Raw genomic sequence first — 144,179 nt, forward strand, 5'->3', positions numbered from 1 at the left:
AATGTGTCTCCCAGGTGGGAGACAGTCGGAGCACTGAGTGGAAAATACCACGTAAGACAGGACACAGGATGTGGTGAGGATGACGAGGTAATGTTTGTAAAATGCCAACAGAAATTTATTTCCCTTAATGAATAGCTGACTTCAAAGTTGTATAGAAATCCTGGGGCATGGTGAGTTGTTATTTGGAGCATGATGGGTCTTCACTCTTTAATAGTCCTCATAACAGCTGTGTAACTTGTTGTCTAAGGCTCTTTGCTTGGAGCCCGTTAATCAATCCATGGGCCATCTTCATTCCCTGGTCCTTTTCCTCATCCTGTTTTGCCTGAATTTTTCCTGCACCAGTCTAAACACCATCACTCTGTAGAGTACGTGCTTCTCATACTGATTCTGTGTCATCTGCTGAGGTGTTAACAGAAATAACTGACTCGTCAAGTTCAATCTCCCAGATCAAAGCTGCTGTGTGTATTCTTGTCTTAGGATAATTCCAGTGTCCAGTGCAATAAGTAAAAATAGAACCATCTTCCTTTTTTCCTACGAGCTGAGAATAAGGCATTAGGAGTCTTTATTTTTATTGATTTTTGAGAGGGAGAGATTGATTTGTTGTTCCACTTATGCATTCATTGGTTGATTCTTGACTGGGGATCAAACCCACAACCTTTGTGTATTGGGAGGACGTTCTAACTGACTGAGCGACCTGGCCAGGGCTTTTGTTTGTTTGTTTTTTAATACTCCAGCTGTGTCACTGGACATTGCCCTATGAAATGAGGGAATTAATACCTAAGGTCCTTTCTATTTCTCTCATTTTAGCTTAGTTAATTTGCCTGCAAACATTACTAGAGACTCATATTTGCTCTGGATCTTGATCTTTGTAGTGTGAAATTTAAAAAAAACCTAAGTGAATTTCAATTTGTACATTTCAAAAGCTACTGATAGTAAAACATCATAGGGATTAAAAATTTTTTTTACACAAGACTATGAGGACTCAACTTTGTCTACTAAAACATACTTTAAAAACACATACTTCTTAAAGAACCCAACAGCCCAGCTTGACAGTGCGTCTGCCACAATGCCTAAAGTTCCACTTCTCCAACCGGCCTACTCCTAGGATAGGGCTTTTCAGCTTTGGAACTGTTGGCATTTGGGGCTGGGTAATTCTTTGTGGTGGGGGCTGTTTTGTACATGGTAGGATGCTTAGCGATATCCCTGGTCTCTACCCACTAGATGCCCAGAGTAATCTTAGTTGTGACAACCAAGAATATCTCCAGACATTCCCAAGTGCCACGAGGGCAAAACGGGCCCAGTTGAGAACCACTGCGTTAGGGATTTAGTAACTCTAGAAACCAATGCCTTCATTTGCAGCCTCTGATAGCTTTCCTTATAGAGCAAGCAGGAACCTTGGTATGGAGGTGCAGGACAAGTGGAAGACCTGCTTGTTTCTTCCAGGAAAGCAAGGTACTCTGGATCTAAAGCCCTGCGGTGCTCTCAGACCCTGGTCCTTCAGGGTCTCTGGTGCCAGCTGCCCAGGTCCCCTCAAGGAGGAGACTGGCAAGCCTGCTTTTCCCGGAGGCAGTCTCTCTCCTAGCAACACAGGGCACCCTGGGCCAGCACCGGAAGAGCTTTCGGCATTCCCTTCCTCTTTCCGGAGAAGGTGCATTCTTGTTTTGGTGAGGTGTTGAAGAAAATTCTAAGATGTTGATGTATTTACATTTAACGGCTGTTGTTAGGAAATCTCGACTGTTTAAGTAATACTCTCTTCACATTCCCTGCTTGTGCTAAATCAGTATTAAGTAGTAAGAGGCAGCCAACACTATGTGTGACATTCCTTAGTAACCACTGGCAAATTGATACTTCGCAAATACCCATGAAAATGACTTTTTCTCCCATCTAGTTCAAAATACAGACCTTTCCTTTCTTCCCTGTGTTATCTGTTAAAATGAAACAGTTTATCTGCTCATCAAAACTTAAAAACAGCATACTTGAAAACATACTAGAAACTAGTTTTATTTTCAGTACCACAGGAGGGTTATGACTATTAACCAAGCCTCTAACTGTGAAGGGACTGTTAGCAATTTCATGTCTTAATCTGCATGCTGCTCTGAAGAAAACTAGTCATCTCCGAATAAAACATTTAATTTGGGGTAAAAACCACTGGTCCTGATACCCTTCACTTGTGAAGGCTTAGTTTCTGTGGCTATTCACCCGAGTCCTTTTGACTGATTTCTCTAACGTAATTTCAGGAAAATGGAATCTTAGAGAGAGACTAGTTAGAAAACTTTAAATCTGAAGACTTACCACTTAGGTACATAGCTCATTAGAGAACAGCGATTTAAGTGGTTTAAAAATATACATCTTACAAGAAAAGTGAAAAAGAAAAACAATTGATACCAGCTTACAATTCATTAATAGTACTAGGCTCTCAAGTACAGCTAAGCAAAAAGTATTACCATGAGCTGAAATAAGACAATGTAGAGCAAATGATCCCTAAAGCATAGTTTGCCAACATTTGGATGGCTCCTCAAAAGCGTAATAAAAAATCTTAACTTTTGAAGGTTCACTTTTTAAATAGGGAAAAGTTATTGAGTAATGTTTTGAAGTTAAATATCCTTTTGTGATAAGTTAATTCGGATGCATAGACTTCTGCTACATTTTTACTGCAGCATGAACTCTACATTTTCTGAAGTCACTAAATTTCTCATTGCAGCACACAGGAAAAAGAAGATAAACTAGGAGAGGGATCAGTTTAAAAACAGCAAACTTGAAGCCCTAAGCAGCAACATGTTTCAGATGCAATCATAAAACCAAGTATTTCACCCAGGGCATGAAAAAGCAGTGGATCACCAGAAAGCAAAGAATAACAAGCCGCAAGCAGAAGCAGTAAGAAGAGGTCAGTCAGGCTTGGAACACATACCATTACTAAGGTCACTCCTCTAGGAAAAACAATAGTCTTTGTTCACATTGAGATAATATATGTACTTTTGAGAATGACAAAGTTGCCATGAAGATACACTGTTTCAAAATTTTTTTCATTCTCTGATATAACTTTACTAATAAAAAAGAGTATTACTTGTTTTAATTTTGTTGTTTATTTTTCCAGCTTTATATCCTGCAATATTAACTTGCTTGAGAGTAAAGTACCAAAAATTAACAGAAGGGCCTTGGCAATAGTTTTTCCTATGCTTGCTAACCTTCGCTATTTTTGAAATTGTGGATTCAGAATTACATATGTGTTTATTAGTAAGGTAATATAAAATTAGAGTCATGTATTAGGTTAGTTTAAAGAACTGAATGAATATTGGTACCCTTCCAGTTCAAGTATTATAGACAATGCTGTTTTCATTCACATCATTCGGGACTTGCTCCTTTCAAACATGTATTTTTAAATGTAGTACCCACATTTGTTAATGTTTGAGAACTGACAACCTGAGCATCCTCTCCATGTGCTCTGTAGCCTGCCTTTCTTGATAGGCAAACAATGTATCAAGTGTATCTGCTAATACAGTTCACATGACTGAGAGAATCCTTCGGATGTGAACATTGCAAAACGATAGTATTTAGCAGACTATCCTCTTGGCCATAAGAACATTATACTATCCAACATCTTGTTGAAGAAACTGGATTATAATTGATGTCATTTAACAAAGAGTTTTAGATGTTGGGAATATGTATAAATCCAAAGATTGAGCCTTGGCCTGTTTGGCTCAGCGGTTGAGCATCAGCCTGCGGACCACAGAGTCCTGGGTTCGGTTCCTGCTAGGGGCACGTACCATCAAAAAAAAAAAAAAAAAAGAAAGATTGACATGTCCTCTCCTAGTATCATATCTAATCAGTGGTATTTTAACACACAGCAGATGAGCACACACACACACTGCGAAATATAAGGAAAGTAAAACTGCATAATACTTGAGACTTCAAAGGCTTCCTCCCTAAATCCCCCCAAATTACATGAGCTTTCTGAGGACAAGTTTGAGAAGCACTGATTCAAATATAATAGAAAGTACTCTTTGGAGTCAATATTAGATGACAGGTTTTGATGAGCAGTTTTATACTGAAATTTAAGATACACATTCTAAAATTAAGGCCATAAAGGATTACACGTAAATATCAACCTGTCATTTGCCACTATAAATAAAACAACACAACTTCACAACTATATTAACACTGATACATTTTCTTCCCATCAAAAGTAGCTTCAGCCCTGGCCAGTTTGGTTCAGTGGTTAGAGCGTCGGCCCGGTTAGAGAGTGGCAACCAGTCAATGTGTCTCTCTCACATCAATATTTCTCTCTCTCTCTTCTCCCCTCTCTCCCTCTTGCTCTATCTGAAGATAAATGCAAAAATGTCCTTGGGTGAGGATAAAAAAAAAAAAGTAGCTTCAAACCTTACATGGCATCTTTCAGGTAAATCTACAAAAATTTTCTACCTTTATTTTTCCTTTATGTCAGGGGAATCAGAACCAGTGGTTTGCTTTTCCTGCATATTAGTGACCGAGCAAAGAACTACTCATATTTTGACCCCCTTTTTGCTCTTAAGCCAGAACCCCATTATTTACAAAAAGTCAGTCCAGTAAAAAATGGTCACATTCAGCAAATGCAGTAATTTCCTTTAAATAAAATCTCCAAAAACTTATATCCGAAGGTATATAGTTTTTATCAAAATAAAAACTTTACATTAAAATAGAAACTTTGGTGGAGTGTCTTTTCATTTTCTATTAGGAAAACTGTTAACATGTCTTTATGACCAAAGCTAAAACAATAATGAAAATAACTAGGCACAATCATTTCATTATGTGACTTTCAGAAGACGATGGGTTTGTGAAAAATTAAGGTAACAACATAAGTCACATTATGAGTAGTAGGTGGAAGAATTCACAAAAAAAGGGAGAATTCTTACTTCTCTTTAATCACCAAATTTCAGTTTTCACAAATAATCTTAGCACAATTCAGGTAACTAAGGTGTTAGGGGAGACAGTTTTACTTGTACATGAAGTACTACATGCTCCATCTTTTGTACGTAACTCTTAGGCTGGATTAACAAGCACTGTCACAGAAACAAAAAAAATTTAAAGCCATAGATCACTGCATTTATATTTACAAAAAGCCATAAATAAACATGCATTTTCTCTTTTACTTGGAGGACTTAAATAGGTGTTTGAACATTAAGGCAGTGATGATTCTAAAACATAACGAAATCCTAAGTTAAGGCTTTATGTTTGTTTTGAAATCCATATTCATAGGCAACTGTGACCAAAGCAAACTCATCTGCCCAGGATATGTTATTTATCCATTATGAACAATAATTCTATGAAATAGGAATTAGCAACACAATTTAAAGAATTATTAGTCCCCTCCTTAGGTTTCGAGGATTTAGCCTTCAGTGGCACAAGCATATGCCACAGAAGGAAGAGAGCATTTTTTTTTTTTTTTTTTGGTGAAGTTAGAAAACCTACAAGCTGCACTGACTTTTACTTGCCTGAAAGTTGGCCAACAATCAAGAATTTAGGATCTCCTAAATATAGAAAACTCCCAAAGCGTCCTTGACCACGCTCCCATTTCAAAACACAGATGTCCTTCATTATTGAAGCAATTGGTCTTCACCTCCGTTTTCTTTGAAGACTGGTTGGTATTACTCTTTCTAAACAAGCAAAGCAACAAAATGCAGAAGCTGGATCTAGTCAATAATTGTTACCCTCAAGGCACAAATAATATCCTTGTTAGAACAATGTCTTATTCAAGGAAAAGATGAGATGGATGAAAAGAAGATTCACTTTAAAATAATTGATTGTACTCTTCCCTTTCAAGCTAATGCAATGTATTGAAATTTAGGGAGGAATGGCCCTTTCCATTGTTTTTTAATCATTTAGAGGACAAAACTCAGATCCAGCCTGTGCATGTTGACCAATGGCTCCGGAGCACCCCCTGGCCTACTGAAGAGAATAGGAGAGGATGCTTGTAGGGCACACTTGATCTGAGCTAATAGGCATGATTCCACAACCCAGTGGAATGATTATTTAGACTAGAAGGATCACTATTTATACAAGTGCTTGCCACTACTACTTTAAGCCGTAATTTTACAACACGTCTTGTGAGAAAAGTACTGTACACTTAACATTGGTATCAATAACAGCTCATGTAGAGAAGGGATGGCAACGACTACATGAAAACTATCTGAAATGCTGAAGGCAGATGTAGTTTCCTTTTGTGTCTGCAAGTCCGAAGAGTAAGATGTCAAAGCAGATGAAGCTGCAAGCAGCATGAGTCTCAAACCACCTAAGCATTTAAATCTGGCGTTTAAATCTGACGGCGCAGCATGAAATTTCTCTAGGTATTACTATCAGGAAACAAGGAATTTCACAAGCACTGTCAAAAATATTTTAGGTGCAATTTAAGTAAGTCACACTTTGACTAAAATATTTTAGAGATTTGAAGTCTGTATACCCTAGTACCTTGGTAAGCTTGGCTTTAGCTGAATGACTAGATGTATTTTAAAGGTGTGAAATTCCTTTTTTTTTTTCAAATGGGAAGAGTAGCTGTGAAAGGGCAAATGTAGTCAACACAATACAATCTTTTTTAGATCAACATCTTCACTTTATAATACACTCACATTTATACACAAATTTTATGTTTACAAGTACAAAAGGCAAAACCTCAAAGAATCGAAGCAACTGCATATTAACTACATTCAACAGAGTTAATACTGTTGTTTCCACTCATTTTCTAAATCAAGAAGGAAATTGTAAATGCCGTCCCACAGGTGGACTCCACTCTTAGAAGCTGGACACTGTGTGTGGTTCTGCACACGTCTGGGTCTCTACAGAGCTGAACTGAGATTCCATCGTGTTCCAGGCCAAATCCGCAAGAAGAAAGTCATCCATTGCTGTTTGAGTCTCATTGCTGGTGAAGAACAAACTCCCCAGGGTTTCAAAGCCAGAATGCATGGTCTGTGTTTCTGTACTGTTCAACTGAACCTTGCTTTCTAGAGCAGACATATTTTTAGCAATGGACATTCCTTCAGTTTGGGTCTCTGTGTCAGATGAATCAGTACTCATGGAAAAGCTGGAGTGTTTCAGAATACTTCCCAGAGGCAGATGAGGACTACTGTCCAAAAAGAAGTTTAAGTCTGTCTGTGTCTGCGTGTCAAACATCTCAAGGCCTAAGAAGTTAGAATTTCCCCTATAACTGTAGGGCTGGGCAGAAGTGTCTGCAAGTAAGAAGTCAGTTTGGGTCTCTATGTCCAGTGATTCTAAGACTGGCTCAGTGGTCATGGTGCTAAGCTCACTCTCTTCAGTTTGAGTCTGGATATTTGAGGCCGAAAAGAACTCTTCGATATCAAAATCAATTGCAGGATTCTGGGCTGGGCCAGATGGGAGCTGGGTGTCAGGTCCAGTATTCGTGTCAGACAGAAGACTACGATTGTCCAGTGTCTGACCAGGCAGATTACTTGACAAGATGTTTTCTAAATCACTTAGTAAATCTATAGTTTGGGTCTGATTATCTGTCATGTTCTGTGAAGGAAGCATGCTGTTCTGTGCACTGAAGTTTATATCTGGTGCAGATTTCTCAATAGCCTGACTTAAACTCTTAGGGTGGTTCTGAGGTAACAAGCCGTGAGTAACAGTCTCTCCTACTAAGCTGCTGCTTATAATACTGTCTGTAGAAACACCGTATGATGAGTGGACATTCTCAAAAATGTCTCCACACATTACAGCTTGGTCCATGTGTACTGTGTCATCTGCTGAACTTTGCATTCCACTGGTTTGAGTTTCTCTGGAGATCCCACCTGACTGGAAAGAGGCATCTAAAAACGCATCAGTCTGAGCAGCTATGGTTGAAGTGATCTTAGAACTGGGCAAAAACGTTTGAGTCTGAACACTAATGGGAAGGGAAACTTGAGAACCAAATGTCAAATCAGTTTGAGAACAAGATGATACAGAGGAATCAGGGCTGATCCACTGTGCAGATGGTATAAAGTGTTGTGTGGCATAAGACAGATCTGTCTGTACGTTGATTGAAGAAATATTGTTCTTCTGACATGTGTTCCCTAGTTCATGTAGAGGATTAGATGGACTTTTACCCAAGTTCACTTGAACACCTGTACTAATTGGCTCAACAGCAATAGGATTCACCATTTTTGAAAGAGGGAGGCTCTCCTTAAGAGAGCAGGCCTCTGAATCAAGGCCGAGGATCAGAGTTCCTACTGGTAAGGGCAGTAAGTGCACAGCGCTTGTGGCAGAGCCCTGATGATCAACACCTAACACCACAGGCTGGGCTGAGGAGTCAGCTGTAGGCACAAAGACAGGCATCGGAGAAAACTGCATAACGGGCAGTTTAACCAAAGCCACTCTGGGCTTTGGTAAAAGCAACTTCTGAGGATATTTCGGAGCTGTTGTAAGAGTCTGCTTCTTGGCATTAGAGCCGCAAGAGTCTTCAAAAGAAGTGACTAGTTTTATTTCTGAAGTTTCTAATTCCTGGGTGTCTGGTCTTGGGGTTGGTTTGTTACTCAATGATTCAGTGGTCTTATTGGACAACTTCTGGTTGTGCAGGCAGTTTTCCATTTTCCTTTTCTTACCAGGTGGATCCCTGAAAACAATGACAGAGTAAAGGGAGGTCAGCCCAGTGAAGAGAAATCCCTTCTTTTGCACCTCTTTGAGAACTGGGTCTGCTCTATGGCAGGCAGAAGTTCAGAAACAAGCAAATAGGGAAGGCGGAGGCATACCATTTTGGGGGTGGGGGTGGGGTACAGCTCTAAGTACTAGAACTCAACTTAGATCTGTAAGCATAAGGAAGCTAACAAATTATATAACGCAACTTTTAACATTTCTAAAGTAGGAAGTTAGTACCCACATATAAATTTGACCTTTAAAATGATGTAGTTTCATGATAAGGGATCCTCAAAAGGAGTTGGCAGGCAGAAAGAATAAGAACTGGGTCGAGTAGACATGGATCCTTTGGTAGCACTGCTGCCATTTCCGAAAGTCCCCTTCTTCCACGTCTCATCTTTTCTCCACTGTCCCTCCTTCCTAATGGCTTTCCAGGAAGTTTCATTTGAAACCCTTCCCACAGCTACTGACTTTTGGGCCACCATTTACCTGTGCTCTGCAGGGATCTCATGGCCAGTTCGGTAAACGTGGGACTGTAATGCAGTTCTACTGGCATAGGGACAGCCACACGTGCACTGGAAGGTCTTGCCACAATCCTCTGCATGTCTTTTCAAGTCCCATTCAGTGCCATATGAATTGCTGCACTTACTACATTTATGCTTCTTTTCAGCGTGCATTTTCATAAAGTGCTAGGAAGAATACAAAGGGACCAGAATGAAAAACTGCAATTGCTCAAAACATTTCAAAAACCATTAATTTACCCACATTAACAATGATTTTAGATGATAAAACATAGCAGTCCAAATTAAAAGAATGTAAAAGCAGGCAAACTGCAGCTGATCACATGCCTCTTCATCCTATCACTTCTGCTTTGTGAAAAGTGCAGATGGGTTTGGAATTAAGTGCTGCAGGCAGAATAGAAGGTCTTCGCAATACTTTTCATAGGACCCTCCTCCAGCAAACCCTCAGGGAAGTATTTCAGCTGCCAATCCCTTCCAGTCCTGAAGCACCTCTTTCCCTGGATGCTGGGCCCCTCCCTCCTCTTACGGTGGCTGCTTCTGAAATTTTTCTTCGACTGCATTCTGCACTTTCTTACTCCTTTGGGAGAACATTTCCTTTGTGCCTTTGCTTGTCTGACCTTGAAGGCATATATATTCACACAAGATGTATGAAGTATACATCTTCTCACTCCTTAAATCGGTCGTTTTTTCTTTCTCTCTGAACCCGCTTCTGGACATCTTCCAGGAGACTTGTGGGCAGCTGTCCTCACAAGCAACTTTCTGCTCAATTCTCTAGTTATTTTATTTTATTTTTTTATCCTCACCTGAGGATGTTTTTCCATTTTTTGTTCAGATAGAGTGGGAGGGAGAGGGAGAGGGAGAGAGAGAAACATCGACGTGAAAGGGACACATCGAGTGGTTGCCACCCGCACAACCCAACTAGGGTCAGGGACAAACTGCAATCGAGATACGTGCCCTTAGCGGGAACCGAACCCTGGTCTCTCTGGACCACAGGCCAATACTCTAACTGCTAAGCCAAACTGGCCAGGGCTCTAGTTATTTTTGATAAGTAGAATGCACACTAGGTTTATACCATTTGCACTTAATTCTCAGACAAGTATACTTAAGAAAAGTAAAATACCTGTTTTACAAGAGAAAATTGAGAAAATGGCCTGTCAGGGCCTCTAGGGCATCCTTCAATTGGACAACAGTAGAATTTCGGTACGGTTTTCAAATCTTTTCTTATTGTTGGATTTACTATGCCATCCTGAAAAAGAAAAATTTCTTTAAATAATTATTTTCAAAAAATCAATACAACAGGCAAGGAGTGAAAACGAGGAATGACAAAAGATGGGAACAAGGGATCTTTTTTGGAAGCTAAAAATATTCTAAAATTGAATTGTGGTGATGATTGTACAATACTAAAATAATTGAATTATTCATTTAAAATGGGTAAATTTTATGGTGTGTCAACTATAGCTCAAACTATTTGTTTAAAATTCTATTCATTCCTTTAAACTATCCATTCTAAACCTATAATCTCTGCTCTTTGTGAATGAAATAGGGGCTCTGTAATAAATCTAACTGAAAGTAACCTCACAGGGTGATCTGATCATAAATTCCTAACTGGACAGGTCAGGGTAGTAGTCATGCCTCAGGTCTATAACTTCCCTAGTAAACGTTTTATTTTTGCCTTAAGCAAGCCTTGTCCATTGTTTTTGTGCATCTAGATTAGCATACCTTTGAAATGCCTTTTTCATCCCTCAGATGTATAATCACCCTCAAGAGTGCACAGTCTGGCTAACTATCCTATAACCCAATCACAAAGATTTCCCTGCCTTGCTTTCTCCCACTTTCCTGTAATCTTCCTTGTGTTCCTTCCATAATCCCAAATGTATAAAAGAAACTGCAAATGTTATTCTGGGAAGCATTTTTCTCAGTCTGTTGAGATTTTACTTCCAGGCATATCTCGTTTGGGGCATGTAAAGTCTTAAAAAAGTCATACAAATTTTCTACCGGTTCTTAGTCAACACCTTAAAGCCACCTTCTCTATTTGCAAGTGGTATATTTACAGTTCATCAGGTTCAAGATTTCTGTATCATCCATAAGTCTTCCCTTCCTTTTATCAAACACCCAGTGTCTTAGTGTGAACTCCTGAAAAAGCCTCCTTTGACTATGATGTTGGCCTTCCTGATAAATAGCATTGTGACTTTCTCTTATCATACTGCCTCTAAAGTAGCTAAAGCTATTTGACACAACTTTTATATAGCATGCTATGTTTGAAATCTAATAATTTTTTTAATGGCCTGTACTAATATAGCGTTTACTACAGTGTCAGGCACTGTTCTAAGTACTTTATATATATTAACTCATAATCTAAATAGTTCTTTCTTATTAAGTCTGTGATTGACGTTTTGGCTATGAGTTTTCAAATAATCGGTAAGTTAATTTAGCCTGAAGTGCTCTATCTTGTTGCCCTTGATGACATACTTTGTTAACATACCTCAGGTGTGAGATCCCTGATGCCCTCCAGTATACCCTGTCTAATCTCCTTCCAGGTGGCCCTAAAGGAAAGTGGGAGGTGGCAGACCTCTCCACAGGTCACCGGAAACAACAGGACATGTGCTCAGGCCTCAGCTGCGCAGCACCTAGGTATTCTGGATCTCCAGTGTTCTGATGAGAAAGGGTTCATTACTTTTGGAACATGCGCACCTCCTCCTTTCCCATCAGTGTGTAAACAAAGAAGGGAGAAATTAATAACTGCCTGGCTAGGACTCCTTCCCTTTGCTTTTTCCTTGGATCTCAGGTGGAACATGTTGGTCTTGTTGGGTCTGTGTCCATTTATTCAGAGGGGAGAAGAACCACTCCTGTTTTATTTTTCTTTTCTTTCTTTTTTTTTGTTGGTACGTGCCCCTAGTGGGAACCAAACCCGGGACTCTGGTCTGCAGGCCAACACTCCAACCGCTGAGCCAAACCAGCCAGGGCTCCTGTTTTATTTTTAAACAGCGCAATTTACCTTTCAGTGATATCATATTCAGTCAGTTATTCCTCCATGTCTTCCACATTGGACTAGCCTTTTATAATCCTACTGGACTACACTGTCTAGATATTCATATGCATCTGGATTATTTATATGGTCTCCTAAATAATTTTCCTTCCTATTCTAAAGTTAAAAGAAGTCTAACATTCCAAAAAATTATTTGTATATATCACCTACTGCTTTTAAAAAAAACTCCTCACCTGAGGATATGTTTCCATTGATTTTGAGAGAGAGAGGAAGGAAGAAGGAGAGAGAAACATTGATGTGAGAAACGTTGATCTGGGGATTGAACCCACAATCCAGGCATGTTCCCTGAACCAGAAATCAAACCCATGATCCTTCAGTGCATGGGACGATGCTCCAGCCAACTGAGCAACACCAGCCAGGGCTCATCTAATGTTCTTTTTAAAAAAGTATGTAAAATAAAACCCCAACTCGCTATGTCTCCAATCTACCTTTTAACCATATCGTTTTCTGTTCCCCTTTTGTACACTACCCTACTCAGCCTAACACTGTTCCCACTTCCAATTCCACCTTCTATATCCACTCCTGGAAGACTGTCCTTTGAAGGCCTAATCTGTCCCACATCTTCCTGTCTCCCTTCAGGTAGAATGCAATGGTGGACAGAGCACTGTGGCTATAAGCCATTTTTACCGCTGATTTGTGGTGTGGCCTGGACAGGGTCTTTAACCTCTCTGAGCCAGTTGACCCATTTCTAGAACAGAATAGTTAACTCTCAGGATCATCTTGTATTGGATTAGCATAGAGCCTAGCCCATATCACTTTCTCAATGAACAGCACTCCCTTGTTCTGCTCACCACCCAGATCTAAAGATCTAGTTCTTGAATGAATTCCAAGATAGAACCTAACTTAAGCTATCTTAAATACTATCATTTTCTTCCAGAGTTCCGGTCTCTCCAGCTAAATTCCTTAGGAGCATAAACTATTTTATGTACCTCTTGGTACTGCCTTCATGTTTAAAGAAGAGAGCAACTACACGCTAAATGCAGAGCATTTGTAGAACAGGCCATCAGTCCAGCGTAGGGCAGTGATCTCAACCCTGGTGGCCTGTAAACAGTCATTCACTTGAGGCACTAAAAAACACCTATGCCTGGTCCCAACCTCGGGTATTCTGATATAATTATATTTGGATGGAGATCAGAGATCTATATTTGGTCTTAAAATCTCCCCAGATGATCCAAATGTGTAGCCTTAGCTTAAGAACCACTGGTATAATGGTTAAACCCGTGGGTTCTGGAATAGGAACTGCCAGAGTTTAAATTCTCTGCATTATCACTTTCCTGCGACTGAAAAAATTAACTGTCTTGGTTTCTTTACCTGTAAAGTAGGCATAACAACAGGACCTACTTCAGGGTTGTTGTGAGAGTTTAGTTAATAATGTATAGGGCTTAGAACAGTTCTTATCACATAATCACTCAATTATTTATTATATAGCTATTAGATATTTGTTGTGGATATTTTTGTTTCTTTTTTCTGCTTTTGTCAAACAACTTAATGCCAATAAGCTAATCTAAACTAGTTCTTTACATTAAATATTGTCCTGTATAAGCCTCCTGAAATGTTTGTTAAAACACTGGCATCTAGGGGAGAGAAGGAAAAAACTAAACAAAACAAACACCGCTAGCATCTGCTGGCTTTAGTAACAACTAACACTGTCTCTCATCACCAAACTCATCCCATTCACCAATTCATCTACTGTTTTCAATGAAATAATTTTAATTAACTTCTATATTTTCTCTCTGGTGTTATCAGTGAAAGAAAATAAAATGTGGGGAGAATATTAAGGAATACTCTAAAATCCTTCCTTCACTTGACCGTTACTAAATTCTTCCTAGTTATATGCCAGGGAGATGGCCCCCTTCTATGCTCTAGGCTGTCAACTGTTCCATGAAACTTCCTATGGGGGCACTACAAAATTCATGCTCACTTCTAATACACCCTCAACTCTGCTTTGTAATCTTTTTAGTATTCCTTTTTGGACTCCCTATCATGTTCTCATATACCTGTTCACTTAAAAAATATTAATAAACTTTATATTTTTAGAAAAGTTTTAGGTTCACAGCAAAATTAGGTGAAAAGTACAGAGTTCCCATATACCCCATGTCCCCAAACATGTACAATCTGTTCCACTATTAACTTCCCCCACTAGAGAGGTACATTTGTTTCACTATCACCCAAAGTCCACAGTTTATATTATAGTCTACTGTTGGTGTTGTACATAATATATATATAATGTACAAATATATATATAATGACATGTAAAAATCCTGTGCTCTGCTGATTCATAACACCCTTCTCCTTAAACCCTGGTAACTATTAATCTTTATACTGTCTCCATAGTTTTTGCCTTTTCTATAGTTCAAATCATATAGCATCTAGCTTTTCCCAAATGTCTTCTTTTACTTGGTAAGATGTATCTAAACTTCCTCCATGTCTTTTCATGGCTTGAGAGCTCACTTCTTTTTAGTGCTGCTAATATTCCATTGTCTGGATGAATCACGATTTACCCATTTACTGAAGGACATCTTGGTCGCTTCCCAGTTTGGCAGTTATTCACTCCTCTTTTCAAATGTCTCCTGTCACCTCCTCACCTTTCCTTTCTCACTGCTACCATCATTATTCAAGTTCTCCTGACTCTGAACTGTGTCATCAACCTCTTAACTCATTTCTAGACCTTCGATCTCTTTTTCATTTCAATCTGTCAGATTCACCCTGGCCGGTGTGGCTCCTTGGTTGGGCATGGTCCCATGCACCAAAGATTGCTGGTTCAATTCCCAGTCAGGATGGGAGGCAACCAGTAGATGTTTCTCTCTTTCCCCTCTTTCTCAAATCAATAAAACAACCCACAAACACTATATTTTAAGCCCAGCTGATGAGGCTCAGTGGTTGAGTGTCAACCCATGCACCAAGAAGTCACTGTTCGATTTCTGGTCAGGGCACATGCCTGGGTTGCAGGCTCGATACCCAGTAGGGGGCGTGCAGGAAGCAACTGATCAATGTTGATGTTTCTCTTCCATCAATATTTCTCTCTCTCTCCTTCTCCCTTCCTCTCTCTGAAATCAATAAAAAACATATTAAAAACAAATAAAAATATAGTAAATATGTCAGATTTATCTTTCTAAAGTATAGCTCCCATCATGTCATTACCTTACTCAAACATTTCAACAGCACCCCAAAACTACCCAGGTCCAAATTTCTTTAGCCTGGGACATTCATGTCCCTTACCATATAGCTTCAAAATACCATGCTCTTCTGTCATTTCTGTCATAGTTAACGAAACTAATTATAATTCCACAAACCTTTTCAAGGAAAGGAATATATTTGTATTTTCTGTTGCATTTGGGGCTGTTTTGAATAATAAATGTTAAATAAAAACTTGTGGCATTATACTGAATATATTCAAATGGCCATTGAAGCCAAAAGTGCATCACGCATCAGGATGAAACACTAAAGACAGCCATATCGGACATCAACAACCTCCGTGTCGCTGTTATTACAGGCATGGCAACAACCCGACACTGTTCACTTTCTGACTTTCTGAGGGCCAACGCCTCAGCTCTGGAAATCACCACCTCTCCACCCCAGTTTCTGGGCCTTCTTCCCATTCTTGTTCCGAGACAATAAGCTCAAAGGGGAGGCTGGATGAGATGAGAATAAGGGAGATAAGAAATGGTGATGGCACAAGAAAACATGAAGTGAGAAAGTGATGTTTTTGTTTTGAATGTCTACATACATGTAAGAACAAACTTGATCAGATGTTTTATACTTTATCTTTTGTGTACATAACTGAAAAAAATATACAAAAAAAAGTATTTTGGGGTATCTGTTTATGAAACATTTAAAAATAAAAATAAACATTTTATAAGATGTTCATGAAACATTTTAAGTAAAAGAATTTGAAAAAGAACCCATGAGAGAAAACAATAAAAAAAATAAACAAGATGGAAAAAATTAAACATACAGAAAAGAAAAGCAAGAGGAAGGACACAAATGAAGATGAGAGAGTAAAAGAAAAGGATTGTAATAATCAAGGCAAAATATAAAAAGACAAAAAAAAAAAAAAGGCATTATAGCTACTCTAGCACCTGAGTGCCTTCGCAGAAAAGCATCCAAGAAGAAAACTAGTTCGATATGTTGTATTCTTACCGTAAACTTAAAATAGGGAGTCTTTGTACAATATGGTCTATAAAGCAATTTGGAGCTGTTCCTTTCCTTTGCTTTTAAAAAAACCTTCCTGGCAAATCATTAAAAGTATACTCCTGGGCTAAACACAATACTAAATCCTCTAAGCCATGTTTTAAAAATATGAATGTTGCTGGATAAGAGGTTCTTGAAGGGGCCTCCTGTCCTTTTCACTGCTTTCAAACACAATGAATAAAAAAATTTCTAACAATCAAGAAATGGCCATTTACTCCTATTATTACTATTCCTTTCCCTGAATCACCAGCTTTCATTTCTCCATGGATTCCCCACTACAGGCAAGGATCAACTAGGATATTTCCAGATTTCCTTATAGGATACAACATATATAGACATATATCTTAAAAACCCACATAAAACCAAAAGGCAGCATATACCCTTTACTTACAATCCCACTCTTATCCATCATCCTTCAGAAGGGTTTGTTAATCATTTATGTTAAGGAATATTTGGTTAGGGGCAGGGTATCCTATGAAGAAAGATTAGAATAGAATTAGAACCACACAGCAACTAATGGGGAAGGGAATAAAACAATTGCAATTAGAAAAACAAAACAAAACAAAACAAAAACCTAGGAGAGAAACTAGATTTATGCAAGTAGCTGTACCCAAGAGAATGAAAGGGAAAATTTCCACTGAGTACTGTGCAAATGTGCCAACCAGATATACACAGACTAGCTTCAGAGCAGAAAGTAGGTAAGTAGGTACACAATTGAGCAGTAGTGAGGTCTCTGGTCTAAACAACTTTCAAAACCACAGGGACACCCAGTCAGCTCTTGTCCACAGGCCTCCTCCTTCCAACACTTTGAAAACCTCACGTGTTAAAAGTAATGTTTGAATTCAAGAGCCTCTATTCAGGATCCAGACTGAGGGTATATATTCTGGGGCGCTACCACTGACATGGCTATTTTGTCACAGAGGCCACTTTCATTAAAGAAAATGATCCCCTTTCCTTTCCACGAAGACAGCAAATGCTCAGAGGCTGCTGTGTACCATGGTTAGAAAGGCAGAATAAAGTTAGGAAAGTGAATCTGTTTGACAAGGAAAAAACCAATGATGGTTGTTGGTGAGGTTTCTTTAATTCCTGGGGAAACAGGTCTCCCTAGCGACTTAGGAAGGAAACTCAGAAAAGTCCATTTTTTCCATTGTTCAACATTTTTAGTTCAGAAAGGGATCTTGAGTTCACTGTGCCGTCTTCAGAAAAGAGAAATCTGAAAAAGGAATCTGACTAGAACTGGAAGAACAATTTTACACAGGTTCTACGCAAGGCAGGAGACCGATACTATGAAATGCCTAAGTCTAAGTAAAGATCTGTCAAAGTTTGTATTTTCCTCAAACATATTCCTCCTTTAGGCCTATTCTATTTTCTGTATTAGTATATTAGAATTCCTAAACTTTACCTATTTTAAATACATAATTGGAAAGAAACTTGTTATATACATACTAGCAAAGTCCTGAAGAGTACGTGCTATCTTCATGCTTAACAGATGCTTCATAAAGTCTTGAGATATGGAGAGCTCCAGACAGCAACTCCAGAGAAAAGAACAATATGAACTGTTAAGTGCATCCTAGAGTGATGCTCGGGCCAACACAAGGCCGGTCCTCCTCAGACTGGCAGCTTCATCTGTGCTCAGAGATGTAAGGTCCACCTCAGCTGTCTACCAGTGAGGGGATGATACTGAAGGTGGGTGATGGCTCTTGTATATGAGCTAAAGAGAACCAAGGGATCAGGCTGTAGAATTCCTACAAGTGTGTACTCATCCACTCAAGTTAAAATACAGTTAAGGAAAGGAAGGATTTCGTTAAAATTCAGCATGAAAGAGAAGCCCATTCCCAGTTACTTCGCTTGTATCCCGCAGGAAACCAACCCCACACTATCCTGAGAACTGCAGCCCCACCTGCAGGGTCTTCCTCAGCAAACCTCTACGTACATTTCCTGTCTGGGGTTCCTAATCTTCATGAGGACGCCGTTGCATCTCTGTTCATCTCCTTTTAAAAGGAGATTACCCTTCATGGGCAACACGTCTGCCCTTTTAGACTTTCTGCTGCTAAATTCTTATCAGAAGCCTGATACTAAAGAAGTTTCCAAGGAGAATTTACCTGGGGATAGATAGAACAAGCAATATACTAGGTAATTTAAACTTTCTCCTTAATCAATTCAGACTGGCAAAAGCTACATACATATTCACAAAACTGCTTTCAGTGACTTGGGGTTTCGAGTTATGTCACTGTTGGCAAAGAAAGATTCTAAGTGGTGGAAGGAACCCTATTGTAATGTCTGAGAAATTATAATTTAATAGGTCTGTGTGGGACCGAACATCTGGATCGTTAATAAGCTTTCCACAGATGTGCATTAAAGGTGGACAATCGCCGCCCTATTTTGCACAAGGTGGAAGGGATGCTGAGGCCATTAGTACACCGCGCTCCCTCGTAAAGCCGATCCACCGGGGAAATTTCCCTTAGGTCTCATTCCTGCAGATTTTATCGACATTGAAACTGGTAACTGCAGAGCTCAGCCGATCTGCAGCGAGATGCCCTGGAACAGGGCAGGACCCAGACCGAGGACCAGGTGTGGGCGTGGTGGGGAGAACACCGGCTTCAGGACCAGGGGCCAGGTTGAAACCCAGCTCTGCTCGGGTTTCGCAACCTGCTTCTCATCGGTGGAGTGAGGCCGACACGTCCGCCTCACCACGTCGCAGTGAGAAGTACCGAGGGAAGTGCCGGGCCGCGACATCGGAGGCCGGTAGCGGCTGGTCCGAGCCTGACAGCCGAGCCGCATGACACAGTGCTTTCCCATTATTACGTTTCCCCCCTCGCTGCCACCTTCCCGGCCCGGCGCGCTCCTCGGGCGGGCCCGTGCGGTGCCCTGGAGCCCCTCCGGTGCCGGCCGGCGGACCCGGGCCGCGCCGCCCTGGAAGCAGGACCTGCGCCCACGCCCCCGAGCGAGGCGCTTTGTGGGCGTCAGGCCCGAGGAGGCGCCGTCCCGCGGCGGGCTCACCTGCAGGCGGTGGCTCTTGACCAGGTGCATGTTGAGCGCGGGGCTGTTGGGCAGGATCTTGCCGCAGCCGCGCACGGTGCACAGGATGTTGGTCCGCACGGCCCGGGATAGCTCGCTCACCGACGGCTGGATCAACTCCCCAGCCGGCAGCGCTGGACCCGCGGGCTGCTGCCTCGCCGTCGCGGGCCGAGGCCGGCTGCCCTTCAGCCGTCCAGGTGGCCCCCATAGGCCCGAGGCGGCGGCGGCTCCCCTGGCGGCCCCCGGGACGGCCGAGGCGCCCGAGGCCAGAGCCGCAGGTCCCGCCGCCGCCGCCTCAGAAGCCGCCATGGCTCCCGCACAGCAGCCTGGCCCTGCTCGTAGGCCCCGCCTCCCGCCACTGCCACTTCCGGCAGGGGGCGGGGACGCCGGGCTTATTAGCATCCGGCCTAATAAGCCCCCTGCCGGCATTGACATGCACATCAGGTGAGGCGGGAGGATTGCAAAATTTAACTGGGATTTCTATGGACAGGTAGAAGGTATTGGTTCCACTGATCCATTCTTTGCTTTCCTAGAAACCTGACCTCAGGCAATAGTTTCTTTAAAAAGTAATGCCTTCAGAAACTTCACTTCTCAAAGATTAGAAACAACCCAAACGTTCAACAGTAGGACAGGCAACATTGTTAATTACAGCTAGATTTTATTTACGGTTTACCATGTACCAGGCACTGAATGCACTTTTCACTTAGTGTCTCATTTTGTCCTCAAAACAACCTAGTGGGTATGCACTGCAAGTTTTCCCCGTTTTAGTCAGTCCTAGGTCACATTTTACAAACAAAATTGTTATAATTGACAGTTAATCATTTTAGGGGGGCTGGATTTACTTGCCTGTATGTTGATAGATGAGATTTGATACTATTTGGGAGACAGAGTAGCTCAGAGCAGGGTTCTAAAACCTAAGTACTTAGAGGGACTAGGTAGGTCATGTAAATGAGATCAGTAGGTCAAGTGTAGACAAAAGACAGGGGTGAGGGCTGCAGTGAAATGACAAATACATTCTTTGTTTAAAGGGGAGCAACTACTACCCATCTTTATCACTAGATTTGTTTTTCAAGATTTTTATGTGAAAACATCCAAGTTTTGTGTGTTAGTATCTGTATTAGTTTTCTATTGCTGCAATAACAAATTACCACAAACTAGTGGATTAAAACAGTTTTGTTATTGTTGAAGGAACTCAAAATGAGCCTGGAGGCTTTGGCTAGAAATGAATGATAAAAGCTTATTATTCAAGGGTCTTGGAGTTTGCAAACTGGGTACACAGTAAGGCAAGAGTGTTCCAAAGAAAGAAAAGTTAAGAGTTCTTATAGTAAAAAATACATTCTTGAGAATTATCAGCCCTGCATTCTTTTTTTTAATCCTCACCCGAGGACATTTTTCCATTTTTTGTTCAGATAGAGCGGGAGGGAGAGGAAGAGAGAGAGAGAGAAACATCGATGTGAAGGGACGCATCGAGGGGCTGCCACTCGGCCGGGGACAAACTGCAACCGAGGTAAGTGCCCTTGGCGGGAACTGAACCCGGATCTCTCTGTACCGCAGGCCTACGCTCCAACCGCTGAGCCAAACCAGCCAGGGCCAGCCCTGCATTCTTAACCATAGGATTGGTCCAGGATGGTTTACAGTCAGATGTCAGGCAGACACGTTGATGGATGCCAGGAAGTTTGGTTACATCCTGTGGTCTGGATAATGAATGTCAGGTGGATGTATATGAGTCCTTCAGGGGGTAATCAGGTAGTCTGGGTACCTGAGCCTTTCAGGGGATAATCAGAGGGTTATCTGGAAGTTCATTTGTAAATCCAGGCATTGAAGCAGGACTGGAAAGTTAAAAAAAGTTTACGTTCCTAGGCTACTTAGAATAAGAATGGAATCTTTCATGTCTCAGCCTTCATGTTAATAATTTTAGCAGCTTGGTTAAAATGACTCCATTTTATATATTCCCTATCTTCACTCCTTTCTTATTATCTTACATTTCTGGAGATCAGAAGTCTAAAATGAGTCTGCTAGGCTAGGATCAAGGTGTCGGCAGGGCTGCATTTCTTCTGGAGGCTCTACATAAGAATGTTTACTTGCCTGTTCCAGCTTCTCGAAGTCAGTAATGGTGAGCCGAGTCTCATATCACTCCAATTTCTTCAGTAGTCATATTTCCTTTTGCTCTCTTCTCTTCTCTTCACTTTTTGAGTACCCTAATGATTACATTGAGTCCATTCAGGAACTCTGCCCATCTGCAAAGTCCCTTTGCTTGTAATGTAACATATTTACAGATTCCAGGAATTAGGATGTGGGCTTCTTTGAACAGGGGGATATTATTCTGCCTACCACAGTAACTAATTCTGTTTAAAAGGTACTGTGGGCCTAAAACACACACACACACAAAAAAGCCCAACCAACCAAACAAACCCACAGCTATGTGTGGGATAGGATCCATGGGCTATTGTTCTTTCCAGCATGATGTCTACGAATGCAGGCTCTGAGGTCCGACTGCTTGTGGTTATCATGGGCTCAGCCACTTACTAGCCTAAACTGTTATTCACTTAAGTAGAATAAAACTAGTAATGCTGCCTGCCTTATAGGATTGTTATGAAAATATGATAATGCATATAAAACACTTAGCACAGTGCATGCCATATATTTAAGTGCTCAATAAATGTTAGCTATTATTCATTTTTGGAGACCCTACCTAAGGTAAAATTAGGTTAAGATTCCTAATTAGAAAAAATTTAAAAATCCCACTGCATTATTCTGAAACAATTCCCTTTACCTAATTTTACAGTAGGCAGTAAATTCCTTTGGCTATAGAAGTCCTCAGATGTGTGTTTACTGCTCCATCTTTTCCCAAGACTGCATTTGAAAACAGTATGTGTCTCTGGACCATCAAGCACATAATAGGTAAGAGTTTCATGTTTTCTCATTTCCTTAAGCAAGTGCCTTGGTCTGGGAGGGCCTCAGGGTGCAGCCACAAGTGGTTCCACTACAGGCTGGATAACATGATTAGCATCTTCCCATTCAGGTTCTAGTTGCACATTCTTGCCAAGCACCAGGGAGGACTGAGAGTTGTAAGAAGCTAATCCAGGAACACGAAGCACCTCTGTGCAAATCTAAGACAGGCATTCAGGCACCGAGCAGAAATGCCTGCCCCGTGTGCACTGATGCTTTAAACCACCAGTATGATCTATAAGGAAATTAGCATTATTAAACCCCTGCAGACTCAGACACACCGAGATAAAGTGTCTTTGCCATTGCTAATTAAATCTAAAAACATTTTTCACACAAGCTACCTACCATTGTAGAAAATACCATTGTTTTATAAAGCATATTTTAACTTTTTTCTGACTCTATTTATATATCTGTAAGCCTCTTTTTGATTTTCATCAAAAGTAACTTGTGTATGGGTTTTTAAATATCTTTATTCACAAATCAGTATAAAATTGGTCAGTTTGAATGTCATATATATGATAAAATAGACTATGAAAAGTATATTTACTATGAAAAGTATATTTACAATGAAACCATTATTTTATATAACTGAATCCTCTGATACGCTATTTCCTGCAAAAGTAACTTAATGGACCCAAGCCTACTCTCTGAAGGTACCAATTTTATGATTCTCCTAGGAAGTTTTGAGTTGGGTATAGTTTCTTAGTGATCTAAATGTGACCTAAAGCTCAAGAGAAAAATTCCTGAAAGCCATCAATTGAAACCAGACCTCTCTAGGATTGAGGAGAGACAGGTGTGAGAAAAAGGACATCTTGTCACTTCTTAAAGGTCCATAACCGTTATGCTTTGCAGGGTATGGGGGAGAGGGAGCACACAGTGGAAGAGGAAAGAATCATTCCCAACAATTATATTGAACATTTCTAAACTGTGATTATTAAGGGTTCATGTCTAAAACAAGTTTTTAGACAGAAACTAGCTAGCTAGCCATGAAGTGAAATGTGTATGCAATATAGTCAGGGAGATGCAATGCTTACAAAACCACATACATCTTATTTATCTTTAATTTTAAAATAATTCATTCTCTTTTGGGGTATGCAAGTGAGCAATGGAGAAAGTGGTGCATCTGCAATACCTGAAATTAAAAAAAGAAAAAGAAGAGAAAATGAAAATAATCACGGGGCAAAGATCGGAGTCACTTTAAAAATGAGTAAGATTAGAGTGTGGATCATGGACCCCCATTAAGTGCAGAAGCAGAATATGCAAAATAGACCAGACTGGCCATGAGAAAGTTCAGAGGTAATTAGTCAGCAAAGAGAGGTTTGAATGTAGTATGTTGTTAATTCTTCTAGCTTGCAAACTAAACTGAATACTTACCTGCTGGTGCTAAGAATTTCAATGCTTCCAGAAGATTCGGGCTAGAGAATTTTACTAGGCATCGGAGGGGTTCTTTTCTTTCTGCCAAAATGCCCCCATTTAAGTCACTTTTGAATTTCGTTTCAAGCTGTCAACAAATATATTTATAAATGACTATTAAATACATCGGCTGGAATGGCAAAATATAACAAAATCAGATTACTCATTTCATTAATCATTATCATCAAGAAATATAGGGGTTAATGAGTGGGGAAAGCATGAATTTGCTAATTGCAAACGTAGAGGGCAACCAGCACATCAAACAACAGCACACACGAAACGCCAAGCATGCACAGTGCCCGACACACCGGAGACCTTGGATGTCAGTTCCGCCCACGGGTGCCCTTTTTTGCATTCTTAATGGAAAATTAGCACTATCTTTTGTAACCTGTTATTTCAATATAAAAATGTCCTGTCTTTTGAATCACTACTATGATTTGTTTTTTACTTCTGATTATGTAAGATTTCAAAAACATACAAAAGTAAGGAACACAGTATAATGAGTCTCATGTGAATATCACCCAGATGCAACAATTATCAACTCATGGTCAGTGTTTTTCATTTATTACCCTATCCCACCTCCCATTTCCTACAGCCCACCGCCAGTGGATTATTCTGAAGCATATCCAGGGACACCATAGTATTCCATCTGTAAATATTTCAGTGTATATCTAAAAAACAACTAAAAAGGGCTTTTTTTCACCATAACATTACCACACATAAAAAAATTAATATCATCAAATATCCAATATTGCTTCTTCAATAGGAACTTGGTTCTTAGAATCTAATTTCAAATTTTTTTTAACTTAAACTTATCCTTCACATTTAGAGGCAGCATGCTGAAATATCTGGAGGGTGAGGAGTGTCTGCAACAAATTCAAATGGTTCAGAATAAAGAAAGAAAAAAGAAGAAAGCAGTTGTGGCAAGGTGTTAACAATTGGTAAATCGAAGCAAAAGGGACATGGATATTCAGTTTTCTGAAGGTTTGACATTTTTCAAAATAGGAAGGTTAGGGAAAAATTAGTAGCAGGTATGTATCAATGTGCACCTTGACTTATAGAAGACAGCCATTCTAAGAAGTGTGTAAAGGGAAGTTTTGCAGATTCAATCTTACATATACTCCCTCAGTGGGTCTCTAACTTTAGCGTGTAAAATTAGCTAGAGGGCTTGTAAAACCAGATGGCTGGGTCCCACCTCCAGAATTCCTGACCCAGTAGGACTAAAGTGGGGCTAAGAATCTGCATTTCTTATCTATTCCCAGGTGATGCTGGTACCGTTGGTCCAGGGAACACACTTTGAGAACCAGTGTCCCATAGTATGAACTGTTTAAAGGAACTAGATCAAAACCTGCCATTCAGGGAACCAAACTTAAAAGGTGTCAATCAGCTATTTCCACTAAAAAAGATCAAACCAAGTAAGCATTAGGCCTATATGAGCAGATCAATGACAGATTTCAAGTGTGGCCTGTAGCTGTAGGGGCACTAAGCAGGAAGAATTTTATTGTAAGAGGGTTTAGGGGGAGGAGAGTGCGGTATGAGCATGGGTATTAGATTAGGGTGATCATGATATAACCTTGAATTCTTGTGTGGTGGCAATGGCTTGTCCCCCACACTGGCCTTCCTGGTGGGCAGTGCACATTTCTGGAATGAGCCAGGTTTATACTAACTAGGCTACTGTTTTTTTCTCCAAGTGATACCAACTGGGCTATATAATGACTTATTTATCCACTCTTATTGAACAAGTCTTCATGAGCACCTACTACATTGTATTGTTCTAGGTGTGGATGAGCTAGAAAGGTAGAGGCTACAATTTTTCCCCCTTAAAAATACAGATCACAGCCAGTTATACATAACTGAATTAATATGAAAGATGAAATGAAAAGGCAAATTCAAAATTTCCAAAGGTCTTCTTTACTAATAGAGGAACTTATAAATATGATAGAGAAGTCTGTTTTAACGCATACATTTATTACACAAAATTAAAGTGACAAATGACTAAGAAACAGTTTCTTAGAACTATTTTACATTTAAAGGTTTTGTTCTTTAAAAAAATATTGATAACTGTAGATAGTTTACAGGAAGATCCTACCTTATATTGTGCAAATTCTAGTCTTGGTTGAGGATAGTCTCCAAAAATTTCTTGAGTCACTCTTTGGACTCTGTCTTTTTCTATTCTGTTTTCATGAATGATTCTTGAATCCACTATAGATGGAAGATTTCAAATAAAACAGCTGTTAGGAACATATTTCATTCTTAAAGTATCCTCCTTTTATTCCTAATCTTTCAAATTGCTTGTATAATTTAAAGATAATGTTTATTATTTCTTCTTGTGATTGTAATAATTTCTTATTGTAGAAAAATCAGAAAGTACATGCTGATAAAAAAGAAAAAAAACCCATAATTCTACTACACAGAAATAAGAATTGTTCATATTTTAATCTATTCCTGCTTAGCCCTTTTGTCAGAGAATAAAAAGAGGCATATTTTTAAAACTTGGATTATAAAATATACACAATTTTCTATCTTGCCTTTTTTACTTAACATGAAATTAATAGCAGTTCCTATGCCTCTGTAAAGTCATAAAAATGTTTAGTTCAGAATGGCTGTACCATTTCATTTTATTAATGGCAAAGCATTGCTATGATAAGAAAATTTTCATTTTTGTTTTAATTTTTAAAAATACGTTTTTATTGATTTTTTAGAGAGAGAGGGAGAGAGAAACATTGCTTGGCGGCCTCATGCATGCCTCCTACTGGAGATCAAGCCACAACCTGGGCATGTGCCCTAACTGGAAATCGAACCGGGACCTCTCAGTCCATGGGATGACTCTCAATCCACTGAGCCACATCAGCTAGGAGGAAATTTTTCATTTTTAAAAGTATACTTCCAATTTGTTTTTTAAATCCTCACCAAGGATATATTTTTTTGTTGATTTTTAGAGAAAGAGGAAGGGAGAGAGAGAGAGAACCATGGATGTGAGAGAGAAACATTGATCAGTTGCCTCCTGTATGTGCCCCGACCAGGGATTGAATCCACAATCTAGGTATGTGCCCTGACTGGGAATTGAACCTACAACCATTTGGTTGTACCGACATTGCAACCAACTGAACCACCCAGCCAGGGCAAAATTTCAGTTTTAATTTTAAAACACACATACTATTTATATCCAGCCCAAAGCTTCTTTCTTGTAGAGGTGTAGTAGCGTTATGACTTTCAAAAGTCTAGGGGAAAAAAAAGAAAAAAGTGAATGTTTTCCTGGTTTTAACACCTTGAAGTACCGCTATTAATTGGTTTTAGTACATGAAATATATCAAATTTTATCTTAATTTTCCCAACAAGAAGAGATTTGAGGCCCTCTGCAGGCTGAGCCAAGCACTTCTCCTAGAGTAGGGTACTGGCAGAGACTGCTGGGGCCAGCAACATGGCTGTTTTGCCTGAGGAGCTCTGTACTTTGTTATTATAAAAGTGGATATGGAAGAAATAGGTGGTGAGTGCAAAAGCTATAGAAATCAATGCTGCCCTGGCCAGTTTTGCTCAGCGGTTAGAGCGTCTGCCTGCGGTCCGGAGAGACCCGGGTTCGGTTCCCGCTAAGGGCATGTACCTCGGTTGCAGTTTGTCCCCGGCCCTGGTTGGTCGTGCGGGTGGCAGCCACTCGATGTGTCCCTTTCACATCGATGTTTCCCTCTCTCTCTCTTCCTCTCTCTCCCTCCCACTCTGTCTGTACAAAAAAAAAAGAAATCAATGCAGAATTTGCAATGTGATGTTTCAGCTTTATGCTGTGTCTTTATAACTCACTGGGATTCCTTTTGGAAAAATAATTTGCCCTACTGAAAGTCTAAGTTTCTCAAATCCCTACTCTGACCTTCCCCCACTAAAGTTGATATCAATTTGATGGGAGGATGGTGGGAAAGAGGGAAGGGGGCTGCTATGGGAGAAAAGTCATTATCTTAATTTTAGATGTTTTTCCTTAAAGAGTGGCTTGCAGAGAGCCATCACTTCTTTCTACTTAGAAGAGATGTAATACATAAGTACAGAGTGGGACAAAAATAGGTTTACAACACAGAGCTTATTCTTTTTTTTTTAGTTTTTTTATCCTCACCAGAGGACATTTTTTGCATTTATCTTCAGATAGAGTGGGAGGGAGAGAGAGAGAAACATCTATGTGAGAGAGGCACAGCGACTGGTTGCCACCCACATGACCCCATCCGGGGCTGGGGACAAACTGCAACTGAGGTACATGCCCTTAGCGGGAACCGAACTCTCTGGTCTACAGGCCAACACTGTAACTGATGAGTCAAACCAGCCAGGGCCAGAGCTTATTTTCTCTCTCTCTTTTTTTTTTGGTTAATCTTTACCCAAGTCTATTTTTCCATTGATTTTTAGATAAAATGGAAGGGAGGGACGGAGGAAGAGAGAAACAACCATGTGAGAGAGACACATTGATTGGTTGCCTCCCGCATGACCCCGACTGAGGCTGGGCTTGCACCTGCAAATCAGGTATGTGCCCCTGTATGGGAATCAAACCTGCGACCCTTCTGTCTGTGGGCTGACGCTCTAACCACTGAACCATACTCGCCAGGGCTTTTTCCATGGATTTTTAGGGAGGGGAAGGGAGAGAGAAGTGTGGGGGTGGTGGTGGTGGTGGTGAGAGAAACATCGATGTGAGAGAGATATCTATTGCTTGCCTTCCACATGTGCCCAAGTGGACCGGGGATCAAACCTGCAATCCAGGTACATGCCCTTGACCAGGAATGAAACCCATGACTCTTGGGTGAGGGGGCCGATGTTTTAACCATTGAGTCACATTGGCCAAGGCCAGAGTTTATTCTTTTATAATTAATTAATTATTATGTTATTTTCTTTAACTGTAAACCTACTTTTGCCCCACCTTGTGTAATACATCTAAGAGCTCAAAGATATACACAGAGCATTACTGACCCTCCTACAGGAGTCTGAACATACTAGTACACAGATGCCATACAGAGGAGCAAATAACCCTGAGCCTGTAAGGCCAGATCTGTTCTTTTTGTTTTTTTTTTATCCTCACCTGAGGACATTTTTCCATTTTTTGTTCAGATAGAGTGGGAAGGAGAGAGAAAGAGAGAGAGAGAGAGAGAGAGAGAGAGAGAGAGAGATATTGAGATTGGCGTGAAAGGGACACATCGAGTGGTTGCCACCTGCACATCCCAACCAGGGTCGGGGACAAACTGCAACCGAGGTATGTGCCCTTAGCATGAACCGAACCCGGGTCTCTCTGGACTGCAGGCTGATGCTCTAACAGCTGAGCCAAACTGGCCAGGGCCAGATCTGTTCTTAACATTAAAGGGAAACAACACATTTAAATAATTTTAACAACTAAATAAATTGTGGACTTAATAAATTAATGCTTTTTCCTTTACTTCTTTTATTGGTTAACTCTTACCTGAGGATATTTTCCCATTGATTTCTAGACAGAGTGGGAAGGAGGGATGGAGTGAGAGAGAATCATCGATGTGAAAGAGACACATTGATTGGCTGCCTCCAGCTGACCCTGACCAGGGCCAGGGATTGAACCTGCAACCTAGGTACATGCCCTTGATCAGGAATCAAGCCTGCGACCCTTTGGTCCGTGGGATGAAGCTCTAATTGCTGAGCTGAACTGGCTGGGGTATTTTCCTTTACTTCTAACCCCTGTAGTATCACCTGCTTCACTGATGGGACAAAAAATTAATTCTAGTTCTCTTTTGCATAATAGAAGAGAGAAGTAGAATTAATATTTTTGTAATTAGCTTGAAAAAGCAGTGTTAAGTTATTCTAAAGAGAAAATAAATTCTAATTAGAACAGCTGATCTGGAAACTGGGATCGATATCATAGACTCCAATGACAATGAGCAGTATAAAACACAAGACAATTATAAGCAGATTATAGTGAGGCAATATTTTGTTTCCTTTCATGTTAACTAACTGAAAGCTTTCTCTACTTCAGTAATACTGAAGTGTGAGGACTTTCCTACCTGCTCAGTGGCTTCTAACTCATGTGTAAAGAGAAGAGAGACTTAACTTTAAAGAGAGTCACTGATTGGCTCACCTGATTATACTGTTTAAAAACAATAGCCTTAAGAGAGTCCAGATATCGGCTTCTGAAGTCCATTTTCACAATCCGATGGTATTTGCTAGCAATTGTCAGTGCCTTGAAGTGAAAATTAGCAAGAATATTAGGATTTATGAGTCTATTCCTGTATTTATAATACTTGTCAAAGTAAAATTAGGAGTTGCAGTAAGTGAAAAGTTTCCACTTAAAAGTGAAAAGAAATTAAGAAAAATAATCTCATGTACTGTAATTCAGCTTAAAAAATAAAAATAAAAAAGGCTAATGGCATTAAAATTCTCATAAATGCAAAATCTTTTTACCATTTTAAGAAATGTGATCCTATTTAAAGTTATGAGTTACAATAAATTAAATTCAGACTTAGGAATAAACAATGGATATTCAAATGTTACCATTTTAGAATACCAGCCATCTAATACTACAATGATACTGCCACACAAAAATGCAAATATGTATGCTTTAGGACAAATATTGAAGAAAAAAGTACATATAAGTGTAGTTTATAAAAGCTTCCCATTTTCTGGGGAAATAAGTTAGAAGGCTAAAACTAGAACCCTGGAACTAGATACGTTTGCCTTAAGATACACAATGGAAGTAAACATTAGCTTTTGGGGTAATGTTTAAACTAGCTGTGGCAGGGTGGACTCACCTGGCTGTAAATGGATGAATGACTGCTCTGTATTATGGAGGGAAGAGATCCCCAACATAAAGAAGCAGAGTTAAGTATTAAAGGGAAGTGGAAGCAAGCAGCAGTAGAAATTCTGCCATTTCAGTAAGCAGCCAAGGAATTTGAATGACAAGCAAGTCTGCCCACCGGGATCCTGTATCTCTTAGATCCACACCTCGGAGTGCACACTCCACTCAGCATTAGATATGATGGAGCCAGGATGGTGGGGCTGCTCACCTATAACCAGCTGAAGTGGTAATTCTGGTACCAAGTGAGGTGCCATTGTAATCGTGAATAAACAGAGCGTGGAAGCAGCAGCAGTCGATAGGCCTGTGTAGGGAGGGCTTATTCTGGGGAAAGATGCTAGTAAGTCAGAGCTATAACAAGTAGCAGGCTCTGAACAGAGGCTCCTTCTCTGAAAATAATGTTCATTAATAGGCAAATTATGCAGTCACAAAAAAGCAGTGGTGTATATCATATGGAACCACATGGAAATGTTAAGCAAATGACAGATGCTGTGTACTACTCTGGTTTTTATAATAAAACATGTTCTGGAAGGAAATAACAAAATTGTTAATAGTAGTTATCTTGGCAACTGAGATTGGGAAAAAGGGTAGGAAGTTTTACAACACTGTTGATCGTTAGAGACTTCTGTGTTGCATTTTTACACTGAACGCACATTCCTTTTAGATTAAAAGAAAATAATGAAGAGCACCGAACCAATGCTTATGCTGCTTTCCCATTTGCAGAAAAACCACACTTCCTCATTTTAGGAAATCAGGAATGACATGTGGCATTTTACATACAGTGCTTACACCTACATAGACCCCTGAGATAGGATAGTATAATATTACAGCTGTAGTAACTGGTCCATACCTGACCCAGAAGGGGAATGCTGCTCCTCAGCCGGGAGGAAGAAATGAAGGCATATGGAGTCTGGGAATAATACACCACGTACGTAGGTTTGTACTGGTTTGGCTTTTTATACTGTGTTCCCCAGGCAATTCGAATCCATACTGCATTCTCCTCAGCATCTCTGAAGGTGACTGATACCTTATTAAAAAAAAAAAATATTTCACAGTACTACTCCCACTTGGCTGTTGTGAGGATTCCATGAGGTAACTTCTCAAAGACCCAAGCACTGTACCTGACATTTAGAGTTCAACAGACATTACCTATTACTGTTTTTACTATTATTATTTTGTATGTACCATTTCACGATTTCCAACCAGGTCAACACAGAAATTCCTGAAGGCACACGCCACCAATCTGCTGTTGGAAAGTAAAGGTCATTGACTTGCTTCGAATCAGCAGGCCTGGCTGGATTCCAGTCCCCATTCTGCATGGAAAGGACCTTACGCACATTACTGAATCAGGACAAAGCGAGATGACATGATGAACATGGACCGAATGACTCCCAGGTCTGTCCAACTTTCACGCTGTCGTCTTAATTAACAAGCATGTGCTTTCTCAACACTTAACTAGGCACTGAGCACTGTGCTTGTCACCAGGGAACCTAGGAAAACAGAAGACAAGGTATGTCTCTTTCCACCAATGGAGTTCACAGACTAGTTGCAGAGACCATCCTCCATGCAACTAACTCTAATGTAGGGCAACAGCTGGGCCAGGACTCAGCGAACTGTAGCCCAGAGCCAAATCTAGCCCTCCTCTTGTTTTTGAAAAAAATAAAATAAAATAAATCAAAAAAATAAAATCAAGTTTCCTAATTAAAATCTTGTGGCACCAATAACATGTGCTTTCTAGGGGTGAAGGATTTCACTGTAATTTTCCACAGTCTCTTCTTTTCATTAGTGTTTTGGGAATCTTTGAGAACATAGTTTGTGGTGGTTTTGTAGGCACATATATGCTTTGCAAAATCTTTTGGAAGAAAAAAAAAAAAAAGTAAAAACCTACAATCAGGGTATTGGGCTTGTCCTGAAAACTCCCTTCATTTGTAAGAGTATATGAAGTAAGGCAGCCTTACAAATTATATACTTGTTTTAAAATGGAGCCCTTTTAGATTAGAGCATAGACCTAGTGTGCACTATGAAATTTAATAGTGCCCTGGCTGGTGTGGCTCAGTTGGTTGAGCATCAGGACATATGCCCAGGTTTTGGGCTCGATTCCCAGTAGGAATGCAGGAGGCAGCTGATCAATGTTTCTTTCTCACATTGATGTTCCTCTCTTTCTCACTCTCCCTTTCTCTCCCTCTTTTTTAAATAATATATACATATATTTTTATCCTCACCCGAGCACATTTTTCCATTTTAGTTCAGATAGAGTGGGAGGGAGAGGAAGACAGAGAGAGAGAGAGAGAGAGAGAAACATCAACGTGAGAGGAACACATCAAGTGGCCACCTCTGGCTGGGGATGAATCACAACTAAGGTACTTGTCCTTGACCAGAATCGAACCAGCGACTCATTGGTCCATGGGCTGACGCTCTAACTGCTCAGCCAAACCAGCTGGGCTCTCCTTCTCTAAAATCAATAAAAACATAAGTGAAAAAATTAATTCTTTAAAAAAGATTAATAGTAACATTTCTATGTAGTAATAGGCTTAAAAATATACTAATCCTAATGCTTTTGTGCATTTCTGAGATGCTAAAAATTACTCTAAAGGAAAGTTATGTGAGAATATAGGAATTCTACTTGGTTTCCATTTCAGAGACCTTTCTAAACTTTTAAATATGGTTATCAGTTGGTCTGGAATTCAGTAGCCTACTCTTAGATTATTAGCTTCCTCTTGATTCAGCTTTGCCTTGTAGCTTAGACCCTGCAAAGGAGGAACCTGAGACAGGTGTACTTGGTTGGCCCATGTTTTTTTTTTCCTCCGCCTTATACCTTTCTCCAGTAAAGCAGGTTGTAACATGGTTGCTGGCATTAAGGTCATTGCTTTGATTCTGCCCACTCCTTATTGGGCTGATTTTCCAAATTCCCTTGGTGCACCAGACAAGGAACCCTCCCCAGGCCCAGGTGTGGAGGATGCAGAGCTATCTGACCTTCCCTGAGTAAGCAGCACAGCAAATGGCCCCAACAGGGGACCAATACTGCTCTGAATGGAAGATAGGGTCTTATTCTGAAGAGCCAATTTTTGTGTCACAGTACCAAAGCAAAAACACCTGTAAAATCAAGATTGAATAAAGTATTTGGAGGGCACACTTTAACTAGAAGGAGAAAACTGGTAGCACTCAACATATCAGGTAGTCTCTCTAGCCCAGAATGAGAATATAAGTGAGGACTCATGGAGGGGCTCAAAGAGGCCCGTGACCTCTGTGAATCAGATGCAGAGTCAGGTGTATATGTCTAAGTGTATACTTTTCTGGAAACAGGAGCTATATCACTTAACAGGATTTTCATAAGGGTCTACAATCCAAAAAAGGTTCAAAAGATCAATGGGCTAAGAGAAAAGGATGTCCACAGAGTCAGTATAATCCTGACCCAGATGGATTCCAGGTGTTCCATCTCACATTCCTATAGTAAGATACTCAGACACCTGAAGAGGTGGGGCCCAAACAGAGACTTTTATTATTTTCCAAAGAAACTCTCAATAGACATCATCCTACAATAGCTGGGATAAAGCATTTTTCACAAATGACAGCTCAGATTAATAGTGCTCAAGCTTAACTAGGTGACTCATCCCACCAAGATTCTTCAGTGGTTTGGCTGACCTGGGACTGTACCCTATAAACTGCCAGTTACTGGCTACCACCCACAATCTTCTAAACATACTATAAAAAGTTTAGTGTGCAAGTCAAATGAAGCTTACAACACATAGAATCATTATATATTTAACACAGACTATCCTTATCATACATGATACACAGGCATTAACAGAGTAAATGGGCTTTTTCAATTGAAACATTTTTCTGTCTGTCTCTTTTTAATTTTCCAAGAACTTTGTATTCTGAATAGTTTTACCTCTCTCTCGCACACACTCTCTCTCTCAAAGGCTTCGGACTGGATCCCTGAACCACAGGCTCACCCATCACTCCCCAGTTAGGTTTTCTGTGCCTTCTCACACCAGCTTCTCTACTCTATTGATTCAAGGGCGTGAGTTCTTAACTTGAAGTCCACAGTTAGAATTCAGGGCATCTAAGAACTTGGTGCTGGGGGTGGGGGGAATTACATCTTTATTTGCACTAATTTCAACTGAAATGTATCATCTCCTTCAATTGTAAAGGTAGGCCATAAACCAGAAGAATTTTGTTGTTCATAGAAATCCCAAATATTTCTTTTTGTCACATTACAGTTGTTGCAGATGCCCCCAAAATATCCTTTACACCCATTACTTTGAACCTAGTTGTTTGTAAACCCATCATGGATATTTGTGTTAATAAAGAAGCACATGCATTACTGTAATCACAATTTAGTATTTTAATACCTTAGTAACTGTATGTTAATGTAACTGGTTTCCCTTGTAATTCCATGTATTTTATTTTATAACATTTTTAAAAAACACTCTTCCAAGAAGTGGTCCATAAGCTTCACTAATGGCCAGAGGGGGGTCCTTGGCGCAAAAAGGGTTAAGATGCCTATTCTAGAGCAGCAGGTGAGTCACTGTAATCCTGAGTACAGGAGAGGCTACTCGGCATGACATCACCACCATCAGCCTTTGGGAAAGTGGGGTTATCCAGTCGCTGGTTAAGTTACGAGGAAAGTGAAACCGAGCCCTGGCCGGTTTGGCTCAGCGGTTAGAGCATCGGCCTGCGGTCCGGAGAGACCCGGGTTCGGTTCCTGCTAAGGGCATGTACTTCGGTTGCAGTTTGTCCCCGGCCCTGGTTGGTCGTGTGGTGGCAGCCACTCGATGTGTCCCTTTCACGTCGATGTTTCTCTCTCTCTGTCTCTTCCTCTCTCTCCCTCCCACTCTATCTGTACAAAAAATGGAAAAATGTCCTCAGGTGAGGATAAAAAGAAAGAAAGTGAAGCCGAGCTGGGAGTCCTCGGTCAATTGAGAAGAGGGGTTAGGACATGTCGCCCAGCTCAGAGCGGGGGAACTATGGACAGAGAAGATACAGGAGCTTTACCTGCACATCACTATCTTTTAAAATGTACATTGTGCCCAGCACTTCAGTCTCTAGCTGGCCTTTCAAACAGGACAGATATGTCCCATAATAAAGCTCCTTTGTTCCCTCAGCCTCTCCTGCTGGTCTGCCTGAAATTCATTCAGGAAGCCAAAGCTTCTGGAATATGGCAGTGATAAAAAGAGAAGAAATCTAACAACTGAAACACACGGGCATTCAAGTAGGAGGAAATATGAGCGTTTCAGAAGCTTTTCTCCTTCAATAGTGGGGGCAGGAGGCATGGGGTTCAGAGAACAAAAGTTCCTGGTGCCTGTAAGAGGCACTGAGTGAGGGGAGGGCACTGGAAAGGAAGGGGGCAGATAAACTGAACTGGAGCCGAGACGCTCCCTAGGAGGCTTCTTGTTGGCCAGTCATGTTCAGCTTCTTACAAAGGCTGGTTCCAGAAGGGTCCAGACCATAAATCCACAACATTTTTGCAGAGCTGGCCAGGGACTCTGCGTTTGCCACACCCAGATGGGACTCTCACCTCTGAAAAGTTTATAGTTTCATGGTAAGAATAATTTTCAAACAATGTAATAAAAAATAACTTAGGAGCCATGGCCGGTTTGGCTCAGCGGTTGGAGCGTCGGCCTGCGGATGAGAGCGTCCTGGGTTTGGTTCCCGCTAGGTGCATGTACCAAAAAAAAAATAAATAACTTAGGAGGTAGAAAAAAGTACTTATTCATAAAAGAGGGGAAAAAAGGAGAGACATAACTTCTCTTGTCTCACAATTATGCTTGAATTAATTTATAAATTAAATGGACCCCCACTCAAAATGCTGAAGATTTTGTTTCATAAATCTGATAAAATGACTTAAAGGTTCCTTTTGAAAAATGATCAGGATGTTTTTTATGAAGAAGAGTAATTAAGGATAAGAGCAGGGTGGACTTGCCTTAATGGTTATTAAAATATTTTAAAAACTACAGCAATGAGTCCAGCCGGTGTGGCTCAGTGGTTGAGCATCGACCCATGCCCCAAGAGGTCGCCGGTTCAATTCCCAGTCAGGACACATGCCCAGGTTGTGGGCCTGATCCTCAATGCGGGGCATGCAGGAGGCGGCCAGTCGATGTTCTCTCTCATCGATGTTTCTATCTCTTTCTCCCTCTCACTTCCCCTCTCTCTCTCAAATCAATAAAGAAAAAAAAATTAAAAACAAAAAAAAAACTACATCAATGAAAGGAATGGTGGAGTTTGCAAAGAACATGCCCAATTCATTTATTGCCCAGCATTTGTTCAGCCCTTGCTGTGTCGGTGGGGAGCAGAGTGGTCAGAGTTCTGCTCTCAGGGAGCCTACAGGCTGGGAGGAAAACAGAGAGTTAAACCAGAAAATTGTTGCAGTTAGGTAAGATCAACATTTTAGTTCCTCAGTAGTCACATTTCAAGGGCTCAGTAGCCACAAGAGGCTATTAGCTAGTGTACTGGTCAGTGCCGATATAGAACATTTCCGTCATCACAGAGTTCTGTTGGATGGGTCTGCTCTGAAGAAGCATTTGTCCTTGAATTGAGAGGTGAGGGGAAAGGCAAGTTTTCATAATAAAAAGTTTGTCTTTGTTAAGGACTGAAATAGTATGGAATATTACCAATCAAAATTCTTCCAGAAAAAAAAAAAGTAGCAAATTTTAAGTGCACAGATGCCATGAAATTGAATTTTATGGAAATTCAGAAAGATTTTATTCTTACATTTTTTAATGCTCTCTGAAGAATTTTCTTAAATGAAGTTTTGAATTGTTTCATATCAAAAAGGTCAATGTCTTCACCTGTCAAAGTAAAAAGAAAAATCAAGAAAAATTAAGGGAGCTACTATGTCTTCAATAAATACATTTGCAAAGACCCCAAGGTGAGCAATTTGTGTAACCTCAGAGAGCAATAATGATCAAAGCACACAAATGCTGCTGGTACTTTGACAGCATTGCCAAATATATATTTCATTTCTCCATAAATGAGTAATAATCACCTCATTTTGAAAGGAAAGAGATTTAAGAGGGACATACTGCTATTCATTTTTAAATAGCCAAAGTATCGAATATAAATGTTCACTTTAAAAAAGAAAATGTTACCTGGTTCTTTAGTCATCTGAAAAACATCCCAAACTTTCTGGTGCCGATGAAATTGAGTATCTGAGAGAGGGAGGAACTTTATATTATATTATTAGAACTTTTAAGTAATGTGCTTATGAATACATATGTTTAACAACGTGAAGGTGGAGAAAATAACAGTAATTTACAAATTAGGTTATTCATTTTATTTCAAATATAAATTTTACATGGATTAAATTTACTCCAAATAAAATACATCATAAAGAATTACTCAATCTAGCCCTGGCCAGTTTGGCTCAGCGGTTAGAGCGTCGACCTGCGGTCCCGAGAGGTCCGGGTTTGGTTCCCGCTAAGGGCGCGTACCTCGGTTGCAGTTTGTCCCCGGCCCTGGTTGGTCGTGCGGGTGGCAGCCACTCGATGTGTCCCTTTCACATCGATGTTTCTCTCTCTCTCTCTCTCTCTCTCTCTCTCTGTTCCTGTCTCTCCCTCCCACTCTACCAGAACAAAAAAGGAAAAATGTCCTCGGGTGAGGATAAAAAAAAAAGAATTAATCTAGTAGAACTTTAGCATTTACTCTTAAGTCAGATAATTTATTCTACTTCCACACAAGATGCCACATTTACTGAGCATGCCAGAGATAACGTGCTCCCCATAACTGGCGTGTGCACTGGCTGGCTGTTCCTTTGGAGCATTCTCCTCCTAGCTTGTTGCACACTTCATTCCCGCACCTCATCTAGTCTCTACTAAAATGCTACCTACGCAGTGGCCTACCCTGATCACCCTACCCAAACTGACCCTGCATTTGCTCTGCTTTAGATTCCTTCAGAGCAGTTACCACTACCTGACATCACATCATGTATGGTCGTTTGTGTACTGCTTGTCTCCCCAACTAGAATCCCGTGGAACACAGAACTTTGTCTTGTATTCCCAGTGTCTAGACACTGGCTGGCATGAAACAAGCACTCTTTATATATTTAATGAGTGAATGAATGGATGTATGATATAGAAGACACCCTTCAGGGGTTACAAACTTAAGAGTGTCTTGGAGTAAAAATGGACCTAGAAGTTATGAAGGCCAATCCCACCACATTACCATCAAGGCTTTACTCTGTCCCTGCAAGACCTCTGTCTGCACTCTGTGTCTTTGCACCTAGGACCAAGGTGCTCTGCACCCCATGAAAAGGGGCTGTTGGCTCCAACACACACGGGTACCAACTTACTGTGCTTTTTGTACTTTCCTGTCCTTCCTACAATTTAGTATCTTTTTTTCCTTTATTTGGTGCCTTGGTGTCCCCATCTCCCCTTCTCACCCTATTTATGGCAATGGCCTGACAATTCTCGATTCCCTAAGTTTTGTCTAAAACAGGTGTAATCTGGCACAATGTGATGCCTGCCTGCCAAGAGACGGCATTCGAAGGGTTTTCGTTTTCTGGTATTTTCTTCTTGGTTTTGTGTTTCAGAGTTAAGATGTCCTGCTAACTGATCTCTGAATAAGGTTGTTAATAATAATAATAGAAATTAAAATTTTTTGTTGTTAACGATTCCATTAATCATTCAAAAGTTCATGATAAGTGGTAAGGACTTAAATACACATGAAGACATTTCCTCAAAAAGAAGACATTTTAGACTAATCCATGATCTTTGTGACACACTTGGTCCACCTCTAGTGTTCCCTGTCTTGGCAAGGGGCTCCACTTTCTTTCTTGTTGCACCTACAGACCCTGGAGCCATGTGTGCTCCTCCCACTTAGTCCCCCTAGACCGCACCATGTGCAAAGTCCAGTCAGTTTTAATCCTTGCATTCCTTACAAAATACACCGTTATAAAAACAAATTTCCAGAAATGTATTTTCAATTCTGTTAATAATAATAATACAAAGCCTAACAGATATCTACTATGTGCTTATTATATGCCAGTTACTGTGCTAAGAGCCTTTCAAACATTGTCTCATTTAACCCTCAAAATGATCCTGTGCTATATTATTATATTATTATTACATTAACAGGTGCTATTATTATTTCCATGTTACTTAGAAGTCTGAGGCCTAGAAAGGCAATGTGACTTGGCAAAGGACACAGGACCAGTAATGGATGGAGGTAGTATTTTATATACCAGATCAACTTGAATCTAGAATCTGAGCCCTTGCATATAAAACTGCCTCTCCGATGAAACTGGATTGGTTAAATGTAAATACAAATCACCAGAACTTACAAATGATGTCTAGAAGGGCAGCGTCACTGACACTTGCATTCTTCTCCTGAAAGAGAAGGTGAAATATTCAGTAAACATGGTTATATTTAGGTTTGATTCTGCCCCACATTTTAGAATTGCTTAGAACAGACTAAGTGCACCCTCTCAATAGCTTACTGACAACCTGTTTCCGATCTATGCTCTCCTATTAGGGGAGAAATACGCCTTCTGATTCATGTTTAGTACAGGTACTCATAACTGTTCTCCCCCAATCTACTCCTCCTTTATCACTTTTAATTTTTTGTTTTGTCCTTCTGGACTTCCTCTACAATGTGGTTTCTTTTTTAAAAAAAAATTTTTTCTTTTTCTTTATTGATTTTAGAGAGAGAGAGAGAGAGAGAAACATCGATGGGCCACCTCCTGCATGCCCCCCACTGGGGATTGGGCCCACAACCTGGGCATGTGCCCTGAATGGGAATCGAACCAGCAAACTCTTGGTGCATGGGTCAACGCTCAACCACTGAGCCACACTAGCCAGGCACAACATGGTTTCTTAACTAAGCACTACTGACATTTTCAGTCAGATAATTCTATGTTGTGGAGAGTTGTCATGGGATGTTAAGGGGCATTCCTGGCCTCTGTCCACTGGAAACCAGTAGCACTCTACTCTCACAGTTTTAACAAGCAAAATGTCTCCAGACATTGTGTCCTATGGAAAACAAAATCATCGCAGCTGAGAACTACTGTTCTATACATATATATTTATATGTATGCATACATATAATTTCTTTCAATGTGTACACAAAGATCTAGTTTATTCTTTTTAATGGCTGAAGAATATTTGTTATGTGGCGTATCATTAGCTGATTTATATATAGTTTGCAACTTTTTTGTGTTTTAAACATGATAGTTAACATCTTTACTTATAGCTACATATATAAATGTTTATCAATTATATTTATATGTCTTTGTTTTTATGATTTTATCCACATATATTTCCAGAAGTAGAATTACTGGGTCATAAAGTATATTTATTTAAAAGTGACTAAGGAAAGGGTATACCGGAATATGGGAATTCTTTGTACTAGCAACTTTTCTGAAAGTCCAAAATCATTTTAAAACAAAAAACAAATAAGCAAATAAATACATGTGAAAGAGTATCTCTTTCTGCACAACTTGACCAACACATTTGAGTATTATTATCTTTTCATCTTTGACAATCTGATAAGTAAAAAAAAGAATACTGCTTATTACTTTAGCTTGTATTGATTATATTTTTTCTCCCCATGGTATTTACTTTTTTTTTTAGTGATTTGCAGCAGTTTTGGTAAGTTGAAAAGCCAATGAAAAATTAGTGTCTTCTCCACTATCGTTGTGCATAGCTTTATCACTTCACAGCTTAGCAGCTGCCTTAGATCTCTTTTGGACTAAGGAAAGTAGAGAAAGAAAAAAGCCTAAAAGGGTAGCATGATGTTCAAGGTTAATCATTTTGAACACTGTTACCTCACAAAGTAGAACCAAGTCATGAACAAGCGATTCCTTTCTCTTCCGGAAGTTTATGCTCTGTAGTTGATTTTCAGATAAAAAATCCCAGGCTTTTAGAGTTGTCATCATTTCAGTCATGGGGATTTTCAAGATGGTCCTCTTGATAAACTCGGCAACAATTTCATCCATTTCTTTGGCACTTTAATAAAACAAAAACAGCACAACAAATATTAACCAAGTATAAGAGTTTAACTTAACAGTGAATATTTTTTCAGCTTCCTATTTTTAGCCAGGATTTTGATTTGTAGGTCAAACACCCAAATGTTCATTCTGCCTTTACTCAGGTAATCTGCAAAGTGTTTCAACAAGAAGATTTAATTATTTTTTTCCCTTAAGCTATATATTTACATGTGTTTTAGAATTTTAAAAAATTAGTGTTCTCTCTCCTTTCTTGGCTAGAGTATTTTGAACTTTTGATGGCAATGATATGGAAATCATTCATTCATTTACTGATTCATGTAACAAATTACTGAGCACTTCTGTAAGCCAGACCTTTTCTACGCACTGAGGATAAATATATCTTTAACCAAAAAGACAAAAATCCCTGCCAGTATGGAGTGTACTTTCTAACTGGGAGAGACAAGCAACAGGAAAATCACAAGATGTATTAAAAGTGGTAAGTGCTGCCTGGCCGGAGTGGCTCAGCTGGTTGAGCTTCATCCTGTGCATGGAAAGGTTGCTGGTTTGATTCCCAGTCAAGGCACATACCGAGGTTGTGGGTTTGATCACTGGTCGGGGCATATGCTTGCAAGGCAACTGATCGATGTTTCTCTCATATTGATGTTTCTCTCTCTCTCTCTCTCTTCCTTCCTCTCTCTAAGCAAGGAGTAAAGAAAAAAAAGCGGTAAATGCTGCAGAGAAAATGGAGCAGTGTTAGGAAACTAGTACTAGTGAAAATGGAGCAGGCTGAGAGTGAGGTAGAGAGTCGGTCCCAGAGAAGGTGACCTCTGAGCCAATCCTGGGAGGAAAGTGAGCCATAAGGCTAGCTATTGGAATAGCTTTCCAGGCAGAGGGAACAGCAAGTGCAAAACAGCACTGGGGCCTTCAAGGAAGAAGAAAGTCTCCAGGGAGGCCAGAGAGAGGAGCACAGAGGAGAAGGCGAGTTCAGAGATCATGCAGGGCCCTGGAGGCCACCGCAAGGATCATGGCCTTTACTCTGACAGAAAGTGGCTACTGGAAGGTTTTGAGAAGAGGCAACTGTACTGAGAATGTAGTCTAGGAGGAAGGGAAGAAGCAGGTGGCCAGCTAGGAGGCTGCCTCAATAATGTAGATTAGAGATGATTATGGACCAAAGTGGAGGAAGTGGGAAGAGGTCAGATTCTGGATACACTGTTAAGACAGAGTCCACATGATTTCCTGATGAATTACATGCAGGGTGGAAGAGAAAGGAATCAAAGATGATACCACGGTAACTGAAAGAATGGAACAGCTATTACCTGAGATGGGGAAGACTAGTGGGGGCAGTGAGGGGGCAAAGGAAAGCTAAAGAATTCTGTCTTGAACATGCAAATTTTAAGATTAACTGTTAGACTCTAAGTGGAAAAACTAAATAAACAGCTGGATTTATGAGCTTACAAGACACAGTAAGAGCTGGAGATGGAGAGGATTGCAGCCTTTTTCTACTTTAATGCATTGCCAATTAACATAGAGCTATTCCCTCACTTTTCCTGCCCCATGCCTGAAGGTGAGATTCTTCAACTGTCCAAAAGGTCTCGAGCCCCAAATCTGGTGTAGCTCTCTCAGCAACAGATAGGGTAATGATCTTCCGGGATATAGCTTAGTGGCTCTCTCAAAGCTGTGGCATAGGGAAGGAGGGACTCTTTATTACTTTTTTTCAGGGCAGAAGCTATAGGCCAAGGGTGACAGCTGATCTCAACTCTGTTACCTCATTTGGGGACACTAATGGGCATCTCTCTCTCTCTCAAAATACGGAACATAAAGAGGCAAACAAGCATAATTTCTAAACAAAGATTATGCAGGATATCTTCAGACTTTAAATTCCCTTAACAGCTTATCTTTTAGGAAACAGCATACAGACCTTGGTGTTTAAGACAAGAAGCAAAGTCAGTCTGTCAATCATATCTGCTGCCACCACAACTACAGGATTTCCAAAGACAAACAGAGTATCCCCTTACAAGAATCTTGCCTGTAATTTATTTCTACCATTTAAGTGTTTGTTGAACATTGCATAGAATGTATTACCACTGACCACTTCCAGAAAGATATGGATGTTGACTGTGTTTTAAGGATACTGAAGCCCTGGCTGGTGTGGCTCAGCAGTTAAAGCGTCGGCCCACACACCAAAGGGTGGCAGGTTCAATTCCCAGTCAAGGGCACATACCTAGGTTGCAGATTCGATCCCTGGTCCTGGTCAGGGTGCATGTGGGAGGCAACCAATCAATGTGTCTCATATCTATGTTTCTTTCTCTTTCCCTCTCCACTTCCCTCCCTTCCACTGTCTCTAAAAAGCAACAGGAAAAAAATGTTCTTGGGTGAGGATTAACAACAACAACAAAGAGATACTGAAAACAGTTAAAACAAAGACATAGAGGAACTATTATGAGTTGTTTAGAAAGAGAAAAATAACTGAGTTAAGAACATGAGAATAAGAGTTAGTCTTATGAAAATTCAGCCTAATTTGTTTCCTTGTCTAGATACAGGAGCAAACCGCCTTAACATGAAGACTAAAATCCTTGCCATGGTCTACAAGGCCCTGCCTTGTCTGATATCTTGCCTTTGTCCCCATCATCTACTGCAATCTCTTTGCTTTCTGAGCTCCAGTGACACTGGCCTTTTAGTTCCATTAATACAAAATAACCCCTCCAGCAAGGTCCCTTGTATCTGCAATTACCTCTGCCTAGAAGATTCTTCCTGCACATACACAGGCAACTCTTGCAATTCAGGTCTCAGGATGGTTTCTCAGGGAGACTTATTCTGACCACCCCACCTAAAGTTATTTTCCCACTTTCCACTGCTTGTCTTAACAGAACTATCTGAAATTATCTTGCTTATTGCTTAACCATCTTTTATTGAGCTCCATTAGAGTAGGAACTATATGTCTGTTTTATTCACGGCTATATCCCTAGATGACATATACTTGTGGAATGAAGTATTACTTTCCCTAAGCAGTGTGCCTGACGAGAGAAACAACCTGGGAAGAATGAGGGTCCAGCAGTCAGTGAAACATCAAAAACAGAGGAGGGGGTGGGCTTGTTAAAATGCAGATTCCTGGGTCTTATTTAAACTGGGGGTGCGGAAGGGTCAACCAAGGAGGTCTTGTGATTGTGCATTTTAGAGTGTCTCAGAACGCAACCGAGGTACATGCCCTTAGCCTGAATCGAACCCGCCACTCTGGTCCGCCGGCGGACGCTCTAACCCTGCGCCAAAATGGTCAGGGCAGAAAGTACTAATTTTGGGTCAAGGATGCAGAATGCCATTCTAAAGAATTCTGGTAGAAAGAGCGCACTCAGCCTCACCGACAAAGCTGGAAAACCCTTGAGTAAACTCTGATTCCCTGTGCTGATCTAATTTCTTATTTCCTAGCATTTAGAGGCTCAGCGCCTGGTTTACAGAAGGTGCTCACGATGTATCTGTTGAATGAACACATGACAAAAATAGCCCTTTTAAGTAACTTTCCTATAGAACTACACCGCTGAGGAGCTGCAGCAGGAGCATAAGAAGTAACGCGAGAGGCTGCATGGACGAAAAAGGACGGAAACGCAGTTTAAATCAAAACACGCAACCAGGAGCAAAGCAGCGAGCCAGGGCTGGGATGGCGGAGTGCCCCTCGCGTGACAATTCGGGCCGCTCAGCACCGACACAAGCTTCCCTAGGTCCCCGCCCCAACTCGGGCGGAAGTGAGGTCACCACCACGCATCACTGCTCCCTCCAGGCCCCAACCGTAGTCCTTGCCACTCCGCATCCAGCCGAGACCAAGCGCCAATCCCGCACTTTGGAACGCGCGGCCGTCGCGACAAAGTCGCCCCCGAGGCTTGGGATGTGGGCTCTCCAAGGCTCCCGCCACCCTCCGAGGCCCGATTCCACGCTTTTAGGGGCTCTCTTACCGTGCACATCGCCAGTGGCCTCACTCCTCAGCAGCTGTTCCCGCCCGCCGCTCCTTCAAAGCCGCCAATTGCCGTTCCCGCTGCCCTTGAGCCCCGCCCACCGGGGAGACCCAAATTTTGGACTGTACCCCCCAGTGCAGGGGCCGCGTGGGAGAAGCGGCAGAAGTGAAACTCGGCGAGCCTCCACGTCACTCTGTTCAGCAGCGAATATTGTTTAAATACAGTTAATGTCAGCCACGACATCTGACTTCTTGCTTCAGCTTGCTCTCTAGGCTTTGCCGTTCCTCCGTGGACTCGCTCCCCCTCTAGCTCCTGAGAAATGGGCTCGTCCAGGCCGGATGGCGCATGCGCCTCAGAGGCCGCGGGCGGCGGGGGCCGGGCGAGTGGGTCAGCTGTGGAGGGCGTCGGAGCGTACTCTACTAGGAGCTGCCCAGGCTCTGGCGCCCAGGCCAGGCGGCCTTGGGGTGGGGAGCCTCCCCTGGTGAACTCCACTTCAGTTCCCCTGGAGTGATCGCGAGTTGGGTGAGTCTCGGGAGTCCGGAGGCTTCAGAGGAGCGCGCTTTTCCTGACTGCGGCGTCCCGGGAGGCCTCGGGACACCCCCCTGTCCCTTCTCGCGTCTCCTGCTCTCGTGCGCCCCTCTGTGCCGCGTTCTGTCGGGACTCTGTGTCGTCCTTGGAGGCCGGGACCTGGAAGGCCCGGTCCTCGGGGCGGCCGTTGTCTCCGCGCCGGGGATCGTGTCAGGGTGGCCCCAGGTGCCTCCTGAGCTGCCCGCCCTCGTGCCTTTGCCGATGACCTGCCAGCAGTCGAGGACGGGCGCTGGCCTAGACCTGTCACTCTTCTGCAGCCTGCTCGCCGCTCCCGAGCCGTGTTTCTTTGGGCTGGCTTCTCCGCTCCCTACGCCCCTGCTGTCTCACCTGTAAAATGGGTGTAAACCCATCGCATCGACTGAGAAGGGAGAAACCCTTAGCGTAGTGTTTGACACGGCGGGAGCTCAATACACTGTCTGCTTATTGTTATCATGTAGTTTAGAGTTTGCACGGAGGAGAGAGGAGCCTGTTAGAGCGCATCTCAGCCGCAGTGGAAGTTGCCATCAGTCCGTCGCAAGATCCCGTAAGATCCCCATCCGTAGACTTTTTAAGGAATGTACCCCTTTTATTCGGTTTCAAGATGACCGTGCCTGTGATTTCACAGTAGGTGGTGCTGCAGTAAATTCGAGTTCTGGAATTCGAATTTAAATGCATAAAAGAAGTTTGCGCTGGCCAAGGAATTTTGTTGTGACCCCCTTTGAATCTCCTTTCCTATACATACAGGCTTCTGTACTTGTTTAGTTGATTTAAAATGAGCCTCATGTCTGTCCTTCTTAAAAAACAAACGGACTATGTTGAGGTCTGAACCACTTTTCGAATCTTTGATAATCCTAAAGTCAACAACATTCAGCAAACATTTATTGGGAATAAGACTATTCCCTCATTAGCCTGTGCGCTCTTTGAGGTGTATGGACTAATCCCCCCGCCCCCCAACCTCGGAAATTCATGTGATTTGTCAGAGTGCTAAGCACCTAGTCAGTGCTGATGTGTTGAGGGAAAGCTACAACTTGGCCCATTCCTTAAGAAACTATGTGATGGAAGTTAGAGTCCTACACATATACAGTCCTTCTCCCTCTGCAGCCCAGGGGTCGCTGTCATTAGCAGTGGAGCATGGTCTGTACTTTGGGTACACCAGTCACTTAATAGCATGTGTTCAGATCTGGTCACTTTGCAGCTGTGATTAAGTAGAAGTGGGTAGGGTAGATAGTCCCCTTATCCACTATGTCTGCTACCTCTGCTGAATATGGTGCACAGTTTAAAATAGTTGGAGAAGTACTAATTTAACTAATTCCAGTACTTTATGAGATGTAGGCTTTACAAAATGTGTTTCAGAAAGCTTTAAATATTAATGTACAGGTTTTTCTGGAGAACAGATTTGTCAGAGACTTCCCTGGCCTTGTTTTCTGCTTGTTTTAAAATGACATTAGAAATTGCAACTGTAGTGTAAATTTCTGGTGCAGCCACACAATAGCAAAATCTTTCCAGAGAAAATAAAAGTGGCATTAAAATATGGGTTTTCCCCCTTTTAATTACAGATTTGCTGAAATGTGTTATTGGAAGGCTTACTCCCTTTTCTTTACTAGAGTTAATGTATTGCTTACTCTTGGTTTATTTATTTTCTGAAATTGTGCCACCTGGTGGTTGAAGTCGGCTGTCTATGGTAGAATACTCATTAGGAGTATTTTACCTCGAAGTCTTGGTAGGTAAAGGAGTGAATTTAATATGACTAATTTTTATATTGTCAGTGAGAAGTACCCTACTGCTTCTACCCTTCCAGCCTACCCCCAAGGAAAAGTTAATTTTCTTTTTATGGGCCTACTAACCAGTTATCAAAACATCAGATTGTCACAGCTGAACATTTTTAAGAGTTTCAGTTAACTGTTTTGGTGGCAGTGTGTGCATACTTGAGAAAGTGGGTGGAGTTGGCATGGGGAGGGAAGTGTTGTAGTTATGATGTTAACCTTTCTGATGTTTTTCTAAATGCCAGTGGGACCGAAGTTTTGTTTTTTAACTGACTAGTAATAAACTTTATCCCTCTCTTTCTCACTGCAAGCAACCATGCATGAAGGCTTATCATGAATGAATATTCCCTTCCCCTTTGTTTTAGTGGTGCAGCTGATGTTCATAAATACCTTGGCGCTACCCTTTTGAAATTCATTTGAGTGTGAATTTTGTTTTTGGAAATGGCTTAAAGTCATTTAATTGTGAATTTAAATTTGAGAAGAAGCTTGGGAATGCAATGCTAGAATATACCCTGTGACATCCTTAATTGATTGTAGCCAGTTTCTTTTGGGCACATTTGGACAGATAACCAAGAGCTTCACATAGCGGCCTGTTTCATTGTTGGACAGCTCCATGAAGATGACATCTGCCTCTGTAACTACCACCCTTTGGTTTCCAATCCTGTTCTCAGAAACACTTCAGAGTACATTTTTAACCCTTTCTATTATGTGACCGAGCATTTCAGATATACAAACAATACTTTATATACGTCACACTGTTTCAGAGACTCTTTTTTTTTTTTAAAAAAAAGTTTTTATTACTTCTTTTTAGAGAGAGAGGAAGAGAGAGAGAGATAGAAACATCAGTGTGAGAGACATAGACCAGCTGCCTCCTGCATGCCCCTTACCAGGGATGGAGCCCGCAACCCTAGCATGTGCCCTGATGTGAATCAAACCAGGACCTCTCAAGTCCATGGGACAACGCTCAATCCTCTGAGCCATACCAGCTGGGCGTGTTTCAGAGACTCTTGCATATGCTATTTTAAACCTCATTACAACACAGAGCTATAGGTTAAGAGTTAATTCCATTTTAAAAAAGAAGAGACTTAGGTCTCAGATCAAGTAAATGAAGTGATATAACTTGTGAATCTCTGAGTCCACAATATTTGCCTTCAAACCATCTTCTCCCTTCAAATCCATTGTTTGTCCTGCTTAACCAAGTTGAACAACTTTTATCTGTCTCCTCTGTTGGGGGCTCCCCTAAGTTGATAAATATTACCAATTTCATTAATGATTTCCTATTTAAATCTAGTGTCAGAGCCATCACCATTCTGAGCACTCTCCCCAGGAACATTCAGATTGTAAATATTCTGGACATGGCCGGGACTACTTTTTTTCTTGATGTAGACAGACCCTCCATTTCTATGATACAGGATAGTATTACATTGACTTCTTTGGAAACTAGGCCTTGAATTAGTATCTGTTAAACTTGTAACCAAGTCAGAGGCTCTTTGGGAAATAGTAGCTTTTTTCTATCTGAATTTATTTCATTCGCAAACTATTGGGAATGTGGGAAAAACAACTGTCTTGGTGGGAGATTACCTTGGGTAGTGACTGCCACTTACTGTGTGACTGGGGCTTAGTTTTGCCATGAAAATGTGGGTAGTGTATATTTTGACTTACATAAGGCAATTTCTTGTGATTCAACTGAATTTTAAAAGGTACTTACTTCCTATAGTTATTGGAAGGATTATTAGACATAGTAAGTGTTTAACAAATTATTTTGCATACTAAAATGTAGATATGTTTTTATGGCTTTGAAGAAAATTAAAAAATAACAATTGGGATATATATTTAGGTTTTCTTTAGTTTATAAAAATTACTTTGAGTTGTAATAGTGTTATTAGAATAGGCTTAAACTTTTTTTTTTTTTTTTTTATTACTGATTTTAGAGAGAGAGAGGAATAGAGAGGGAGAGAGAGAAACATTGATCGGCTGCTTCCCACATGTGCCCCATGGGAGATGGAACCCAAAATCCAGGTATGAGCCTTGACTAGGAATCGAACCCTTGACTTTTAGGTGTACAGAATGATGCTCCAGCCAACTGAGCCACACCATCCAGGGCTAGAATAGGCTTTTAAAGATGACTAGTGGAAGGTATCAGCACTCATTTAAGTGTGTTCTAAGAACAATGCCATTGTTTATAGTTATATATGTATATCATATATATATGTATGTGTATGTGTATATATATATGATACATATATATGATATGCATATATGCTTATATACAACATGTATGCATGTTTTTATCTCTGTAGCCAAGTATCTTCTCAGGTGTTTTCTTTGTCAATTAAAGAATTCATTTCAGCCTGGCCAGTGTGGCTCAGTAGATTGAACGTTGTCCCACGGACTGAGAGGTCCGGGTTTGATTCCCAGTTAGGGCACATGCCCTCGTTGCGGTTCTGGGTTCGATCCCCAGTGGTGGGTGTGCAAGGGCAGCTGATTGATGTACCTCTCTCACATCGATGTTTCTATCTTTCACTCTCTCTAAAGAATCAATAAAAACCTATTTGAAAGAAGTCATTTCAGTAAATCAAAAGCTTGTTTCTGAACTATAAAAGCACAAATTTGAGGGCTGGTTGATATAAATATGCAAAAATATTTTGTCACATTTATTTACAAAATAAAACATTAAAGACATTTGCTAGGTGACTAAACCAGTATACATCTTCCTTCAGAAAAAATAAGTGAGGCAGAATCCAGATAACTGATACTATACATAAATGTAGGTGCATAGTATTGGTACAGTAGCAGATGACTTAAATTGCTGTACTATATGAGACCTCTTTTTTCTGAGGCAAAACATTTATATAATTAAAAAGACTGTAGTTAGTGACAGGCAAAAAAAAACAACCCAAAAACTTGAACTGGGCTGCATTTCCAGTTTCCATTTAAATACAAAGCTGGGTGAAACAGCCCGATTTTCAGTCTTAGGCTGTGATATATTCTGTGTGTGTGTGTGTGTGTGTGAGTTATTCAATGAAATAATGATCTGGTATTTTTGTAAGTTGAAATCATAAATAGTAGGTATATTATAATTCTTTGGAATTATTTGTTTAGATATTTTTAAGGATTTTATTTGTTGGGAGTAGAAGGTAGATAGGCAGTTTGATTTTCTTGGAACTTCTTTTTAACAGCTTTAAAGTATAATGTACATATTATAAGTTCACCCATTAAAAGTGAATTCAGCCCTGGCCGGTTTGGCTCAGCGGTTAGAGCGTCAGCCTGCGGTCCACAGAGACCCGGGTTTGGTTCCCGCTAAGAGCATGTACCTTGGCTGCAGTTTGTCCCCGGCCCTGGTTGGGTCGTGCGGGTGGCGGCCACTCGATGTGTCCCTTTCACATCGATGTTTCTCTCTCTTTCTCTCTCTCCTTCCCGCTCTATCGGAGTAAAAAATGGAAAAATGTCCTCGGGTGAGGATTAAAAAAAAAAAGTGAATTCAGTGATTTTAGTAAAATTATACAATTGTGCAGCCATTATTCCAATCCTGTTTTAGAACATTTTCATCACCGAAAAAGATTCCTTGATGTCCATTTGCAAATTAAGTCCCTACACTCACCTTCAGGCCTAGGCAACCAGTGATCAGCTTTTGTCTACAAATTCGCCTTTTCTAGACATTGCATATAAATGGAATCATACAGTGTAGTGTTTTGAATCTGGCTTCTTTCATTTAGCTCAGTGCTTTTGAGGTTCATCCATGTTGGCACATGTAGCGATTAATTTAATTGAGAAATAGTATTCCATTGTGTAAATATACATTTGTTTATCCAGTTACTTGGTTATTGGACATTTGGATTGTTTCCAGTCTTGGCTATTATGAAAACTGCCATGAGCATCCACATATATATCTTTGTGTGGATATACAGGGTGGGGCAAAAGAAGGTTTACAGTTGTTCGTATGTAAAATAATACAATAATTAATAAATAATGCAAGAATAAACTGTATCATGTACTCACAACTTTAAATCTACTTTTGCCTCACCCTGTATGTTTTCATTTGTCTTGAGTAGATTCTTAGGAGTGCAGTTTCCAGGTCATATGGTAAGTTTGCATTTAACTTCTTGAGAAACTGCCAGTTGTCTTCCAAATTGTCTACTGCTTGACATTCCCCATAGCGATGTATGAGGTCCATGTTCTCCACATTCTAACCAATACTTGATATTGTCTGACTTTCTGATTGTACATATTTCTGGTGTATCTGGTGTAGTGGCATCATGGTGGTTTTAGTTTGCATTTCCCTTATGACTAATGGTGTTCAGCATTTTTCATGTGCTTAATCACTCAGTCCTGTATCATCATCAGTGAAATATCTATTCAAATCTTTTGTCCATTTTTTGGGGTCCATTTTAAACATTGGATTGTTTGTAAGCATTCTTTATATTATTCTAGATACAAGTCCTTTATCATATATGATTTGCAAATCTTTTCTCCTACTCTGTGGTTTGTAGTAGATTTTTTTTTAGAGTAGTTTTAGGTTTGCATCCAAATTGAGCATAAACCCTCTGCCCCTACACACTCACAACTTCCCTCATTATCAACATCCCCCACCAGAGGTATGTTTATTACAATTGATGAACCTACATTTACATGTCACCAAATTGTGGCCTGTCTTTTCATTTTCTTAATGGTGTTTTTTTTAATTGGGAAAGTTTTTAATTTTGATGAGTTTTTACCAGTTTTTTTCTTTTATAGATTGTGCTTTTTTTATTCATCTAATCTAAGGTCATAATTTTCTCCTATTTTTTTTACTTAGAACTTTTAAAAGATTAAAGCAATTAATTCATCCTTTCTTTTTGTAATATTTTCTGAATTCAAAAGAGTAGGTTTAAAAAGACAATAGGTATGTAGTGCTACATAACTATAGCACATCTCTCAAAATAATGCTTTTCTTTTGATTTTGGCTACTAATTTTCTATGTGAATGAACCAATTAAACCAATTTCAGCTCCTTGTTTTCATTTTATTTATTTATTTATTTTTTTTTTTTTTTTTAAATCCTCATCCGAGGACATTTTTCCATTTTTTGTACAGACAGAGTGGGAGGGAGAAAGAGGAAGAGAGAGAGAGGGAAACATCGATGTGAAAGGGACACATCGAGTGGCTGCCACCCGCACAACCAACCAGGGCCGGGGACAAACTGCAACCGAGGTACATGCCCTTAGCGGGAACCGAACCCGGGCCTCTCTGGACCGCAGGCGGACACTCTAACCGCTGAGCCAAACCGGCCAGGGCTCCTTGTTTTCATTTTAATAATCACATTTTATAGGTATATCTGCTAAATTTGAAAAATTTATTTTCCATCTGCTTTTTGTTTCTTTTTATTGTTTAGTTAGATTTTCCTAGCCAGATGTTAGGAAGAAAGCAGTCTATATTAATTCACACTAATGTGAGATGACTAATTTTCCCTTTAACCCTCTCAGAGGAATACATATTTTTAAAGGATTAATAAGCCAGTTCTCTTAATTGGTAGAATTTTATCTGAACAAAATGAATTGTAATCCGTTTCAGGAGTATGGGGCTTATTAATATAGGCAAGCTGATTCTGCTTAATATCTTATTTTTAGTATTGGGTCTGTTGAGAAGTCCTGATTTTTTCTGAATCTGCATGTTCTCTAAACACTCCTGATAAATTACTGGATCTGTTAAATCACTGGATAAGGAACCTGAGGCTCAAGTTTAATAATTTGCCTACGGTCAATGTTCTTTTCTGATGAAGGTAACTGGGGGTTTTTACTGAAAATATAAAAATAGTTTTAGATCTCATTAACAAATACAGTCACACACATTCAAGATACTCTTGTATCCACAGGTTGCCCTGCTGTGCTCCATCACCTTCTCCTAAAGATGCATCCTGACTTATCTGCACACTTGCACACTGAAGAATGCAACGCCTTGATTAACTTACTTAAGGAGTGTCACAAAAATGTAAGAGTTCAGAAAATTGACCATAAAGTGAAAATGAAACTTAGGTACAACACACTGATGTAATTTAAATGTTATTTCCACTGATGAAAGGGAATGATAATGTCTTAGCTTAGTAAAGATTAGCAATTGATTCTTGTGATTTTTCAGAAATCATTTCCTTTTATGAGTAAAAATCAAGGATGAAAGTTTATTAGGGAACTTTTAAAATAATATGTATTAGTTAGAATCCATATATATATATATTTTATCCTCACCCGAGGACATTTTTTTATTTTTTATTCAGATAGAGTGGGAGGGAGAGAAACATCGATGTGAAAGGGACACATCGAGTGGCTGCCTCCTGCACGACGCCAACCAGGGCCAGGGACGAATTGCAACCGAGGTATGTGCCCTTGACCGGAATCAAACCTGTGACTCATTAGTCTGAGGGCTTATGCTCTAACTGCTGAGCCAAACCAGCCAGGGCAGAATCCATATTCTTACAATAAAATACTTTTCCTAATTACAAGGCACGAGAACAATTATGTTCAACTCTGACTCTTGTGATTATAATAGAATTAGTCTAAGATTTTCTGTTCCTTGATGTCTAACATTCTATGTTTAAAGGAAATTGAAACATTTTTATAATTAGATATTAATAAATTTAAATTATAATTGGCCAATTGGACAGGTTTACTTGTTAGTGGAATGGAAGTAAAATTCCATGGTTAAAACCAAAATAGGAAGAAAACCATTTTTGGAATGCATTAAATTGAGCTGATATTTTTACAGATGTCAGATATTTAGCTTTTTTTCATCTATCTGATACATGAGACAGTTATAAGGAGCATTTGTGTTATTCTTTAACTTTACATGATGCATTATTTTCCTCATGATATTCATAAATTGTAAATATACCAAATTATAGTAGTAGTAAGTATGATTTAAATGAGCAACATTTTAAAAATCAAAGTAAGGTAGTAAGTAAAATCCATGACCTGTGAAGTCAGATATTTTTACTGGTTCAAAGAATGTTATTGCTGATAATATACTTGAGGCAAGCTATTTTCACCATCCATTTAATTAAAGAATTGATATTGTAACCCTTCTTAACTATAGCCATTCTATATCTCATTTGGTTTTAAATTTTATTTCCCTGATGGCCGATGATTTTTGGTATCTTTTCATGTGCTTGTTGGCCATTCATATAAAGTCTTTTGCCAGTATTTAAAAATTGAGTTGTTTATCTTATTGAGTTGTCAGAATTATTTTTATCATTGGACATACAAGTCCTTTATCTGATATGTGTATTGTGAATATTTTCTCCCAGTCTGTGGCATCCTTTTTCTTTTTTTTCTTTTTTTGTTCAGATAGAGAGGGAGGAAGAGAGAGCGAGAAACATCGATGTGAAAGGGACACATCGAGTGGCTGCCTTCCGCACAAGCCCAACCAGGGCCGGGGACAAACTGCAACTGAAGTACGTGCCCTTAGCGGCAACTGAACCCGGTCTCTCTGGACCTCAGGCTGACGCTCCAACCGCTGAGCCAAACCGGCTAGGGCTGTGGCATCCTTTTTCATTGTCTTTTCTTTTTTTTAATATATATCTTTATTGCTGAAAGTATTACAGACGTCCCTTCTTTTTTTCCCCCATTGACATCCCCCTCCTCATTCCCCACCCACTTCACGGCATTGTTGTCTATGTCCATTGGTTATGCCTACATGCATATAAGTTCTTTGGTTTATCTTTTCCCACCCCACTTCCCTCTGAGGTTTGTCAGTCTGTTCCCTACGTCTATGACTCTGGATCTATGTTGTTTGTCAGTTTATTTTGTTTATTAGATTCCACATATAAGTGAGATCATGTGATACTTGTTTTTCTCTGACTGGCTTATTTCGCTTAGCATAATACTGTCCAGGTCCCTCCATGTCATCTCAAAGGGTAAGAGATCTTTCTTTCTTACAGCTGTATAGTATTCCATTGTGTATATGTACCACAGCTTTTTTATCCACTCATCCACTCAACTTGGGTTGTTTGCAGATCTTAGCAATTGTAAATAGTGCTGCTATGAACATAGGGGTGCATAAATTCTTTCTGGTTGGTGTTTCAGGCTTCTTAGGATATATTCCTAGTAGTGGGATCACTGGGTCAAATGGCAGTTCCATTTTTAATTTTTTCAGGAAATACCATTATTGTTTTCCATGATGACTGCACCAGTGTATACTAGATTACCCTTTTCTCCACATTTTTGCCAGCACTTTTGATGATTTGTTGATGGTAGCCATTCTGGCAGGTGTGAGATGATACCTTATAGTTGTTTTAATTTGCATCTCTCTGATGATTAGTGACATTGAACATTTTTTCATATGTCTCTTGGTTATTTGTATATCCTGTTTGGAGAAGTGTCCATTCAGGTCCTCTGCCCAGTTTTTAATTGGATTGTTTGTCTTTCTCTTGTTGAGTTGTATGAGTACTTTATATAGTGATATTAACCCCTTATCCGATGTATCATTGGCAAATATGTTCTTCCATGTAGTGGGCTCCCTTTTCATTTTTTTTTTTATCCTCACCCGAGGACATTTTTTCATTTTTCGTTCACATAGAATGGAAGGGAGAGAGAGGAAGAGAGAGAGAGAGAAACATCGACGTGAAAGGTACACATCGAGTGGCTGCCACCCACACGACCCAACCAGGGCCGGGGACAAACTGCAACTGAGATATGTGCCCTTTGCGGGAACCGAATCCGGGTCTCTCTGGACCACAGGCCGGCGCTCTAACCGCTGAGCCAAACCGGCCAGGGCTCCCTTTTCATTTTGTTCCTGGTTTCTGTTGCTATGCAGAAGCTTTTTAGTTTACTATAGTCCAATTTATTAATTTTTTTCCTTTGGTTCTCTTGCTCTAGGTGATGTATCAGTGAAAATTCTGCTATGTGTGATGTCTGAGATTTTGCTGCCTACATTTTCTTCTAGGATTTTTATGGTTTCATGAGTTATATTTAAGACTTTTATCCATTTTGAGTTTATTCTTGTGTATGGTGTAAGTTGATGGTCTATATTTTTTTTTGCATGTTCCTGTCCAATTTTCTCAGCATCATTTATTGAAGAGACTGTCTTGACTCCATTGTATGCTCTTACCTCCTTTGTCAAATATTAATTGAGCATAATGTCTTGGGTCAATTTGTGGGTTCTCTGTTCTGTTCGTTTGATCTATATGCCTATTCTTGTGCCAGTATCAGGCTGTTTTGATTACAATGGCTTTGTGATATAACCTAATATCCATTAATGTGATCCCACCAACTTTGTTCTTTTTCAAGATTGCTGTGGCTATTTGGGGTCTTTGTTGGTTTCATATAAAATTTTGGAGTATTCTAGATCTGTGAAATATGCCATTGGTATTTTTTTTTTTTTTTTTATCCTCACCCGAGGATATTTTTCCATTTTTTGTACAGATAGAGTGGGAGGGAGAGAGAGGAAGGGAGAGAGAGAGAGAAACATCGACATGAAGGGACACATCGAGTGGCTGCCACCCGCACGACCAACCAGGGCCGGGGACAAACTGCAACCAAAGTACGTACCCTTAACGGGAACCGAACCCGGGTCTCTCCGGACCGCAGGCCGATGCTCTAACTGCTGAGCCAAACTGGCCAGGGCGTCATTGGTATTTTAATAGGGATTGCATTGCATCTATAGATTGCTTTGGGTAGTGTGAACATTTTAATGATGTTGATTCTTTTAATCCGTAAACATAGTATATGCTTCCATTTGTTTATATCTTCCTTTACTTTTTATTTTTTCAATGTCCTGTAGTTTTCAGAGAACAGGTCTTTTACCTCCTTGGTTAAGTTTATTCCTAGGTATCTTAATTTTTTTGTTGCAATGGTAAATAGGATTTTTTCTTTTTTTTTTTAGTTTCCCTTTCTGAGTGTTCATTATTGGTGTATAAAAATGCCATCGACTTCTGGATGTTAATTTAGTATCCTTCTATTTTGCTGAATTCCTTTATTAAATTTAGTAGTTGTTTGGTGGAGTCTTTAGGGTTTTCTATGTACAATATCATGTCATGTGCGAATAATGACAGTTTTTCTTTCTCCTTTCCAGTTCGGATGCCTTTTATATTTTCTTCTTGTCTGATCGCTGTGGCTAAGACTCCCACTACTATGTTGAATAAGAATTGTGAAAGTAGACATCTCTGTCTTGTCCCTGTACTAAGGGAAATGCTTTTAGTTTTTGCCCATTGAGTATGATGTTGACAGATTTGTCATATATGGCCTTTATTGTGTTGAGGTATGATCCTTTTATTCCCACTTTGTTGAGAGTTTTTATCAAAAATAGGTGCTGGATTTTGTCAAGTGCTTTTTCAGCATCTATTGATAGGATCATATGATTTTTATCTTTCATTTTGTTTATATGGCATATCACATTTATTGATTTGCAAATATTGTACCAGCCTTGCATATCTAGGATAAATCCCACGTGGTAGTGGTGAATAATTTTTGTTATAATATATTGCTGGATCTGCTTTGCTATTATTTTGTTAAGGATTTTGGCATCTATGTTTATCAGGGATATTGGCCTGTAGTTTTCTTTTTTTGTAGGGTCTTTATCTGGTTTTGGAATTAGGATTATGTTGGCCTTACAAAAAGAGCTTGGGAGTCTTTCTTCCTCTTGAATTTTTTGGAATAGTTTGAGGGGAATAGGTATTAGTTCTTCTTTGAATGTTTGGTAAAACTCTCCTGTGAAGCTGTTCGTTCTAGGGCTTTTGTTTGCTGGGAGTTTATTGGTTATTGCTTCAATATCTGTAGTTGTTATTGATCTGTTCAGGTTTTCTGACTTTTCCTAGTTGAGTTTTGGAAGATTGTATGATTCTAGAAATTTGTCCATTTTGCTTACGTTGTCCAATTTGTTGACATATACTTGTTCTTTTCTTACAATCCTTTGTATTTCTGTGGTGTCAGTTAATTCACCTCTTTTATTTCTGATTTTGTTTTTTGGGTCCTCTTTGTTTTCTTGGTGAGTCTGGCTACAGGTTGATCAATCTTGTTAATCTTTTCAAAGAACCAGCTCTTAGTTTTATTGATCTTTTGTATTTTTTATTTTTAGTCTCTGTGTCATTTATTTCCTCTCTGATCTTTATTATTTCTTTCCTTCTACTTTGGGTTTTTCTTTTTGTTTTCTTTCTAATTCTTTAAGTTGTAGGATTAGATAGTCTACTAGGAATTTTTCTTATTTCTCGAGGTAACTGGTTGTTTTTCATTTTCTTAAGGATATGTTTTGAAGAGCAATTTGTAAATTTGATGAAGCCTAATTTACCAGTTTTGTGTGTGTGTGTGTTTTATATTCTAAGAATCTTATGTATTTCCTGGTCACAAATATTTTCAATTTTTTCTTCTGGAAGTTTTATAGTTTTAGCTTTTACATTTAGGTCTGCAGTTCATTTCAAGTTTTAATTTTTGTGTATGGTGTGAGGTACGAGTCAAGGTTTCTTTCTTTCCCTATTGATACCAGTTATTCCAACATCATTTACTGAAGAGACTATTCTTTCCCCACTAAATAACCTTGGTACGTTTGTCAAAAATCAATTGACCATATGTGAGTGGGTCTATTTCTGGGCTCTCTGATCTGTTCCACTGATATATATTTATGTGTGTCCTTAACACCTGTTAATTCCAAAGTTACCTTACTGGTGCCAATTAGTACTCTGACTATTTTGTACTCTTCTCTGTCTTAAATCACTTTCTATACTGCATCTAGAGTAATCTCTCAAATATAAGTTTAATCATTGTTTCACTTCAATGGCTCTCTTTGTTTATAGAATAAAATCTTCATTTCTTACTTTGTGTTGTAAAGACTTGCATGAAACTGGCCCCTACTTATCTGTTGGGCTTCATCGCTGTCTAATACCTCTGTTCTCCCCCTCATTCCTATGTGCTTTTTTCTGCAGTTATCCTGGAGCGTCTTTCTCTCTCCTAAGCCTTTATACTTGCTTTTTCCTTTGCTTAACTTACAGCCTTTCTTACTATCTTCACTTCACATTTGTTAGACCATTTATCATCTTGTAGGTTTCATTTAGCTTAATTTGTAAGTTTATCTTCCTTTTCTTCTTTTCTGGCCTAGATTCTCTTGGGATAGTCACTCTGTACTCCAGTAACACCATACATAATACATTTCCTGCTTTATGGCAGTTGTTCTCATACTTTTTGATCTCAGAACTCGTTTACACTCTTAAGAATTATTGAGGACCACAAAGAACTTAGTTTATGTGGACTATATCTATAAATATTTAATGAATTTAGAAATTAAAAAGTAATTTATTTAAAAATGATAAACTCATATGTTAACATAGTTATTTTATTTTTCATAAAAAAACTCTTAGTTTCCAAAACAAACAAAAAAAGTGACATTGCTTTTGCATTTTTATAATTCTCTTTAAAGTCTGACTTATGGAATACAGCTGGATTCTCATAGTTGCCTCTACATTCAATCTGTGATGTTATACTTCATGTAGCCTCTAGAAAATTCCACTGTACCCTTGTTAGAGAATGAAAGTGAACAAAACAAATAAGATCTTTAATTATTAGGAAAATAGTTTTTTTTGTTTTTATCCTCACCCAAGGACATTTTTGCATTTATCTTCAGTTAGAGCAGAGGGAGAGAGGGAGGGAGGGAGAGAGGAAGGGGGGGGGGCAGAGAGAGAGAGAGAAACATTGGTGTGAGAGAGACACATCAACTGGCTGCCACTCACACAGCCCCAACTGGGGCCGGGGGCAAACTGCAACCGAGGCAAGTGCCCTCAGTGGGAACCGAACCCGGGTCTCTCTGGTCCTCAGGCCGATGCTCTAACCGCTGAGCCAAACCAGCCAGGGCAGGAAAATAGATTTTACCTTATACATCTCATGGAGCGGTCTTGGGAACTCCTGGATGTCCCTGGACTACACTTTGTGAACCATTGCTCTATAGCAATCACTTAATTATTTGTCTCCTCCCTTTGATTATGTGCTATGAGAGCAGGGCCTAGGTCCACCTTGCTCATTGCTGTGTCTTCCTAGTGCCTGGGACATTGTCTTCCAGCTATTGATTGATTGATGCACGTAGTCAATCAATTGCTTATCTACTTTGGTTCTCTAGAAATAGACATCAGACACTAGCAGCTTATGCTATGGTATACACAAGAGAATTGCAGTACATGGGTATGTCTTTTACCAATTCCACTGGGCATTTTGGGTTTTCACATGTCACAAGAGTATAGTTCTTAATTTGGGCTTAATGTTGAGGTAAAAGCAAAAATATAAATTAGTTTTTTTCTTGGATTTTTAATATGGGATGATAGGAATAAATGTAAGTTAAACTATGAAATATTTTCTTACATTCTAAAAGTCTAATGCTTTTTGTTATTTCTACCTGACCAGAAGGTGTGTGAAACTGCATTTGTCCCTGCTTATTTGTTTTTAAGGAAGTAGTTTAGGAAAAAATGCACAGGAAATACTCATTCTGAAGAGGTCATTAGGTAACCAGTAGGAGCTCTTAGTCTATCTTAAATGCTTGCCAGAAAATCTCTGACCATTTTCCAATGTGGACCAGAAGTTCTTTTAAATGGTAGTGAATCAGGGAAAAAGAAATGGCATGTATATAGCTTACTAATTATGTGTTGCCTGGTTTCCATGAAAGCCTTAATTAGACAGAAAAAGATGTGCTTATTATTACAACTACAAGTTCAGCATTTATGGCATCATTATGGGAGCTCACCATGTTCTCCAATCCACCCTTAAAAAATGTGACATGAAACATACTCGATATGGCCTTAATAAATTCAGGTTCTTGACTTCAGTCTTCATCTTACTCCGCTTTGGAGCATACTTTTTGCCATGATAATAGTGATAGGACTTGAAACCACTAGGAGACTTTTATTTTTGCTTTTCAAACAAAGCAGACTGAATTTCAGATATAGATTTCCTTATATTGTGAATTAGTAGCTTATTTATGTGGCCCATATAGGCCATCTTATAACAGTGTTATGTGTTTCTGATTTATTTTAATAACGTTTTGAATGGAGGCAAATGAGAAAATGGCTTTGGTTCCAAGCGTTTATTTAGTAGCTCTTCTGTGGGACAATGTTTGCTAGTGAAGGGAGTTCCTTGTGTTAATATGGCCACATGGCTCTTTGACATTACTCCCTGTAATGCAGAATGGATTACGCTGTGATTTTAACATGTCCTTAAAGAAAGAGGTATTAGGAAATAAAATTGTTTACACTCTGTCACTGTGAGGTTTTGGAAGTTAAATAGGCTTCCCATTTATCAAGGAAAAGTCTTTTTACAAAAATTTCTACCTATAGAGCATTTATTTATTCTTCTTTTTTAGGAAGGCCAGGATAAGCCTGTTTATTTGTATGTTTTATACTTTTGATTTAACTATTTGCTTATTAACAAGGTGACATATTTAACCCATGCTATAAGAATAAGTATTTAAGTTCTATGTGCCAGAGACCTTAGCATATTATGGGATGAAATATTATATCTCTTTTCTTCCTTTTAGCACAGCATTCTGAAATTTTTTGGTCATTGCAATGATCTTGATCGGGAGATGAGAAAATGCTTGAAGAATGAGGTAAGAAAAGTGTTAAAGGATGGAAATGGTTAACAATCGAACAGAACTTTTTAAATACAATATTATATATCATTACATCCCCTCCCCCCCCAATTTTAGTATAAGAGAGAAAAATTGACTTTATATGTATGTACCCCCACCCTAAAACCTGGGGGAGAAATGAAAGCCTCTTCTGGGGACAATTTTAGATTATCACTGTTGTTTAGCAAGCGTATAAATGAAGACAACTTCCTCTTTATAATCACTGTAATTCCTCTGGATGAATTCTAAAGTTTGGGAAATTGACTTTATACAGTACATGATTATCTAACCACTATGCTGTATACCTGAAACTAATACAAAGTAATATTGAATGTAAACTATAATTGAAAAATAAAATAAAATCTAAAAAAAAAAAAGATACAATGGGAAAAGAGGATTCTCTTCATAGGAATTTGATCTATAATTGTTTTTGTTCAATTAAAAAAGTTTAAGAAATTGAATCTTTTTTCAGCAAAAAAGACATGTCAATCAGCTATTAGCTACAGCAGGTAACACTTCATTTCCTTCTATATCATGGTGAGGCTGGACTTAGACTCTTTACAGCTTTAAAATTTCAAATTTATTTATAGTTAGGGTATGTATAAGCCATAGGGATCTAGTTTGACTTATTTGGAAAGATTCATTTCCTGAACCCAATTTTAGGCTAAGACTTGGACTAGTGCAGATAGCCAAAATACCTAATTCATTGTCTCTCTAAAAATCAATGAAAAAAGTATCTTCAGTTGAGAGAAAGTGAAACATCGATGTGAGAGAGACACATTGATTGGTTGCCTCCCCCACGCACCCCAACAGGGCTAGGGCTTGAACCTGTATCCTTTACTGGGAATCAAACCCATGACCCTTCCCTGTGTGGGCTGATGCTCTAACCACCATCCAGGGCTTTTTGTTGTTAGGTAGTTTTCTTTGTGTGAACAAATATGTACATGTATAAATATTTTAAACTGATTTTTGAAAAGACTTTTTCCTTATATGCAAAGGCTCCTTTAGATGGAAACTAAACTTAGGGCTATGTTCCTTTTTTAATAAGATTATGGAAGAATAAAGCTCACACTATTTTATTTGGTATAGCCGTTTGTTTGTCACATGCTTTCAGTTGTGTAGCGTAGCTTTTCCCCTAAGTTTAGATTTTTTTCTTCTTACAGTTTAATGATTTTGCCATTGGTTTGGTAATTAGATCATATGTAATTTTTTTCTAAGGTAGTCCTGAGCTGTTAGTGACTATTTGGTAGAATGTTGTAGATACTCTTATAGTCTAAGTTTGTTTTCATATAATTTCAGATTGTCTCCTTGATTTATTTTCTAAGTCCTCTGTGTGGTTTTTATGTTGCTTTATTACCTGATTTATAGACATTTTTTTGTTCTTTTCATCCTTCAATCCTCTGAACCTGTGCTCATTTATTTCCTCTCTGCTTTTAATGCTTTCTAGTTTACCATTTATTGCTTCTAGTGGTCTCTTCCTACCATTTCCTTACTGTGTCATTTGAGTATTTCATTCCTTGAAGCTTTTAACTAGAAAAAGAGTCTGGCCAGTTCTATCGAGACTCTCTTTGCTGGTGTGTGTTGCTTTTGTTCATTTATTGAAATAATCACTAATATTACTTTTGTAGCATCCTCTTTTGTCCATTTTACTTGTGTTTTGTTTGAATTTTGGTTAATTGACCTTCCATTCTGTCTGTGTTGTTCAGTGGAGTTTTGTGAATAACACTATATTCATCCTTTTTTTCTTTTTTTTATTCAATGGCCATTTTGACTCATTTTGGAGATAATATTAACATATTTTAATAATTTGCTCTGTGACTTATTTTATCTGCCTTCTACAAAGTATTATCTTTAGAAGACTTACTTGTAAGACCCTCCTCCCAGCCTAATTGCTAGAGGCAACATGTGATTAAAGATAGATATGAAATATTTTTCTCAGAGCAGGTATTTATCTACCCATGTTTTGTAGTAGTGGCTTTTCTCCCCTAAAATTTTTTTTTTTTTATCCTCACCCGAGGACATTTTTTCTTTTTTTCTCTACTCTACTTCAGATAGAGTAGGAGGGAGACAGAGAGAGAAAAACATCGATGTGAAAGGTACACATCGAGTGACTGCAACTGAGATACGCGCCCTTAGCGGGAAAGGAACCCGGGTCTCTCTGGACCACAGGCCGACACTCTAACCACTGAGCCAAACCGGCCAGGGCTCCCCTAAATTTTTTAAAGCAATGAAATAGAATGGTTTTTCAAATATTTTTCCCTCTTCCTCATCGAAGGGCCACCTCAAATTATAGATGAAACACCAGGTCCCTTTAACCAAAACCATTTCTTTTATCTGTCCTACATTAATTTTCCTCTTAAGATTGTTAAGGGAAAAGTTAGAACCCTTCAATTAAAACTTTAGACTTAGAACCTTTTATTTTATGTATTTACCTATTTATTTATTTTAATTATTTTTCTTTATTGATTTTTAGAGAGAGGAAGGGAGAGGGAGAGAGAGAGAGAAACATCAATGAGAGAGAACGTCGATTGGCCACCTCCAGCCTGCCCCCCACTGGGGATCAGGCCCACAACCTGGGCATGTGTCCTGACCAAGAATTGAACTGGCAATCTCTTGGTGCATGAATTGATGTTCAACCACTGAGCCACACCGGCCAGGTAGACTTAGAACCTTTTAAAAGGTTATCTAGCCCAACTCCTTATATTTGAGGTTACTGGACCAGAGGTGAAATAACTCAACATCAGGAATCTCCACACCGTTGTCTCAGGAGTTGAGAGAGGTGATCCAGTCAAGTCCTTAGTTAGCTCTCTATCACTAATCTTTTTTTTTCTGTGGCTTCTTTCTTTATCTTTGTCTCCTAAAATATTTTGATGTCCAACTGGTCACATATACTTAGTTTTTTCAACTTGGATTTATTTTTAATCCCCTCCCGCCACTTAGGTACTCTTCATTCACCTTTAAAATATGTTTCTATTGGCATATATATTCTAAGCCTATAAATATGTACATATAAGAACACTTATATTCAAATTTCTCTGCTTTGTGATTTTTCTAAGTGCCAGGTTCTGTATTTCCTGTTATTTATAACCTACTAACCACATCAGAATACTAGGTTGAAAAATCTCTAAGATGAAAACTGCATTTAGAGCTAACTGATTACATAAACATGGGATTTGGGGAGAATCTGAGGCAGTAACTATTTATGATGAAAAAAACCATGGAAAGTTCAGCTGACTGTAAGTTTCTATATGAACCCATGGTTGCTAAGAGCCAGCTTCTCTTTTGATAGTATTTATAGAAATGTAATGTGTTCAGGTCGTAAGAACTAGGAGGCCCATTATAGTCCACATCTATCAGACTACTTGTGGAGCACTATATTTGATTCTGGTTGTGATATTTTTTTATAAAGAGTATTGATATTAAAGTACTTTATAAAAGGTGCTGTATAGATATTACAAGGCAGAAATAATGTTCTGTGAACAGTTGTACAAATCAGTGACATTCAGCCTGAAAAAGAGATTGTGAGTGGATTATCTATAATTAGATATTTGAAAGACTATAACAGGCAAGAAAAAAAATAGAGGGTAGTAGGAGAATTTACTGGGAAACACGTACTGGTTCAACATAAAAACTTTGGAAGAGTTACAGGAACAATAATTAAATAGATAGTGAGCTCCTTATAACTGGAAGATGGATAATTGGATAGATTGTGAGCTCCTGGAGAATAAGAACAAAATTCATTCATCTTAAATATTTACTGAATTTATATTTTGGGAGGAAATTAATTCAGTAAAGACTTGAGTATCTGTTAGGATGTAGAAACTGTACTACATTGAATGAAATTGTACTAGATAACCTCTAAGGCAGCTGTTCTCAACCTGTGGGTCGCAACCCCTTTGGGGGTCGGATGACCCTTTCACAGGGGTCGCCTAAGACCATTGGAAAACACACATTACCGATGGCGATTCATAACAGTAGCAAATTTACAGTTTTGAATTAGCAACGAAAATAATTTTATGGTCGGGGTCACCACAACATGAGGAGTGTATTAAAGGGTCACGGCTGCGGTTGAGAATCACTGCTCTAAGGTCACTGTTTCCAATTTCAGATTTGGGGAAATAAAAGACAAGAGATTTGTCAGCAAAATAATATTATTTTTATTTTTCAGATATTTAAAAATATTTAACTTAATTGATATAAAAGGTGATGTAATCTGCTCTTTTCTTCCCCTTCCTTTTATTTTCCAGTACATGGAAAAGAGGACCAAGAGCAGGGAGCACGGCAATGCGATGCGAAAGAGACTTCATACTCCTCCAGCGGAATCTGAATCATAAATTGTATTTTCACTGGATGCCTTGGCTGAGAGAAGACCTCAAGACTCTTGTTTGATAACTGAAAGAATCCTGTCTCCTTTGGTCTCCAGAACTTTTGAATAGCCAGTGACCCGTGAGAAATCGAGCCACAGAGAAATACGGAAACCCTGGATTCAGAATATTTGTTAGGCAGAACCTTTAGGACTCTGATTCCTTTACCAACGCACCTGACTTTTAATATGTTTCTTTCCTTTGCCTACAACCGGTTAACGTTTGAGTAACCTGTCTCCCTCAATAAAATAATTGACTTTAATAATATTTTCTCTGTTCTCTTAGACTCTCCTGGAATTAGGGCAAAATGGTCCCATTAGATTTCCCTTTTTGACAACGTGGCAGTTCTGGAGCTTAAACATTGAAGATATAAGCTGAGACAAAAAGAATGTGAGGAAATTCCCAGTTGTGTTAACTATATGATAATGTTCCAACTTTATTGTTTTTAAAGAGTTGTTTGCTAAAAGATTAAGTGCTCACCATTGATAAAATTACTTCTAGTTAGTTTTTAAAGTCTTGGTGGACTTTGGTTCTTGTTTGGTTGGATGTGCCCACCCTGGGTGCCAGTTAACTCCTGGGCATAAACCTTAGGCCAACATGCCTCCTCTTGCTGGGCACAGGGCTCTTCTTCCCGTACTTATTTTTAGCAGCATTCTTTGTGCCTCGTGTTTCTGAGACCCGTGAGAATCTGAAAGTCTGCAACTTCCAGCCACATGACAGCAGGGTGTGATCTTGTTAGATAAGTTGTCAACAGACTGTGAACTGTGGGCTCCTTCTAGTGAATTCTGTGTATATGTTCAGCATGAGGCCTTGTTGGTGTCAGTGCTGAATAAATGATTTCTCCATCACAAGAAGTGTTCAAGAGGCTGGACATTCACTTAGCGAGGTGGTTACGCAGGATAATAGACATTTGATTAAGGGTTGGAGGAGGAAGAATTAATTTTGAGGTACCTTTCAAGACTGAGGTTTATGAATATTTATTCAGTCATTTGTCCCCCCTGTATCAGGCAGTGCAGGTACAGAAATGAGACATTTTGTCTATAGAGCTTGTAGCCAACTGACAAGTTGACTATTGCAGTAATGTAGTAAGTGCCATGATTAGATAGGTATCATAGAAAACACCGGGCATCCATGCCCAGACTTCAGGAAGAAGAAGCCATTCCAAAAATGTTACTTAGCACAGGCGATCTTTGACAAATGGAGAGAAAATGGAATGTATTCTAGGGATCAAGTCGTTTAGCGTGACTGGAATATGGGCACTATTGGTGGAGGACGATCAGAAATGGCTTTTAATTCTGTTGGAATTTTTCCTTCAGTGCTGTGGTGACTAGTTGTAGATTTTAATATGGTGATTTGGGATTGTAGAGGGGGCTGAGCAGGGGGATATGTTTCTGTTTGTATTTTTAGTAAGATTTACCTGGTTATAGTTTGGAGATTACACCCAGGGAGACCGATGAGATTTTTGCCCTTATTTAGGTGAAAAAATGAGGGCCTGAGTGAATGAAGTGGGTTGGGGATCAAGAGGAGTGACTAGATTTGAGGGGAATTGAATACAGAATCAGCATGATGGACAAGGTGTAGGATATAAGAAACGTCTAGGAGGTCTCAGGCATCTGTTTTGTGCCTGCCTGCTGACGATGCCCTGCCCTGACGTGAGGAGAGTTATGGTGCGAAGTGCTGAGTTTGAGGTGTGTGGATGATCTGGGGGAGATGGCTTTTAGGCTTCTGAGTGTTTAGCTCTGGAGCATATTAGAGTTGCCTGGACTGGAACAGACTTGGGAGACAGCAGCATGCAGATAAGAGCTAACAACTTCCTTGGCCAATGTTGATAGTGGACCGTGAGAGTTTGTAGAGCAGAGTGAAATTTTTGGGGTCACTTAATTTTTTAAATTATGTAAGTACTGCATTGTAATGGGACATTCAACTAATTTATAAGTTTCACAGAGTAAAAGGTATTCTTTATACTCCAATATCTCAATTTTCCAGAAGTATCTATAATTGACAGTTGGGTGGGGCCTCTAGGTATTTATATTAATATTTCAGGACAGGAGAGGGAGCCCCATGTGTGAGAAGGAACAGGTATAGAGGTAGAAGGCAAACCGTAGTGAATGGTGCCACAGATTACCAAGGGGGTTAGATAGGAAGGAGTGTCACTGGATCAGAGTAAGGGCTGAAGGGCAGTTGATTGGGTTCCTTGTTCATCTGCGACCTCAGAGCCCTCTGGTGTGGTGAGGAGTGGGTGGAAGCTGAGGTGGAGCTGGAGGGTATAAGCACGTTTGAAAAGGCTTGGCTCCAAAGGGAAGACAGTGTAGGACAGAGAAGGTCTCTTAAAAAATCAGAAGAGAAGCCCTGGCCGGTTTGGCTCAGCGGTTGGAGCGTCGGCCTGCGGTCCTGAGAGACCCGGGTTCGGTTCCCGCTAGGGGCGCATACCTCGGTTGCAGTTTGTCCCCGGCCCTGGTTGGTCGTGCGGGTGGCAGCCACTCGATGTGTCCCTTCACGTCGATGTTTCTCTCTCTCTCTCCCTCCCACTCTCTCTGTACAGAAAATGGAAAAATATCCTCGGGTGAGGATTAAAAAAAAAAAAATCAGAAGAGAATGGCAAGTGACTCTTGGGAATGGGCATATGTTGAGAGAATGCCAGAAAAGAGGGAGGGGTTACTTTATGGAGTGAAATATTTGGGGATGCAGAAATGGATGAGATTCAGGGCCCATGATGACAGTGATAATGTTTTTTTTTTCTTGAAAACAAATTAGAAACTGAAAACTGGAAGCACTGTATGTAAGACATGCGAAGTGTTCTTTTTAGAGAGCAGTAAATGCCTGTTTATGCAGGATGTAATGCTATTTCTTCTACAAAGAATTAGGAGCAAGGCTCGGTTTCTGCTCTCTAAGGACCAAAATCTTCGTTATGCTAATGTGGTCACTAATAACCAGTGATATGCTGGTAAATGTTTAATGACTGGCTCTCGAAAACAAAGGCACTAATTTGTAGCATTTGCTGTTTTCTGTGTTGTAAATATTTCTGCCTTGGCAGACTTTAAGTTACCAAGCCGATGCCACTGAAGGTGTAGGTGGGAAGAGGTGTGCTTAGTAGGCTCTCCTGAGCTGGTACCAGCTGACTCCAGCCCATGGCACACCATTGCTGCGCAGAAAGAACAACAAAGCACCATCAAGTCCATTGTTTGGTTGCCCACTGCTTATCACCTTTCCCACCTCTAATGTTTTGTCAGTGGAAAGCACTTATAATGTAAGATGTACACTAAAGCAATACTGTTGTGACTTGTGTGACAGAGCAGCTGTGGTTGAGGACCAATGAAGTTCAAAGAGTCTCCAGGGGCATGTGATTTTGTAGAAGAGCAAATAACCATATGCCAGGTGGATTAGGAAGGAAATGAGACCTGCCGATGCCATTACGGATGGCTGGATTTGTGCCCTGGCAGCCGAGTTCAGGACGCCCTTAGCCCTCGTCTTTGTAATCACATCACTGTGATTGCTATCTCAAGAACCTTTGGGGCCTGCAAAAATGTCGGGCTGTCCACAAGTTGTTACCTAGCTGTGTGACTTCTGACAGTGTGCTCTGTCTGGATTTCAACTCTTATTTTTCAAGTGAGATTGTTGGACTAGTTTGCTGTTTTGTTTGCCACCGAATCCTTAGTATCTCAGGCCTAAGCACCAAAGAATCAGCAGGAGGTAACTTTGCAATAAAAAATGCTGTGACTATAAAGGCAGTTTGACCTGGGGTTTTTGTTGTTGTTGTTCTGTGTCATTTTCCCTTTAAATTTTCATCCCATCTTGATCTTGCCTTCCTATCCTCATGTGTCTTACCGCTGTAGGATGCCACTTTTACTAACAGGAATATATCATATCCCTCCAGAGTATTGAGACCAAGTCGAGGGTCACAAAGTCCTGCTCAGAACTTCTCTCCCTGCTGCTGTGTGCCTCCCTCCAGGTAACCCTCAGCACTGCCCAGGAGACACCGCACACTGCTGTGAAGGTCTCATTCTGAATATTCCAGGTGTTCCTAGTCTCTGTAGAATAATGTGCACATTCAAGGCCTTGGCAGTATGAGTTCTGTCTACCTTTTTAGCTCTCTCTTGGAAGGGAGTCTGAGAAAGAATATGCTGTGGAGCCTGGAGCATTGGGAGAGCCACAGCAGGGAGTCTGATTTTATAAAGATCTTAAAGATCTCTCTGGCTGTGGGGTAAAGAATACTTATGGTTAAGTTAATTCAACCCGAGTTTAGTTACTTAAATTTTTTTTTTCTTTATTGATTTTTTAGAGAGTGAGGAAGGGAGAGGGAGAGAGAGATAGAAACATCGATTGGCTGCCTCCTGCATGTCCCCCACTGGGGATTTGGCTCACAACCTGGGCATGTGCCCTGACCGGGAATTGAACCGGCAACCTCTTGGTGCATGGGTTGACGCTCAGCCACTGAGCTACACCAGCTGGGCTAGTTACTTAAATTTTTTGAAGCCTCAGTTCCAAATCTGTAAATGATGGATAATATCAGTACCTGTCACATAGGGTTACTGTGAGGACTTGTTGACAATGTATGAAAAGCTGTTAGAAAATTAACCGGCACAAGGCCCACTCAATATTGTTATTCCTTATGAGTGCATCTGAACCGGAGTATTGGGGATACTTCCCTGCATTTGGGTAGAAGGCATCAAATCACTTGGGGTGGTCCCATTTGGGCAGTGCCCCAGCAGAGGGGCTTGGTGTGAGGCAGAAGAAGAGGCCAGGCACTACAGCTCCTAGAAACGCATCTCTCCCTGGCTCCCTGTACATCCTGCCTTTTCATAGAATAAGCAAGTCCCGTCACTCGACTGTCTGCATTTTTCCCCACTGTCACATGACCTTCTGGTTTAGGTCGTGTCTCCAGTCTCGCCTACTTTCCCCAGCCCTCTGTGGATGAGTGGGTTTTCTCTCTAGAGCAAGCTCACTTTCCTCCTGGGGATTTCTGTGTTTTTTAATTTAATTTTTTTTATTTCCACTTGTAATAAAAGCCTAAGGGGCTAGAGGCAGATAGGGGTGGGGAGGAGCAGAGGTCCTATGTCCTCTTGTCTTTATGAAGCACCTGGCACTGCGCTGGGCACCGGTGATTCAGTGATGAACAAGCTGGATAGTCCAGGTAGGTGAGGGCTCATGTCATGAAGGACAATCTGAGCCCAGGTAAGGAATTGGGCTGTCCTTTTGAGAGCACTGGGAATACATTGTAAGGTCTAGGCAGGACAGAGAGAAGTGATAGATTTATTTCACTTAGTGTTGATTTCTAGTGCCTTTGGGTCATAAAAGACCATCTCTTGAAGTTGAAGAGCTCAGGCCAAGGTTTTCCTGAGAAATCTAATTTTGCAGAACACCATGAGCCTTGATGCTCTGGTCACGACAAATTTATTAATGCTTTATTGCAAGAATCACTGTACAATTTTCCTTAAGAGTGAGGAAGTTGAGGTCAGGAAGTTGAGCTTTTCCTGACCCTTCATAAATGGAGGTTAATCTCTGGAGTTTTTAGCTCAAAGCACAGAGTTTTCCGAGAAAATAGTTTGGGCTAAACCAAATAAGTAATGTCATTTGGTCTACCAGGCGGACATAAGAGAGATCATTCTGTGTTTAGCAAAAGAAAAGTCCTCAAGTCTCAAGTGAGCTAACTTCACCACATTGAGATGGAAATTGGTGCCTTTGAAATTACATTATATCCAGGGGTTCAGAAATGTCCAATCCTGCCTTAATCATTAGTCATGCCTACCTCCCCCAGTGAGGCCACAGAAGGAGATGTGTCCATAGTGGAGATGCAAGGGACAGCAAAGGGATAGTTTACAGATGGAACAGGTGGCCTAGGCTGGAGGCCTGTGGGGCAGCTTCCTTCCTCTAAGCTCAAGTCTGATGTCACTGGCAGCTGTCACATAGGGAAGACAGGAGGCTAAAACTGAGACTGATGGTAAAGAGAAAGCGAGAGAATTGGCTGAGCTGCTCTCAATAACAGAAACTGGCTCAGTACCACCTCTGACATGACAGTGAGGAGGATGCACGCCATGTGAATGATCGTTGTTATTAAGGATTATATCATTCTTTTTGTAAAGGGAATATTTCAAATTTACAGAAAAGTGTACAGAACAGATGAACACCCACATACCCACTATCTGGCTTTATTAATTTTAGTATTTTGCCATATTTGTTTTAGTTTTTTAAAAAAGAAATAATACATTATAAATGTGTGTGGAGCTTCCTGTGTATCTTACCCCAATTCCATTCCCTTTCTTCCTTTCTCAGAGGTAATTACTGCTCTAACTTTGATATATTTCATTCCCATATATGATTTTGCATACTTCTAATGTAAGTATTCATAAACTATATTATTTTGCATGTCTAAATATTTTACTTATAAGTCATCATGATGCCTAGCTTTCTGGAGTTTACTTTTTTCACAAGATATTGATAAATGAAGCTCAGTTTAAATGTATTTTAACTGCTATATAATATTCCATTGTATGACTGTATCAGTTTGTTTATGCATTTTCCTGTTGATGGTCATTTAGATACTGATTTTTGCTACTATAAACAATGCTTTAATCAGTATTCTTCCATGTCTTTTGGTGCATTTTGTGAGAATGTCTCTTGGGTATACGCGTGGGATTTTAATTGTTGAGCTGTAACATATAAATCTTCAGTGTTACTAGAAGTTTTTAAATTACACCTCAAATGGTTATAGACATAATACATCTTAATCATATTAAGTTTTTCTATGTACATAGTATATCTCTTAATTTAGTCAGGTCTTTTAGGTTTTAAAATAAATTTTTATGATTTTTAAATAAGAATCTTAGCATCTTTTGCTAGATGCTTTGCTAGTAACCTAAGTGGTGCTTTTAAAACTACATATATTATTATTGTTGGTATATAGGAATGCAATAGATTTCTTTTTAAAAAAAGGTTTTTATTAATTTTTTTAGAGAGAGGGAGATAGAAACATTAATGTGAGAGAGAAACATTGATCAGCTGCCTCTTGCACACCCCCTACTGGGGATTGAGCCCACAACCTGGGCATGTGCCCTGACTGGGAATCGAACCGGCAACCTGTTGGTGCATGGGTTGATGCTCAACCACTGAGCCACACTGGCTGGGCCACTCTTTCCTTTTATGTAAATTATAAGTATATACTTAATGCTCACCACTAGTCTTATAACTCTCTGGTCATTTTAGTTGTCTGCAGCTCGTTCTCCAGCAGATTGCTCAGGATTATGTCGTGGGAACAAAATTCCCTGGGTTTTGATAACAGTTAGTGCCCTTTAGTTTCTGAACTTGTAGAAAAAGTCTTGATTCAGATAATTTTTCTGACTTTACAGAGCTCTTTCTTCTATTGCTTTTGTGTATATTAAAAAAATAGAGCAGCTTGCTTTCTGAGATTTCTTGGCTTTGTTTTCCTCTTCCTTTTTTTTTTAAAGTTTTTGTTTTTGTTTTTTTTTAGAGTGGGAGAGAGAGAGGGAGGAAGAGAGAAAGAGAAAGAGAGACATCGAGTGGTTGCCAAGCACATGACCTCAACCTGGGCCAGGGACAAACTGCAAGTGAGATACATCCCCTTAGCAGGAACTGAACCTGAGACTTTTTGGTCTGCGGGCCGACACTCTAACCACTGAGCCAAACCACCCAGGGCTGGACTCTGTGCTTTTTGAACTTGTTTGACTTTTTATTTCACCAAGTTAAGGAATTTTTCTGCCATTATTTTTTCAAACAGGTTCTCTATCCCTTGCTCACTTTCTTTTCCTTCTGGTACTCCTATGATACAGATATTGTTACGTATCATAATGTCCCACAGCTCCCTTAAACTATTTTCCTGTTTTTTAATTGTTTTTTCTTTTTGGTTCTCTGATTGAGTGATTTTTATCTATGCTGTCTTCTAATTCACTGATCCAATTCTTGGTCTTTAATCTGCTGTCTATTTCTTCCAGTGTATTCTTTATTTCTGTTATGTAATTTTTCATTTCTGACTGGTTGTTTTTCAAAGTTTTTGTATCTTTTTTCCTGCTGTCGAGCATCCTTATATTGTTACTCTGAACTCCATATCTGATAAATTGTTTATCTCCATTTCATTTAACTCTTCTGAAGAATACTCTTGTTCTTTCATTTGGGGCTTGTTTCTTTGTCTCCCTATTTTGGCTGTCTGTTTGGGTTTATTGTTATGCATTAGGTAGATCTGCCACAACTCTCAGTCTTGGTAGGGTGGCCTTATGTAGTAGGTGACCTGTGGGACCTGGTGGTGCAGTCCAGACCTGGGTGCTCTAATAATGTCCCTTGTGCCCGTTGTGTGGGCCCTCCTGTTGTAATGGAGTCTTGATTGCTATTGGCTCATTCATGCATGAGCTCGACCTTCAGGCTGGTCAACAGTGAGGCTCAACCCCCAACACAACATGCAGGCTGCTGTGCAGGTACTTATCACATGAAGTGGAATTTGCCTCAGCAGGGTTTGGAGACTGCCAATATCTCCCTGTGGATAAACTGTTTGTGAAAATTACTGAATTCTGCTCTGTTGTTGTCTGAAGCTGGCCACTGGGTTTATTGGTTTTGAGCCTCTTCGGAGGGTCTCTGGTGCAGGCCAATGTCAGACAGTACTTTCAGGTTAAAGATCTTCCCTGCACTCTTGTCAACCACTTCTCTAGCTTAGTTCTTCTCCAGTTAATTTTTAAGCACTTTCCTGAGATGGCTTTTATACTGAAGGTTTTGAGGACAGCTCCTATTGGTGATATATTAAATCGAGGAAGCGTTGCTAGGACATATTGCCATATTGAATGTCACCGCAAAATCTTAAATCAAGAGCAAAGCCTTTATGAAATTCTCAGGGCATTTGTCTTCTGCTCAGCTCCACCAGGTAGAGACCTAAAAAAGTGAGGCATTCTGTATTGAGAGTTTTAGACCTGACCACTTTTTACTGGAGTGTTTGCTCTGCACACAAAGCTTCTTGTGTCCCAATATTCCAACAGTGAACAAGGGTTCCCTTTTCTCCACATCCTCGCCAACACTTAGTATTTCTTGTCTTTTTGATGATAGCCATTTTAACAGATCTGAGGTGATATCTCATTGTGGTTTTCGTTTGCATTTCTCTGATGATTCGTGATGTTGAACATTTTTCCATGGACCTTTTGGCCATTTTATGTCTTCTTTGGAGAAATGTTTATTCAGTTCTTCTGCCCATTTTAAAAAATCGGTCGGTTAGGTTTTTTTCTTCAGTTGTAGTTCTTACAACTATGTATTTTGTACACTAACTTCTTATCAGATATATGGTTTGCAAATGTTTTTTCCCCATTCTGTAGATTGCCTATCACTTTGTTTATTGTTTCTTTTACTCTGCAGTTTAGTGTAGTCCCACTTGTTTTTGCTTCTGTTGCTTGTGCTTTTGTTGTCGCATGCAAAAAATTGTTGCCAAGACCAATGTGAAGGAGCTTTTTTTTTTTCCCTAGGAGTTTTATAGTCTCAGCTCTTTAAGTTTTATTCATTTCGTGTTCATTTTTGTGAGTGGTATTAGAATAAGACACGATGTATAAGAACCAAATGCAACGTATGAGTCTTGTTTGGATCCTGATGGGAACAAACCAAGTGAAAAAAGACATTTGGGACAGTTGGAAGAATTTGAGTATGATTGGGTTTCAGATGATGTTAAGAGATTACTGTAATTTTGTATGGCATTGCCTTGATGTTAAAAAAGGCATCCTTATCAAAGATACATTATTGAAGCATTGACAGGGGAAGTGATAGACGTGTGGGGTTTACTTTAAAATACCAGCAAACAGCCCTGGCCAGTTTGGCTCAGCGGTTAGAGCGTCGGCCTGTGGTCCGGAGAGACCCGGGTTCGGTTCCCGCTAAGGGCACGTACTTCGGTTGCAGTTTGTCCCCGGCCCTGGTTGGTCGTGCGGGTGGCAGCCACTCGATGTGTCCCTTCACGTCGATGTTTCTCTCTCTCTCCCTTCCTCTCTCTCCCTCCCACTCTATCTGTACAAAAAATGGAAAAATATCCTCGGGTGAGGATAAAAAAAAAAAAAATACCAGCAAACAAAGTGAGCGTAGGGGGATTAGATGAAACAAATTGGACCATGAGCCAATACATGTTGAAAATGAATGGCAGCCCTGGTCAGTTTGGCTCAGCGGTTGAAGCATCGGCCTGTGGATCAGATAGTCCCGGGTTTGGTTCCCGCTAGGGGCACTTACCAAAAAAGAATAAAAAAAAAGAAAAAAGATAATGTAGATTCATAAGGATTTATTATACTTTTCTCTCTTCTTTGATGAATGCTTGAAAGTGTCCATAATAACTCTTTTTTAAAGAGTCCTAGATTCTTAGAGTTAAGAAGCAATTTCATCTAGAAATATAACTTGTCATGAATGTGTACTCTTCTTAGAAGAGGACTCGGCTATTGGTTCTTTTTTTTCCTAAATGCTTAATATTTATTTTGATCTTTGTGACTCTGAAGGGCTCTGGGTTTTTCTGCTAAAGACAAAGGGCAGCCTTTAAAAAAAACAAATGTTGCCCTGGCCGGTTTGGCTCAGCAGTTAGAGCGTTGGCCTGCGGTCCGGAGAGACCCAGGTTCGGTTCCCGCTAAGGGTACGTATCTTGGTTGCAGTTTGTCCCCGGCCCTGGTTGGGTTGTGTGGGTGGCGACCACTCGATGTGTCCCTTTCACGTTGATGTTTCTTTCTCTCTCTCCCTCCCACTCTGTCTGAACAAAATATCGAAAAATGTCCTCGGGTGAGGATAAAAAAATACCAAATGTTGACAATGGAAATGCTAGGAGCACAATCGGAATATATTCAAAATTACAGTATGATATACATGCTCATATAGGAACCTATTCATAACTATTTTTAAGGCTTTTTTATTTTTTGCCCTGACCTTATTTTTCATCACAAATTCCCATAAATCCAAACTGTCTATTTTAGACTTTGTTGACAGTCAGAATACTAGCATGGGCAGGAGTTTGGAATCAGACAGACCTATATTCAAATACCCCAGCACTGTTACCTGTGAGCTGTGGTGATGGAGGAGAGATCTACTTAAACTCTCAGAACCTACGTTTCTTCAACTGTGAGGGGCTGATTATAGTGCCTACTTCAGAGTTACGGTTAGGGTTAGAGGATTGCATTTGACACGTGGTGAGATTTAAATTATTATGTGCTTAGAATACGGTGAGCATCCATAGAATCCTCGCTTGGGTGTGTGTGTTGTGTCAGGAAACTGCTGGCAACTCAAGAACATGCCATGTGAAGACAAACACCTCTTGTCTGTCTTTAAAACCCCTTCTCAGTCGTGATATACAACCACCTGTGTCAGAATAAGGGATTCACGCCTCTGAAGTGAATTTGTACTAAGTTCCTATATTTCTGGAGTTGACCACTCAGAAGTACAATTCCAAATACGTATTTGTTTCCCTTTGAACTTGATTTGTCTTCTCAACCTCCCCACTAGAGAAGAGAGTGAGATGTGAGAACCAGGCTTAAGGACCTTTTTATTAATTGGGGAAGGTACTGCTAGATGTCACCTGGGCTACACAGATGAGCAAGACTCAGCCTGTGTCCTCAAGAAGGCCTGGGACATATGTGTATATCTTCAGGGAAGAAGGAAGAAGAGGTGGTGTTATGAAAGGCAACTTTTAAAGTTAGAATTTTTCATTGGAATCTTGGCTTCCTTGCATATCTTTGGAAAACCTTACTTCTTTGAACCTTAGTGTTCTCAGTTGTAAAATGGGGATCTTTGCTTTACCAGTTGTTATGTGGATCAAAGGAGACCCCATGGCATTACTTTTGAATTATAAAGGGCCATAGTAGTTGATATTTTCTGGAGAGGGTGTGTCAGACTTCTCTTGGAATCCCAAGAGGCATCAGAACAAGCTGGGAGTGGCCCCTGAATGCCCTATAGACTCTCCTGGAGGCATGAGCTGGGTCTAGGGAGGGTCTGAAAGAGGGTGCCAGTTGCTAGTTCCCTCGGTCTTGTTCTCGGCTCCCCATGCTGCTCCTGGGCCCAAAGAAGCTTCCCAGGATGTGGTCTTTGGCCCATATTGCAGCACCCTCAGAGCATGGAAGAAAGCCCTACTCAGCAAGGAGAAGGGACCACAGCCCCGTTGTCATCCTGCACCTTCAGACAAGTCCTGTGGGATTCCCGAGGCAGGCTGGCCAGGGTACTAAGTGTTGGGAGTACAGTAGGAACAAACATGGGGTTTGTAAGTCTGGTGAGAAGTCTGGTGGGCCTTCCATGTGTCTGGTCCAGTACTGTCCAGAACTTCCTTTGATGGAAACATTCATGTCACTGTGCTGTTTGATTCGGTAGTCACTGGCCACCTACTGAGCTCTTCAAGGCTGTGACTGGGGGACTGAATTTTAATTTAATTTAATTTATTTTAATCCTCCCCCAAGGATATGTTTTTATTGATTTTAGAAAGAGAGGAAGGGAGAGAGAGAGAAACATTGATGATGTGAAAGAGAAACATCAACCAGTTGCCTCCTGTATGTGCCCTGACCAGGGATCGAACCCACAACCTTTTGGTATATGGGGTGATGCTCTAACCAATTGAGTCACCCAGCCAGAGCTAAATTTTAATTAATTTAAAATAGCCACATGTGGCTAATGGCTACCATATTATACAGCACTGGACACAGTCTAAGAAAGTTAGGAGGGTACCCAAGCAGGCCAAAGACGTGCCTTCCCTTCTTTTTATTTTATTTTTAATTTATTTTTTATCCTCACCCGAGGACATTTTTCCATTTTTTTGTTCAGATAGAGTGGGAGGGAGAGAGAGGAACAGAGAGAGAGAGAAACATCGATGTGAAAGGAACACATCGAGTGGCTGCCACCCGCACGACCGACCAAGGTCCGGGACAAACTGCAACCGAGGTACATGCCCTTAGCGGGAACTGAACCCGGGTCTCTCAGGACCGCAGGCCAACGCTCTAACCGCTGAGCCAAACCGGCCAGGGCAGTGCCTTCCCTTCTTAAGAGAGAGCTGTGAGAGCCAGAAGACCGGGTCCTGGCTCCGCCTCCCACTTCGTGCATGGACTTATGGCACTTGGTCTCCCCTCTGTTTAGCTTCCTGGTCTGTAAAATGGGAACAGAAAGAAGATTGGGTCAAATCCTTCCCATTGCTAAATTCTTGACTCTTTTTGTGATTTGCCTTTTATTTGTGTAAATATTGCTACGCCTAGTAATATTTAATACCAGCGGGTTGGCTTTAAATCACTTACGGTGGCGGTGTAATTGGATGCGGGAAAGTTGCTGCCTGCCCCTCTGCTCTGCCAGGGAAATTTTCTCGCTTTCCGAATGGAAACTTCAGTTTAATAACAAAAGAATTCTTTCTTGCTCCTACTTTGATTTACTTATGCCAGACTATCTTTACTAAACAACGGATTAACTCATGAATGTGTCCCAATTCACACACTACCAATATTGCAATACTCCCCATATCACCCCGCCTCCCAAACGTGTGGAAGGGGGCTGTGACTGGGGCTCGGGTCAGGAAACCCGCACTGTACTGCATGTGACTGAGCGGAGAGAGCATTTGTCGGATCAGCTGGGGAAGTGATGTTTCTCAAGTAGCGTACTCATAAATTTGAACATATAAAGGATTGGCCCTGCCACAGCCTAGGAACAGCTTGTAACTCTGATTTAGAATGTCATGTTTTACTGTTACTTAATTAAATCTGAGAGCAGTGATTGGGGAAGTGGGTTTTGTAAATATTGCTCTGAAGCTTTCACATTTCAACAGAAAACAGATGCCAAGTGTTTTCATTATTATCGATGCTCAGTTATTGGAACAAAACACAAATCTAATTCTCGGTACAGCAAATGGCCTGGGGTGGGGGGTGGGGGAAGAAAAATGAATTTGTCAAGTTAAAATGAGGAATAAGTTGGCTGGAAGACTTTTTTTTTTTTTTTTGCAAAAAAAAAAGGAGGCCTAAAAATGAAATATTTATCAGCAGAGGGATATAGAAACACAATTATAATTTAATGTGAGTCATAACACTGTGTTGTTCAACCAGGGAACAAAATGACTTAGAGGCAGAATAAAATTACTTCATTTGTGCCTCTGAAGAACATGATGTTCTGTTCGTCTCCTTGGTGTCCTTGGGTTAAATGGCCGAGTGTATTCTTGTTGCCCAAGTGGTCAGTGGCTTTATCACTGGCCATTTGTCTGGGGTTGCTTTTCAAATAATTAATAACGAGAACATTAATAAGTGTTTGAGTGGCAGGCGCTGTACTTTGTGCTTTCCTTGCATCGTCTCATTCAATCTGCAGATTCCCCTGTTGAGTATCATCATCCCTATTTTATAGATGTAGAAACGGAGGCATAGAGAAGTTTGGCAACTTACTCAGAGTCTAGGTATCTCGTCCACTAGGTGTCACAGCTGAGGTTTGAACCCTCGCCCTCGGATCTAGAGCTCAGCTCTTAGTCACTTGTCCTCTCCTCTCCTAGAAAGATGGGCTGAGAGCTCCCTTTAACTTCCTCTCAAAAGCCCCTGTAACTGCTCTGGCAACGCCTACCCTGCCAGTGTCACTCACGGTCACGGTCACTGGGGAGGATTACAGTGCATACGGTTTGGGCTGATATCTGAGCATTTCTCCTTTTGTTTTTTTTTTGTTACTGTGACTGTATTCTTCAACCCCACTCAGATTTCTAAATGGCAGAGGAGATAGGAGTCAATAGCTTCTCGGGGATAGAGAACACAATCTTTTCCCCACATCTAAAGAAAATTTCACTTTTGGGACACATCGAGTGGTTGCCACCCGCATGACCAACCAGGGCCGGGGACAAACTGCAACCGAGGTACGTGTCCTTAGCGGGAACCGAACCTGGGTCTCTCTGTACCGCAGGCCGACGCTCTAACCGCTGAGCCAAACCGGCCAGGGCGAAAATTGCACTTTTGGGCAGGGCGGACATTTTTTTTTTTTTTTTTTATCCTCACCCGAGGATATTTTTCCATTTTTTGTACAGATAGAATGGGAGGGAGAGAGAGGAAGGGAGAGAGAGAAACATCGACGTGAAGGGACACATCGAGTGGCTGCCACCCGCACGACCAACCAGGGCCGGGGACAAACTGCAACCGAAGTACGTGCCCCTGGTGGGAACCGAACCCAGGTCTCTCCGGACCGCAGGCCGATGCTCTAACCGCTGAGCCAAACTGGCCAGGGCAGGGCGGACATTTTTTCTTCAGATTTTTAGTCTGGTTCTGACTGATGAGTTAACACCCTGGTTTTCTAAGTGTGCTTGTAGCGGGCACTTGAGCTCTGTGAGCCCGTGCCACGGAACACTGGGTTCACGCATGCATTCTTTCCCTCTCCAAGTATTTCTGGAGCTCCTACTTGGTGCCAGGGCCTGCGCTAGGTGTTGGGGACATACTTGTGACCATGACAGGCCTCACCCTCTGCCTCTCAGTACCCACAGTGTTTTCAGTGAAGGCCCTATTGGCATTTTAGGCCAGACAGTTCCTCACTGTGCAGGTCTGTCCCGCTCTTTGCAGGCTGTTCAACATCCCTGGCTGGGACCCACTACATTCCCAAGCAGGACGGCTAAAAAAATGCCACCACACATTTCCAGATGCCTCCAGAGGGCGCTATTTCCCCTGGTTGCGAACTGTGCAGGGAAGAGATTTGGAAAGAGCGGAAGTTTGGATGCAGTCCCCACTATCGTGGGTGTGGTACACACGTCTTTTCTCTAGAAATGCAGCTCATACTAAGGACAGTAGAAGGAGGTGTTTGCAAAAGCAGGGGGAAAACCGAATTCATTTCTCAGTGCCCTGCACTGAGAAGTTGGTGTTTTTGTATATTCCCCCCTGAGATGGGACCGGGGAGGCTGTTTTCCTTCTCTTTTTCATCCCCTCCTCTGTGCTTACTCACCTAATTCACTACCACTCCCCACCCACAGTCTCCACCAAAAGGTAAACCAGATAGACCTGAATGACTGAGTCTGAGCCAGAGGCTGAGGAAGACCCTGGCCAGGAGGCACAGTGAGAGGTTAAGTGACCAGGGGCACTGCAGGGGGAGGAGAGAAGAGACGAGGACTCCTCGATAAGACTGACAGGCAGCTTGAGGGCAAATGTGAAGACACCTTTTCCCCATCCTCTAGACCCCATGTGTGCTGGTTCAGCTAATAGCAAGATTTCCCTGAACCCTCCTTCCTCTGTTAACAACGGAACTGTGATGAAGTTTAATTTTACCAGCTTTTTTTTCTTTTATTTATTATTTATTTTTTGTGTTCATTGGATTTTTGTATAGTTCATGGTCACAAAGTTTTTCTCCTATTTTTTTCTTCTGGAAGTTTTACATTTAGGACTGTGATTCATTTCAAGTTAATTTTTTGTGGATGGTGTGAGGGATGAGTCAAGGTTTCTCTCTTCCCTGTGGATACCCAGTTTTTCCAACATCATTTACTGAAGAGACTATTCTGTGCCCACTAAATTATCTTGGTGCCTTTGTCAAAAATCAATCAACCATTCGTGAGTGGGCCTATTGCCAGGCTTTTTGGTCAGTTTCAGTGATTTAGATGCCTGTTCTTAACACCAGTTAATTCCAAGGTTATCTTACTGGGGCCGCCTGGCCCCCTGACCCTTCTTACAGTTAACAGCATAGCAAAGGATTTACACAGAGAAGAGTGAGGCTGGGATCCTGCCCTCCCCAGTGAAACCTGTCAAGTGCTAAGCATTGTGGGGACTTGGAATGAATGAAGCAAACGCAGTCTTTGCCCACAAAGAGTGTGGAGACTAGCAAGAGTGACAGACCATTTAAGGAAGATAGAAGCCTAACAAATTTAAAAGTTGGCACGGGTGTACAGGGGCAGCACTCTTACACAGCTGATGGAGGTCTACCTTGGTACAGCCTCTATTGAGAATAACAGAAGCTAAAGGTGAACGTTATAACTCAATAATGCCACTTCATTTATATACCCAAAAGAAACTCTCCGAGGACTACACAGTCACGTACTGAGAATGGTCGCAGCAGCTTTTTTGTAGTACAGTGTATTTACAGAAACAAAAAACGAAACATTAACCTAAATGTTCACGAACAGGAGAATGAATAAACACATTTTACACTGGGAGGCATCTGTGAAAAGGTGTGAACTAGAACATCACATATTCCTTTGGATGTGTCTCACAAACCTGGTGATGAACAAAAAAAGTTACAGAATAGTGTATGTACAGTATGATTCCATTTTATTAAGTTTAAAAACATACAAATGCAATGCACTGCTTAGGCATACAAACATAGAGCAAAAATAGAATCGAATACATGGGAATGATTAGCCCTGAATTTTAAATTAGCAGGTAAATGAGGAGGAAGGGAATGTAACTGTGCAGGGGAATGGAGGTATCTTCAACCATGGCTGTACTTCATATTTTAAGGTAAATGGGATGGTGGGCACATTGGTATTGTGGCGTTATTATTATATATATATTATTATATACAACACTTACCCATCATCTCTTCCCCTCCTTGTCCTTCCTGACAGAACCTCCATTTCGTTTACTTATCAACCCCCCATTTTATGCATCCTATGGGGGCCTCAAGGAAACTGACCCCGCCTCATTCATTTGAGGGTGACCCATCATTCTTACCAGCAATTGGTTCAAAAAGGGCATGTGGTTCGATTGGGCTAATGAGCTTGCAGAGGTTTGCTGAAGTCTTCCTTGAAGCACCTTCTCTACAGGAAGCCTCTCTTTCTGTCCCTGTCTCTCATTCTCTGACTCTCTTCCTGCTCTTAAAAGAGGAAGCATGGAGCCTTCCTTGCCTATGGCAGGCTTCCTCCAACAGTGAGGGGGGACAGCCTTAAAGAGTTATCAACACTGCCTGGCCGGGGTGGCTCAGTGGTTGAGCGTCGACCCATGCACCAAGAGGCTACCAGTTCTATACCCGGTCAGGGCACATGCCCAGGTTGTGGGCCCGATCCTCAGTGCGGGGCATGCAGGAGGCAGCCAATCGATGTTTTCTCTCACCAATGTTTCTATCTCTCCTTCTTCCTTTGTCTCTCTCTAAAATTAATAAAGAAGAAATATTTTTTAAAAAAGAGTTACCAACACTGTAAATGGCAGAGTGGAGAGATGATTCAATCTGTCGACTATATCGCCCCGGCTCTGAAGCCCTGCCCGCCTTTGCTCTTCCAGAGAGTGAGCCAGTAGATGTTCTTGAGGTTGAAGCTCCTTTGGATTGAATTTTCCATTGTCTTGCAGCATTCTAACTGTGCCACAAAAATTAGTAATGATTTTCTTTTTTTTTTTTTTTATCCTCACCTGAGGACATTTTTCTATTTTTTGTTCAGGTAGAGTGGGAGGGGGAGAGAGGAAGAGAGAGAGAGAAACATCGATGTGAAAGGGACACATCGAGTGGCTGCCACCTGCACGACCAACCAGGGCCGGGGACAAACTGCAACCGAGGTACGTGCCCTTAGCGGGAACCGAACCCGGGTCTCTCGGGACCGCAGGCCGACGCTCTAACCGCTGAGCCAAACCGGCTAGGGCTAGTAATGATTTTCTAATCAGCAGGAAATGTAAGCGTTTCTTAATTTACTCAATTTCAAGTTTTCCTCTTTTTTATTTTTTTAATAATCCTCACACAGGACATGTTTAGAGAGAGGAAGGAAGAGAGGGAGAGAGAGAAACATTGATGTGAGAGGGAAACATCAATTGGTTGCCTTCTGGCCATCAAACCCACAACCTGAGCATGTGCCCTCACCGGGAATCAAACCGGCAACCTTTCGGTGCACAGGTCGATGCTCAGCCAACTGGGCCTCTCTGGCCGGACACCTCCTATTTTTACTTAAACATTAGTACCCACCTTGAGGATTGACTATCCGTACTAGTAAGGAAACCCATGAACAAGAAGGAAACCAAATATTAATGGGAAAGATCTTAAAGAGTCCAGTGTGGTTAGTGTCAGATTGTCTTTTTCTGAGAACATGTGTATTAGTTTCCTGTGTCTGCTACAAATCACTACAAACCAGGTATCTCCAAACAGTAAAAATTTGTTCTCCCACAGTTCTGGGGGCCAGAAGTCTGAAATCAAGGTGTTGGCAGGGCTGTGCTCTCTCCAAAGGCTCTAGCAGGGATTCTGTCTCTCGACTCTTCCAGCTTCTGGTAGCTGCTGGCATCACTCAGATCTCTTTACACAGACTCCTCCTCATGGCTCTGTGTCTCCATTTCTGTCTCTCTCTTAAAAAAAAAAAATCATTTTCTTTATTGATTTTAGAGAGGGAGGAAGAGAGAGGGAAAGAGAGATAGAAACATTGATGAGAGAGAACATCGATTGGTCACCTCCTGCATGCCCCCCACTGGGGATGGGGCCCACTACCTGGGCATGTGTCCTGACTGGGAATCGACCTGGTGGCCTCTTGGTGCATGGGTCAATGCTCAACCACTGAGCCACACCGGCCAGGCTTCACTTCTGTCTCTTATAAGGATGCTTGTCACTGAGTTTAGGGCTGCCTGGATATCTAGGGTAGTCTCATCTCAAGATCTTCAATTTAATTATATCTGCAAAGACTGGCTTTCCAAATAAGGTCACATTCCCAGGTTCTGAGGTTTAGGACACAGACATAGCTTTTATAGGGTGCCAACATTCAAGTCACTACAACACAGTTGCTCTTTGTTGTGATTTTAGAGTGCAAACAGGTAACATGGTTCCATTTTCAACCTATGAAGTGGTTCCTAATTCATAAAAATAGGAATAAATAGGTCAGTATTCACTGGTGTTCCACAGATAGCATTAAGTCTTATCCAAGTTGGATAATTGCTTAGTTAACATTCAAGAGGTGATTAAAAAAAAAAAAAGAATTGTCACAGGAAATGAAGGTGTGTGATGTAAATGTTGGACAACATGTTCTTGACAGTATAAGTTCCTGGCTCCCTGGGAGACAGGTGATGTTCAGGCTCGGATATGTCCCAGGACAGATGTGGACGGAGAGGCCCAGAGGCAGATATAGGTTTTTGCCAGAAAAGAAAAGTATGAATGAAATTAGCAGAGAGCAGATGGGTGTGAGAAGGGAAAAGCTAGTCACGTTTTGAGGCCATTTAATCTCCTCTGAGAGGTGGTAGATAGATCCCAGAAAGACAGCTGTGGACGTTGGAAAGGAAAGAAAGGATAATGGACTTGGAATCAGAGAAACCCATTCACGTTTCTGACGTATTTCCATGTGATCCCTGGATCTGTTTTATCTTTCTAAATTTTAGGAAAATTGTACTTCCTGACACAAGTTTATTTCATGAAAAAAAAGGGGCTATTGATGCACACCTCTCAGGGTTGTTATGAGGATAAACTGATCTGTCCTCTGTGAGAGAACCTTGCTCATGACGGGGGCACAGGACATATCTGTTGATTGAGAATCTGCACTAGAAATGTCTTTGGTGAGTGACAGGTTGGGAACGCCTACAGTGTGGACACGTTATCATAATTCTTCAGATTCATCGAATTCTACAAGGCTCCAAATAGAAATAGAAAGACCAAGATAAACACATTGGACTTCAGTTTCTAGCCATGATGGAGGAACTGGTATGGATTAACCCTTCCACCACAAACAACTGTGGTCTTAACAAAATATATGGGGAAACTTGTGTCAGACAGTGGACAACAAGGATAGCAAGACAGGGATCCCTGAAAGATAGGAAAGTCAAGAGAGTCCCATAATTGTCCAGCTTGCCTGGGGACAGTGTTCCAACTATGGCAGAAAGAACTGGAATTTGAGCGGAGCACAGGGGTCCCACAGACTGAAGGAGACAGAGACCAGAGCTCAGGGTAACTGAAGAAGCTAGAATCCAGGCAGCAGGATATCAGAGAGCAGGGAGCTGTACAGAGAGAGCTGTGTGGGGAGGTCCCGTCTGCACCTGTGGCTGAGACACGTGTGCAAGCCAGACCAATGGAGGATCGCCAGAAAGCTCTTCAGGTTTGAGAGCACAGTATCAGATACTAAAAGATGAATGAGGCTCACTGGATGTTCAGCCCTGCCAGATTGGAGAGATGTCTTTAATGGCTTGTTAATACCCCTGGCACCTGGCTGAGATGCTAGAAAGATCACACCTTAGGAGGAAGGATTGTGCTTTAGAGCAGGGCTTCTCAACCTTTGTCCTCTGGATATTTTGGACGGGAGAGTTCTTTGTTGTGAGGGGCTGCCCTGTGCATTGTAGGCTTTTTAGCAGCGTCCCTGGCCTCCACCCACTAGGTACAAGAAGTACCTCATCGCCAACTTGTGACAGCCAAAAATGTCTCCAGACATTGTCAGGTGTCCGCTAGGGGCAGAATCACCCCTGCTGAGAACCACTGCCCTAGGGTAAGACCTACTTTGGACCTTCTCTAACAAAATCCAAAATGAAGTCATGACAACATTTGCAGTAGAGGCAGAGTTTGGAAGTTGGAGGGTCTTGGGAGACACTTTGGGCTGTCCACAGATCTGTACAAACAAATCATAATACCAAACATATGTTAGTTCAAAATGACTTGCCAGTAACTATATTTCAGAATCAATACCTTTCAGGGAAAGATAATAAAATCAGATATGTACACAGTGATACATAGCTTATATTGTAATAATAGCAACATCCAGTTTTCAATCAAGAAAACTAGACATACAAAGAAACAAAAAAATGTCATCTTCAGTTAAGAAAAAAGCAGGCAATAAAAACTAACCCAAGATGGCCCAGATATTGGACTTAGAAAATGAAAGCTTTAAAGCAGGGATTATAAATATATTCAGAGAATTAAAGGGATAAACAAGTAATTTTGGCAAACAGAGACCACAAAAAAAAAGAACAAATGGAAATTCTAGAAGTAAAAGTAAAAACAAATGAATAATACCTGAAAGTATTTAGCAGCAGATTTCAGATAGCAGAAAACAGATTCAGGGAACTTGAAGACAGATGAATAATAATGATCCAATCTGAAGAACAGAGTGAAAAGATGTGAGAGATGTAAAAACCAAGCCTCGGGGACTTGTGAGACAATATAAAATGGTTTTATATGTGTGTAATCTGAGTTCCAGAAGGAGAAAGAGTCTAAGAGAATTTACGTCCAGCAGACCTGGATTACAATAAATGCTCAAGGACATCATTCTGGCATAAGGGAAACACTACTGAAATATTTAGACCAATCTAGGGACCATGTCATAGGAAAGCAACAACAACAAAGATTGTGTAGTCAAAGCAAAAATAATTCCAAGCCTCACATGCCGTTCCCCAATAATATTCAAGGGACTCAAAGTCACAATCCACAGCAACACTTAAGTTCTGTCAGTGGTTTTAAAATATGTCCACAAATTCTTTGACACTGCCGCCTTCCAAAGATGGAGTCCTGTCCCCTTCCCCTGCAGTGTGGGCTGGACTTAGTGACTCACTAGACAATATAGTGGAAGTGATGGTGAGTGATTTCCAAGGCTGGTTCATAAAAGACCTTGCAGCCTCCTCCTTGTTCTCCTTCCTGGATCACTCATTCTGGGGAAGTTAGCTGCCACATCATGAAGACACTTGGGCAACCCTCTGGAGGGCCCTTGTGGTGAGAAACTCAGACTCCCTGCCCTCCGCCACAGGAGTGAGCCATTTGTCGCTCAACCACTGAGCCACCCAGCTGGGCAGGAGTGAGCCATCTGAAAGCCAGTCTCCTAGTCTATCAGGCTTCAGATGGCGGCCACCCTGGCTAATAGCTTCTCTGCACCCTCATGAGAGACTTTGGGTCATAATAACTCAGCTAAGTTTCTCCCAAATCCCTGACCCACAGAAACAGATAATAAATCTTTATTATTTGGAGCTGCTAAATTTTGGGATAATTTGTTATGCAGCCATAGCTAATGAATGCAATCCCTTTCCTTGGTATATCAGTTAGCACCTCTCACACTGCAACGTCTCCAAAATATCTCATCCTGTTTTTTATTTTCCACTATTTTCAAAACTTTCACAAATACCCCCACTGACCAGGCTCACTTCTTCCCCTTCCTTCTGCTAGTCCCCCTCTCTCTTGTTAATTGTTTGCTTGTTTTTTGTTTGTTTGTTTGTTTTGTTGTTGTTGTTCTATTTAGCCCTTTCTATTGCAAATCTCTATCCCCATTTCTCTGGTCTCTCACTGATTAGCCATGTTCCTCCAATAAGACCCCAACGTGGAGGAAAGCATAGGAGAAGGGCCAGAAGAAAGAAACTCTGACCAAGGAATGCCAGATTTTCCTCAATAGAAAATGAAGGGGAAAAGCTACAAACGCATATATAGCAATCATTTTTGTCCCTATTATATTAGTAATTACAACCAAAATTTGTTATTTGCTTACTATATGCAGTCAGTACTGCTTTAGGAGCTTTGGATGTCTGTATTTAATTCTAAAAACATGCACATGAAGTAGATGCTATTATTATCTCATTTTTCTTTTTTTCTTTTGGTACGTGCCCCTAGCGGGAACTGAACCCAGGACTCTCTGTCCGCAGGCCAACGCTCCAACCGCTGAGCCAAACCGGCCGGGGCTATCCCATTTTTCTTAAAAAAAAAATTTTTTTTTTAATTGATTTTAGAGAGAGAGGAAGGGAGAGGAATAGAGAGATAGAAACATCGATGAGAGAGAACATTGACTGGCCAGCTCCTGCATGCCCCCAACTGAGGATTTGGCCCACAACCTGGGCATGTGCCCTGACCGGGAATCGACCGCTGGTGCACTGAGCCACACCAGCCGGGCTATTATCCCATTTTCAAGGAGAAAATTGAGACACAAAGAAATTTAATTACTTGCACACAGTCACAGAGCCACCAAGGGACAGGCCCAACGTTTAAAGGTCTGTACTCTAAAGCCCTGGCTTAGGTCCCTATGCCTGTCCCTATGCTCAGACAGGCCCAAACTCATTTTTAACTTTTACAAAACCACAGGGCTGACTTTTCACAGATTCAGTTCCAGCTAAGACATTAAAAAACCCGTATTGCCTAATCTCCCTTCTTGGGCCAGAAAGAAATCCAGGATCTCCGACTCATACTGAACTCATGGTGGCCTTTTTCTGTCTTCAACCTCAATCGCCATTTGTGAGTGGAAAATTCCTGGCATATCTAGGATTTGGAAGTGGAGTCCAATTTGTTTCCACACACACAACCTGAGGGAAGACGTTTTGCTGACCACCGCCTTTCCATTTGTCAGTCATTGCAGTAAGTGGAGGAACCATTTGCCCCACAGGACTGAAATTATACACCCTTGGTGTGTCATCAGCATGTAAACCTTCAGCATCGTGAGTTTGGCGTTGAAAAGCAGTTGTCTCTGCTGCCCGTGCTGACTAAGGTTCAGGAAGGGCACAAACAAATGCTTATTTTATATAATTAAGAAAGTAGCACAAGCTCTGGCTGGGTGGCCCAGTTGGCTGGAACATCCTCCTGTACACCTAAAGGTGTGGGTTCGATTCCTGGTCAGGGCACATACCCAGGTTGTGGGTTCGATCCTTGGTTGGGGTGTGTCTGGGATGCAACTGATCGATGTTTTTCTCTACATTCTCTCTCTCTCTTTCTAAAAGCAATGGAAATGTATCCTTGGGTGAGGATTTTTTAAAAAAGTAACACAATAGAAAACAGAAGGGGGAATTATTCTCAACCCAATGCTCTGAGAAAATTATTCTTATGATACACCCATCAGGCATCCCCTTGGGTCATTGTATTCTGGCCTTTGGTTAGGTCCCTGTTTGGGCTCCAGATGTTGAAGGCTTTCGCTCTCAAGACTTTTTGTTTTGCCATTGAAACGTGGCCTGTCTGCAGTTGAGACTCTGTCTTCACTCAATTCAGAAAGTCTGGGAGTTTGTGTTCTCCCATCAGCCCTGCTGGAGGGCTGCCTGTGATGACAGGTCGATTTGTCATGTGCTCCATGGTTCCAGCACATGCTTGTTTGTTGGTATAATTGATTGTGTATTGTTTGCAACCATCTTCTTCCTCTCTGTGAGGGTATTATGCATCCTCACCCTGTGCCACGTGATTTCCAGGAGCGATTCCAGTAAGAGCAATATATTTCTTCCAGGAGTTATTCCAGGAGGTGGAAATATTGTCAGGCTTGGCTATGTGACTTGCTTTGGCCAATGGAATGTAAGTGGACATGATTTATGCTATGTCCAAGCAGAAGCTTTCAATGAGATTGCATCGTTTGGCTTTCCTGCCTTCTGCTATAAGCTCAGCGTATCCCAGATGGTGGCTGCTCCTTCAGCCCGCGTCCTGGAGCGAGAAGACGCGAAGCAGAGCTGAGCCGAGATGCAACTGAGCTGCAGACCTGAGTGCAAGAAATAAATCTTGTTGTTGTAAGTCACTGAGGTTTTTGGAGTTGTTTGTTACAGCGAAATACTAATACATTGGTTCTCTGGGTAAGCTAGGAATCATCCATTTTCTGGGGCAAACATTCCTCATTGGAGGTATTTAAACCACTTCCAGATTCCTCTCCAAACTGAGGCATAGCACCTCCCTGCTCTCACTGAGGCATAGGATTCAAAATTGTCATGCACTTCCATCATGTTGATGGAAAACCATAGAACATGATGACTGAGCCGAGCCCTGCGTCCTAGGTTTTGCTCTGCCACTCACCTGTGTGTGACCTTGGGCAATTTGCTTAACCACTTTGTTCCTTGTTTCTCTCACTTTGGTAAAAGGACTAGAACCTACCTTAACGTTTTTTTTTTGTTTGTTTGTTTTTATCCTCACCCGAGGACATTTTTCCATTTTTTGTTCAGATGGAGCGGGAGGGAGAGAGAGGGGGAGAGAGAGAGAGAAACATCGATGTGAAGGGACACATCGAGTGGCTGCCACGCGCACGACCAACCAGGGCTGGGGACAAACTGCAACCGAGGTACGTGCCCTTAGCGGGAACCGAACCCTGGTCTCTCTGTACTGCAGGCCGACGCTCTAACCGCTGAGCCAAACCGGCCAGGGCTACCTTAACGTTTTGATGTGAAGAATAAATGCAACAAAAGGTAGCTATAAAGTTCATTGTTTTCACACTTCCATCTATTGACTGACTCTATCTGTCCAGGCTGTTATGAGAGAAGTTCACAGAATGCAAAGAACTTCTAGAACTGGAACTGGAACAGTGCTGCTGAAGCTCCTGCTGCCCATCTGTCATCTCCTCTGGTTTCTGATTGACTTTATTATCTCCTCTTGAGGATGAACTTTCTCCAAGAACCGGGAGGCAAAGGACCTCCTTACTGGCTCCATTTACACAATTTTGGGAAGAACTCTGATGGCCCTGACTTGGGCCACATTTCCATCCCTAAATCAATCTCTCATCCAGGGGGTATCCCAGGGAGTTGTGCCTAGAGTCACTACCCATGGCCATAGGTGAGGCAGGTCACTGTAGGAAGGGGTATCAGGACAGTAGCACCATAACCAGAGCTACCACCAAGACCAACATGTGATTATCACTTGGACATGGTTTGTGGTAGTTGTTGGCAGCATGGAAAACACAGGTCTTGGCGACTGTGTGACCTTGAGGACATTTCTTAACTTCTATAAACCTTGATTTCCTCCTTTAAAAATGGGGATAATAATTTCTCTCACAAGTTTGCCATAATTAAATGAGATAACATGAAAGCATCTAGAAAATGCTAAAAAAAAACAACGAATTATTATTCCCCAAGTTCTGTTATACTTGCATTGGGACTGCCTAGGACAGTGCATTCTCTCTTTCCCTTGATGTCCCCATTTCTTACTTCACAACGTGAAACCCAGTTCCCAGTGGAGCCGAGTGCCTTTATCAGTTGCTCTCTGCATTTTCTCTCTGGAGGCAAGCCACATGAGAAAGCTGATTATCAGAGGGTAGTGTCCGGAGAATGAGACTGGGATATACAAAAGAATTTGGGTGGTTTTAAGAAGAGTTTCTTTGCTGGGATGCCCGAAACACTTCCACTTACTACATGAGCAAATCTTGACCTACTTAGTATAATGAACCCCTCTGAGAATCTGAATGAAACTGTGGACACTCTTCAAGATGCACCACTACACATACAATTTCAGGAGGTTCACAAAACTCCAGGAAGCTCAGTCATGGGACCCTGGTTCACAGCCCCCATAACAGATGGATAGTCTTGCCAAGGAAACTCTGATACCTGGATGGTGCTTGGATGGGACGCCAATGTTTTCACCACCCTCCTTTGTCCAGCCACCCATGTCCGACCAACCCTCCTTCTGATGGACACTTTCTGTGTCAGGTCTTAGAGTCCAGGCACGCTGTACGCCCTCAATGAGTTTTTGTTTAGTTAGGTTGCAGTCAAGTCTCGCCAGTCACAGGGTCATTCTGTCTCTTCAAATTGATCCTATACTTTTATCTTGGTGCACGGCATATGGATTTTAAAGCTTTTCTCTCCAGGGGGATTCTTACTTCAGTGTTCTTTTAGGATATCTGGATTTTTTTGCTTGCCATAGATGGAAAACCCATGTTCGAAATGGCTAAGGTGCAAAGAGGGCATGGCTTACACAACTGAAAATGTTGAGTCATATCTGACTTCCTGCACAGCTGCATCTAGAGGCTCAGATGTCACCAGGGGAACTTGGTCTCGTTCTATGCACAGGCTCAGTCTTTCTGTATTTGAGGTCCATTCCCAGGCACTGTTTCCCTCACGGTGGCGGCATGGCTGCCCACAGTTCCAGGCTCACATCACATTCACGCTCAAAAATGTAAACAAGCCAACGTCAGACCAGCTTCCCATGGGAAAAAAAGCAAACCTAAGACTATCTCCTTGTCCGATCTCCAACCAGGATGTACTCATTCGCTCAGCCTATCCTGTGTGAGGTGGTGTGGTGGGAAGGGGGGACAGATCGAGACATGACTTGAAGGATAAATGCAAAACAGTGAAATATGTGCTTCCTAGAAGTGGGGAATAGGTGAACCGGGAGCTCAGAAGAAGGAATGGTAAATGTCTTCCTGTGAGGGTCAGTAAAGGCCTCCCAGAACAGGGGGGTGTTTGAACGTGGCCTTAAATCGAAGGAACACGTTTTCTAGATAGAGGAGAGGGTGAAGGGCATTCTAAGCAGAGGACAATAGTTTAGGAAGGGCATAGAGGCTCAAAGAAAGAATGTCCAGGACGCAGTAAAGAATTTCAGGTAGCCAGAGGAAGGTGCTTGGGTTGGAGTGTTGAGAGGTAAGAATGGGACAGAGTCACCTGGGATCATCGCCTGGCCCCCCTCCTAAGCAGCTTAAGCATGCTTCCTCATGAATGGAGAAACTGACATGTATATTGAGCACTCACCGCGAGCCGGGAGCACGCAGCACGTGCTCTATTCTATTTAATCCTCACCCTGACCATGAGATGTAGATGGCTTTTTCTCCATCTTTTTAAAGAAATAGGGGAGACTTTCCCAAGGACACAGGGGGGAGAGTGGCAGAGCCTGCTGTTCTTCCAGTGAGGGGCCGATTCTGGGAGGCTGACTTGGACCAAGAGAGAGAGAGAGAGAGAGTGTGTGTCCATGGGGGCCTCCCTAAGGCCTGGAGGGGACATCACTGGAGAGGCGAGGGTCCCAGAGCGCGAGGGTCTAGTTCTCTCCCAGGATGAAGGGGGCCTGCTCTCTGGCCACAGATCCCTGGGGCGCCTCGGATTCCCCGGAGGGACCCGGCTGTTCCCTTGGAGAAGGCTGTCCCCGGAGTCCGCGAAGGGATTCCACCTGTCCCAGGGGGCCCGAGCGGGGGCACTGCCATCTGCAGCGTGCGGAGGACGACGCAGCGGCGGGATCGGGCTGGCTTCCTCCGAGCTGTGCGTCTAACCCTGGCAGCGGCTGTCTCAACAGTAGCTTTGGCAGCAAACAGATCGACCCAAGGAAAGTAGGTCAGCACGCGGCCAGGCTTTTTCCGCGGCCAGGCAGCGCTGCTGGCTTCTCCCCGCGCCCTGGGGCCCTCTCTCCTCGCGTCCTCGCTCGGCTCCCTGCCCTCCCGTTCCCCGGGTCTCCGCTCCCCTCCCCCTGCGCGGCCTCCTCGGGTCTTCCTGCGCGTCCCCTCCCCTCCTCCCTCCTTCCCGCCCTCTCTCCATCTGGTCCCCTCCTCCGTTCTCTGCCCACCTGACTCCCCTCCTGCCTCTCTCGTCCTCCTCTCTCCTTCAGCATCTCGGTACAGTCGATCTGGTATCAGTACTTAATAATACAACTCATCTGAGGTCTCTTTAAAGAGACAACGTGCTTGCTTTTAAAGAGAGCAAAAGGTGGGGAAAAGTTCACAGGTGAAAAAAAGGAAAACTCGTCAACGCTGGCCGAGCCTTGCCCCAGGATATTTTTATTATGGATTATTGAGTTATGTATATGTATACAGTTAGAGGATAGCTATAAATATGAACTGTGAAAATGAGGTGCTGTGTTTATTAGCAAGTATTCAATTTAATAACTTTTATTTGAATTCAATGCAAGACATTACAGCGGAATGGAAAGAATTGCTGAGTTTTAAATAAATGTGTCTTTACCATGAGATATAATAAAATATTCCTTTAAGAAGAGGGGAAGGAAGGGGGAGGGAGGAAGGGAGGAAGGAAGAGAGAATGAGAACTGAGTGGTTGGAGACTTTTAAAAGCTACATGTTTCCATTTTTAGCTAGTATAATTAATTCTTTTTTTCTCCCCGGCCCCCCATACTTAATTCCTGCTAAGAAAGATGAGAGCATTAACATTTATTCATTTTCTCCGATCACTTCTTTGTTTCCTGATTTTTATTTATTTTTTGTTTTTGTTGTTAATCCTCACCCAAGGATATTTTTCTCATTGATTTTTAGAGAGGGTGGAAAGGGGCGGGGGAGAGTGGGAGTGAGAGAAACATCAGTATGAGAGAGATACATTGATTGGTTGCCTCCCTCAGGAGACCCAGGAAGTGCTCTTGACCAGGAATTGAACCTGTGACCCCTTGGTGGGCAGCCCAATGCTCTAACTACTGAGCTACACCAGCCAGGGCTTGTTGCCTGATTTTTAAAGTTACACAATGATTCTTTTTAATTTTCCAGGTGTATAACATTCACATTTAGTTATAGAAATATATTTCCCATAGTTCTTTACTGTTGATTCTATTTTTAAATAAACTCAATGTTCATCACCAGCCCTTTTCCCATTTCTTTTATATTCCTGAATTATTTGGTTAAGGTCATCTCAATTATCTGGATTTCATTTTGAAGTCGTTGTTTCAAGAATGACTATAGTTCCTATATCTTGAACAATGTTATGGGCTGAATGTAATATTCTTAAGGTATACTTTCTTTTATTTTGAACTTTGTAGACATTATTCCATTATCTTTTGGAATTGTTTGAAGATTGTTAATGTTTTTTTCTTCCTTGTAGGTAATTTATATTTGTTCCTGGATGTTGGAAGAATTCTTTATCTTGATCTATATCATCCCAGCTTAACTGGGATATATTTGGTATTAAGCATTCTTAATAAGAATTTCCTGCAGTGGACTGTGCCCTTCAGTGTTGAAAAGACATTCTGATTTTTATTTCAGGAAAATTATTTATATTATGTTTTTTAAGTACATCTGCTTAAATCTTTGGATTTGATAAATATTGGATTATCAGTTTAAGGAATCAAGTGTCCGTATGTTGGATACTCTTTGTCTTCCATATCTGTTAGTTTCTGTCCAACAGTTTTAAGACGTTTGTCATTTTAATTGTAGTGCAAGCCTTTTATTTAAGTAATTAAATTTTCAGCACAAGGTCTATTCATTTTTTGCTGTCCTGAATTATTTATTCGTTCCACAGTACTGTTGTTTTGGTCCTCAATTTGTTTTCTTAGTTCTTCACAGTCTCCATTTAGAAAATCTCACTCCATTGTTTTATTATCTTGTTGAGAGCTCTTGTTTTATTGAGATTCATTTTCTTATTTGTTGCTGTACAGTATGAAGTAGTTATAAGGGATTTCCTTCTCTTTTTTGAATCATACTTTCTTCTTGGTTGAGTTCTTTGTTTTACACTTCTTCCTTCTTTCCTCCCTCCCTCCATTCTTCTCCCTCCTTTTATTCTTTCCCTCCTCCTCTCATCCCTGTCTCCCATCCTTCCTTCCCTCCTGTCTTTTTTTTTTTGCAGTGAGTCTGCATAGTTTCTATGACATTTCTTTTCCTCCTGCTTATGCTGGGGCAGCTCTGAGAGACACTCTATTTGCAGCTATATAGTATGAATGACTTTTGGACTCTATCTGAAACCAGATTGCTTCCTCTTCAAGCGACGTATTGAGGCTAGGTATTTTGTGTTCCATCCACTTATGAGGCCTGGGAGAATGATGGAGGGAGGGAGGAAGATCAGCCAGCAAAAATGCTTTCTGTTATGGTTGCCTGGGCTCTATTCTCTCTTCCAAATGATGCCAAACACCCTGGATCAGGGTTCATTCCACTCAGCTGGGGTGTGCATACCCATTTCCCTGGGGGTTGGAATATCCTCGTGTTTTGTTTTCCAGTTCAGCACATAGGTTTGGAGCCTGCCTTTCTATCTGATCACTTTTCTCCGTGGTTTCCTGCCCTCTCCCCATGTGTTCCCAGCAGCCCTTTCCCCTATTTCTATATCAGAAGAGAAAATATTTTTATTTATTGTTATTTATTTATTTTTAATCCTTATGCAAGGATAGAGTGGGAGGGAGAGAGAGGAAGAGAGAGAGAGAGAGAGAGAGCGCGAGAGAGAAACATCAATGTGAGAGAGACACATCGAGTGGCTGCCACCCACACAACCCCAACCAGGGTCGGGGATAAACTGCAACCAAGGTACGTGCCCTTAGTGGGAACCGAACCCGGGTCTCTCCGGACCGCAGGCTGATGCTCTAACTGCTGAGCCAAACCGGCCAGGGCCAGAAGAGAAAATATTACGTAAATACCTTATTAAGAGTACTTTTCTCTGTTTTTGTTTTTGTTTTGTTGTTGTTGTTATTATTAATCCTCACCCGAGGATATTTTTTCATTGATTTTTAGGGAGAGTGGGAGGGAGGGAGAGAGAGAGAGACAGAAACATAGATCAAACTCAGGTACATGCCCTTGGCGGGAATCAAACCCGTGGCCCTTCCGTCCTTGGGCCAACACTCTTAACTGCTGAACCAAACCTGCCAGGGCCTCTGTTGTTTAAGAGAAATTAAGTAAAACTTCTCTAGATTTTGTTGATTTATGGTTACAACTAATTGGGGGATGAGCGTGTCTTGAGAGCTATGTCCTGTTATACCTTTTATTTTGTCCCCCAATTTTTTTCTTTTCTTAACTGATCTCTTATTAGTTTATCCTTTTGATCTTTTATTGCTATTGGTGACTTTTCCCTTTTTTTTTTTTTTTTTGCTGGTTTAACTATTTTATTTTGCTCACGTGTTAGATGTTATGGCTGGGGAATTTTGAGATGCCATTTCAGTCACCACCTGAAGCCTCTTAACCTGGAATTTCTGTAGTTGTTTCTGTCCATAACACCCAGTTGGCCAAAGGCCCACCCCTTTGATTTAAAAACAAGTCGTCCTTCTTTTACTCGTTCAACAAACATTTGTGTTCAAGACACTGTGATAATTATACTGTTTCTTCACTTTTGTTTCCAAATTTCACCTACTGTATTGCCCCCATATCAAATTTATTCAGTTTAACTGGATTGAGAGTATTATCATATCATATAAGAACTATTCCAAAAATGGAAAATTGAAGAAACTTTTTTCAAGTTGTTAAAAGGTAGCTTGAGGAATAAATTAAGTTATAAACACATTTTTTCAATTTTAAAAACATTTCCAACCATGGCCGAGTGACTCAGTTGGTTGGAGTGTCATCCTGTGTACCAAAAAAAAAAAAGTTTGCAGGTTTGATTCCCAGTCAGGGCACACACTCAGGTTGTGGGTTCCATCCCTGGTTGCGACACATATGGGAGGCAACTGACCAACGATTCTCTCTCACATCGATGTTTCTCTCTCTCCCTCTCAAATCAATAAATATATTCTAGGTGAAGATTAAAAAAACAAAAAACCCACCACATTTCCAGAAAAGTTCACCTTAAAACCAGTTCATAAACACACACATACACACACACAATATCAAAACAAAACATGAAATTGTTTAAAATCTTGTCATCAGCTCTGCTATTTATTAGTCTTCCAACTTTATGTTGAAACATTACCTTATTGCTATTTCCTGGTAATTGAACATTTTGTTTACATGGTATATTATAGTTTAGAAAGTGTTTTCTCTTAATTTTTTTTTCAAACTTTACATTTGTTGTTTACAAATGAAGGATCCAAAGCTTAGAAGGTATAACTTTCCTGTGCAGTTGGAAAGGGAGAAGCAGAAGAGAAATGGAAATCCAACACAACCCTATATTTGTTTTCCAAATATTATTTACTCCTGCTTTCTTGAAATATATGGGATAGTTTTGTTCATAGGAAATAAAACTTATTTCTTGCTTATGGTGAAAAATTATTGTACATATAATTTTGTATCTTTTTCTTTTTACCCAAGACGACAACATTGGCATTTTAAATTCTCCTCAGTGTTCCAGATGTAATTTTTAGTGGACCTCATAATTTACAACGTACTTCTCTAGTGTTGGACATTATTAGATAGCTTCTATTTGTTATTTTCCTGTGATAGCTGAGAAAGTAATAAACATATTTGTTATATATAGCTTTTCACTTGTGTTGAGTATTTTTCTGTAGGATAAGTTTCCAAGAATGAAATGACTAAGAATGTTTTATAATATATATTGCTTTTCAAAAAGGTCATCTTAATTTATAATGGCATCCATAATGAATGAATTTCTAGTTTCACTCCAGCTTGGCCCTCATTACCTATTGTTTATTTTGTGGAATTTGCCAAATTGTGTAGGTTTAAAATGATATGTCGGGGTTGCCTTAGCTTGTATTAAAATTTAATAGCATGGATTTTTTCTTATGCTGTTTTACAATTTGTGTTGGCCAATATAAAAGATCTATTTTTATCCTTTACCTATCAACCTATTGGGTCTTCAAATGTCCATATAAATCTGAATTACCTCAGGGCTTGACATATTTAATGTAAATAGTTCCCTCTTTTATTTTTCACACTTAAATTTTTAAAAATTGAGGTAAAGTTTATAGATAGCTGAAGCCCACCCCTTTAGGGGTTTTGACAAATGCATACACTATGTCACCACTGCTACAATTCAGAACAGTTCCATCACCCCCCAGATTTCCTCATGAGCTCTTCCCCCAATCCCAGACCCTGGCAACCACTGATCTGTTTTTCTGCCCCATCGTTTGTCTTTTCCAGAATGTCATATAAAGGAAACATGCACTGTGTAGCCTCTGAGTCTGGCTGCTTTCCCTTGGATAACCCTCGTGACGTGATCTTTCCCGTTGCCGAGTCATATTCCATTGTACTGCTATAGCAGTCTGTTTATCCCCCCTTCTGTTTTAACACTTGTATGTTTAGTTTTTTTTACAGTTTTTTATTGATTGATTTGAGAGAGAGAGAGAGAGAGAGAGAGAGAGAGAGAGAGAAACATCGATTTGTTGTTATTGTTGTTCTTACCCTTCTTAATGCATTCATTGGTTGATTCTTGTATGTGTCCTGACTGAGTATGGAACCCACAGTCTTGGTGTATTGGGACAATGCTCCAACCAACTGAGCTACCCGGCCAGGGCCTTCTATTTTTAGTTTTGTGACATCTCCCTTTCTAAATTTTTTTTTTCTTAAATATTTAAGGCCAACAGCTAGTTCTTTTCCTTTGCAACTTAAGCAATTCTTTTGACAAACGGGAGACTCTAAGAAGCATAGTCCATATATTTGTCCATTGTCCTGTCATAGAGTGGCTGACATTTGTCATCATCTTCCACCTCTGTGGGCCAAATTCTGGGCATCTAGGCTAAAGTGGCATAATCCTGAGGGCTCTCTTGCTGTGAGCTCTCAGTTTTAATGGAATTTTAAGCATTAGTGGCAGCAATGGAAATGCTGAAAATTAAACATGTTCTCCTGGAGACCAGGGGGAATGCCTGGTACAGGTGGGTGAAGTGAGGTGGCATCTCACTGGTTGGCATACCTTGGCACATGGAGAGGAAACATTACTTTAAATTCAAGGAAGTGGTTTGTTTTTATATTAGTTGTTAAACATTCTTCTTGGCAACTTCTTTTTTCTTTCAGTTTCATTTTGTATTGGTTTTAGGTGTACAACTTAGTGGTTCGACCATCATCTACTCTACATGGTATTCCCCTCTATATTTCCAGTATTCCAAGTGGCACCAAACATAGTTACTGCAATATTATTAACTATATTTCCTATGCTTTACTGACTTCCCCATGACTGTTTGGTAACTACCAATTTATTCTTCTTAGTTCCTGCACCTCTTTCACCCAGTCTCCCAGCCCCCAAAGCAGCTGATAAAGTATTTCCAGTTCTTTATCCAGACCATTATTAGGATTGAGTTTGTGCAGCTTCCTTGGAGAGGTGAGGGAGAAGTAGAATGCTCATGGAACCTAGTTTGTGTAAGTAGTCCTGGACCCTGTGGGAAGGGGACCACGTGACAAAGAATCTGGTTTTTTTTTCCAGGTATCTGGTCATAGCCTGAAATGCACAAGACACTTGCTTCTGTTTCCCCTCGTGGAATGCCTTACAGAACAGGAACTGACTCCCGGAGCCCTAGGCTCACCTAGACTGGAGCTTCTATGAGGCCAAGGGCCATGTCTGTTTCTGTTACTCTCGTATCCTCATAACATGGTGCTTGATAAATATTTTACTGGATGGATGGATGGATTGATGAACTGATGAACTGAAACTTTTTGGTTCATTTCCTGAAGCGATAAAGGCATGCATTGTGTAAACCCATTCAGGAAGCTGACCATGTTTCCCTCCTGGTGCAGAGGAAGTGAGTTAGGAAGGCAGACCTTGAGATGGGGGCAAAGGAGCCACGAAATAGGCTTTTGGGTATAACATCCAAGATGCCAAAGATCTGGATGAAAAGTGAATCCAACCCTTGCTGTAGGGACTTCTGAAATGTCCAGATTCTCCATGAGGAGTTAACCCCACAAGTCATGGAGGGTGTGCCTGTGGTTCACTTTGATGGTCAAGGCTAGAAAGGCAGGGCTTAATGTGATGGGGGATGTTTCCTAGATTCAAGGAGAGGGGAGATTCAAAGGAGCAGACATAAGACACTAATGGGCACAAGAAGGTGCCATTGCTGGGCTGTTATTTGAGTAGAACACTGTTAAAAATCTCTGAGCCTGCTTCCTGAGCCCTGACAGCCTCTTTTCACATCCTTAGTCTTCCTTTTTTATTTTTTTATTCTCACCCAAGGAAAAATTTCCATTTATCTTCAGAGAGAATGGGAGGGGAGAGAGAGCAAAACATTGATTTGAGAAAGACATAGTGATTGGTTACCTCCTGCACCACCTTGACCAGGTCTGGGGACCAAACCGCAACCAAGGTATGTGTCCTTGACTGGAATCGAACCCGTGACTCTTTGGTCCACAGGCTGACACTCTAACCGCTGAGCCAAACCAGCCAGGGCCTTAAGTCTCCCTTTTTTACCTTGTAAGATGTCTCGTTGCCACCATCAGGAGCTGAGTCTTTAGCCAGCTGTGGAATATTGAGGGGCGGTGTTTGTCTTCATGAGTTGTTATTTTCAGCTTAACCTGAGTCACACTAACTCAGCAGGGTGACCTCCTGAGTCCCAACAAAATGCAAACCTGGTGACATGGGTCCTTTGGTTTCTGGGTCCCTTGGGTAAGGAGGGTCATGTCTTTGGGTTACAGATGCAGTGGGCGGAGAGCATGAGAACTCAAACATCAATGTGAATCCACTGCTTAGTTTTTTTTTTAATATTATATTTATTATTGAGAGTATTACAGATGTCCCCCTTTTTATGGTCCCATTGACCCCTTTCCCCCTGCTCCTACCCCCATCTAAGCTCACTGAACTGTGTCCATTGGTTATGCATATATGCATATAAATTCTTTGGTTAATCTCTATCTGCTTCCCCTCCCCCCTTCTCTTTGAGATTTGTCAGTCTGTTCCCTACTTCCATGTCTCTGGATCTATTTTGTTCGTCAGTTTATTTTATTAGATTCCACATATAAGTGAGATCATGTGATATTTGTCTTTCTCTGACTGGCTTATTTCACTTAGCATAATGCTCTCCAGGTCCCTCCATGTTGTCTCAGAGAAACAGAGAGCCTTCTTTTTAACAGCTGCATAGTACTCCATTGTGTACATGTACCACAGCTTTTTTATCCACTTATCTACTGATGGGCCCTTGGGCTGTTTCCAGATCTTAGCTATTGTAAATAGTGCTGCTATGAACATAGGTGTACAAATATTCTTTCTGATTGTTTTTTCAGGCTTCTTAGGAGATATTTCTAGAGGTGGGATCACTGGGTCAAATGGCAGTTCCACTTTTAATTTTTTGAGGAAACTCAATACTGTTTTCCATAGTGGCTGCACCAGTCTGCATTCCCACTAGTAGTGTACGAGGGTTCCCTTTTCTCCACACCCTTGCCAGCACTTGTTTGATGATTTGTTGATGGTAGCCATTCTGGTTTTTTTTTTTTTTTTTTTTTTATCCTCACCCGAGGATATTTTTCCATTTTTTGTACAGATAGAGTGGGAGGGAGAGAGAGGAAGGGAGAGAGAGTGAGAAACATCGATGTGAAGGGACACATCGAGTGGCTGCCACCCGCACGACCAACCAGGGCCGGGGACAAACCGCAACCGTACGTGCCCTTAGCGGGAACCGAACCCGGGTCTCTCCGGACCGCAGGCCGACGCTCTAACCGCTGAGCCAAACTGGCCAGGGCATTCTGGTTTGTTTTGAATGTTGATGCTGTGTAGACAAAATAACAAATTGTTTAACTTTTTCTCTTTGTAACCATTTGCTTCAGAATTAGGTAAGAACCAGAGTCTAAAACCTGGTATCCAAGCAGAAAAACAGCTATTAACAATGAGGAGAAGTTTGGTGACAGATGTCAGGCAAGGAACCCGAAAACCAGCCACAAATGACAGAAACACAAACCACATTTACCTCCCCCTGTTCGGCTCTAGCTGGAGAGCCCATGGAGACCTGGAGCTCCATATGTCAAACATGGAACTCATCCTTTTCCCTGGTACCGTCTCTAAGTGACTAATACCATGAATATATCTGCTTGTTTATGTGGACACCCATGAGTTATCCTCAACTTCTCTCTTCCCTTCACCTCCATGTTCAGTCATTCACCAAGTTTTGATGATTCTATTCTAAGTATTTCTCTAACCTGTCCCTTCTCTCCTTTTCCTGTCTACAATCCTTTAGCATCTCCAGCCAGGGCTGGTGAGCAAAGAATCTTCCTACTGCCTCTCCCTGCCTTCAGTATGGCCCCTCCTCAAATCCAGTCACACAGAGGCCGCAGGCGTTCTGCATTTTCTCAGGATAAAAATCCTTCATGATCTTTGCCCTGGCCAGTTTGGCTCAGCGGTTAGAGCGTCGGCCTGCGGTCCTGAGAGACCCGGGTTCGGTTCCCGCTAAGGGCACGTACCTCGGTTGCAGTTTGTCCCCGGCCCTGGTTGGGTCATGCGGGTGGCAACCACTCGATGTGTCCCTTTCACGTCGATGTTTCTCTCTCTCTTCCTCTCTCTCCCTCCAGCTCTATCTGAACAAAAAATGAAAAAATGTCCTCGGGTGAGGATAAAAAAATAAAAATTAAAAAAAAATCCTTCATGATCTTACCCTGGTGAGTTATCCTGGCTTTATGTCCTGCTTTCCCTTCCTTGCAATCCAGGCTCCAGCCATATGAATCTTTCCGTTCCTCCAATGTGTGGGCCCCTCTCTGCACGTCCATCCAACCCGGCTCCCACACCTTATTTCTATTGCTTGGTTAATTCCTACCCATTTATTAAGTCTAGTTAGATATCTCTCCTTGACCCCACAACCTGGCAGGGTTGGAGGCCTTCTCATGTGTCCCTTTAGTGCTCTCTATATTTCCCATCATGGCAGGTATCACACTGTATCAAAACTGCCTATTCATTGTTGTAGCTTCGTTGCCTAGTACAGAGCCTGGCACATAGAAAGTGCTTAATAAACGTTTGTACAATGAGTGAATGAACAAAAACAAGAGAGAGATTGGCTTGGTACCAAATGAACATATTAAGACCTGCTAGGTTACCAGGACATATTAATGAGAAATTATGACTTTCTGGGTATTGATTATGTTTATTTATTGTTTATTTTTTTGTTAATCCTCACCTGAGGATATTATTTCATTGATATTTTTAGATAGAGTGGAAGGATGGGAGGAAGAGAGAGAGAGAGAGAGAGAAAGAAACATCGATGTGAGAGAGACACATTGATTAGTTGCCTCTACACAACCCCGACTGGGGCAGGGGATCGAATCTGCAACCCAGGTAAGTGTCCTTGATCGGACTCAAACCCACAACCCTTTGGTCTGCAGGCTGATGCTCTAACCACTGAGCAAAACAGGCCAGGGAGATTATGGTTATTTCTAATCCCCCCCACCCCTTCTTTGCCATCTCTCCTCCTCCTTTGTGGTTTGGCTTATGTATTTTCTAAAATTTCTAGTCAACATGTATTTATTTTGTATTAACATAATAAAAATTGATTCATTCCTTTTATTGACACAAAGAATGAATTTTTGTTTTGGATTTTGGATTCTGCGTCACGGAGATGAGACTGAACCCCGGGTGTGGCTCTCAGAAGGCCAGCAGCAGCCCTCCATTCTGGGTGCATTCTTCTTGTTTTGCTACATTTCAGCATTCCAAGGATTTTCAGCCAATTAAGAGAGATGTACTCAGATGAAATGGCTAAAAATAAGTCTTTAAAATGCTAAAAGTAGGCAAAATAGCAAACGACATTTAAAAGGAAGCCAAAACACTTGGAAGGGACCGATGCTTGTTACAAATACGAAATATGAAATTAAGGTGGACATGTCCTTGGACGAATTGAAAGTGCTCAAGAGTGGAAGAAGAGAAATGACTCCCTGCCATGTGCGCTGTGCAGAACCATTGGAGTGACTGTGCTGTGTTCTGTTTATTCCATATGGTCCTTAAACATGAGATCCTGCCCCCCCCCCCCCAGCTGTGGGTAGGTAGCTCCTGCCGGAAGGAAAAGGTTCTTTCCCAGTTCAGTCACCTGGGGGTGAGGTGGTCCTCAGACATGAAAAGGAGGGCTGGAAGTTTGATCTCAGGTGGGGACAAAGAGCACCCTCTTTAATCCCGGGGTCTTGTTCTTTGCATCTACACTTCAAGGAATTGTAGTTCATTCCGGTTTCCTAATGCTGCAAAACACGTTCTCCACAACTTAGTGGTGTCAGACAAGCATTTTTAAAATTTATGGATTCTGTGGGGGAGGAATTCAAACAGGATGCAGTGGCTTGTCTCTGTCCTCCAGTGTCGGGGTCCCAGCTGGGACAGCTCTGCGGGCTGGTGGCTGGAGTCATCTGAAGGCTTCTTTTTTTTTTTTTTTATCCTCACCCGAGGATATTTTTCCATTTTTTGTACAGATAGAGTGGGAGGGAGAGAGAGGAAGGGAGAGAGAGAGAGAAACATCGACGTGAAGGGACACATCGAGTGGCTGCCACCCGCACGACCAACCAGGGCTGGGGACAAACTACAACCGAGGTACGTGCCCTTAGTGGGAACCGAACCCGGGTCTCTCCGGACTGCAGGCCGACGCTCTAACCGCTGAGCCAAACTGGCCAGGGCATCTGAAGGCTTCTTGACTCATCTGTCTGGCAGTTGATGTCGGCTGTTGGCTGGGGGCTTCAGTTCTTCTCCACGTGGTTCTCTGCCAGGGCTCCTTTGGTCTTCCTCACAGTATGATGCTGGTGTCTGCAGAGCAAGCACCCCAAAAGGGACTAGCAGGCAAAGATGTATCCTTCGGATGACCTGTATTCCAGAGTCACATAGGACCTCCACTGGGAAGAGCAGTCCCAGCTTCTGCCCTGCTCAGGGGGTGGGGACATGGACCTCACCTCTCAGTGAGAGCCTGTCCAAGTCACACTGGAAGAGTGCGTGGGGTGGGAGAGCTTGTTGCCGTCATTCAGAAACTCTCCTGCTTCAAGACTTCAGCAGCATTCTATCACGAGCCTGGGATAAAGCCCCACTGCATGTCATATGCTGGGCCCCCACTCTCTTGTTCACTGAGCAGCTCCTGGGGCCTGCTTTCTGCTTCTCTAACACTTCGAGGTCCTGGTCCACGCAGGGCCTTCACCCAGGCTCTCCCCCTGCCTGGTACCATCTTCGTTCCGTCTGTGCGAGGCTTCCTGCTCCTCTTAAGTTTCAGATGAAAGGTTACCCTTCTGCCCTGATAGGTGTGGCTCAGTGGTTAGAGCGTCGTCTCACACACTGAAGGGTCATGGATACGATTCCTGGTCAAGGGCACATACCTGGGTGGCAGGTTCACCCCCCACTTGGCCGGGGTGTATGCAGGAGGCAACCAATTGATGTGTCTGTCTCACATCATTGTTTCTCTGTTTCTCTCTCCCTCTCTCTGTCCCTCCTTTCCACAGTCTCTAAAAAAATCAGTGGAAAAATATCCTTTGGTGAGAATTAACAGACAGACAGTTACCCTTCAGAGGTCTTTCCCAGCCACCCTGAATCATCTCTTATATTGTCTATCACCTCACCCTCTTCATTTCCTTTACCAATACCTTCCACTCGAGGGTTGTGTATTGACTTCTTGGTTAACTATAAAATCTATGTCTGTTTTATTCAAAATATATTCCCATTGCCTGGCACACGGTAATCACTCAATAGAGATGTGTAAAATTCACAAATAAATGCTAGGAGGTGCCTACCTCAGAGAGGCTGGGTAAGAGCTGGATTCTAGGGCTGGCCCAGAGCCCCACATGATCACATTTCCAGTGGGTGCCTGTGTTCAGTTACCCTTTGTTCACCCCAGCGTTTGCAAACCCTCATTGCAGCTTCGGCCTTGACCTGTCTGTGTTAAAGGGCATTAAAGAAGCGCTGTAGTTCCTCATCAAGGCTGGGAGGGTGTTAAGTGGGAAGCCACGCCCCCTAGCGGCCAGCAAGCTGGTGTCTGTGACAGATCCCAAAAGGAAGACAGGTCTCTGGGAACAACAAAGATCCAGCTGCAGCCTCCCAAGTGGTAGTCACTGAGAATCTCATTCACCCATTCATTCATGCATTCATTCACTCGTTTTCCAGTTCCACTTTTGGAGAATCTGCATTTCATTGGTATTAGTGAAGGTCGCTTTTGACTACAATGGGCAACATCGGGAAAGACCCCATCACACAAATGTGCCTATAAAAGGCTGTTGTGTCATGTACACATGTTGCAGTCATTAGAAACGTGACTTTTAGGTGGTGTCACTAGGTGAATTGTCTTAGAGCAGCTGTGACTCACTGCTGGTTTATAAATTCCATTATAAAACCCACGTAACTATGTCCTGACCTCATTGCTAATCCTCTTCCCTTCACACATTGTTTGCTAATCTTCACACCCATGCGAATGCCCTGTCTGCATGTGCTTGCTCTTCTCTGCCTCCAGTACTCTTGTCCCAGGGGTTTTCACAGCTCACCTCCTCAACTCCTCCAAGTCTGTGCTCAAAGAACATCTTCTCCACAAGGCCTTCTCTGAACATCCTGTTGAAAACTGCCGCATCCTTGCCAAGGTGGTCCTCATGCCCTCTCCAAAAAACCCCAGCTCCTTTCAATGCCATTTCATAATTACTATTTCCCATTAACTGTCTTACTGTTTCCACCAAATTTTAAGCTCTAGGAGGGCAGAATATTTTGTTTGCCCTTTTCACGGCTGTATCTTCAGCTCCTAGTGCAGTGCCTGGAACATAGTACGTGCTCAATAAATATTGTTATACATGAATAAACAACTTGGTTAATAACCATTCTTTATTCTGGGCATTTAACAAATAGTTTTGATAATCAACACCAGCAGCTTATGAGATGTTTTGTGTGTGTGTGTGTGTGTGTGTGTGTGTGTCTGTTTTCTAGAAGAAGAAACTGAGGGTCAGGGAGGTTAAGTAGCTTATCTGGGAGGAACACAGCTACTACCAGGCAGAATTTGGAATAGAATTCAAGTGAGTGTGACTTGAAGATTAAGGTACTGTTCAGTCCTGCGTTCTCTACTATTGATGCAAACACCCCAAAGAGACCTACCCACACTCCATGGCTAGGTGAGGATAGGCAAGATCCAAGAGGAGCAGACACAGTTCGAGGGTTGGGAACTACAGTCTGGACAGAAAGCATCAGAGAGGTGGGCTGTTCAGCCCAAAGGGGCCTGTGTAAGGTTTGGGTGGGATCCCAATGGGTTGTTCTCCACATTATCCCAGAGAGGCTGCAAAACAGAAAAAATAGATAAGAATGTCTGGATAGACCTGTCGGTAGCAGCCTGGCCTGCAGGACTTGGGAAGAGCAATTCCTGTAGGTTACACACTGATAAAACTTCCCAAAGAAATGATGTTCCTGAATAGTGGAATTCAAAGAATTCCATGTCTCATATTGATGGCCATGATTATAGGCTGTATGGTAATAAATATAAGAAGTCTTTTTTATTACAAGATTTTTTTTTTTTTTTTTAACAAAGACATTTGAACAAAGTGGAGACACACAGAGTGCCTGCTGTATGACTTCTCAGTGGTAGGTCTCAGGACAAAGTCAAGGGAGAGGCCAAAGGATTCTGGTCTAATGTTATGAAGTTCCCTCTAGTAGCCTGGAAATAAGCTGAACCGAGAGATCCAAGTTCTGTATGTGGCTCTTCGGGCACCTGGGCTTGAGCAGGGGTGTGTGATGGTACAGACCTGTAGTTCTCCAAGTGTGGTCCCTGGACCAGCAGCACCGGCATTACCTTGAACTTGTTAGAAACCCTCTCCCCTACCTAGTGATGACTGGGGGCCTGGCAACCTGTGTTTCAACAAGCCCTCCGGGTGGTTCTGAAGTTTGAGAACCACTGGTGTATATATTAATGCAAAAGTAGGGCCTTGGTAACCTTCTAGTTCCTTCATTAATATTTGTCCCTTCGTGGGTTACTATAAGATCTAGAGTCAGATCTGGGTTTGTATGAAAGGGTAGTTAATTACTTTGAGCCTCAGTTTTCTTAACTGTAAAATGGGGATTAAAAATACCCACTTTATAGGGTTATTATATAAAGTTAAAATTAATTCAGACAATGTGCACGAAGTTCCTGGCGCATAGTAGGTATTTAATACCTTCCTTTGCCTCCTGCCTCCATTAGTTTCTCCATTAGTCTGGACTTTTTGCTGTTGTTTATGAGCAACAGAAAGTCATTCACAGTAGCTTAAGGAAAATAAAAGGTTGATGGGTTCACAGAGTTCCTCAAAGACTTGCCCATTCTTGCTGCTTCCAGATTTCTCTCATCTCACTCATTCTTGAAACCACCCTCATCAGGTTTTTGTACTTTGACCTCACTGATACTGCAGATTTCCAGTACCCTCCTTGAGGCCAAATCCTTTCTTATCTGACCTACCTTATCAGTCCTTGACACAATTGATCACCTTCTCCTTGACTTGCTTTCTTCTCTCAGCTTCTGGGACAACCTCCTTTCCTGACCCTCCTCCCATTTCTGGATGGCCTGTCTTCTTTGCTGCGTGTTGACCGTTCTTTAGTTCTTTGAAGGCTGAAGTCCCCCAGCGCTCAGGCCTTGGGTTTCTTCCCTTTCTATCCACATTCTTCCTAGGTGATCTCATCCACCTTCGTATTTCCAGTCCCCGGACTGGACCGCTCCCCTGAACTCCACTCTGAAATACCCACCTGCCTTCAAAGTGTTCCCCGTTAGATGTCTAGTAGGTTTCTCAAATGTAGCCTGTCCAAACAGCTCCTGACATCCCCCACTCACCCCAAATCTTGCCCCACCACACCTTTTCCATCTTGATTATCGGCAGTACCATCATTCATGCCCCTCGGGCCAGAAACCCTGGTTCATTCGATGCCCACCCTTCTCTTGTATCCCACATTCAGTCAGCAGCAAGTCTTGCCGGTGCTGCTTTCTGGGTCTATCCAGAATCCAATTCTCACCATTGCGTGTAGGTCACCGTTATCTGTCACCTGAATTTTGCAGTGGCCTAAATGCTTATGCCCTTGTTCCCCCTACAGGCAATTTCCACACAGCAATCCAAGAAATCCTGTGACCATGTAAATCAGATCATATGATTCCCGTGTCCCAAATCCTCCAATACACATGTTTTCCATGGTCTCTCTGTATTAGTGTCCTAGAGTCGCAGTAACAAAGTCACAAACCGGGCAGCTTAAGACAACAGAATTTTATTGTCTCACATTTTCAGAGGCCAGAAGTCCAAAATCCAGGTGTTGGCAGGATCAAGCTGTCTCAGAGGGCTCTGAGGGAGAAACTGGCCCATGCATCTATCCTAGCTTCTGGAGGTTCCGGCAATCCTTGGTGATCCTTGGCTTGTGGCTGCCTTATTTCAGTCTCTGTCTCCATCCTCACATGGTCTTCCCCTCTGTGTGTCTCCCTGTGTGTCTATTCTCTTCTTACAATGACCCCAGTCATTGGATTTAGGGCCCACCCTAATCCAGTATTGCCTCATCTTAACTAATTACATTTGTGAAGACACTATCTCTAAATGTATTCATGTTCTGAAGTTCTGGGTGGACATGCAAATGTGGGGGCATTGTTCACCCCAGTACACTCTTTTTAAAAATTAATTAATTACCCGGCCAGTGTGGCTCAGTGGTTGAGTGTTGTCCCATGCACCAAGAGGTTGCTGGTTCAATTCCCCATCAGGGCACATGCCCAGGTTGTGGGCCAAATCCCCAGTGGGGGGGCATGCAGGAGGTGGCCAATCGATGTCCTTGTTCATCGATGTTTCTCTCTCTCTCTCCCTCTCCCTTCCTCTTTCTCTAAAATCAATAAAGAAAAAAAAATTTTTGAATTAATTAATTAGCCCTGGCCGGTTTTGCTCAGTGGTTACAGTGTTGGCCCATGGACCAGAGAGTCCTGGGTTCGGTTCCCCCTGAGGGCACGTACCTCGGTTGCAGTTTGTCCCTGGCCCCAGTTGGGGTTGTGTGGGTGGCAACCAGTCTGTGTCTTTCTAACATCGATGTTTCTCTCTCTCTCTTCGTCCCTCTCTCGCTCCCGCTCTATCTGAAGATAAATGCAAAAATGTCCTCGGGTGAGGATAAAAAAAAATTTAATTAATTAGTTTATTTTTGTTAATCCTCACCTGAGGATATTTTTCCATTGCTTTTTTAGACAGAGTGGAAGGGAGGGAGAGAGAGAGAGGAACATCAATGTGAGAGAGACACATTGATTGGTTGCCTCCTGAATGACCCTGACCAGGGCCAGGGATCAAATCTGCAACCCAGGTACGTGCCCTTGATCAGGAATCAAACCTGTGACACTTTGGTTCACGGGTCGATGCTCTAACCTCTGAGCCAAAATGGCCAGGGCACCCAGTATACTCTTGAACCTCATATTCTGCTACTCTGCTCTCCTTTTGGATTTATCCACAATGTCCTCCTCACAGCTCCTTGAACATGCCATGCTTAGTCTTACCTCAGGGCCTTCGCGTTTCTGTTCCTTTTGCCTAGACGGCTGACTCCCTCAGTTCTTCATAAAATATTACCTTCTCAGTGAGACTTTCCCTTGTCACCTAATCTAAAAACCTAACATGGCTGATCAAATTTCACACCCCTCTTTTTCAGCTTTATATTTTCCTCTTTAGCATTTATCACTTTCCAACATAATATATATTTTACTTCTTTTCTTTTCTTTTTTTTTTTTTTGGTTGTTCACCATTCTATACTCAGCACCTAAAATAGTGCCTGGTACAAAGGAGGTGCTCAATACAACTTTGTTGAAAACTTTTTGAATTAATTAACTGAATAGTCTGGGAGTGGGACAAATTCATATATTGAAATGGTCCTTTAAATTTAAATATAAACAATGTGCATTTCTATCTTTTGGCTTTGTCTTTCTGTTGGTTTCATTTTCAAGTTGGTTCTTCTCTTATTTTGGGGCAATGGCCACCAACAACTCTAGATCTACAACCAGCTTGACAAGAATCTTAGTCAGTTATTGCCATATTAATGCTGTGTAACAAAACACCCTCAAACTCAGTAGCTTATCACAACAAACATTTGTTTTTCTGGTGCGCAGGTCTACTGGTTGGGGATCGCCTGGGTTTGGATTTGGGTCTACTCCATACACTTCATTAGCTCATGTAACTGGGAGTCTGGGTGTTTCAGACAGGCTAGATCCAGAGTCTCAAGAGAGATTGCAGAGCAGTATCTCTCTATCAACTTGGCTTCTCTTCAAGTATTGGCTTAATTAAGGCAGTCAGGCAGCCCACTGAGAGCCTATGGCTCCTCTTTCCAGCCAGACAATCTCAGCAGGGAAGGGAATTCTCTCTCCAATGGCCAGATATTAATTCAGGAAAAATTCCTAATTGGTTCTTCTTGGGTCTCAAGCCCATTCCTGGACCAGCCACTGTTCCTAGGAGAGAGGGTAATGCATTTGTTTCCTATTGCTGCCATAACAAACTACCGCATACTTGCTGGCTTATGACAATGCACGTTTATTATCTTATGATTCTGTAGTTGAAAACCTGACACAGGTGCCACTGGGCTAAAATCAAGGTGTCAGCTGGCCTATATTCCTTCCGGAAGCTCTAGTGGAGAATCTGTTTCCTGGCTTTTTCCAGCTGCTAGAGGTCATGCACATGCCTTGGCTCGTAGCCCCCTTTCATCTTGAAAGCCAGCAATGAAGCCCCTCTCTGACCCTGCTTCCATCCTCATATCGCTTTCTCTAACTGCCTCTCTCTTCCATTTTAGAACACGTGCAATTACAATGAGCCCACCTGGATAATTCAGGATACTCTCCTTATCTTGAGGTCAGCTAATTAGCAACCCTAATGCCACCTGCAAGCTTAATTCCTCCTTACCACATAAGGTAACACAGTCACAGGTACCGGGCATTAGGATGTGGACAATTTTGGAATGCCAGTATTCTGCCTACTGTATAGAAAATATAGTTGGCCTAACCCAGTTCACATGGTACTGTCAGTAGGTGAGTTGAGAAGGGCTCCATGACTGACAAACCCACAGGCCCCCTGGGATGTGGGCAGAAGAGTTTCCCAGAGATACAGTGAGTGGGAAGGCAAGAAGAGCACCTGTCTACTTCATACTCCTTCTGAGAGTCCGGGCACACTCTAGTAAGCATCTGTTGATGCTGAACAAGACTCGACTATGCCCTGTCGAAGGTGCTTTCGATGCATAGACTTTGATTCCAAAGTGGAAGTTCCTCCTTGTGATGGTTCATTTCATGTGTATCTGTTTCTCTGGCGAGCCCTGACTAATACACTCATGGAAAGAGCACTGGGCTGAGTCAGGAGTCCCTGTGCTGCTTCTGTATTCTGGTCAGAAGCGATGTTGAAGGGTCTGTCCAGCACAGGCATTCTAGAATCTTTGGCCTCATCTGGTTGTTGCTGGAGAGAACACCAGAGGGTGGAGTCAGTATGAGAAACTTCTGACTGGCTTTTCACTTGGGGGCAGCAGATTCTCCTGGATTGGAGGCAGTTCTTACCTGTAACAAAAGAGCGTGATGGGTCAGAATCCATCACAGCAGTGCCTTTTATCTATTTCGTGCGAGAAGCAAACAAGATGACATGGATGTTGGCTGGGAGCCCAGTGTTGCCTAAGGCTTGCTGCCTAAGGCTTTGCAGAAGAGGCAGACACTGCAGCTTCCCCGGAATTCTTCCTTGGCCTGATCTGCACTGGAGGGGGGGGGGGGGTGACAGCCTCCCAGCTCCTAGCAGATCTGGGTCCCTGGCCTCATTGCCCAGGCACAGGCACCTGAGAACCTTGGGCTCATGATACTGCTTAGATGTGGAAAGAGAGCTGAGCAGTGGATTCCAGACTAAGGGGCCCTCAGAGCACAGGTAGGTAGACACTGCCCGCAATGGACTGAGTGTTTGTTTCAAAATTCATGTGTTAAAACCCTAATCTCAGCATGATAGTATTTGGTGGTGGGGCCTTTGGGAGGTGATTATGTCATAAAGGTGGAGCCTTCATGAATGGGATTAGTATTCTTAGAAGAAGAGACCAGAAAACTAGCTAGTTGTTTTTCCACTATATGAGGATATATGGAGAAGATAGCTGTCGATGAACCAGGAAGCGGATCCTCACCAGGCACTGGATCTGCCAGCACCTTCATCTTGGACTTCCCAGCTTCCAGAACTGTGAAAAATAAACTGTTGTTTAGACCATCCAATCTATGGTCTATTTATTACATCAGCCCGACTGAGACAATGCGCTTGATAGATTTCCAGAGTCTGGCAGTAGGGGAAGGTATGACTTATGCACTAACCAGCCCGCGGCAACCTCAGCTCCCCATTTCTGAGGGTTGGAGTTGGTTAGAGTCCCGATATTAAAGGGTATATATAGCTGTGTTAAGATTTCCACCCTGTCTTTTGTCTGAACCCTGGAGGAAGAATAATCATGGAAATTAGAAGTAAGCATGGAATATTTTTTTCCGAGAGGCTGAAAACAGGTACCAAAGTCCACTTGAGTTATTTATAGAGAGAAAAGTTTGGATAGAGCTCTTAAAAAAGTGGTTGATGGAGTATTACCTTCAAGATGAAGAACAAGATGTACACAAACCTGAGAATGTTCTCAAGCTTCTGCATGGCTCATGAAGGGAAATTGTATCTGGTAAATCTTGGGAAAACAAAAATAGGCTACCGAGGTTGAGACCAATGAATGGCTAGTTAGGAAGGTGGCTGACAAGCTTGAACACAGATCTTGTATATCTTGAAATTTTGTCCTGAATTCTGTTTATCTTATTAAGAAATTTTTTGTTTTGATAAAAATTAAGAACTTATAACTATCTCCTTGAAACCTTTCTGTTGCTTGATTTCTCCTCCCTTCCACCTTAGCAATCTCCTTTCTCTATCTACTGTGGCCTGTGAACATGCTATTGTTGCCGAATGGGTCAGCTGAGATGGACACAGTAGTTTAAATACATGTATGTCCACTTAATGTATATCAAGGAGATACCACCTCCAATAAGGGCAGTGGGTATAATCTAAAAGATTAGAAACAGTTTTACTTTGTTGTTTCCATCTATTTTTCTTTATTTAGTGGAATAGAAATTTAGTGTAAAATTGTGCAGTGGATGAAAGAAGATTCCATCTGGGAGGTGATGAGGAACCTGTGGATTGTCCAGGTGGACATGACCAACGGGCAGGAGCAGACAGGACTCTGAGCTTCCAGGGTCTTGAGCTCACAGATGATGTGTGATGAAGCGAGAGTCAGGATGGGATTAGTCTGCCAGGGGCCTGATTATATAAGGAACTGATAGAAGTGGAAGCAAGACTCAGGTGAAGTTTCACGTTTCAGGCTCAAAAGGTAGAGGGGAAGTCACCAGGGGAAACAGAAACATGGGGTCTGAGAAATAGGATGTCCTGAGTGACCTTCAAAGGGGAAGCTTCAGCTTTCAGGGAGAGGAAACCAGGTATTGTATGTGCATGCGTGCAGATCACTTGTTTAGGAAGGGTAGTGGGGTGAGGGAGGAAGAAATACAACGGTACTTTTAGGGGGTTGAAAGAAGGTTGTTTTAGATTTGGGCTTAGTGTATCCAGAAGAGTCCTTGTCAGGTAAGGAAGAAGGCAGGAGAGGAACAGTCAGAGAAGGGGATGTAACAATGGAAGTAGCCAAGAGCCAAGGAATGCCAGTGGCTTCCAGAATTTGGAAGAGACAAGTGCCCCACTGCCTTCTCCGGAGCCTCCAGAAGGAGTCAGACCTGCTGACACTTTGATTCTAGCTCCATAAGACTAATTTTGGACTTTGGACCTCTAGAACTGTAAAAGAATAAGCCAGCTTATTTTAAGCTGATAAGTTCCTACAGGGGCAACAGGAAGTGAACTCAGAAGGGACCCCTGGTGATACAGTCTATACAAGTCAGCTTCCAGGGGGGCACCCAGCAGGACAGAGAGAGTGAAGAATGGAGCAGAAGGAGCAAGTGGAATAAGAACAGATGTCAACATCTAGACATTAGATTTCTCTGGAAAGCTATATTCCTTCTGCTGATGGTTAGCATGAAGAGCAGAGGGACTAGAGGATGAAGAAGATAGTTTAAAGTGTAAAGGGGGATACCAATGCAAAGTATTAAGTGGATAGCTCTGATTTTGAGTACAGTCAGATGAGATGGAGCCAATGTTGGGGTGAAGCTAGAATGAGAAGCCAAGGTAAGTCCTGGTGAGGGGATCTCCTTGGGCCTGTCTAGAGGGAATTCTCAGCATCATTTCTCCACAGTAGTCCCTGTTTTTTTGTTGGGGGGCTTTATCTCTTCCCATATCTCACTCTAGGGGCCCATCTTTCTTCCTACAGTAATGGGCATATCTAGATCTACACCACGTTGCCTACCTCTGTTCTTTTGGCCAAATGATTGGTTGGAGGATGAGCATATGACCCAAGTTGGTCCAATCAGAGTGAAGCCCAGGTCTTGCCCATGAGATACCTGGAAGATAATTTCTTTTTTTTCTACTGAACTTGAACCTGGGAGAATATGAGGGCAAAGCCTATCTAAGTTGTAGCCAACACAGAAGAAGTAAACAATGGAGAGAAGCTGGTAACATTGTTCAAGTCCCAGAATCTAGCCATGGCCTCAGTCTGCCATAGTTTCATGTCTTTTCTGTTTTATGTCAATGAATTTCCCTTTTAGTTTTACCAGTTTGAGTCATCTCTAATTGAAATGCTGCCCTTCTGACACCAGGCCTATGCTCTAGATCAACTCTAATCCTCCCTTGGCCTCTTTTGATCCCATTGTGCATTGAACATTTGCTCCCCTGTGGCTTCCACACCTGTTTAATTTATCAAAGAGGATTGTAGACCGGGCGACAGGTCATTGACAACAGGTTTTCTGAGTGAAGAAAACTGTCCCTAAAATAGGATACTTTGTGTTCTTTCATTTGAAATGGTTTCACTGTCAAGTCACAAAGGGAGGTTTTGTCCTCTACATTTGTAGGTATGTAACATCGCAACAAAGACCCAAGAAGCAACTTTCCTTTTTGGGGATGAGTAAATATAGAACTAGCCATTGCCAGAAACCAATGTGCTAGATAAATGTATTCTCATAAGAGAATGATTTTCCTTATAAATGTCCCAAATTCACAAGCATTTTATAGCCCAGTACCCTTTGCCTTGTCACATATATCATCTGATTGACTTGCCTGGGTTAAAACCACCCCAAAAGATGAGTATTATCCCCATTTTATGGATCTGAAAATTGAGGCTCAGTTAGGTTAAAATAGGTCACCCAAGTTCTCTAGCTAATGAGGATCACTATGGAATCAGAGGCTAGGTCTTATTTCAAAATCCATGTAGTCCATACCACATTGTGCTGGCACAATGAGAAAGTTTGTGGCAGTGTTAGGAGGATTTTGGCTTGGAGTCCTTTATATATTCTTTGCTGCCAGGGCAATCTCTATGACTTCTTTGGACCATTGAATAAGGGTCATAGAAAAATCAGAATATCCTAATGGAAAGCAGTGTTAAGAGTTAAGAGGTTCCCAACCCAGTCTTCCTTCCTCATCTTTCACCAAGTACTGTTGATTTTGCTTCTTAAACAGCCCTCATATTTATCTACTCTCTTTACCCTCAAGTACCACCTTTGTTTGCCTGGACCACAGCTGTTACCTCTTCACAGGTTTCTTTATTTCCACTCTTGTCAACTTTAACTCATTCTCCAAACTTCATGGGAGTGAAAGAAGCACAAGTCAAAGTACTCTGTCCTTTCTCTTTTAAGACCTTTCAATGATGCCTGGCTGGTGTGTCTCAGTGCTTGAGCATCAACCCATGCACTAAAAGGTCACTGGTTTGATTCCTGGTCAGGACACATACCTGGGTTGCAGGCCTGATCCCCAGCAGGGGGCATGTAGGAAGCAGCAGATCAATGTTGATGTTTCTCTTTCATTGATGTTTCTATTTCTTTCTCCCTTCCTCTCTAAAATCAATAAAAAACATATATATTTTTTTTTTTAAAAGACTTTTCAATGATATCATCTTCTCAGGGATAAAAATCAAACACCTTACAAAGACTTTGGGGCCCATGCTTGGTCTAGCCTCTCACCTTTCTAGCTCCATAATTCACATCTCCCCCCTCATTTCTGAGCTCCAGCCACACTGTCCCTCTCCCAGCTTGCTTCAGTGTCATTATCTCTTTAGTCCCACAGCCTGTTCCTCACCTGGGACACCTGGGATGCCCTAACCAATCCTCTCCTCTGTCTTCCACATACAACCTCCTTTCTCCTAGTTTATCTTGCCTACTCTTTCATCTCAGCCTCTTTCAATTATCTGTCCCAATTGCATCCTCTTTATTTCCTTTCTTTGTAGCACTTACCACAGTTTGTAATATGTTTGCAATTACATATTGGTCATAATATGGTCATTAATCACTCTCACCTCAAATAAACTGTAAGCTCCATAAAGTCAGGGAATGTGTTAGTTGGCTGCTTCTATGGGATACTAGTTGCCCACTTTCCTCATTTCCCTTACCCCCTTTCCCTCCCTGGGACCATCCATGCTTTCCTTTGTGGAATCAAATCTACCCTGTCATATAACAAATATGACCAAGCAAACATTTGAGAGGGAGCTGGCAATGTAATCTCATTCCTGCTGTAATGATTAGTACTTGGAGGAGAGTAATGCAGCCCTAAGCTAGTCTACACATGTCATTTTCTTGTTCACATTTGGTTTGAACTTTCAGTGGGCAACTTTGGACCATTATAGGGTAATTGGTGGTGTCTTCTGATCTGCCTGCAGCGATCTTGCTACCTTGAAGGTGACTTGCCTGAGGACAAATACAAAGCTGACACTCAGAAGAAGGGAGAGCTGCAAGCATTGCAGAGAAACCAAGAGAGAGGGGATTCTTACCCCTAATGAGGTTACATTAAAGATAATGCCTTCAACTCAAGGCCTTCTCTAGTTTATTCAGGTCATTTCCGGGTAGAAATATTTTTTACAGGTGCCAGACCAAATCACTCTTGTTCTTTCTCTTGGGTTGCTTGTCCTCATGTGACCCTAATCTAGCTTTTTGCTAAAGTCCTGGTGGGAGATTCTTCACTCCTTCCTGCATCCATACCTTTGCAGTGGCTTCATCGTGGGTGGAGGCTATTTCCCCAACCTTTGACCATGTGACTTGTGTTGGCCAGTGGTACATGATGGAAGTGACCTGGGGGGTCTCACACTTTCCCACTTGCTCTCTTACTTTTCTGCCATTGCCATGAAAGGAGCAGGCGCTGGCTACAGGTAGTCTGGGGAAGATGAGAAATACGGGAAGCAGAGGTACCTCAGTGGAGCCAGCCCAAAGCAGCCCGACCCTGCCTGACTTGTAGACACATGAGTGATGATAAATAATTGTTTGACATAATAAATAATTGTTTGGGGGGGGTATTGAGGTTATTTGTTATGTAGCAATAGATAACAGATACAGTTTTCTATGAAAACACTGTCCCACAGGAATAGCCTTTTCTGCTGGACTTGATCTGTGGCCAATTGCGTGTGTGACTATCCTTTTTCCCAACTTTCTTGGTTTTGGTCATGTGGACCCCATAGTAGGACTGCTTATGCTCAGCTTCTCAGTCTTTCTTGAATGCAGGTCCTTCAACTTCTGGCCATTTTCTCTTCTGTATAGGCTCAAAACCAGCTCCTAAGGTTGGGTGAAGAGATGGTACTCACACCATCCCATCCACCCGCCTGCTTTCCCCAGCCCCCAAACCCAGAATCCCATCATCCTCTTTAATAAAAATAAATTTAAAAAGCAGCAAAAGCATCCTCGCTTTGACAGGCACGCGCACCCAAGCAAACACCTGCCTGTAGGCATCAGTAGCCAGTTCAATTTTTACAAAGTGCCAGATTCTGTGTGATGGATTGGGTCTCCAAGAAAGGGACATTAAGATGAGATTAGGCAAGCAAAATATTTACTGGGGAACTGGCTTGTGAAAGGCATGACAAGGGGGAGGAGGCAGGAGAAGGTGGGTGAGCCTTCAGATTGGATCCAAGTCTGACCCCTATGAACGGAGGGTGGGAAGGAAGGAGGATTGGGCAGGGAGAGCCTCAGACCACAGCACAGGTCTACATTTTGACCAGGCCAATAAAGGAGTCCTCCAGCTAGAGTCACCCCTTAGATAACTCTTATGCCCTGTGGAAAAGGGCTAGCATAGTTCTGTGCTGTGCTCTATCACTGGGCATAGAGTAGCCTGTGAGAAGCATAACCTTAGTGTGAACACAGTGCATCCAGATGGGTGGCAGTTGGGGCTGTCAGTCAACTGTATTCCTTCAGTAGGAAAAGCAATGCATTTCCATGGCTGCTATAGTCTTAATCCAGATTGGCCCTCACCTGCTATGCTCTGGGTAGAAGAATATATTTACATAAGTGCCGAGAATATGGGTGGTTGGGGAAAGGAAGAAATCAGATCTCTCCAAGGAGAGTTTGGACTTTTTAGAAGATATTCATGTGGAACACCTGACTCAGAGACAGGTATCCGAGACCAGGTATCTGTATTTGTCTAGATCTGGGACATTAACCAGATGGCTTGGGAGCAGGTGGTAAGTTTTGTGGTTGTTCACCAAAATGGTGTTGGTTGTCAAAGGACACATGGTAGCAAGACCAGACTATGGGAATCACTTCTGCATCTTCCCCTTCCAAATCCCTGAGACCTTGCCTCTACAGCCAGAGTTCAGGCACAGGAGAGAAGTCTCAGGGTCAGAAAGGTCATTCATTCAACAGACATTGATTTCACACTGGTGCTCAGAACTGTGTTTGATGCTAGGGGAATGCTCCAGATGGCCTCCATTTGACCCTCAGACCTTCTCTCCACCCTTCCCCACCTTGCTCTGGCCCGAGAAGACTGACTTGTATGGGCAGCATCCGACTCCAGTGCCCTCTGGCTGGGTTTGGCCAACGGGGGTCCTACAGGAGATCTGCAGGAGGAGGAAGAGTGGAGCCAGGAGCTTCTTTCTCTGGCTCCCTCCCTGTGTGGTCACCTGCATCTCCGTGACTGGCCATCACTGTTGCTCTCCTCTGTGGCTTCCCTAATGACCCCTCTCTTCAAGCTTAGGGTGGTAAGTTCTGGGTTACTGCCCCTACACTACCCCTTTGTGTAAATAAACCCTCCTCCCCTTATCCCATTCAGGTGTGTCATTAATCTCTTGTGAGGTCTAGGTGTAATAAAGGGACAATAATAGGACAGACTTGTTGATTAAGACATTGTCTTAATCAACCCTGACTGCCATAACAAAGTACCATAGACTGGTGACTTAAACAATAAACCTTTATTTCTCATAGTTCTGGAGTCTGGAAGTCTAAGATCAAGATTTCTGGTGGGAGCTCTCTTCCTGGTTTGCAGACAGCCACTCTCTCACTGAGTCCTCATGATAGGTAGGTAGATAGATAGATAGATAGATAGATAGATAGATAGATAGATAGATAGATAGATACAGAGGGAGAGAACGCTCTGGTCTCTCATCCTCTTTTTTTTTTTTTATCCTCACCCGAGGACATTTTTGCATTTATCTTCAGATAGAGTGGGAGGGAGAGAGGGAGGATGAGAGAGAGAGAGAGAGAAACATCATGCAACAGAGACACATTGACTGGTTGCCACCCATACAACCCCATCCGGGGCCGGGGACAAACTGCAACCGAGGTACTGCCCTTAGCAGGAACCGAACCCGGGTCTCTGTGGTCTGCGGACTAACGCTCTAACCACTGAGAAAACCCGCCAGGGCCTCTTTTTTTTTTAAATGTTTTTTTCCTTTATTGGTTTTAGAGAGAGGAAGGGAGAGGGAGAGAGACAGAGAAACATCGATGAGAGAAAACATCGATGAGAGAGAACATAGATTGGCCGCCTCCTGCATGTCCCCTCTGGGGATCAGGTCCACAACCTGGGCATGTGTCCTGACCGGGAATCAAACCAGTGACCTCTTGGTGCATGGGTCGATGTTGAACCACTGAGCCACACCGGCTAGACTCTCTCCTCTAACTATAAGGACATTAATCCCATCGAGGGGACCTTACCCTCATGACCTCATCTAAATACCTTCCCCGAATCCCATCACACTGGGGTCGGGCTTCAACATGTGCGCTGGGGGGAAGGGGGCACAATTTAGCCCATAGCAGGCATCAAATGAATAATTCCACAAGCATTTAAATATAATATAATATAATATAACATAACATAACATAACATAACATAACATAACATAACATAACATAACATAATATAATATAATATAATAAATATAAGCCACAGTGGAAAAGGACTTGAGACCCCTGATCTCGGGTCAGGTGGAAGGTCAGAAAGGGCTCCCCTGAGGAGGTGACATGTTTCACGTGCTCTGCGCTGGGTACGAAGGACCATTTCAGGCAGAACCGTGGCATACATGACAGCCTGAGGTGGGAAGGAGCTGGGGGTGTTCCAGGAACAGAGGGAAGGCTCGGTGGCGGGTGGCAGCCCAGTGATGGCAATGGGGAGAGTGGCAGAGAGGAGGCTGCGGAGGTGGGTGGGAACAGGGGGAGGTGTCTCCCAGGAGGTGGGTAAGACATCTACATGGAAAGAGAAGCTCAGCCTTGCAAACCCTTGTGTCCTGGCCCCTCAATAGGACATGCCATCTCCAGCTGGCTTTCTCTGTCCCACTTCCTGGAGTCCTGGTATTCCAGGGTTTATTGAAGTACTTTTTCAATTCATGTTTGATCAGTTCAGACAAGTCTCTCTCTCTCTTTCTCTCTAAAGAAAATCGGCTTCAAAGAGGTCTCCAGCCCAAGGTCATCTGCTGATCTTGAGAAGGACACGGGGTCAGGGGCCCCTGACTGAACCAAGGGAATAGTCCCCAGGCTCAAAATGCTGAGTAAAGGCTGGGCTGTTGCTTTCTGCTCTTTTCATCTTCTTCTGGCTTGCGGGGTGCATGGGAGGGTTAACTCCTTATGGTCTGAGTGGCGAGTGAGTCCAAATGGCTGGGAGGCAGAACCAGCCTAATGTGTAGAGGCCTGGTTATGAAACGTTCCCAGATGCCAGGGCATGCAAGACAGAGTACACTTGGCAGGAGACTGTGGAATCTCATTTATTGGATCCATTATCTGAATTAGGAGCAATTTGAAATTATGACCATGAGGTAGAAATAAAAGATAAGAGTGTTTGCAATCATCCTCACTCCCATTTGTCTGTGTTGTGGGCACTGGGGGCGGGGGGTGGTGGTGGTGGCATTCTCCTACCTTTCCTCGTGTTTCCAATCACTTAATTAAATTTAATTAGTTCTTCTGGATCCCAGAAAAGGAAGGGAGCCAGCATTTACTATGTGCAGGGCACTGCAATAAGCATTTTGATCCTAGAAACCACACATAGCAGTTCAGTTTCTCATTTAATCTTCCCGGCAGCCCTGCATAGAAGGTGTTTTTTTTTTTATCCTCACCGGAGAATGTTTTGCATTAATCTTCAAATAGAGCGGGAGGGAGAGAGGAAAGAGAGAGAGAGAGAGAGAGAGAGAGAGAGAGAGAGAGAGGAATATCAATGTGAGAGAGACACATTGAGTGGTTGCCTCCCACATGACTCCAACTGGGGCCAGGGACAAACTGCAACTGAGGTACGTGCCCTTATCGGGAACCAAACCCGGAACTCTCTGGTCGGTGGGCTGACGCTCTAACTGCTGAGCCAAACCGGCCAGGGCTGCAGTGATGATTTTGAAGTCGTATCTCCTTTATACCCAGGTTCCTGCTGCCCACTTCTTTCTTTCTTTATGTATTTACGTTCATATGTTTTCATTGATTTTTCTTAGAGAGAGAGAGGAAGGGAGAGAGAGACAGAAACATCGATGTGAGAGAGAAACATGGATTGGCTGCCTCCTGCATGCCCCCGACTGGGGATCGAGCCGGCAACCCAGTCATGAGCCCTGAAGGGGAATCGAACCCGTCAATCCACCGAGCCACACCGGCCAGGCTTGTTCTCTGCTTCTTTGGACTTAGCCTGCATTTCTCATGTTGAGCGCTTGTCTCCACTCAAGGAAGGCGCTACTGACTTCACATTTCACAACAGATATCCTTTTAAACGGCCCAGTGTTCAGGCTCATTTCGCATTTCCAAGGAAACTTTTGACTGAAGACCTAGAGAATCGCTTCCCCGTGACTGAGGGTAACACAGGATCACAGCCTGCTCTGTTCTCTCCCTCCAGGGGGCTGGGGAGAGCTGTGACCTCTCGTGCGCAAGCTGCTTCCCACGGAGGCACTTACCCCAGTTGCTGCCTGTTTTCCTCTGCCCCCCCCCCCGCCCCCACCCAGGGGTGCTGGTGGCCAGCCAGTTAGGCAAGTCTATCTTGGGAGGTGCGTCAGTGGGGTGCATTTTTGCAGGAAGTCAATGTGCAAGGCCTCCAAGGGCAAGGTGAATTAGGGCTTCCTGCCCACCAGGCTCTGTGAGTGTCCTTGCTCGAGTCTGCAGGCACCCCGCAAAGGCATGGCTTAATAGATACCTTGACCTTCACTGAATGCAAAGACTCTAGGAAGAAGGGAGTTGTGGTCAGAGTTCTCTCTTGACACAGAACCCCCAAGCTGCCAAGGATGGTTAGCTGATCTCCCTAGGTAGGCCCTAGGCACTTTCACTTTGGGAAGCTCCTTCTTACATCACATTAATCATACTAAAATGCACCCAATTCCCACATGACATGCAATTCACGTATAGATGTCAAGTTGCAGATGACAAGAGGCATGGAACAAATCCTTTCCTAGAGCCTTCAGGGAGAGCATGGCCCTGTTTGTGCTACCAGTGAAAGTGAAGAGGTCTAGAAAATGATGCTTCTTCCCTTTTTACTCTTCTCTTTGTAATTCAGCATACGGAATTGTGAAGGGCCAGAGAAGACACTTCAATTTTTTCAGTTATGCCTTTCTGTGTCTTGTGCCCAGGTTTGGAGTTTTGTGATATAAAAACGAAGCTTAAAATTCCAGGTAACTCACTACAGCTGCAAAAGGAACTTGACCTGCGTTCTGGATGTCCTGGGAAGGTTTGTAGTCTGTTCAGATGTGAATGGCATCCAGTTTGGAGTGACCAAGTTAATTCTGCTTAATGGTCGATGATGCTTTGAGGTTCCTAACTCCATCTCAGAAGTCAGTCCATAAAGAACTAAGAGTCCATAAGTGAGAAGGGCCTGGGGAGTGTAGCTGGCTTGAGGCCACAGGAGGCTCTCGAGTGGCTGTGTCTTCTCCACGCTGATTCATCCCCAGGTGTTCTGCGGTTGACAGTTTGGTTCTGACTGTGGCCCTTTGTTGTGGGTTCAATCACATCCCCCCACCTAATTCATATGATGAAGTCCTAACTTCCAGCACCTTAAAATGTGACTATATTTGGAGATAAGATCTTTTTTTTTTTTTCCTCACCCGAGGACATTTTTCCATTTTTTGCTCAGAGCGGGAGGGAGAGAGAGAGAGAGAAAAATAGATGCGAAGGGACACATCGAGTGGCTGCCACCCACACGACCAACCAGGGCTGGGGACAAACTGCAACCGAGGTACGTGCCCTTAGCGGGAACCGAACCCGGGTCTCTCTGTACTGCAGGCCAACGCTCCAACCGCTGAGCCAAACTGGCCAGGGCTGGAGATAAGATCTTTAAAGAGGTGATTAAGTTAAAAAAAAAATAAGGCCATTGGGGTAGGCCTTAATCCAATCGGAGTGCTGGTCTTATAAGAAGAGGAAATTAGGACACACATACACAGAGGGAAGACCATATGGGGACATGGGGAGAAGATGTTCATCTCATCTAAAAACCAAGGAAAAGAGGCCTCAGGAGAAACAAACCCTGCTGATACCTTGAACTTGGACTTCCAGCCTCCAGAATTCTGAGAGAATAATTTTTGTTGTTTAAAGTACCCAGTCTGTGATACTTTGTTATGGCAGCCCTAGAAACCAACAGAGCACCGGTTCTCAACCTGTGGGTCCCGACCCCTTTGGAGGTTGAACGACCCTTTCACCTAAGACATAACAGTAGCAAAATTACAGTTATGAAGTAGCAACAAAAGTAATTTTATGGTTGGGGGGTCACCACAACATGAGGCACCGTATTAAAGGGTCGCGGCATTAGGAAGGTTGAGAACCATTGCAGTAGAGCCTTCGTTCTGATAATGGACTTTTCTGCCCCAATCTCTTCCCCCCAACCCCTAGTCCAATCTTTCCAATGCCCCTCCCAGGGACTGGTGTCTGAACTCCATCTGTGATTGTGGCTTGGTTCTCTGTACACATTTTTCTGAAGCCAGCTCTCAAGATTTATGAATATCACTCTGGCCAGTTTGGCTCAGCGGTTGAGCGTTGGCCTGTGGACCAGAGAGTCCTGGGTTTGGTTCCTGCTAGGGGCACATACCACACACACACACACACACACACAGATTTATGAACATCATGCCCTGGATTCCTTGCTGAGATGCTGGTGCATCTTTTGCTTGCCCATCATCCTTCTTTTGGGAAACCTTTCTTCTCCTATTCTATGTATTTTTTGTAGAACTGTCAGTCATAGTATCTGCCCTCCACCGAACCACCCATCTGGCTCACCACATGCACCATTATTCTTGACCAAGAAACATTTCAGAAGGAGAATCTAACAGTTTGGGTGGCCAACTGGATATGGAGAGAGAGAGGAGAAGACATTCATATTGATACCTGATGATGCCTCTGGCTTGGGCATCTGGGTGATGGAACATGGAAGGAAAAGCAATTTGGGAGAAAATAATGAGCTTTGGCTTTCAATAGCTAAGGAGTGACTGACAAAAGTGATGTTTTAGGAAGGCTCATTTAGGATCGAAGGGGAGGATCTGGAGGCTGGGAGACCAGAGAAGAGATAATATTTGATCCTGGTGTGTGAAAGAGAGAACGGAGATCATTAACCAACCACTTCTTTATTCTAAAGATTATGGCAAATACCTGTTCAGGGTAGCATGGTTTCCAAAGGTGGGTCTAGAGCTGTGTTTGGAGAGTAGAAACCAGGGGGAGCCCACTACTTCGCAAAACAGAAGGAAGGGAATGTGAAGTTCTCAAGGGTGAAACCGAGAAGTGAGGGGGTGGGAGAGAAAGATAAAAGGAGGAAGGTGGAAGGAGAAAAGAAGAGCCAGAGCTCTGTCTTAGCCTGGGGGTCCCTGTGGAGTAAAGTGACCTGGGAAGAGTCCTTTGATGGAGAGGCAAAGGAGTCTTAGCCCAAGACATCCAATGTTCAGCGTTGTTCTTCACTTTGCTCCACCCCACCTAAACTTCCAGCGTGTCTCCTTTGCACACAAACTTCTTAGCGCAGTTTAGTTTTGTTTTCCAAAGGAAATCAAAGAAGGGTCCACATGCGGATATTTGCAGCAAAGCGAGAGCATTTAGGATGTGATACAACACACGCACCAAGGGGGCCTCAGTTGACAGATGGGTTTCACTTGTACGGTTCATTATCTGCCTTCAGTCTGAACTCACCAGCCCATGAGGAAGCCTCCTTCCAGACGGCTGCGTTCCATTGCACGCTGCAGGTGCTCACATTTGTGGATTGATGGACCGACTCAAAAAGATTCTCCCAAAGAAGTCCCTGGATGACCCAACTTCCAGCTCTCCAGCGGCCTGGCCTTGGGAATGCTCTCCAAAGATAGTGCAGAAACTGCCCAATGCCACTTTGAGGTCACAGTAAGGGAAATGGCTGCACTTGAAGAGGCAGGGTTCGCTCAGTAACTTAAAAAATGTTTTTTTTTTCCTCAGCCAAGTTTGTGTTCTGCTAGCAGTTCTCGTTTGTGACCTAGAAGCGGCCAGTGCCCCAGGGAATGATGCTGTCTAAACTTCCTCCCATTTACTGGCCTCCCTTCCCCCTCCCACCACCACTGGGCATTTGTGGCTCCCAGAAACCTTTGCAGGCCAGCCCTTCCTGCACCCCTCCTCCAGCCACAGCCCTGCTCGGAACCCTCATCCTATCAGATGCAGGCCTGCAGCTGGATGGCAGCCAATCGCAGCCATGAATGTTGGCACCGGGCTTAAATCCACACTGGCCTCCCTCCTGCCTGCAGTGGGTCCAGTCTGGACTTCCTGTTCTGACTTCTCTCTCTGTTCCGGCCAAGGTGCGTGTGCAGTTTCTTTGTCCAGATCACACACGAACATCTGGAATTTGTGTTACTATATGCATTCTGACCTTTGTGAATATGTACTCTGAAAATGTTATCTCTCAATTCATTTTTCCTTTGCATACTGGTGTTTTGTGATCCATTACCCCCCCCCCCCACTTGAAGAAATTCCAGAGCCCTCTTTCCCTTGTCTTTGAACGGAAGTGATTACTTGTCTGGATGCCCAGATCCGGCTAGGAGCAGGGCCAAGAACCCCCTCTTATACACACCATTCGGTGCCCACACCCATCCAAAATCCTCTAAAAAAAAAAAACCAAAAACGTATGCATCCTCTTTATCACTGTCATTCATTCATTGACAAAAATATTGAAACCTACTGTGTGCTATGGACTGTGCTGGGTGCGCAGGGCTCAATGCTGAAGGAAACAGCCATGGCTCTGCCATCTGGGAGCTTGGAGTCTAGTGGGGGATATAAATAAGTAAACATTTACTTCACTGATGTAATAGGAAATGATGGGAACACCTAATCCAGACTTGGAAATTCAGGGAAAGTTTCAGGAAGAAATGCCATATGCATGGGGCCTACAAAATGTTGACATTAGGCAGGGAGGACTGATTGATGTTGGCATTGACCTTGGCCTTAAGCCATGCTGTGCATCTGTCATTCAGGCCAATGCCAATAGCACCAGACACGAGGAAACAGGGAAAAACACGGGCTCTGTGGCTTTTCCATTTCTTGATTCAAGATATCATCGTGGACAGTCTCTCAAAATGAAATTGTGGTACATTGCTTGTCACTTTCTCACTTGTGGAGTCTACTTTGCAGAGTCAAGACTTTTGACGTTGTAGAGTCAAGACTTGTTCAACGTCCTTATTACCCTATGGTAAAGCTCCAACTGGACCCCCTCCCCCAAGGTCAGCCTCACCCCTAAGCCCCACTTTCTGGTCACTGACCATACAGTTCTCATCGGATGAGTGCCTTAGAAGTATATGCTGATGGTGGGCAGACAGGGAAAAGAGCACCTATAATTTTATGTGTATGGAACCGACTCAGCTAGTAACTTTGCAAACTAGTTAAACAGTAGTTAAATCTGGAGTTATTTCAGGTGAGTAAGAATAGATAACACATTTGTTGAGTGCCTGCTGTGTGTCAGATGCTAAGTGCTTGATAGGACCTCATTTGGTCCTCATAACCACGCTGGGGAGTAGGCACTATGAGGTAGGTCTCCAGTGCAGAATTGAGGAGAAGAAGGTACGGCCAGGTTGAGTAACTTGCCCCATGTCTCATGGTCCATGGCCAGGAGGGGGTGAGAACTCAAGGCACCTTCCTTTGAAGCATGGCCTCCTGACTCCTGACCATGTTGACTGAAAAGTCCTGCTTGCCCTTTGTTTTTTAACACATAGAACTAAGATCCCTTCTAGGTTCTTAGTGTGATTCTCCAGGTTTGCAGAATGTTTGGGAACTTGGTGTACCTGAGCATGAGAAGAGAGGGTGGAGAGAGAGAGTGAGAGAGCGAGTATGTATGAACTGGCACATGGGTGAGGCTGCAGACCCATTCTTATAGCTTCTATACTCCCTCAGGGCCACCCCAGAGTGGGTGGGTGGGAGCTGAAATCCAGCACAGCCCAAAGGGGGAGCCCTCTTCCAATTCTGCAAAGGGGCCATAAGGGCTGGCCCTGGCCTGCTCCCCCTGCACACCAGGGTTGCAGCAACCGCCCAGATTCACCACCTGCCTTGCCTTGCCTGGGGAGCAAACCCAGCTCTTCAGAGCCCATTTTCACCTCTGAGCCTGCCCCATGTAGACTCGAGACTCCGTAAGGCCAACAGGGTTCGCCTTACCCCACATCCTGCAGCTCTGGGCATGCCCCACTCCAGCTCACACTCAGCTGCCAGAATCGGACACCAGGAGATGGTTTCAGGTTTCTGAGCTTCCCTGGGAGAGGAATTCCAACTAAAGCAGAGCACTAAGGAAGAAGGAAGAATGGGAAAGGGAAGAAGAGAGAGGAAGAAATAGCATAGGTGATGGATTGACCATCTGAGGTCACAAATTGAAGCCTTAGGAGAAAGGGGCTTAATATAATCTCAGGCTCAATATAATCTCTACCCTCTGGGTGGGAGATAAAATGGACTAATGGGATCAGCAGCCATTGACAAATAGATAGAGAACATTTGGGTTTTTAGTTTCCCCCTGTAAGAAATATTAAATGACAGAGACGAAACCAATGAAACATATCCTTGGAATGCCACCTTCCCTTTCCAGACAAGAAATAAGATGTCATGCCTGGCTGGTGTGGCTCAGTGGATTGAGCACAGTCTCATGGACTGAGGGGTCCCAGTTCAATTCCCGGTCAGGGCACATGCCTGGGTTGCAGGCCCGATTCCCAGTGTGGGGCGTAAAGGAGGCAGACGATTGATGTTTCTCTCTCACATCGATGTTTCTCCCTAAAATATCAATAAAAATATATTTAAGAAAAAGATGTCATTGTCTGTTTTTAAGATTCCCATGTTCCCATAATACAGGGGATCTGTGTCTGGGTTTGTGTGTATGTGTGTTTAGGTGTGCCTGCTTACAGGTGTCCACGCTGGCATGTGACTGTGTGTTTGCATGTGTGGGTGCATGTGGGGCTCTCTGCCTGCAGCATTAATAATGCATGCTGTTGCTGTTGCTTTGGAAACAGCATTCTTGCCCTGGCACAGCTGGGGACAAGGGGCGTGGCAGGCTGGGACATGATTCTGGGTGGCTTCTGACTGTCTCAGGGATGTGGAGGCTCTCTGGCCGTGGGTTCCTTCTCTTTCATGCATGAATACACATGGACCATGTCGGATAACAGGTGCGGGGAGGTCTCTTTCAAGGAAATTATGAAACCCTCATTTGGAGACAAATCTGGAAGAGCTGTGTAGACGTGCTCTTGGAAACCTGTTTCCTACTCCCCGAAGAATAGCAGCTATTCCTCCCATCCGTGGGGTCCCTTCCGGAGGAGGCAGGTACTGGTGGTGACCCTTTCTGGCCACACAGGGACATGATTTAGGGCATCCCAGGGAGTGTCCTGTATTAATTTTATATAACGGAATGGTAGCAGCCACGCTGCATTTTGGGGACAGAGGATTGTCATGATTCCTGCTGGGCAAATGACACGGTGAATGTGGAAATACCAGCTCAACCTGTGGCCTTGTAAGCACAAACGTAGATTTATACCGAGTGTGCTCTTTAAGAAAGTGCTTCTCCTCACACTTGAAGAAATAGCGTCATTACGTTATTTAAGAAACCTAAGAGCTAGACAGCGAAGATGCAGGGATGTAAGTTTCAGTCCGTGTTCTGCAGGAGTTCCCAGAGTGGAGAAAGTGCTTCCTTCAAGAGGTAATTGCAACACAGTGTGATTTGTGTGAAAAAGAAGTGCCAGGTGTGGTGGAGCACCCACGAGGGAGGGCGAACCCAGCAGAGGTGGTGGCAGGGTGGCAAGCATTCCCTTCTTTATTCATACGGCCTGGGAACTTGTGCTTCCTGACCCGTGGGCCAGTTGAGAGGAGAATGGTCATGAGTAGAGGAATGTCAACGTCAATGTTGTTTGGGGGGAAAAACATTTCGCACCAGCAGCCTCTGCTGGAGTGTGATCTGACAGATAAAAGCACCAATTGACAATCGATCTGGTTGTTAGTGTATATTCCAGCCCGTGTGGCTCAGTGGTTGAGCGTCGACCCATGCACCAAGAGGTCGCTGGTTTGATAACCAGTCAGGACACATGCCCAGGTTGTGGGCTCGATCCCCAGTGGGAGACATGCAGGAGGCGGCCAATCGATGTCCTCTCTTATCAATGTTTCTATCTCTCTCGCCCTCTCACTCCCCCTCTCTCTAAAATCAATAAAGGAAAATAAATAAATAAATAAATAAATAAATAAATAAATAAATAAATAAGTAAAGTGACTGCACGTGACCACCGGATAGGAGTGAGAACCTACAAGGATGCTAATGACCACGGTCTGCAGGGTGGCAGGCACTGTGCTGCCCTTGTCTCAGAGTCCCCACTCACCTTAATCTCCAGTATTTAGTTGAGAAAAATGCACCTCAAAGAGGTTAATAGGTGGCAAAGCTTCGCATCTTTATGTCTCCAAGGCTTGAGCTGTTTCACTGTCCCCAACACCCACGGCAGACAGACAATTTAGGCACATGCAGTTATAATGGGCCTTTTGGAGTGTAGTCAACTGTATCTCGCTCTCCCTTCCCACTCCTACCCATGTGATAGGACAAGTTTTTCTCTTGCCTTTGGTGGAAGCTCAGATGGTCCTATAGCTTTTCCAGGTACTCTCAGATGATACATACTACCGTGCCCTGTTCACTTTATGTCCCGAAAACATCTCATCTTGGTACTTGGTCTGTTTTTCATCCATTGCAAGGGTCCCAACTCCAGACCTCTCCAACAGTAAGACGTCTGTCCTGCCCTCCCCAGCCAGAGGGGCTGGGGGATCACCCCGTTTCTCTGCCTGTTGCCTCTCCCTGCTTGGTAAGTAGTTTCTGATTCCTCTGGGGTTCCATCTTGAACTTGCTGCCTTTTCATTAGGTTGCATGAAGAGAATATAATTTTATTGCCTATGTTTTCTTCTATGTAATTTATTGTTTCTGGTCTTATTAGGTCTTTGAATCATTTTGAGTTAATTTTTGTATATGGTGATAAATAGCAGTCTAGTTTCATTCTTTTGCATGTGGCTTTTAAATTTACCCAGCACCATTTATTGAAGAGGCTTTTTTGGGGGGGTATGTTTTTGGCTCCTTTGTCAAAAATTATTCGCCTATATACATGTTGATTTATTTCTGAGATGGTCAAGGAAACATACCTCGGTTGCAGTTTGTCCCCAGCCCTGGTCGGGGACGTGCAGGAGGCAACCAGTCAATATGTCTCTCTTTTCTATTGGGTGGTGTGTCTGTTTTTTTTCTATTGGGTGGTGTGTCTGTTTTTTTTCTATTGGGTGGTGTGTCTGTTTTTCTGCAAATATCATATTATTATTATTTTTTTTTTTTGAAATTTTTATTTATTTATTTATTTTTTTGTTACAGATATTTTACCTTTTTACCCCATTGGCACCCCCCCCCCCTCCACCCTGTCCCCGGCTTAGTTGTCCATGTCCATTGGTCATGCATACATGCATATAAGTTCTGTGGTTTATCTCTTCCCACTCCCCCACCCCCCATCCCCTCTTCTGAGGGATGTCAGTCTGTGCCCTACTTCCATGTGTCTGGGTCTACTGTATTCCTCAGACTGTTATGTTCATTATATTCCGTCAAATATCATATTATTTTGATTATTGTCGCCTTGTAGCATAATTTGAAGTCAGGGGGTTTGATATTTCTGGCTTTGTTCTCCCCCCCCCCCTCAGGATTACTTTGGCTTCTTGGGGTCTTTTGTGGTTCTATACAAATCTGAGGATTTTTTTGTTCTATTTCTTTAAAACAGTGCCATGAAGATTTTGATGGGGATTGCATTAGGTCTGTATATTGCTTTGGGTAATATGGCCATTTTAACGATGTTGATTCTTCCAATCCATGAGCATGGCATACTTCCCATTTCTTTGTGTCTTCAGTGGTTGCCAGAGGGCAAAGGGGTGGGAAGGGGTAGTAAGGGTGAAGGGGGTCAAATATATGGTGACGGAAGGAGATTTGACTTTGGGTGGTAAACACACTATGCAATATACAGATGATGTATTATAGAATTTTACACTTGAAACCTGTATGATTTTATTAACCAATATCACCCCAACAAATCTAATTTAATAAATGTAAAAAAGAGATCATATTATTTTAGCTCGAAGCAATGGCAGATTTGTTTAGTTTTGGAGGAAAGAGATTCCTGGGAAATAATAATGATGGCGAAAATGAACTGAGCCTCTTCTTCTGTCCTGTGCTAACGCATACACTACCTTTTCCTTGACAGCAGGGAAATGGAGGCTCTGCAAGATGAATAATTTATCAAGCTCAGAGAGTTTATTAAGTGGGAGACCGGGTTTTGGGCCAGAGAGTTTGACTTTAGGACCTGGTCTCCTAACCACTCTGCTATCTGAAGTGGGGTATCAGGAGAGGAATTTATTATGCCTTTCTAAGTTGACAATTTTCCTTCTTTTTTTCCAATCCTCACTTGAGGATATTTTTCCCCGATAGAGTGGGAGGGAGACAGAGAGAGAGAGAAACATCGATGTGAGAGAGACATATTGACTGGTTGCCTCCTGCACGACCCCGACCAGGGCCAGGGACAAACTGCAACCGAGGTATGTTTCCTTGACCAGAATCGAACCTGCGACTCATTGGTCTACGGGCCGACGCTCCGACCACTGAGCATAATTGGCCAGGGCTTGCCTTCTTTCTTATTCTAGGAAATATTACCAGACTGGATAGGGTTTCCTTTTAATAGCTGGTATTAAAGAAAATCTAATGAAAATGTGTAGCCTGCCCTGGCCGGTTTGGCTCAGCGGGTAGAGTGTTGGCCTGCGGTCTGGAAAGACCCGGGTTTGGTTCCCCCTAAGGGCACGTACCTCAGTTGCAGTTTGTCCCCATCCCTGGTTGGGTCGTGCGGGTGGCAACCACTCGATGTGTCCCTTTCACGTCGATGTTTTTCTCTCTCTCTCCCTCCCACTCTATCTGAACAAAATATCTAAAAGTGTCCTTGGGTGAGGATAAAAAAAAAAAAAAGAAAATCTGCAGCCTGAAAAAAGAAACACTCTCTGACATTGGGTTGTATGTAAAGAATTAGGAAAACAAAACAAATTTCAAGGGAAGTAATCCTTATAACTAGAAACTATCTCAAGATAATTATTTCTTGCACTGTATGATACTTGGGAGCATATATCATACAGTCAAATTTGCACCAGGAAATAATTTGTTGCAAGAAATAAGACACCTGCCCTGGTTGGTTTGGCTCAGCGGTTAGAGCACTGGCCTGTGGACCAATGAGTCAGGGGTTCGACTGTGGTCAAGGGCATGCACCTCAGTTGTGATTCATCCCTGGCCCTGATTGGGGTCCTGGGGGAGGCAATCACTCAATGTGTCCCTCTCACATTGATGTTTCTCTCCCTCTTTCTCTTCCTCCCACTCTATCTGAACAAAAATGGAAAAATATCCTCAGGTGAGGATTAAAAAAAATAAATAAATAAGACACCTTCCCCCCCAGCTTGTGACCTGTAGGGCTAGAAGAATATATCACTGAGGATGGTTTTCCCATGTAAAGCTGTTATTTCAGTTGTTGCAATTTGTCCCTTTCTCAAAGCTTTAGTTGAGTTGGTACTCACTGAAGCACTGAATCACGTTTACATGTTATAATTCCCCAAAGCATCCTGAGTTCAAGATATTGAAGTATTTGAGGTAGAAGTGGGCACTTTGGAGCGTGTGCCTTGCATATACCAGTCCTCGCCCCTTTGTCCAAGCCATTCCCTGTGCATAGTTTATCGTCACTGTCTCTGCTTGCTGAACTCCTGCTTATAATGCAAGGCCCACACAGATTGTCACCTCTTCAAGGAAGCCTTCCTGATGGCCACAACCAGATGGGCTATCTGCTTTCATTGGACCGGAGAGTTTTATAATTTGCCTTTGCAACATTTTACCTTGTGTGAGAATTGCCTGTCTTTGTGTTATCGTCCTAATGAGAGAATTCTTAGTAGGTAACATAATTGGCCCATGGACCAAATTCAGCCCACTGCCTGTTTTTGTACAACCCTTGGGATGAGAATGGTTTTTATATTTTTAAGTGGTTGGAAAAAAAAGTCAAAAGAAGAATAATATTTCATGACATGTGAAAATGATATAAAGTTCAGATTTTATTGTCCACAATTAAAGTTTTATTGGAACACAGCCATGCTCATTTGCTTATATATTGTCTATGGCTGCTTTTGCACTAATCTAGCAGAGTTGAGTAGTCAGGACACAGACCATCTGGCCTGTAAAACCTAAAATATTTTCTACCTGGCCCTTTCCAGAAAATGTCGACTTCTGCTCTAGAGCAGGTGTTGTCACAGTTTAGTGTGTGTCAGAATAACCTGGAGGGCTTGTGAGAACACAGAGTGTTGGGCTCCACCCCTGCGGTTTCAGAAGGTCTGAGGTGGGTCCTGAGAATTTGCATTTCTTCCAAGTTCCCAGGTGCTGCTGCTGCTGCTGGTGGTTGGGACCCACACTTTGGGAACCACTGGTCTAGAGGTGAAGAATGGTCTTTGGAATCACAGCTACATCTTTAACTAATTTGTTATTGATCAAGCAATTGCCCTCTCTGAATCCCAGTTTCTTCTTCTGTAAAGTGGGGGCTTATGACCACCTGGTCAGGTCGGTTGAAGATTCAGGGGATAAAGTCTGGGAAAGTTCCTGGGATTCAATACAGGGCCATTTCTTCCCCTCTCTCCCTCCCTCCTTCCTTCTATTCTCTCTTCTCATGTCTTCCGCCAGACAAGGACCTATAGATATTTATTTTCTGAATTGCCTCTCTTCATGAGGCTGCTTGGGTGTTTTATAATAGGGTACGACTCGAGATGTGTCTCCCTTCAAAATGGTGCTTGACATGTAACCCAGGAAAGGCAGGCTGTGAAAACCATTTTTACCGAATTTACTTGAGTACATGCTGCGTACAAGTTTCTGTACTAAGGAAGAGAATGAAGTATTTTTTTTTTTTTTTTCATCCTCACCCGAGGACATTTTTCCATTTTTTGTTCAGGTAGAGTGGGGGGGAGAGAGAGGAACAGAGAGAGAGAGAAACATCGATGTGAAAGGGACACATCAAGTGGCTGCCACCCGCACAACCGACCAGGGCCGGGGACAAACTGCAACCGAGGTACGTGCCCTTAGCGGGAACCGAACCCGGGTCTCTCCGGACCGCAGGCCGACGCTCTAACCGCTGAGCCAAACCGGCCAGGGCGAGAATGAAGTATTAAAAAAGAGATAGTTTTTCTACCTTTCAGATGATTTGATAATAAAGGCAGAGGCAGGGTTTTAAAAATGAATGGTTATCCTTTAGTTCATTGTAATCAGGTGGTTTTGCCTTTTCCCCCAGGAAGAATGAATGATACAGGGCAGATGCTGGAGAAACAAAACTGCTGAAATCTTTTTATTAAATACAAATTTTATTTTATTTTTTTAATTTTATTTTTGTTACAGATGTTTCTCCTTTTTTACCCCATTGACATCCTCCTCCCCATTTCCCCCACGCCGTCCCCGGCTTTGTTGTCCATGTCCATTGGTTATTTGTACATGCATGTAAGTTCTGTGGTTTATCTCTTCCCACCCCCCACCACCCTCCTCTTAAGAGGGTTGTCAGTCTGTACCCTAATTCCACGTCTCTGGGACTACCCTGTTCCTCAGACTGTTATGTTCATTATATTCCACAAATAAGTGAGATCATGTGGTATTTGTCTTTTCTGCTTGGCTTGTTTCACTTAGGATAATACTTTCCAGGTCCCTCCATGTCGTCTCAAAGGACAAGAGATCTTTCTTCCTTACAGCTGCATAGTACTCCATTGTGTATATGTACCGCAGCTTTGTTATCCATTTGTCTACTGATGGACATTTGGGATGTTTCCACATCTTAGCTATTGTAAATAGTGCTGCTATGAACATGAAGGTACATATATTCTTTCTGATTGGTGTTTCAGGCTTCTTAGGGTATATTCCTAGAAGTGGGATCACTGGGTCAAATGGAAGTTCAATTTTTAATTTTTTGAGGTAACACCATATTGTTTTCCATAGTGGCTGCACCAGTCTGCATTCCCACCAGCAGTGTACTAGAGTTCCCCTTTCTCCACACCCTTGCAACACTTGTTGTTTGATGATTTGTTGACGGCGGCCATTCTGACAGGTGTGAGGTGATACCTCATTGTTGTTTTAATTTGCATCTCTCTGATGATTAGTGATGTTGAGCATTTCTTCATATGTCTCTTGGCCATTTGTATGTCCTGTTTGGAGAGGTGTCTATTTAGTTCCTCTGCCCATTTTTAATTGGGTTCTTTGTCTTCCTGTTGTTGAGTTGTAAAAACTGCTGAAATCTTGAAGGAGCCAGATATGAGTGCACTCAAAAGAAATATAGATGATTTGAAAGAAGCATTTTTCTAAGCCTGGTTATATTAAGCACACACAAAGAAACAAGTTTTCCCTAGGAGGCTTTTTTTTTTTTTTCTTTTCTTTAAAAATCGGCCATTCCTGTCTCATAAAATTATTATGAGAATCAAACGAGATAATTAATATAATTGTATTTAAAAATTATAAAGTACTGTTTAACTACAAGGGAAATCAGATTTACCACATTAAGTCACATCTAATTAGAGGAGAAAGAGTGTAATTTATTGGATGAATAGCAGAAGGTATAGAGAGTTAGGTGGGTGCTGGAGGACCTCACCTCTTTCCTTCTTACCCCTGGGGATCTCTGCACCTTAATTTACCTGTTAAGCTAATTATTGAGAAGGTCTTGTAACCTTGTTGCTCTCAAATTTTTTACTTTCTTTTTCTACTTGTGGCAGAACCTGAAAGATGAAGAATTAACCTCATACAGTTTCCCTTCACGCAGGACACAAAACATTAGTTGTTCACTCCCCCTTAGCCCTAGTTAGAAAAAGGTGTTTTTTCACTTTACCTTTACATTTTTGCTTTATTTTATTAAATTTTTTTTTCTTTATTGCTTTTAGAGAAAGAGGAAGGGAGAGGGAGAGAGAGATAGAAACATCGATGAGAGAGAGAACATTGATTGGCCACCTCCTGCACACCCCCCACTGGGGATCAGGCCCACAACCTGGGCATGTGCCCTGACCGGGAATCAAACTGGCGGCCTCTTGGTGCATGGGCTGATGCCCAACCACTGAGCCACACCAGCTGGGCTACATTTTTTCTTTAGTACTCCCCTCCCATTAGCTCCTTGACTTCTTCAGGTGTGGCTACATTTGCAAATTATGTATGTTAGTAATCTTCTATTGAGGAAAAAATGTTTTTAGGCAGTGGGTACTGGTAAATGTTCAACAGGCTCTCTGGAAAATGTATGCATATATATGAATTAATTATCAATATTACTGATATAAAGGATGTGTAGCACGCAATTTACAAATAATGATAAAATGTCATTATTTGTTAATTCCATGTCACTGATTGATTTTCATGGGATGATTTGGTGAATTGTGTTGAATTCTTGTATCCATAGCCAACCTATTGTTGCAAATGACTAGTAAACGTAGTTCCAACATAAATGTGGGTTGATACTCTCCTTTATGTTAACTAGTAAGATGAAAGTGAAACAAGGCATATGTAGGGATGTTTGTCCATGATGTGAGCAACTCCTTTGCTGATTGGATAATACGTTTTGAATACTGGGAGAATTTTTTCCTCATTTTTTGGGTGTAATTATGACTATAGACACAACACACATTTAATTTACTTTATTTTTTTAATGTCAATTATTTTTATTGAATTTGTTGGGATGGCATTCGTCAATAAAGTTATATAGATCTCAGGGGCTCAATTCTTTAATACATCCTCTGCATATTGTATTGTGTGTTCACCACCCCAGGTCAAGTCTCCTTCCATCATCATTATTCTCCCCTTTACCCTCTCCTACTTCTCCCCATCTTTCCCCCTGGTAATCACCATACTGTTGTCTATGAGGTGTTTTTTCTCTCTCTCCCAAATAAACTAACGAACAAAACAGAAACAGACCCATAGATATGGAGAACAGATTGACAACACGCATTTAATTTTAATCTGCGTTATTAACATATTTCCCCATCACTTTCTTAGGCCTAGATGACCAACAAAACAATAATGCAAGCCCTGATTTGTAGCATTTGCTAATAGATATGGTGTAAATACTCCCATTTCTTTGTACTTGGGCCACTCCACTCCCTTGGCACTTAGACCATTGACCACCAGTGTGGGGGGATGAGCCTTAAAATGGGGTATTCTGCCCTGGCCGGTTTGGCTCAGCAGTTGGAGCATCAGCCTGCAGTCCGGAGAGACCCGGGTTCGGTTCCCACTAAGGGCACGTACCTCGGTTGCAGTTTGTCCCCGGCCCTGGTTGGGTCGTGTGGGTGGCAACCACTCGATGTGTCACTTTCATGTCGATGTTTCTCTCTCTCTCTCTCCCTCCCTCCCACTCTATCTGAACAAAATATTGAAAAATGTCCTCAGATGAGGATTAAAAAAAAAGATGGGGTATTCCTTAGCTCCCACTAGCTTGCCCTAACTTTTTTACCCTCCAGTTTCTGAGTATCAGGTATATTTTTAATGTTCATTATATATTCTTTGCTAATTTTACTTCTTTTTGCTTATTCCTTTCAACTTTAGGGTTGGGAGTTTTGGATATCTGCCTTGCAGCTATCATTCCTGGGGGTTTCTTATGTTTTAAACATTGTAGAGAATTTGAACATTGTGTAGGGAAAGAAGATGGGAAACAGTCATAATCCAGTTTCTCGAGATGTTGATATCGTTCAGTCAGTTGCTTCTTTGATGCACTCACATATACAACCTCACTTGCTTCAACCAGATTAGAACCACAGTAAACATTCATTTTCTAAATCAAAAGTATGATATATTATTTTTTAAATTGAAAGTATGTATAAAAACTGAAAAGTGCAGAAACCAATGAATTATCATTAAATGAAAATGACATGTAACCATCACCCATGCAAGTAATGAAATGTTACTAGACCCTCTGATGCCCCTTCCTTAAGCCTCCAACAAATGTGTGCCCTCCAACGTTAAAGGCTATCCTAGATTCTATCATAGCTTAATTTAGACTGTTATTAGGCTTCTATTTATAATTAGAAGCATATGGAGTACACACTTTTGTGTCTGATTGCTCTTTCTCTGCATTATGTTTGCGAGAACCATTCCGTTGTTGTGTGTAGGAGTAATTTATGCATTTGCACTGAGGATTTTTCCCATTCTATGAATCTGCCATAATTTATTTATCCACTCTACGTTTGATGGATGTTTGGGTTGCTTCCAGATTGGGCATATTTCAAAGAATGCTGTTGTGAACATTCTTTTAATGTATCTTTGAGTGCACATGTACCCTCATTTCTGTTGCTGAGAGGGAAGTTTCTCTTCACACATCATACATACCTACAACTTGAGAAGACAATGCTGACCATTCACACTCTCTTGGGTGGTGTAGGACACTTCCTGCTACCTCACATGCTCACCAACACTTGGCATTGTACTTTTGTTTTGAAACTTCTTTTTTTTAAACACTAAATGTCACATTGTGAACATTTTCATGTGTTATTAATATTATTTGTTTTATTTTTTTGGTATGTGCCCCTAGAGAGAACCGAACTCGGGACTCTCTGGTCCGCAGGCCAATGCTCCAACCGCTGAGTCAAACCGGCCAGGGCTATTTGTTTTATTTTTAACACTGTGCTAATGCTCACAGATACCTTCTTCATGGATCTTACATTCTAGTCAGGGTACACTGACAATTACACTATCCCCTGACCATCCAAAGTGAATCTTAACTGGAACTCAATATGTAAAATAGACAAAAGCAGGACTGTATGACTTCGACATATAGAACTCAGACCACAGCTTTAAAACCATGACCTACCATCAACTATAGGGTGTTGACAATCTTTTGTCATCATGCCATGGCTTTGAATTTCTTTGTACATAAATCTTTGATCATATTATTTTTACAGGAGATTTCTAGCAGCAAATTTATGAGGTCAAAGGGTCTGACTCTTTTGGATGATCTTACTCTATTTTGCCAAAACATTTTTTTTAGTTTGTGCTGCCATGAGCACTGTTGTACGAGTTGTATCTTACTTTTGCCAACGTTGGTACTGGCATTTTAAAAGCATGTGTAAATTTGATAGGTGAAAAACATCACCTTGTTGTTTTCATTTGAAATTTTATGATTAGTTGAGTGCTGAATATTTTTTCATATTTATTAGTCATTTGCATTTCTTTCCTCTGAATTGATGAGAATAGGACATTTTGAGCATAAATTAAGTTGAGTTTTGAAAAGATATTAATAAATCAGTTTTCCCCCCAGGTACCAGACTTTGAATTGGAATGAGATGATGGTCAAGAAAAGCAGATTTCTATAGAACCCTCCTGGGAGGTCAAGTCTCTATTTTATTGTGGACATGTTACTATTCTTAATTTGATAAAATAATATTTTTTTAAGTGTTTAAAAACGCTATTTGGAATTTGACAGGTAAAAATTTAAGTGTGAGAGAGAAACAGCATGGTCTCAGCAGAAGGGGAAAAAATGAAACCAGGTGTAAAGAAAGTAGGTATTTGCTATGGACTGAATGTCTGTGTCCCCCTCAGATTCATAGGTCGAAGCCTGAATCCCCAATATGATGGTATTGGGAGGTGGGACATTTGGGAGGTAATTAGGTCATGAGGATAGACTTTCATAAATCGAATTAGTGCTGTTTTAAGAAGAGCTAGGAGAGATATGCACTCTCTCTCTGCAATCTACATGTGAAGATTCAAGGTGCAGGTGGCTGTCGGCAAAGAAGGAAGAATGTCCTCCTCAGACAGTGAATATGCCTACACCTTGATCTTGGGCTTCTCAGCCTCCAGAACTTTATGAAATAAATTTCTGTTGTTTAAGACATCCAGGTTATAGTGTTTTGTTATAAGAGCTTGAAATGACTACGA

At 42.0% G+C, this 144,179-nt stretch overlaps 3 protein-coding genes across 7 annotated transcripts; 1 reads left to right on the forward strand and 2 right to left on the reverse strand.

Moving 5' to 3' along the window:
• Nucleotides 1-5,810: 5,810 nt before the first annotated feature.
• On the reverse strand, nucleotides 5,811-19,703 carry ATMIN (ATM interactor). Of its 2 annotated transcripts, XM_036275045.1 has the most exons (5): nucleotides 19,354-19,466; nucleotides 16,745-16,825; nucleotides 10,237-10,362; nucleotides 9,085-9,284; nucleotides 5,811-8,575 (listed from the first exon to the last, which is right to left on the reverse strand). In XM_036275045.1, exons 2-5 carry the CDS (start codon nucleotides 16,763-16,765, stop codon nucleotides 6,763-6,765), a joined length of 2,160 nt encoding a protein of 719 aa, XP_036130938.1. In that variant the 5' UTR covers nucleotides 16,766-16,825; nucleotides 19,354-19,466; the 3' UTR covers nucleotides 5,811-6,762. The 2 variants fall into 2 exon arrangements, with proteins under 2 accessions (XP_036130938.1, XP_036130937.1); XM_036275044.1 differs by lacking the exon at nucleotides 16,745-16,825 and having other exon boundaries at nucleotides 19,354-19,703.
• Nucleotides 16,772-45,454, reverse strand: CENPN (centromere protein N). Of its 2 annotated transcripts, none has more exons than XR_004961133.1 (12): nucleotides 45,383-45,454; nucleotides 41,277-41,457; nucleotides 39,795-39,840; nucleotides 37,606-37,665; nucleotides 37,229-37,305; nucleotides 31,365-31,541; nucleotides 29,801-29,902; nucleotides 26,891-26,954; nucleotides 25,823-25,935; nucleotides 23,695-23,821; nucleotides 21,457-21,569; nucleotides 16,772-16,825 (listed from the first exon to the last, which is right to left on the reverse strand). XR_004961133.1 is itself a non-coding variant. In XM_036275046.1 (12 exons), the coding sequence occupies exons 2-11, from the start codon at nucleotides 41,445-41,447 to the stop codon at nucleotides 23,370-23,372; spliced, it is 1,020 nt and encodes a 339-aa protein (XP_036130939.1). In that variant the 5' UTR covers nucleotides 41,448-41,457; nucleotides 45,383-45,454; the 3' UTR covers nucleotides 21,519-21,569; nucleotides 23,367-23,369. The 2 variants fall into 2 exon arrangements, 1 of the variants encoding a protein (XP_036130939.1); XM_036275046.1 differs by lacking the exon at nucleotides 16,772-16,825 and adding an exon at nucleotides 23,367-23,452 and having other exon boundaries at nucleotides 21,519-21,569.
• Nucleotides 45,455-45,755: 301 nt separating this feature from the next.
• Nucleotides 45,756-66,897, forward strand: CMC2 (C-X9-C motif containing 2). Of its 3 annotated transcripts, XM_036275250.1 has the most exons (5): nucleotides 45,756-45,904; nucleotides 47,716-47,765; nucleotides 53,563-53,678; nucleotides 62,187-62,258; nucleotides 66,527-66,897. In XM_036275250.1, exons 3-5 carry the CDS (start codon nucleotides 53,598-53,600, stop codon nucleotides 66,611-66,613), a joined length of 240 nt encoding a protein of 79 aa, XP_036131143.1. In that variant the 5' UTR covers nucleotides 45,756-45,904; nucleotides 47,716-47,765; nucleotides 53,563-53,597; the 3' UTR covers nucleotides 66,614-66,897. The 3 variants fall into 3 exon arrangements, with proteins under 3 accessions (XP_036131143.1, XP_036131142.1, XP_036131141.1); XM_036275249.1 differs by lacking the exon at nucleotides 47,716-47,765; XM_036275248.1 differs by lacking the exons at nucleotides 45,756-45,904; nucleotides 47,716-47,765 and adding an exon at nucleotides 53,324-53,469.
• Nucleotides 66,898-144,179: the final 77,282 nt, after the last annotated feature.

The sequence above is a fragment of the Molossus molossus genome, unplaced genomic scaffold, assembly GCF_014108415.1.
Source record: "Molossus molossus isolate mMolMol1 unplaced genomic scaffold, mMolMol1.p scaffold_m16_p_21, whole genome shotgun sequence".
Classification (NCBI taxonomy): Eukaryota; Metazoa; Chordata; class Mammalia; order Chiroptera; family Molossidae; genus Molossus; species Molossus molossus.

What these genes read in the sequence shown, in the direction of transcription:
- ATMIN (XM_036275044.1), bottom strand. Translation starts at nt 19,680, where the DNA reads ATGGCGGCTTCTGAGGCGGCGGCGGCGGGACCTGCGGCTCTGGCCTCG. An exon ending in AATTTTCTCTTGTAAAACAG is followed by an intron (nt 9,285 to 10,236) that starts GTATTTTACTTT and finishes TATTCTTCCTAG; the next exon opens with CACTTTATGAAAATGCACGC. An exon ending in GAGATCCCTGCAGAGCACAG is followed by an intron (nt 8,576 to 9,084) that starts GTAAATGGTGGC and finishes CATTGTTTTCAG; the next exon opens with GGATCCACCTGGTAAGAAAA.
- CENPN (XM_036275046.1), bottom strand. Translation starts at nt 41,447, where the DNA reads ATGGATGAAATTGTTGCCGAGTTTATCAAGAGGACCATCTTGAAAATC. An exon ending in CTTTGGGCTGGATATAAATA is followed by an intron (nt 25,936 to 26,890) that starts GTATGTGTGTTT and finishes TTCCATCTATAG; the next exon opens with TGGATTCAAGAATCATTCAT. An exon ending in GAAATTCTTAGCACCAGCAG is followed by an intron (nt 23,453 to 23,694) that starts GTAAGTATTCAG and finishes TTTTAATTTCAG; the next exon opens with GTATTGCAGATGCACCACTT.
- CMC2 (XM_036275248.1), top strand. An exon ending in TTAAGGAGTGTCACAAAAAT is followed by an intron (nt 53,679 to 62,186) that starts GTAAGAGTTCAG and finishes TCTTCCTTTTAG; the next exon opens with CACAGCATTCTGAAATTTTT. An exon ending in GAAAATGCTTGAAGAATGAG is followed by an intron (nt 62,259 to 66,526) that starts GTAAGAAAAGTG and finishes TTTATTTTCCAG; the next exon opens with TACATGGAAAAGAGGACCAA.